A 144,179-nucleotide genomic window follows, 5' to 3' on the forward strand; every position below is an offset into this window, starting at 1 on the left:
TCCTCCTGCAGTGGAAACGACAGGAGAGGCTTCTCTTGTCTCTGTAGTCTGTGTTTGTGTTTGATTGAAAGCTGTGCTTGTATGAACAGAAACCTGCTATCAGCCGTCTCATCTGCTCCGTCATGTCACGGCAGGCGCCTGTTCCCCTGCAGCTTCGCTTCCTCCTGAGAGACTCTCATCACACAGCTGCTCCCCCTCCCCTCCTTCCTGCAGGAGAGGCCTGCAGGTGTAAAAGAAAAGGGGGGGGGGACTACACAAGAAGCAAATAAAAAGGTTTTTTTCTTTTCCGGGGATTTCTGTTCAAGCTGAGACACCAGATGGACCATGAGGATGATGAAGTAGTAGCCCAGATAGCAAAATTGCCCACATACCACGTGGAACAATGGCACTTGGGCGGTCCGCTCCTGTTTGCCAGATCTGGGCCAGAACCAAGCCATAGCAATGCCGCATGTGCCACATACAGTGCATCCGGAAACCCCTTTGCTTTCCCCACATTTTGTTATGTTACAGCCTTATTCCAAAATGGATTAAATTCCTTTTTTTCTCATCAAGCTACACACAATACCCCATAATGACAAAGTGAAAAAGGTTTTGTAGAAATTTTTGCAAATTTATTAAAAATAAAAAACTGAAATATTGCATGTACATAAGTATTCACACCCTTTGCTATGACACTCAAAATTGAGCTCAGGTTCATCCTGTTCCCTCTGATCATCCTTGAAATGTTTCTACATCTTGACTGGAGTCCACCTGTAGTAAATTCAATTGATTGGACATGATTTGGAAAGGCACACACCTGTCTATATAAGGTCCCACTGTTGACAGTGCGTGTCAGAGCAGAAACCAGGCCATGAAGTCAAAGGAATTGTCTGTGGACCTCCGAGACAGGATTGTATCGAGGCACAGATCTGGGGAAGGGTACAAAAAAATTTCTACAGCTTTGAAGGTCCCGAAGAGCACAGTGGTCTCCACCATTCATAAAAGAAAGAAGTTTGGATCTACCAGGACTCTTCCTAGAGCTGGCCGCCCAGCCAAACTGAGCAATCGGGGGAGAAGGGCCTTGGTCAGGGAGGTGACCAAGAACCCGATGGTCACTCTGACAGAGCTCCAGCGTTCCTCTGTGGAGATGGTAGAACCTTCCAGAAGGACAACCATCTCTGCAGCACTCCACCAATCAGGCCTTTATGGTAGAGTGGCCAGACGGAAGCCTCTGCTCAGTAAAAGGCACATGACAGTCCGCCTGGAGTTTGCCAGAAAGCACCTAAAGGACTCTCAGACCATGAGAAACAAGATTCTCTGGTCTGATGAAACCAAGATTGAACTCTTTGGCCTGAATGCCAAACTTCACGTCTGGAGGAAACCAGGCACCTCTCATCACCTTGCTAATACCATCCCTACAGTGAAGCATGGTGGTGGCAGCATCATGCTGTGGGGATGTTTTTCAGCAGCAGGAACTGGGAGACTAGTCAGGATCGAGGGAAAGATGAATGGAGCAAAGTACAGAGAGATCCTTGATGAGAACCTGCTCCAGAGCGCTCAGGACCTCAGACTGGGGCGAAGGTTTACCTTTCAACACAACAACGACCCTAAGCACACAGCCAAGACAACGAAGGAGTGGCTTCGGGACAAGTCTGTGAATGTCCTTGAGTGGCCCAGCCAGAGCCCAGACTTGAACCCCATTGAACATCTCTGGAAAGACCTGAAAATAGCTGTGCAGCGACGCTCCCCATCTAACCTTACAGAGCTCGAGAGGATCTGCAGAGAAGAATGGGAGAAATACCCTAAATATAGGTGTGCCAAGCTTGTAGCTTCATACCCAAGAAGACTTGAGGCTTTAATCGCTGCCAAGGGTGCCTCAACCAAGTACTGAGTAAAGGGTGTGAATACTTATGTACATGCAATATTTGTTTTTTATTTTTAATAAATTTGCAAAAATTTCTACAAAACCTTTTTCACTTTGTCATTATGGGGTATTGTATGTAGATTGATGAGAAAAAAAAGGAATTTAATCCATTTTGGAATAAGGCTGTAACATAACAAAATGTGGGGAAAGTGAAGCGGTGTGAATACTTTCCGGATGCACTGTATTTGCCAAAGGTGGTCCATATTTGTTTTGTGATGTTTGGGCCATATTCACCATTTACCACACGGGCCACTTCAGGGTCACGTCCAGATCACATGCATCTTTTCCAAAAAAGGCCCGCATTTGATTTGGCATATTTGGGCCATATTTGCTCTTATACACGTGGGCCACTTCAGGCTCACATCCATTGTGTCAGGGCCAGAAGAAGGCCATCAGTGCCGCATCGGTAGAGGCTAGTTCCCATCGATGCAGAGAACGGTCAACTGAGCATGCGCAAGTACTCGTTGCCACCGTTGTTTGGGTAGGTTAGGGTTAGGGCGGGGTTAGGGTTAAAGTTAGCTAATCCGACGCAGAGTAGGGGTGGGTCTTCCTAGAATCTTAGCGCCTGGATGCTACGCGGGGCGTGTGGAGGCGTGGTAGAGGCATTTCGCGCATGCTCAGTTGACAGCTCTCTACTCCATTTTCGTTCTCTGCGTCGATGGGAACTAGCCGCTACCGTGCCGCATCACTGCCTGAAGTGGTCCACATCCGGACGCTATCTGGGGGGGGGGGGGGCAGTCATGCGTTCTGACTCGTGTACTATTGTTATATATATATGTGTAAACTACTAATAGGACACGTTAGCCCCTAGCTAACGGGTCTGACCCTTTAGCCGAGCGGTTAGTGATGCCGCCTTGTGGTGCAGTACACGTCGTATCGAATCCCGCACCGGGCAAGAAAATAACCGGTTACATATGTATGTATGTCTGTATGATGAGTTCTTTCATTACTCCGAGGAGATAAATGGATAGATAGATAAAATTGCAGTCAGCAGTACATCAGCACTATAAGACCGTATATCTGTATGGTCCTCTTAGTCTACTGACGTTGCACAGCAACAACTGTTACAGCACACACGTGAAGACCCCTTCAGCCGTTATTTGTCATCTTACTTTGAACACATCGCGACAGGCTTTCCAGGAAGTGACGTCAAAGTCAGTCAAGGGTTCCCAGCAGGCGGGTGTGCAGCTGTCTGCTCGGTCTTACTGACCTACACCTTGGATGAGCAGATGATCAGATTCGCGTTAAACCAGACTCACGTTGCCGCTGCTCACCTCTTCGCTGGTCCTGCGAGCCAACGCATTGCGCAGCGAAGAGTGCGCCGCATCACCGGCGGCGCCAGCGGGAATCAGACCTCCGACCCCGGCAGGGTCAGGCCGCACACGTCACCACACAGCCCGCCTGCCAAGAGACACGCCGTCTACGATAAGATGTTGATAATGAGATGACGATAAAAAAAAATGGAAGTTCCTCTGGACTAACCCAACACCACTGCATGTTAACTGAGGATAGCGCACACTGGTTTAAAGCCGAGATCTGTGATTTTTCTCCCATAATAAACGTCTGTTGTCTCCGTGTCGGCCACGAGTCAGGCTCCGTAACGCCAGCAGTCGTCACCATGGTTGCAGGACCTCTCCAGTCCTCCCCACGCCGCAGTTGAGAGGGTGTGACCGGATAGGATGAACGCTGGTGCAAACGAGACGTGACGCTGATGTGCGTGTCCATGACAACCAGTATGACTGTACAACAGTGTTCCCATATAGTGTGGTGTAGTCTGTAATACGTCAGACTGTCCGTGGTGGCTTTGGTCCCAGGATCCTTTTTTTTCTTCCTTTTACACGGGTGGGAACTGTCTACTGCTGAGCTGACGGCACACCAGCCGCAATGGCTGCTACACCTGGTTTGTCGTCACTTCCGGAGGGAGGGGCGGATGGAGGAAAGCGTGGATTTCAGCTTAAAACGAGTTGTGAAGTTTTCTTGTGGAAGCTGTGAGTGGCTGTGGTCGAGGAAGGGGGGCAAACTGAATTGAGCCAAATTTACAGGGTAAGTTCAGCTGACAAGTAGCCAGCTGGCACATAGCTGACACGGTTTAAACTGGCTGTTAGTTGGTGTGGTCCAGTGGTTCTCAAACAGGTCCTCAGATGCCACCGATCATGTTGGTATTCTGTTCTGCCCTGGCTACCATGCAGTTCATCACGTTCCCCTGTTCCAGGGATTCAGCCTCGAATCGGGGAGAATTCACACCTGGAACAACAGGTGGACGTCCGTACCAGGCTCTAACAATAACCGCGTGTACCAGACGTCCATATTGTAACGTGCGTGGATAAGAAGACACGCTGGCCGCTGGCTGGCGGGTCTGACCCTTTAGTCGAGCGGTTAGCGATGCCTCCTGCGGTGCGGGCGATACGGGTTCGCTTCCCGGCCGCGGCAGTTCCTGTGGTTGCGTTGTCCCCCGAATTCGCTACAATATGTTTTACTTTTAATAGTTGTCTTTTCAGTCTTACACACAATAACGCTTTTCATGTAGGCCTGTGCTTCTAGTATAGGTCAGGTTATGTTTTATAGCCTGTGTGAGTAGGTCTAACCCACCAAGTCAGAACCCATTTGTCTGCCAGCTGGCCCAATAAATCTGTCCCAGACTATTGAGTCGTCAATCAAAAGCCCCCCCCCCCCCCCAGTTGGCGGCTTTTATTTGTGTGCCGTCCGGCTGAATTTGACAGGAATTCCTGGAATTCCCAAATCCTGAATGCATTTTCCTGCGTTTCCAAGCCAGGCTCGCACGACACAAAGAGCCAGACACGGTTGTTGAATTGAACAGTTTGACTCCAACGGCGACACCCCCTGCAGAACCTCCATCCATCTTCTCCCCATCAGCCTCTTTATTGGAAAGGGGGGGGTGGGGGTGGGTGGTAAAAGGTGAAGTGTACACACAGGACATTTCGGCAGTGCTCAATGGTAATGTTTTAATAGTGAAGCGCATTTTGTGCTTTGCTTTTGTTGGACAGTCGATTCCCTTTTGAGCGCCCATAAAAAGCCTCCAGCTGGACGGGATGGACTTCCAGTTGGAGACACATAAGACGCGTCATGGCGCCCACAGCCCCTTTCACTGTGCGGCCTGTTGTGTACCAACCGGTCTTAACACCACGTGTGGGCTTCACGGCTCGGCAGCCCTCTCCTGTTTTGTTTTGGGTTTTTTCCTCTCACTTAAGCTTCTGTTAAGTTTGCAGAAAGTTGTAAACAGAACAGTACCACAAAGAATACAGCAAAATATACAAACAGATAAAAATCATTAAAATAAAAGAAAACCCCAACAAAAATACATATATAAAACAATAACAATAAGTAGTTGTATGGAAATATTTCAATATTCAAACAAGTATTTGAATGGGGCGTTCGTTTAGTCAGTGCCATTTCCCATATAAGTGTTCATTTCCCCCCCAGTTATTTTATTCTCTTGGCCTCTCAAAATGTCTTGTCCACTTTCCCCTAACCAACATGTCTCGGGACAGTTTCCAGCCGCCGGTCCTGTGTCGGCGTGTTGGCATTAGGCCGGTCCGTGGCCGCGGCTCTCCTGCTTGCTGCAAGTCTCTTGCTTGCTGCAAGTCTCCTGCAAGTCTCCTGCTTGCTGCAAGTCTCCTGCAAGTCTCCTGCAAGTCTCTTGCTTGCTGCAAGTCTCCTGCAAGTCTCCTGCTGGCTGCAAGTCTCCTGCTTGCCGCAAGTGAAAGTGCAGAGATGCTCTCTCATCACCACCAAGCCCGTGTCCCCGAGACGCAGCACAGCTCGTCCCACTGTCCCGCGTGCGTTGTTGGGCAAATCTCCCCAAAAGCAGCTTCGGGCTGTTGCTGTGATGTGAACGGGTGGAGGGGTGGGGGGGGGGGTTCTGTCCTCGGTGACGCCATGACATTAAACTGCGCCCTCGTCCTCAGCACCCCGTCATGTGGTGCGGTGGAGCGTTTCCACGCCGCCCTGCAGCCGCTCGGACGCCAGCGCGCGGGTCCGGCAGGGAGGAGGTTAAACTGGGGAAGGGCGCTTCGGCATAATGGGACTCCGGTCAGTCGGCGGCGCGCGGCAGAGTTGAGGCGACGTGAACGCGCGCGGACCCATGGAACTCCGTCCATTCTCCGTTTTTACCCCCAATCCCGAATAAAGCGGCGTTTGGCGCTCGCTGGGCTGGTGGAACCCGACCGTGAAGACGCGCTAACGACCTCCGGCGGCGGACGGGAAGTCGACGAGAGGGGAGGCTCGAGGTGAACGGGAGCGCTTTTTCCACAAACGAGGGGGAACGCCGCGGAATGTGACGCTCGTGCCCAGCAGGTGAGCCGCTCTGTCCGACACCTGTAGACCGCGTGCAGGCTCACCGCATGTTTATGAGCCTCGTGTATGTTTATATGTTTATAAACATCACGCATGTTTATGTACGTTCACGAGCCTCGTGTATGTTTATGTATGTTTATGAGCATCATGCACGTTTATTATGAGCGTTAAGTATGTTTATTATGAGCGTTAAGTATGTTTATTATGAGCGTTAAGTATGTTTATTATGAGCGTTAAGTATGTTTATTATGAGCGTTAAGTATGTTTATTATGAGCATTACGTATGTTTATTATGAGCATTAAGTATGTTTATTATGAGCATTAAGTATGTTTATTATGAGCATTAAGTATGTTTATTATGAGCATTAAGTATGTTTATGAGCATCATGTGTGTTTATGAGCATCATGTGTGTTTATTATGAGCGTTAAGTATGTTTATGAGCATCATGTGTGTTTATGAGCAACATGTGTGTTTATTATGAGCATCATGCAAGTTTATAATGAGCATTAAGTATGTTTATTATGAGCATTAAGTATGTTTATTATGAGCATCATGCATGTTTATTATGAGCATCATGTGTGTTTATGAGCATCATGCATGTTTATGAGCCTCATGTATGTTTATGAGCATCATGTATGTTTATGTATGTTTATGAGCATCATGTATGTTTATGTATGTTTATGAGCATCATGCATGTTTATGTATGTTTATGAGCATCATGCATGTTTATGAGCCTCATGTACGTTGATGAGCATCACGGGGGAGCAGCAGCCACAATTCCCACATCAGCAGTGTGCAGCTGTACTGGGATTAGGGTGGTTATCTGGGAGAAAGTGTTGGGATGCCTGTTTTCTGGGAGTTTTTCCTTACTGTTTTAAATGCAAGACCAAAATCACAGGGAATGATGGTTAACATGGTTTTGCAACACGCGCACGTCGTTCAAATTTGTCTCCCGCTTTCATTCCGTCTCCATGTTTGAAGGTTGAACATTTACAAAATGTTTTTTTCTTCTTCCTGTATCTGATATTTCTCAATCCTTTACTCATTAAAGGACGCATGTAGCCTCAGGTCAACCTGTACTATTCAAAACAGCCACGGTTCCAGCTTCATAAAGCTCATTATTATTCATACCTGCTACTTCTGCTGGCCTGTACACATGAGGTCTGGTGGTGAAAGTACAACTGCCTCTGACCACCGTCTGCTGAGGCCCTGCCGGACCAAGTCACGATCCACTGTGCTTAAACTGGAGCCGATGCCTCTATGACACTGTGGTTCTATCCGCTGACTGGATCAGAGATATCTAAGATAACCTTAACCTGGAGCGTATGTCTTACTGAAGAGGGAGTGTTAAAAGCAAATAAGAGAATACAAACTTCTTCTTTGGTCTGTCATTTTGTGGCTTTTAATTATTTTGTCTTTGAAATGGATTTTAGAAATAGATTTCGTTTGGACAGGATAGATATAGTCATCCGAACGCGTTTGGCTTTTCTTACCTTGAGTCCAAATGTTTCTGGGTCAAGCTCTTTGCAGACTAACATGGAAAAGCTTTTAGCAGGTTATTTCTTTTTATTTGCTTCTTTCAGGCGCATGAAATTTTAAAAGATGAATTCCAATGCATTGAATGCATTAGAAGTGTGGAAAAGATGAGCATAGCTCTAACTCATAGTGTTTGAGTTGAGTTGAGAGGAAAAAAATTCAGTGAAATAGTTTAGAATTGCATCTGTTTGTACATATTATTCTGAATATTATATATATATAATATCATATTCGCCGTATTCCGTGTTTCAATGCATTTTGGCACTTCATTGTTCTTTTGCATCATAACTGCAACCGACAAACATTAGTTTTTCATATTTTCTCATATTAGTGGATATGGGAATATATTAAATTTGATAGTGTCTCGTTGTCTGGCTGGTCGCCATACACCGATGAGCCAAAACATTATGACCACTCCCCGCTGAACCGAATAACGTTGATCATCTCCAAACAAGGGCACACGTCAGACTCCGTTTACACCTGGTGTTAAAATGCAGTCTGTATCCAGATACGTTATCTGGATGGTAAACGATCCGATCTCCCCTTTGCGTTTACACCTGGTATTTTCTAATGCATTCTCATTATCCTCATTGAGATCGGATCCCTGTCCTCCAGAGCCAGACCTGCGCATGAGTACTTTGTGGCAGCAGATCAGCTGTAGGTTAGGCATCAACATGGCAGAACCTTGTTCTTCCATTTGTTTTGAAATGTCTTCATCAATGGATCTGTTTCGATAGGAACTGTCCAGTTTTGCTTGGACAGAGCTGTCACCCCATAACGTGAACAAGCATCCCGTTTCCTGATGGCTGCAGGGACGTGAATCTTCAATTTCTACCAGTCAGTGTATAGCCTACTTCCTTTAAATTTTCATCAGTTTCGTCTAACTTCTGATGCGAGGAGTGCTCAGTGGTGTTGGTGGTCGGAGGTTGCAGCCTTCGTTCGCCTTCACTGCCGATGTGACCAGGAAACACCTTCCGCCAGTTCTGCCGTTGAGATCTTTGTAGATTAGATGGGTAGATTAGGTGGTAAGCAAACAATCCGTTTTTGTAGTTAATGTGTTGGATGCAGGAGAAATGGGCAGGAGTAAACACCCGAGTAAACCAGGCCGCACCTGGTCCCCGTTTCTACATGGGTTTCCGCCAGGTGCTCTGGTTTCCTACCACCAACGATGGCATACATGTTAGGGTTAATACTCCTGTCTGTGCCCCTGACCAAGGCAATGGAAAGAGGAACTATAGTTGGTCCCCGGGCGCTGCACTGCGGCTGCCCACTGCTCCTAGCATAGGATGGGTTAAATACAGAAAAGGAATTTCGTTGTATGTATGTGCAATGACAATTAAGTGTCTCCTGTCTGGTCAGTTCTCTGACTTTGACACGAGCCAATTTGTTATGGCCAGACAACTGGGTCAGAGTATCTCTGAAACGGCAAGGCTTTTGGGGTGCTCAGTTTCCTGCATTTAAAGGAGTTTTAAGTAAAGCTAACTCCGGGGCTTCATCCACCTGTTCTCCCATCGCCTTGTTATGCCAGCTGTCCAAATCATCCAGAATTAAATATACATTGAACCAAGCCACATTTCGAAGCCTTCTTCAGGAACAAATTCCGGCATTTAGGAAGTGCTTCCCAAGGTTTGTAATAAATGGCTGGTCGGGTGCATTTTCTTTGCTTTTGGAAGCTGTCAAATGTAATGCAAGACTTTCTGTCAATGGGAGGTTCCGAGTGTCCAGTATGTCTAAAGAGACAAACGGACATTGACGTTGTCCTCTTTTCCAAACCTCCCCACCTACGAATACCACTTATCTGATCTGAAATGTTAAGATGCGAATACAGACCTTTCTGTTCCATTAGTGAGACGCACTGCCGGCATGTTTTGCCATAAACAGTGAAGACGTAAGCTTTACATGCCTACCAACCATTGATTGACAGGCGTTCTTGGAACCAGTCAGCACAAAGCTTGATTATCACATTGATTAAATGTTCAGTCATGTTATTTGATAGAGGAAAACAAGCGGAGTTGATCCATCTGGAGGCGAACCAAGACCACAAATGAACAGGACGGTGTTCATGATCACTTGTTTCAGATTTGGTGTCATTGCTGTGGGTTTGTTTTTGTTTTTGTTTTGCCAGACTCCATTCATATGGCCCGCTGGGACAATCACCTTGAAATGTGGAGGTCAGCTTGGGATCATTGAGGCCCCAGGATTGGTTCGGTGTGGTTAAATTTAGGTATACGTTTTGAGATGGCGGTGTTTAGGTATCAGATTAGAGATGGTTCAGTTTAGGTTTGGTGTGGTTAAGGTCAGGGTAAGGAGCTGGAAATCGGGGTTAAAAGTAGACCTGAGCTGATGTCCTCATTCATCCATACGTTGGCATGCAGTTGTATTTATGCGACAGAACGATGCGACAGAAAGAACTGGCTAACATAAATACTCATCTGACTGGTCATTACGTCGTAATATTGTCAAAACCCCATATTTATTTCTCTAAAATGTGGTAAGGTCGACATCTCCAGCTTATAGCTCTTTTAGAAAGTAAAAGTCAAGTAACCAAGTGATTGACGGGGTCTAGTTTTCTCTATTGTAGACAGTTCCGGGGCGGCATGGTGGCGCAGTGGTTAGCACAGTCGCCTCACAGCAAGAAGGTCCTGGGTTCGAACCCTGGGGCTGTTCAACCTTGGGGTCATCCCGGGTCATCCTCTGTATGTTCTCCCCGTGTCTGTGTGGGTTTCCTCATGCTCCGTTTTCCTCCCACAGTCCAAAGACATGTAGGTCAGGTGAGTCGGCCGTACTAAATTGTCCCTAGGTGTGAATGTGTCGGCCCTGTGATGGACTGGCGGCCTGTCCAGAGTGTCTCCCCACCTGCCACCCAATTACTGCTGGGATAGGCTCCAGCATCCCGCAACGGCAATTGGGATAAGCGGCTTGGATAATGGATGGATGGATGGATAGACAGTTCAGTTGAGAAGACCCACTCCTTTGATCCTCTGATTTGACAGCGAAGAAAAAGCGGCGAATATGTATGATATTTTTCTGCTCAGTTGAATTTTTTTTCAACCTCAGATGAACCTCAGATCTGGACATTTCACACCGGTCAGATAAGCAGCAAGCAACGCACTTCAAACCAGGGCCGTCGTGCAAACTGGATGTGCGAGGCCCTGCTTGTTGACAGGTGTCACATGAATCACGGTCACACGCACACAACTATTCTAGTTCTACTGCACTCAGCTGTTGCAGTTCTACTGCGCGTGTAATCTTGGTACAATACATTTTCACAAGTAGAACAATAGAGCATCATGATGCAAATAGTCTCATCTTGACTTTTTTGTTATTGCAGTCTTTCAAAGAAAAGAATTCAGCTGTAAAACTATTAGCTTTACATCATCAAGTCATCTCAGCTGTCATCACAGTAAGTTGAATCAGTTCATCTGGGCACAACGTTTAGTGGGAGAAACGCTTCATCACTCATCTAGGTGACTTCATCAGTCTGTACTGACTGCAGGTATCCCCAACCTCACAAACAGCCCAGGTGCATAACGACTGAAACCGACAATCAGTTTCATATGCAAATTGCCGTGAACATTAACTAGAGTTACAATGGCCATGTGTACTATTCAGAGGATTTGGGAATGGTTGCAATCACAGCATTGTAAGGTGGCGACAGATGTACTCTTAGCCCACCCTCGGTTCAGGGATGGTCGTTCCCTCTTCACATAGATGGCCTCTTTGACTCCCTGTTCTAACCAGCGTTCCTCCCTACCAAGGATCCCAGATGGCAAAATTGCTGTGGCCCGGACCCGTCCCGACACTTCCAGACACTGACACTTTCATCCGGCCCACATACCGCGTGGAATGATGGCACTTGGGCGGTCCGCTCCTGTTTGCCAGATCTGGGCCAGAACCAAGCCATAGCAATGCCGCATGTGCCACATGTTTGCCAAAGGTGGCCCATATTTGTTTTGTGATATTTGGGCCATATTCACCATTTACCACACGGGCCACTTCAGGATCACATCCAGATGACATGTTGCCGAGGGCGCCGCATCATTGCCAAAAAAAGGCCCACATTTGATTTGGCATATTTGGGCCATATTTGCTCTTATACACCTGGGCCACTTCAGGCTCACATCCGTTTTGTCAGGGCCAGAAGAAGACCATCAGTGCCGCATCACTGCCTGAAGTGGCCCACATCCGGATACTATCTGGGACGTACACATCCTCATCCTCACTCAAGAGTGGCCACTGGCCTGATGGATGTAGACTGCGGAGTCCTGGCCTGACATGTTAGCTCTTCTGAGCTGTGCCGTCCTCTTGGCCAGCGTCTGTTTAGTTTCCCCGATGTACGAGTCACCTGGGTTCAAGTTAAATCTCAGGACGCACCACGTTCCACCGACCACATTAACTACACACTAACCACAACCACATCAGGTTCACCTGGGAGCAATGGCGGACTGGCCGTCTGGAGCCGCTTGGCAATTGGGGTCGATGCAACGCAAAATATAAATAAATAACCCCAGACCCTCTTAAATACTGTAAAGTACTAATAAGACACATTAGCCCCTAGCTAAGAAAAAATAAGCGGTTACATTGGTGGCAGCGGTGGGATCCGGAAGTGTGCAGATCCTCAGAAGTCTCTTCGGAGCGCGGGAATAACAAAGCGCGAGGGCGCGCTTCCGGGAGAGAGTGAGGACTGTAAACTACTAATAAGACACGTTAGCCCCTAGCTAACGGGTCTGACCCTTTAGCCCAGTGGTTCTCAACCTTTTTGGGGTCCTGGACCCCCTGCGTATTTTTGATCTACCCTGAGGACCCCTCCACCTGATCTTGGGGGAAGGGGGTTGCAATTTGATAGAAACAGTAGAAACTGCATTTTAAATTGCATTATAGCATTTATTCACTCTTTGGGGCAAAAATAAGAGCTTTCAGTTGTAACTTAGATATAGTTAACAAAACAGAATTCTTATGCAGTAACTTTCAGATATGCACTACCGTTCAAAAGTTTGGGATCACCCAAACAATTTTGTGTTTTCCATGAAAAGTCACACTTATTCACCACCATATGTTGTGAAATGAATAGAAAATAGAGTCAAGACATTGACAAGGTTAGAAATAATGATTTGTATTTGAAATAAGATTTTTTTTACATCAAACTTTGCTTTCGTCAAAGAATCCTCCATTTGCAGCAATTACAGCATTGCAGACCTTTGGCATTCTAGCTGTTAATTTGTTGAGGTAATCTGGAGAAATTGCACCCCACGCTTCCAGAAGCAGCTCCCACAAGTTGGATTGGTTGGATGGGCACTTCTTTGAGCAGATTGAGTTTCTGGAGCATCACATTTGTGGGGTCAATTAAACGCTCAAAATGGCCAGAAAAAGAGAACTTTCATCTGAAACTCGACAGTCTATTCTTGTTCTTAGAAATGAAGGCTATTCCATGCGAGAAATTGCTAAGAAATTGAAGATTTCCTACACCGGTGTGTACTACTCCCTTCAGAGGACAGCACAAACAGGCTCTAACAGGTACTATTTAATGAAGATGCCAGTTGGGGACCTGTGAGGCGTCTGTTTCCCAAACTAGAGACTCTAATGTACTTATCTTCTTGCTCAGTTGTGCAACGCGGCCTCCCACTTCTTTTTCTACTCTGGTTAGAGCCTGTTTGTGCTGTCCTCTGAAGGGAGTAGTACACACCGGTGTAGGAAATCTTCAATTTCTTAGCAATTTCAGATATATGTAACAACAGCATTTTTATGCAGTAACTTTTAACAATGCAAACGGGAGCGAGATCTCTTATTAAAATACAATAAATGACACTTGTGAAACAGATGTAATTAGAGAAAAAAGTCCTGTTACCCTTTATAGTTTAGGTAGATAAAGGTCTCAGTCACATTTGAGTAAAATAATCCTATTTCTATAAATGTCATAGGATCTTTTTTTTTAAAGATATTTTATTTTCACGGACCCCTTGCAATTACACCACGGACCACTAGGGGTCCGCGGACCCCCGGTTGAGAAACACTGCTTTAGCCGAGCGGTTAGCGATGTCGCCTTGTGGTGCAGTACACTCGGTATCGAATCCCGCACCGGGCAAGAAAATAACCGGTTACACTACAAATAAACATAACTTAAGCGTTGTGTGGTTGACGAGTCCAGGCGGGCGGGCTGCCGCCCCACTACGATTGGGCGTTAAATCTGTCAGCCTCTCTCTCCCAGCCAATCACTTGTGTCCCGGGCTCCGTCCCTTTCCCGTCTCCGTTGGCGGCGACGTGAGTGGAGCAAGATGGACAAACAAAAAGAGAGAAGACGTAAAGGTGGCGCCGAAAAGCGGAAAGAGACGAGTTTGAAGTCCCGGCGCCGTTTCCCGTCAGTCATGTCAGCCTAGCGAGTATGAAGGCCCTGGCAACAGAGGGCAGCCCACTGAGCCCAACGATACCGGTTCAACCGTTAGTCGAGGTTTTGCAGCTGAAGCGGTAAGACAATACGGAGGAGAAATGCGATGTTTGGGTTTGGCTAGCTGGCTATTTAGCGACGTTGTGTGCCTTTTGTTGAAACCAGCGCTCGTCAACGTCACTTTTCGTGAACCGATCAATCGCAGCCTGCCTGGATGGGGCGGGACATGGTTGACGTGCTACAGAGAACTTTAGAAAACCCCCTCCCCCCATTTTTGAACACATTTTCGAACACATTTTCATATACTAATGTAACCGGTTATTTTCTTGCCCGGTGCGGGATTCGATACGAGGTGTACTGCGCCACAAGGCGGCTAAAGGGTCAGACCCGTTAGCTAGGGGCTAACGTGTCTTATTAGTAGTTTACAGTCGTCACCCTCTCCCGGAAGCGCGCCCTCGCGCTTTGTTATTCCCGCGCTCCGAAGAGACTTCTGAGGATCTGCGCACTTCCGGATCCCGCCAATGTAACCGGTTATTTTCTTGCCCGGTGCGGGATTCGATACGAGGTGTACTGCACCACAAGGCGACATCACTAACGGCTCGGCTAAAGGGTCAGACCCGTTAGCTAGGGGCTAACGTGTCTTGTGAGTAGTTTACACAAAGTACGAACAAAGACAGACAATAACTTGCGCAAATGTTCAACTCGTAGACCCTTTTACAGCCGACGTCATCAAAAATAGCGCGCGCGTTTGGGCAACGGAAATGGCGTGGCGAAGACGGAAACCGTGCCTGGAGGGATGGCGCAAGATGAGACTTTTAATGAGGCAGAGTGTGCATACAGGATTGGTGTCCATAATCAAATTCTGGATAGTTATAGATGGCGTCCATCGGCGATTTCTGAGTAATGGCACTTTGTAGGCCGACATGGCTCTTCTGGACCCTAAACACTTTAGTCGAGTCAATTTTACTTGTATAGCCCAATGTCACAAATTACAAATGTGCCTCAGCTAACACCAGTGCCAGTGGCCTTCCACAGACAGCTTTTCAAGAACTAAAGCAAATGTTTGGTCAAGTTGGATAGCAGAGCAACGGTGGCTAATTTACAGAGTGAGCTCACGAGTCTCGCAGAACAGTGGACTAGGTTAAAACGATCGGGATTTGAAGAATACACAACCAGGACTATGGAGAATCATGGACCTGAAGGAAATGGAGACAAGGTGGAGATGGTGAAGAGGAGCTGCTCATCTTGCAAGTACTGTCCAGTGTGTTGCTACCATAATTCTAAGTCAGTACAACCTGGCCTTGCTTACACGTTCCCACTCACCCAGTCAGTAACAACAGTAGGCTCAGAAGCACTATCTCAGCAGCACCCGGAGGCTTTCATGCTCATGGCTACTGAGCGAGATGTTTTAATGGCCCTGGGCAGTGACCTGATTATAGATGGCGTTGCTGAGAGAAGTGAGCTGCTGCAGAAATTGCTAATTTAAGGAGGTAGGGTTTATGTTTATTTTTATTTCATTCCATGATTTGCCTACTCACCAGTCTTTTCACCAACACATTTCTTCCTGTATTATTTATTTTACTGGTCAGATGGTTCCAGAGATTCTTGCCACCTTGCTGCCAATGTCATTGTGCCAAAATGTGCTCCATCTAGTCCGCCTCCTCGTAAGAGCTACACGTTCCCCTTGTTCTATTTTACTAAAGTTGTTGTTATAAATATTGTTCAGTAATCTTGTTTACATAAAGTGTGGCGTATCGTTGGTGGGCTGGTCTGACTCCCCAGTCCGCCCCTGCCAGGGAGAATGTGAAAAATGACAGGTTAGCCTTCTTAGACTGTGAAATTACAATTGGTGATGGGGGACATTTAATTTTTGATGTTTACCGTAACCCAACATGTACTGATCAGTACTTAAGGTTTGACTCTCATCATCCATTGGAGCACAAACTAGTAGTCAACAGGATGCTTTACCACCAAGCTGACAACATCCCCACTGACACAGCGGCCGAGGGAGGGGAGAAATCCCACATTAAACAGGCCCTGGTTAAGTGTGGTTATCCTAACTGAGCGTTTGTTAAAGCCAGGAAGATGCCCAAACAGTGCACCGGCTGACCAAAGAGAGGAGAAGGACAGCAGCTGCCTAAACGTAAACCAGTGGTGATTCTGTATTTTCCAAATACAACATCTCAGTTGCTGTCAAACCCCAAAACACGCTGCACCAGAAGTTGGTCCACCCCAAGGATTGGGTCCCCCGGCATGAACAGAGCAATATACTGTACGCTGTTAAGTGCCAGGAGGATTGCTGTGACTTGTACATTGGGGAAACCAAACAGACGCTGAGCAGGAGGATGGCACAACACAGAAGAGCTATCACATCAGTCCAGGACTCCGTAGTCTCCACCCATCTACAGGCAAGTGGCAACTCCTTCAAGGACGAGGATGTGTATATCCTTAATGTTGTGTCTAGATGAACTGATTCAACTGTCTATGATGTCCTTACCTGGATTATTGAGCATGCATCAAGATGTCTCAGCTGCCAATTTATTTTGGCATGTTGAAGTATGCTACAATTCAATATTCAGATCTCTAGCCTACATTTCATTCAGATTTTAGATCATTTTTCAGACCAGTCATTTCACGAGCCTACAGTCAGTCACCCGCTGCCTTTAGACACCTGCCCAGCCACCACATCTCTGGAAGTGTTGACAAATTTATCCAGCAATCCTGGCAGTGACTTATGAAATTCTTCTTTCTTTTTATTTTCTTTTTTTCCTTTTCTCAGCACCCGACTTGTGTTTGTGAAATCGGTCGAGCTCTGGTGCAGCCGACATTGTTTACCCCCTCTACTTCTTCCTCGCAGTGAGCAGAGAGATGGAGCACGCACTACGTACTGACATAATATCGAAAATGAAAAAAAAAAAAACCTGATTAAATTGTTAGATTTTTTTTCCATGTGACCTTGACTATGCATAATGGAATTGACAAACAGGAATTTCATATTAGAAGCATGTTGGGTCAAGAACAGTCTTAAAAATGTTATATTAAACAAAAACTGCAGGATTGCGCGCCAGGCGTGAGGCCCTGTGTGGTCGCGCACTTCACACAACCCATGCAAAGGTTCTGCTTCAAACCCATAGATAACAATTGAAAAAAAATGTTTTCTACTGCCAGACATGTCCAGTGTTATTGCAGCCTAAATTCTGTTCTATAAGTGGTCATATTTTCCCACGTTATCGATGCTGTCACGGTCTTGTGCTGCTGTAGTTTCCTGTACACAGGTTCTTTCATATCAAAGTGCCGTCTAGGTCACCATTGTGTTGTTTGATAAATGTCAGCGCTCTAACAGGATGGAGATGGTGTCGGGCAGCCTGGTTACACACTATTAATACAGATAAACTATACACAGCAAAACCCCAGAGCAGTTGTGTGTGTCACAAACTTCAAAAGCAGAAGCACCTGACTTCCCAACTTCAGAATGTTAACCCTTAATCCTCCCTTCTTTGCCCTCCTCCCTAAATCTGGTGCTGCTTTTACGGGGAAAGGCACAATACAGGGGCGTCAATGACAGCGGGCAGGGGGAGATAATCCATGCAGCTGTCAGCCCGCGGGGTATTAAGCCTCCATTCTGCAGATTCCTGGAAGCTTGCCAGAGGTAGAGCCTGATCCTTTCATACAGACATGGAGGGGGCTGGTACAGAATTGAACTGTAATGTCCTGAAAAACTCAAATAAGTTTAAAATTGTAATTCTTACCCCCCAAAATATCAGTATGTAATATGTACAACAACATGCAGTATAATATCCTATTTGATATTTATAGATTTCTCTGTCTATATATATGTACATACAGTAAATACAGTGCAGGAGTTTCCCCAAACTGCCCGCAACTGCAAAAACTTTGTGGGCGGCAGGTTGCCCCGTCTGTGAGAGTGCTTTAAGATCCAGTCATTTTGGAAGTGAATATGTCAGAAACTATGTATAGGACAACAAGGGACAGCCAGTCCATTGCTTTTCATACCTGGAACCATGCCGGGCTCATTCAGTCAACGAGGAAACAATTCAGACTATTTTAATGCTAGCAAGAAAGGTTATTTTGGTGAAATGGATTAAGTTTATTTATTCAAAAAAAGGGGACAATTTACTTGAACAAACATTACATAAATGTGCCAGATTTAGCCACTAGGGGTTTGTTTTCTGCTGTACTAGTCCTAGGTAGGTTGATGGAAAAACATAAAACTTAACAAACAATAGCACATAAATCAGCAAATAGCATCAAGTCACTAGCAGGCACGTAGCACAGCAGCACAGAGCATAAATCACGAGTATCTACATGGACATCACAGTAATATAAAGTATGCAGACAAACTGTCTTGTAAACCTCAACAGCTAGCTAGCATGGTGTGTTCAGCTAATGTACAGGCAGATACAAAGTAATCAGTATGTGTAACACACGTATCATATTTAACAGACCAATTCGTGTTATGTTAATAACATAACCCCCAATTTGTGTTGTGTTGTGTTGTGGAAGCATTTTTGATTTTCCAATAGCCGCCGCTTAACAAATCTTGACAGGAGTTAAGAGACATGATCAGGAATTATCCTCCATCTTTCTCACTATGGGAGTCCCTTAATATCACTGAGGGGATCAAAGGTAAATTACTTACCACTGGAAGGTTTGGGTCTTATCAATTGTGAATGTTGAGTTTTGTTGTAGGTGTTGGGACTTACTATATAGACTTGGCTGTGTGCCAACTTGAATTTCCTTTTGTCTTGATTATTTTAACTATTTTTTTTATTGCATGTAATTTCCTGAACCAACCAGGACACTGTTTTATCCATGGAGAAATTATAAAAAGAAATAAAAAATTTTAATTAATTAATTAATTAATTAACTTATTTAGCCATTTTTTCGGTTGAGGTGAAACCTGTGGAAAGGACAGACAATGTCTTGGTTGTTTTACAAATGTTGTTTTTCGGTCTAGAACATTTAATTTAGATTAAATGTTTATTTGGGAAGGGACAGTACACATTAATCAACATTTGAAACAAATGTAAATGTACCCGAGTTAGCTAAGAGGCTAGTTTCCACCAGCAGTCCCTTTACCTGAGGTTGTTAGGCATCTTAGGATAATGAAATAGTACCAAAAGATAAAATAAAATAAACATACAACATAGTTACTATACAATACAAGAACAAGAGCAAACAAACAAGAAAATATATACAGAATATACAAATAATGTAGAAAAAGATAATAAAGATAATATAGAAAATAATAAAATAATAATAAAGATAATAAAGTAATAATAAAAAAGCAGACATACAACACAGCTAATGTACAATACAGTTAAACAACATGTTAAAGGTGTGTGCGAATAGCATCAATGTTGACATTGTTGTTCTTGATAAGCCATTTCTTGATGTTACCCTTAAACGAATAATAGGATGGGGACTCTCTAATTGATTGTGGTCTAATTGATTTTGGTAGTCTCATGTTTTAGGCATTTTATCTTTTCTGGAAAACCTTGTTTTTGTGTGTTGGTACATCTCTCTGGTACTTGTTTAGAGTTTTCCTTGGCTAAGACTTGAGGCCTTGTGGACCCCCCAGACATCATGTCGCATCATGAAGGGTGACACACATCTGTGTGTGAGTTATCTGTTAAAACATACCATGGCTGTCCTGCTGGCTGCTAACAAGCATCATATGAACCTGGATCTGACCTTTGACCTCTGTTCAGTGTCATGTATGTTATCAGAGCGCTCATTAGAATAGTCTCGATTAGCTAAATTAGTCACATTGTATAAATATTGTTGTTAACTGTAATTATGACATTTCAAAAACAGGGTATTTTTGTCATTTTTGTATTGTGTAGCATCCTCGGTATCGGAGCAGTTGCTGAATGACGTGTGTTGTTGTAGTTAGTCTGGCATACATGGGGCCCTGAGATGAGGTCTGCTGAAGAAGCGAGAGAAGGAAAAAAAACAATAAGATGACATATTTGACAAGGGTGGAAAACAGGTGGATGGTATAAATAGAGGGGGAATGACGTTGAGGTTGCTGCAAAGGAATTTGAGGTTTATTGTGTAAAGGAAAAGTGTAAAAGCTTTGTGAAGCAGGTGTCAGAAAAGGATGTGTGTGTGTGTGTGTGTGTGTGTGTGTGTGTGTGTGTGTGTGTGTGTGTGTGTGTGTGTGTGTGTGTGTGTGTGTGTGTTTTCTTTGTTTTGTTTTTTTTAGGTCGGTGGTGCTGAAAAGCTCCTGTTAATGTGTCCTTGTTGAGTTTGCGGGGTTTGGTGAGGGAGTGTGTCCTGCAGACAGGATTACCAGCAGAGACCGGCTGTCTCTCTGAACGCCACTCACATGAATGGAAGGTGACGTGTCAAATCCTTTTCTGTCCGGCTTCCCTCTGCCCTCAAGCTCTTTCAGATATAGAAGTTAAAAACAAACTTTTATTATTATTATTATCAATAACAAGGGTAATAATAATAATCTTTATTTGTATAGCGTCTTTCATGCAGGAAGTGCAGCTCAAAGTGCTGTATATTTGAAAGAAGCAAATTAAAATAAACGACAAGCAGCAAAAAACTGCAATAAAAAGTCAAATCCAAAGCAATTTAAGGGCAAATCATATGATAAAAGTAAAATATTACTACACCCCATGTTTTATTTTTGTGTTCTATAATTACTCTGTAAAAAGCAGAAAAGATGGATCACTTTGTGTGAAAGTATCTAATTAAAGATGATTATGTAAAAAAAAAAAAAGTAAAATATTACAATACAGATTAAGAAAAAGGGAAAATAAAACGAAACAGCCAGAACTGGTTCTACAATAACAGGCTAATTGGATGGAGGCAGAATTTTCAAAAAAAACGCACTGAAATTCAATCCACAAGTGAAACAACTACTCCTACCACCACCACTACTCCTACTACTACTACTACTACTACTACTACTACTACTACTACTACTACTTTGGGCAGGGTTGCCACAAGTGAAGCAACTATTTTTAAAAAAAAACGCACTGGAGCAGAATTTGTAGAATAAAATTAAGTACACCTTCATTTTTTTTGCAGATTATCAGTCTATGTAAGTCAAAGCAGCTGCTTTGCGTTGCTCCTTACATCTGGCTGATTTTTGATGTGACTTTGTTTTTGAAACACTCGATCTAGTGTGTAGTCAAAACTGGACCTCCAGGCCTGCCTTGACTGCATTATTTGGGGTGTTTTTGAGGCTGCATCTACCGACCTGGACAAACTTAGTGACACTGTAACATCTTACATCAGCTTCTGTGAGGACATGTGTGTGCCCACCAAAACTCTCTGTACTTTCAATAACAATAAGCCCTGGTTCACAGCTAAACTCGGGCAGCTTCATCAGGCTAAGTAGGAAGCCTACAGGGGTGGAGATAGGATCCTGTACAGTCAAGCCAGAAACACACTGGCAAAGGAGATCAGACTAGCCAAAAGGGGCCACACTAAAAAGCTGGAAAAACAGGTTCTCAGCTAACGATCCTGTGTCTATGATGAGAGGCCCGCAGGACATTACCAACTACAGGAGACCATCCCCCACACTGCAGAGAAACATCAACTGGCTCATGACCTGAAAATGTTTTACTGCAGGTTTGATAAGCCCACTCTCATATCCTTCATCCTCTCCGGCCACATCACACAACCAACTGCACTCCCTGCCAGCCCCTCCTCACTAACCACCCACATGCACTCAGGATCTGTTAAGAGGATGTGAGTCAGCTCTTCCAGAGACAGAAGACCAGGGAGGCACCAGGCCTGGACGGCATGTCCTCTTCCTGCCTGAAACTCTGTGCTGACCAGCTGGCACACATTTTCACACTGATCTTCAACAGATCACTAGAGCTGTGTGAAGTTCCCTCCTGCTTCAAAAGCTCCACTATCATTGGTCCCCAAGAAACCCTGTATCGCAGGATTAAATGACTACAGGCCCGTCACCCTTTGTTCATGAAATCGACGTCTGTGGTTATGAAATCCTTTGAGACACTGGTATTGGCCCACCTGAAGTACATCACAGGCCCCCTACTGGACCCCCTGCAGTTTGCCTACCGGGCAAACAGGTCAGTGGATGATGCAGTCAACATGGGATTGCACTACATCTTGCAACACCTGAACTCCCCAGGGACATACGCAAAGGTCCTGTTGGTGGACTTCAGGTCAGTGTTCAACACCATCATCCCAGACATCCTCCACTTCAATCTCACCCAGCTCACTGTACCAGCCCCCATCTGCCAGTGGATTAAAAACTTCCTGACAGACAGGAGGCAGCAGGTGAGGCTGGGGAAAATCACATCCATCACCCGGACAATCAGCACTGGCGTCCCTCAGGGATGTGTGCTCTCCCCTCTACTCTTCTCCCTCTACACAAATGACTGCATCTCAGAAGACCCGTCTGTTAAGCTCCTGAAGTTTGCGGATGACACAACCGTCATTGGCCTTATCCGGGATGATGACAAGTCTGCATATAGACGTGAAGTTGATCAGCTGGCCCTCTGGTGCAGCCATAACAACCTGGAGCTGAACACGCTCAAAACAGTGGAGATGACAGTGGACTTCAGCAGAAGTCCCCCCAACACTGCCCCCCTACACCATGCTCAACAGCACTGTGTCTGCTGTGGAAACCTACAGATTTCTGGGATCCCCAATCTCCCAGGACCTAAGGTGGGCATCCAAAACAGACACAATCATCAAAAAGGACCAGCAGAGGATGTACTTTCCCTGTCAGCTCAAGTATTTCAACCTTTCTGGGGAACTGTTGATTCAGTTCTACACAGCAATAATCCAGTCTGTCCTCTGCACATCCATCACTCTGGTTTAGGTCAGCCACCAAACAGGACAGGGACAGACTGAAACGGACAATTAAGTCTGCAAAGAAAATCATTGGTGCCAACATGTCCTCCATTCAGGACTTATACATCTCAGAAAACTCAGACCAGACTTAGGAAATGGGTAGGCAACATCACTGCAGACTCATCACACCCTGGTCACAACCTGTTCCAACTCCTACCTCTGGCAGGCGCTACAGAGCACTGTACCCCAAAACAACCTGATATAAAAACAGTTTCTTGGTGTGGGCTGTAATTCAGCATTGTCATACAGTGGCAGAAAAAATCCCTGTGAAATATACCTGTAACACTGAAAATCCACTGTACCTACATATCCTGTAGTTTAAACACAAGTTTTCACTTAAAAGTTAATTTTATTTGTAAGTCAATTTTATTTTTATAGCCCATTATCACAAATTTGTCAAAAATAAGTCTAAGCACGCTGTATATACTGTATATTGTATACATGCATATTTTATCATGTCCACCTACCTCATGTATATGAAGTAACCTGTTAACATATTTATTCCAGCATCTTTGCACTCTGCACCATTGCACTATTGTCTTTCTGTTACGTCATTGTTTTCTTTTCTTTTTCATATTATGCATTATCTGTACATAGTTGTTAAATGTTTATGTTTACTTTGTTGTCTTTGTTTTAGCTGTATGTCTATTCTATGTAAGTACATGGAGAATAGTGGAGGAACCAGAGTCAAATTCCTTGTAAGTGTAGACCTACGCACTCTTGGCCAAATAAACTGATTCTGAGTCATTTCTTTTTTACAAGTTGTTGTCTCTGATTATGATGATGGTGGTTAGCACGGTCGCCTCACAGCAAGAAGGTCCTGGATTTGAGCCCCGGGGTCGTCCAACCTTGGGGGTCGTCCCGGGTCATCCTCTGTGTGGAGTTTGCATGTTCTCCCCGTGTCTGCGTGGATTTCCTCCGGGACCTCCAGTTTCTTCCCGCAGTCCAAATACATGTAGGACAGGTGAATAGGCCATATTTAATTGTCTCTAGGTGTGAATGTGTGTGTGTGTGTGTGTGTGTGTGGGTGTGTGGGTGTGGGTGTGTGTGTGTGTCGGCCCTGTGATGGCCTGGCAGCCTGTCCAGGGTGTCTCCCTGCCTGCCACCCAATGACTGCTGGGGTAGGCTCCAGCATCTCTGCGACCCTGAGAACAGGATAAGCAGTCTGGATAATGGATGACTGAATGAATGATTCAATTCTGATTCTGATTTGTATAATCACTTCGTTAAATAAATCTTATACATTGTGATTATAACGTACTGCAGTTTGATCAGAGTAATCACTCATCTACAAACCAATTTTCACAACAGTTCATTTTTTAATGTGAGCAGATTATGACGCGTGGGCAGCCTATTTTTAAGAGCTGCCTGTGGAGAAGTTTGGTGGAGATGATATGCTTGTATTTTTCACAGTATACATCATAGCAATTACGTACAGTACTCAAAAGAAAAGGTCACAGTATATATCTTATTTCAATCTTTCATCACTTTTCAGTCATTTTATGGTCTCTGTAAAACTTACCACACAGGACTACTCATTACATGGGTAATTTTGTCCCTTCAGTTCATGTCTGAGTCCAGTTGTCTTGCTGTGGTGTGTTGGTTTGGTTGCGGTGTTAACGCGGTGGGATTTAAAGTAGTGTGGCGGATGAAAGGAGGAGTGGACATTATGAGGATTTAACAGTCCTCAGAGGGAGGTGACAAACTGGGTAATTAATAGTATAAAGGCCTAATGGATGGAAAATCCATCACTTGGTCCTGGATTACAGACTGGATCCTGCAGTGACGGAGACGGATCAGATCCAGCCGCTGAGGGGCTTTCAATGAAAGCTAAATGTGATGTTAATCCATGCATGGCTCGGTCACTTGCAGTCCTGAGAATATGTAAGAAAAGTTCCAGTCATGCTTGACCATTTATGATGGAGAGCGTTTCTGCATGTCTGCGCTACTGCCACTAGGAGGCGCCATGCAGTCTGCTGGAAGAGCGATGCTCGATTATGTACTTGTGGAAAAAAGTTAAAGAAAATGCTACACTAGCTTGTTAATAGTATTAACGATCGGCTTCGGCGAAGGTGTATTTCCTCTCGTTTGAGGGGAGGTGCTAGTGATCGTGATAGAAATCCAGCAGTTGAGCTAAGCTAGGCTAAACTCACCGTTCAACGTACCTTCAAAATGCACACAGACATAAAAACGGTATCCATGAGTTTGTCTGACTCTTATGTAAGTAGGTCACATAGTAAAACTCCCAGAAACTACATTATCCATTTACAAACTGCATTGGTATTAAAATGTCGTTGGTTGGGATCAGCGTAGTGCTAGGTTTTCATACGTCTATATTTGGGTAAACCCCCTCATAGAACCGGGCCTGGACGTGACCCTATGTAACCTTATGGTGACTCCTGTCTCAGTTGTCCACACACTGTGCTGAAAGAGTTACTGACACCTGGCCATCCATACTTGAAGTGCTGACCACAGAAATGGCGTCAAACGCCCAGGGACTTGTGTTTTTATAAGTAATTATATGGCTTTCAGTTGACAATGTGGAAACATGACTGCCGCTGAACCCAAAATATCTTTTTTCCATGTTGTCACTCCGCTGAGGGACTTGGTCTTGCTAGGTCGTGCTAATGAGCTCTCACGTTGACGGCCTGTCAGCCGCTCGCTCATCGGGACCAGCTACTACCCATCCGCTGCTCATTGACTGCTCAGCTTCAAAAGGAAGTTTTAAATTTATAGAAACAGTCCTGGTTAGGAATAACATCATGGGATGGATAAGGTGTGAAATAGGTTGAAGACTTTCTTTTGTTTAATCTAAATATTTCCATGTAATCTTTAATGGATTTTAAAGGTCGCTGTTTAATTTGAATTTCAGCAGGTTAAAACTACACAAACCAGACATAAAGTGTAACTGATGTCCCATGACCAGGAAGAGGAGTGTTTTTGGTTTTCTTCACAGAGGAATAAAGAATAGTTTAAAATAAACTACTTTAGTTTAGTTTAGTTTAGTTTAGTTTAGTTTTGGGTGGCACGGTGACCCAGTGGTTAGCGCTGTCATCTTGGAGCAATAAGGCCCTGGGTTCAAACCCCGGGGTGGTCCAACCTTGGGAGTCATCCCAAGTTGTCCTCTGTGTGGAGTTTGCATGTTCTCCCTGTGTCTGTGATGGGTTTCCTCCGGGAGCTCCGGTTTCCCCCACCATGAAAAAGACACGTATGTTAGGATTAGTACTCCTGCCTATGCCCCTGAGCAAGGCAATGAAAAGACGAACTGGAGTTGGTCCTCGGGTGCTGCAGCTGCCCACTGCTCCTAGCTATACAGCTAGGATGGGTTACATAAATGCAGAGAAAGAATTTCCCAACGGGGATCAACAGAGTGGGCGGAACGGTGGCGCAGTGGGTAGCACGGTCGCCTCACAGCAAGAAGGTCCTGTGTTTGAGCCCCAGGGTAGTCCAAACTTGGGGGTCATCCCGGGTCGTCCTCTGTGTGGAGTTTGCATGTTCTCCCCGTGTCTGCTTGGGTTTACTCCGGGGGCTCCGGTTTCCTCCCACAGTCCAAAGACATGTAGGTCAGCTGAATCGGCCGTACTAAATTGTCCGTAGATATGAATGAATGTGTGTGTGTGTGTGTTTGTGTGTGGGCCCTGTGTGATGGCCTGGCGGCCTGTCCAGGGACTGCTGGGATAGGCTTCAGCATCCCCACGACCCTGAGAGCAGAATAAGCGGTTTGGATGATGGATGGATGGATGAAAAAAAAAAGAATACCGTCTGACTTTGACCCCCTTACCAAAAGCTGTTGTGACACATGCATTACCTTTAAAATAATCCAACATCATCGGTCAAGTTCCTGGTTTCTGCTCAACAACACTAGCCGGAGTACTATATCCTAACATTAACTTACATCATACATGTACTTTACAGTCTTTTGTACAGTCAGAGTATTTACACGTAGATGTTGGTGCGAAGGCGGACATCTGCAGGCTGCTGTTGGTTCCTTCCTGGTTGGTTTGTCATGTGAAAGGCTATGCAGCTGCCTTCACAATGGGAAAATGTTTCCTGAACTTAAATAAGGAGTCTGAAACTCACAGGCGATGTTGTTTTCTCTTCTGAGTCTCGCTGGGCTGTTAAAGCCGATGGAGTAGCTCAGCATAATGACTCCTCATGGATCCAGAGGCTTTCCAAATGCTTCCACTTCTACAACTTGTTGCACAAAATGTTTTAAATCGGTCTAAACCGACAAATATGTTCTCAGACCAATGTTCATTAGATGTAGCATGCTTCCACGAACGTGTAGTTAGTGGGTGTTAATACAGTCTTTTCAATCATGGCGACATGGACTCTGACTTGAATCACAAATTAGATGTCTTTAGACATTTTACACATATTACTTACTAGCAGAGGTGCCTGGCATTGCCCGGGGAAAATGTTCTCACCAAAACAACCAACATGATCGGATCTTTACGATATAAGCGATGATGAAATATAGGATAATTTATGATATGATGCATGTGCTAAACGGATGTCGAATAAATGAATCGTATTCACGAAAATGATCAAATATCATAATTTTCAATCCATTCATCAAGCTTCTTTGCCAGTGTGTGTATTAATCGCCGCAAATCAGCCCCCGCCGCCACAAAGCACCACAAAATGAACTCAATTTCGCTAATAAATCAAATTTTTTACTTGGTTTTTGAAATATTTTTCAAACTGTGCAATCCTTGGAAAGTGCTGATTCTAAAGATACCTTTCTTTTTGTTCTACAACAAGTATTTCTGGAGTTTTAAGCGAACATACAAACATACACTCTTGCTTTATATATGGCTGATGTTCTTTATGAAGTCTTATATCACTTCCAGGCAATAGCATGAATCTCAACACAGCTAGCAGTGAACTGTCCGTCTTCCTCATTGAAGAGGGCGAATGTCTGTCTGATTCAACCCATTTATGATTTTCATAGTGGATTTATATAAATACAGTTAATAGTTGTGCATGTTTTGGTCCTGTTATCTAATATGATAAAATGGGAATGTGTTTTCATTTCTTTTTTAAGAACCCCCCCCCCTTTTCTCCCCAATTGTACCCGTCCAATTACCCCACTCTTCCGAGCCGTCCCGGTCGCTGCTCCATCCCCTCTGCCGATCCGGGGAGGGCTGCAGACTACCACATGCCTCCTCCGATACATGTGGAGTCGCCAGCCGCTTCTTTTCACCTGACAGTGAGGAGTTTCACCAGGGGGACGTAGCGCGTGGGAGGATCACGCTATTCCCCCCCCCCCCGAACAGGCGCCCTGACCAACCAGAGGAGGCGCCAGTGCAGTGACCAGGACACATACCCACATCCGGCTTCCCACCCACAGACACGGCCAACTGTGTCTGTAGGTACGCCCAACCAAGCTGGAGGTAACACGGGGATTCGAACTGGCGATCCCCGTGTTGGTAGGCAATGGAATAGACCGCCACGCCACCTGGACACCCCAGGAATGTGTTTTCTTTGATCATTATGCGTCTATCAGACTTTCCGGGGGAAAAAAATTCTTTGTCTGTATTCATGCTCCTTCATGGACAGGGTGACTACTGTCTGCATTGGTCCAGCAGAACGCTGTCATTATGTGTAATGATAAGTTAAAGTCATCTCATGTTGGACGGTTGTTCTCCTGGATGATTATATCTTGCTGAGGAGTCTCTCCTGGTTTGTAATTACAGACGCTCAGCAATTCTCATCCGTCTTTCCCCCTCAAGTCACAAACGAATGAATGATCACACAAAGGTGGTAAATATGTCAGACGAGCCACAGACGACAGACAGATGACGTTAACACCGGTTATTTTCTAACCTGTCCAGAAGTCCCTCTGTGGTTAATAAATACTATTGTAAGGTGCGTGCTGGGATTTAATGGTATTAAATGCCATCACGAAAACACTTAGGTATCGTTCACCCGTCAGAGGAATTTTTCAGACACATTAATAGATTGCAAGCCTCATTTAATTGAAATGAATAATTTCATTTTAAATTAAATCTTCTTTGAATCCAGAGGTGATGTTGGTTAGACACCAACAGAGGCAATGAGAATGGAGACCGTATCTTATTAATGTGTCCACAGCTCTCTGATTCACTTAATGGCCATCACAATACAATGGAAATCTTTAATGTCTTAATTAAACTGTGTAATGGACGTACTGTGCTGTGTGTACTGTTCTCTCTTGTGTAAGGTTAAAACTTGTGAGGTTGAACTCCTTCGTAGGTCAAACACAGACACAGGAATGAAAGGTGTCTCAACAAGCTCAGCTTTATTTTAATAGCCAGGCCAAGGTCCGACCAAGCCGGCGGTAACACAGGACTCGAACCGCCGAGCCCCGTGTTTGTCGGCAACGGAATAGACCGCCACGCTACCCAGACACCCTCCAAAACAGTTTTCATGGCGGCTCCATGGGAAGAAATCCACAGCGTTTGTCTGTATTGATTGGTCTTATTTCCACGCACACCGTAGTGAGTGAGGGACTCTGAGGCCTCGCAGACAGACTGGGAGCCTTGATCAGTCAACGTAGATACAGCTAAGTTTAAAACACACATATATATAGCGGGACGTGTGTGATTTAAACAGCTGTCTGTGCAGATTACACTTCACTAAACACGACGAGAGTTGACTGGAAACGTAAAGCAGCGCAGGGTCAGTGGGGATTAATACATTCAGTAAAAAGGAAGCATATCTCTTCCGTGAGACGCGTGTTTTGTTGTCTTACAAAGTGCACTCAAGTAAAAGTCGCGTTGTTAATATCTTTTGTCTTTTTTCATATTTGGCATTGAGGTAACTGAAAGTAACCAGATTACATTATTTGAATATAGTGATACTTAGAGTAAGTTACTGAATACATTTTTCGACAGGTCATGTGTAATTGTAACAGAATACATGTGTAAAGTAACCCTGTCAGCCCTGCTTACTGTAGAAAGGAGGTGCCGCTGGTTTCCTGCTGCAGGAAGTTTTGGGGTATTGCGACACACCTGTGGGAAAATGCGTCGTAGTATTACTCTAAGATTTAATAGAGCAATATCACAAATAAACTTATAGTTGTACTTTGGTGCTACTGGTGTTACATGCTATAGTTGTGTCAAACACATTATAGAGAATATTCGACAATATACTCTGTTAGTTGACAATATACTATACTATATACTTCAACAATACTATACTATGTTTAAGTATAATTCTATCATTAATTTACAGTTACACTATATGTGTCATAGTTATGTTACTGTGTTACTGTAATGTTTAGAGGTATTATAGATGTCGATGTAGCCTTTAACTGTACCAAAAAGACTATATACAAACATACCATAGATAGTAAAACTTTCCAGACATTGAGAATACTGCAGGATTACTACAAGTAATTATATAACTATACAAACAAATGTCTATAGTAATACTGTAGTGACTATGGGTGTGCTATAGAGCCTTATCATTTTCTTAAAGTTAACTGTATGTACTATAGTATATTTTCACTGGGGAATACATAAAACCAAGAAGACCTCAGTGAATACTTTATTCTGCTGTGAGACGGGTCAGACCGGACCTCCAGTGAGGCCCTGGTTTTCTAGGAAGGCGGTGAAAACGGATCATTTTTGAACTCAGGAATGATCGATGCATTTATGATGGCATGTGTTGCAAGAGAGAAGCATGTGTGTTTGCATGGCAGAGAGACGGAGACTTCTCTTGATCTCGGCCTTTAGTACTGATGGGCGGTTCACTATAAATTACTTTGCTAGGGGAAAAAAAGCCCAGTTAGTTTATTGGCATTTGGAATAAGCCTTGACTTTTATGGCTGATGCTGCCCATTGGAATGCGTTTGTGAGCACTGCCATAGATGGATTTATCTTGGTGGTGTTTTCCACATTTCCCACAAGTGGAATCTGATGATGTTGATGTTAATATTAATAAAATTGCTGTAATCTCTTTGAGCTTGTCCCTTTAACCTCTATTCCAGTTCTGACAACTAGAGGAGAGCAGTCAGTAGTGTGTGGCTCTCCACCAGGCGCCCCTTGTCCATACACACAGACAGAAAAACCAGTGTTGTTCCAGCCGTTATAAGACTTTGGCACAGCACCCAAGTTGATTGAACAGGAAATATGGGGAGAAAATAGTTGTTAATATGCAGCGCTCAAGCTAAAAAAATCTACCTAATAAAAACGTTTTGCCTGTCAGCCTGTGGATGTGCAGCCTGCTAGGTGGACCCTCGCATCAATGTGACCAAGCATGACGTGAAATGACAGATCAGGTTATCTTCATTTCAGAGCCCTTATTAAAAGACTTCACGTGTGTTTAACCATCGGGGTTTTCATGATACCGTTAACTTCTTAACCACTGGGCGGCACTGTGGCCCAGTGGTTATCACTGTCGCCTCACAGCAGGAAGGTCCTGGGTTCGAACCCCAGGCCGTCCCAGGTCCTTTCTGTGTGGAGTTTGCATGTTCTCCCCGTGTCTGCGTGGGTTTCCTCCCACCATCAAAAAGACATGCACGTTATGGTTAATACTCCTGTCTGTTCCCCTGAGCAAGTAAATGGGAAGAACGGGAGTTGGTCCCCGGGCGCTGCAGCTGCCCACTGCCCCTATACAGTCGGATGGGTTGAATGCAGAGAACACATTCATTGTAACTGTACAATGTCAAATAAAGTGGCTTTCTTTCTTCTTTCTTTCGTTCAGTACGATTCCATCAGAATGCTTACAGTGCATCGCATAATTCTGACATGCTATCCTCAACCACCAGAAGTGATGGCTTACGCAATTTATTTATATCCATGGTAACCATGCAGTCACCATCTTTTCTCTTTTTGCAGGAAGTCAAAGGTTGACTGTGATGAAGATGTGCCAAGTCCTCCTCTTCCTCCCTCTTCTTCTCCTGGGCTGTTGTGTCTTCTGTTTTAGTGACCATCACTCTGCTCCCAGGGTGCATCTGTCTTACAAAGGTGAGCTGTGTTTAACGTTACCCACAATTCATCTGGCATGTTTTCGTATTGGCAAAACAATTGTGTTCAGGTGAAGAGTCAGAGGACTCGAACGTGTATCAGAGAAACAGGACTCACCCACTTAATGACACACTTTGATACACCTTCTGCATTTATTTTACTGCATTTACACATTAACACATGGGTTAAGATATGAACTTTGATGTGATGACCTTTCTGTGAACGTTGATTTGACTTTGCTGCTTATTGGGATCTTATTCAGTACCAGTGTTTTTGTATGAATATTTGTATCAGTTTATTGGTTTCCTTTTCCTTTTTATTTATTGTTCTGTCCTTGTTTCTTTTTTATTCCTTGGAGGTTTTATGTACATTGGTTGTTTGGTGATATTCTGCCAAGTGTTTGCAGGACACTGTCCATGAACAGGTCCTATACTTAACTCAGGTGCACCTGCCAGTACCCAGGCTGACCTTTAAATAGACCAATTAATTGGTTACACATAGACTCTGACGAAGACGTTGGTTAAAATGTTGAACATGCTGGAACAAATCTCTTTTAAAGCACCTAAGCAAAATCCGCAACTTTTCTCCCCGAATAAATGTTTATGATCTCCATCAAATCAAATATGTGGATCATAAATCAGGTTTCCATACCAGATCGGTCAAGGCCCGGGTTACCAACGACCGCACTGTTGGCCAGCCGGGTGCCGGTGGAAACTATGCTAGTGTTGGGTGAAGGGGAAGGAGAGGTGGAAGGCGTGTCCATAGGCAGCGGGAGAGGAGGAAGGGTAGGAGTGTGGAGGTGAGAGTCGGAACTTTGAATGTTGGCACAATGACTGGTGAAGGGGGAGAGCTGGCTGATATGATGGAGAGAAGCAGGGAGGTGCGGTGAGGTCAGTGGCTGGGTAGGCAGTGGGCATTCAAAAATCCAAATTGCATCCTTTTGTGCTCTCTAATGTTTACTAACAATCTGATCCTTCTTCTGCTGCTGCTGGGATAGGCTCCAGCATCCCCGCGACCCTGAGAGCAGGATAAGCGGTTTGGATAATGGATGGATGGATGATCCTTCTTCATTCTTCCAACTGCCACAGAATCCTAGAAAATTGTGCCCCCCCTGGCTGAACTTAATTCCAAATGAAAACCTCATGGCATGTGCAACTAAAGGGTCCGACCCTTTAGTTGCCCGGTTAGCGCGGTCGCCCGTGGTCCAGGTTATCCGGGTTCGATTCCCAGCTGCCCCCTGAATTTTCTACGATAATATACATCAGATTTATATGGAAAAAATTCATACTGGGAACTTAAACAGCTCAAACATAGGCGGTGTGCATGTAAACCTCTTTTCTAGTCTGGACCTCAATCCCGATCAGGCTCGCGCAGGTCCCCCTGCTCATGCAGTGCTATACGGTGTCCGTCATCATGCGCTCCGATGGCTGACAGAGTGGCGGCTGCAGGAGCCATCACAGTTGGACTCTCTCTTGACCCAGAACCCAGGACAACTGACCTGGTGTTCCCCCGGTGTCAGCAGCCCTGTGTGTACCTCTGTCCATACGCTTGATTATTGATGCTGTTGCATCTGTCAGCTGTGTGTGTGTGTGTGAATATGTTGCTGCTGTGCCAGGCTATGAGATGCTGTTAATGTTCGTCTTAGTGCATGTAATATTACCTCTGATGATATTTAAGGCTTGTATAATTAAACTGTTGTGCATTCAGGCCAGTATATAAGAAAGTTATATACAAGTATATAAGAAAGCATATGACAGGGTGCCGAGGGAGGAGTTGTGGTATTTTATGAGGATGTCGGGAGTGGCAGAGAAGTATGTGGGAGTGGTGCAGGATAAGTATGAGGGAAGTGTGCCAGTGGTGAGGTGTGTGGTTGGAATGACAGATGGGTTCAAGATGGAGGTGGGATTACATCAAGGATCGGCTCTGAGCCCTTTTTTGTTTGCAGTGGTGATGGACAGGTTGACGGACGAGATCAGGCAGGAGTCTCCATGGACTATGATGTTCACGGAGCAAGACAGAATACATATGCGTGAACAAGAGGAAGGACAGTGGAATAGTGACGATGCAAGGAGTAGAGGTGACGAAGGCGTATGCGTTTAAATACTTGTAGTCAACTGTCCAAAGTAGCGAGGAGTGCAGAAGAGAGGTGAAGAAGAGAGTACAGGGAGGGTCGAGTGGGTGGAGAAGAGTATCAGGAGTGATTTGCGACAGAAGGGTACCAGCAAGAGTTAAAGGGAAGGTTTACAAGATGGTTGTGAGACCAGCTATGTTATATGGTTTGGAGACAGTGGCACTGATGAAAAGACAGGAGGTGGAGCTGGAGGTGGCAGAGTTGAAGATGCTAAGATTTTCATTGGGAGTGACGAAGAAGGACAGGATTGGGAACAAGTATATTAGAGGGACAGCTCAGGTTGGATGGTTTGGAGACAAAGCAAGAGAGGCAAGATTGAGATGGCCTGGACATGTGTGGAGGAGAGATGCTGGGTATACTGGGAGAGGGATGCTGGATATGGAGCTGCCAGGGGAGAGGAAAAGAGGAAGGCCAAAGCGGAGGTTTATGGATGGTGAGGGAGGACATGCAGGTGGCTGGTGTGACAGAAACGGATGATCCGCTGTGGCGACCCCTAACGGGAGCAGCTGAAAACAGTAGTAATAGTAGAGCATTTAGGCAAGTATAGTTGTAATGGCCTGTTTTGGTTAACATATTCGTTTCAGAACCTATTCTGTATGATTGGTCTTGGACAGGCTAGGCCCACCTGATTTTCTCTGTGCCCGCCCACACTGAGTTCTGCCTGCACCACAGAGTATTAGTAGTAGTAGTAGTGGTAGCAGATGTTCTCCATGTGTATGATGGAGTCAGGTTCCATAACACTACGTCATCTTCACTAACTTGGTTGGAGACTCTCTCCAGTCTCCGTATACTGCTGTTGAGGTGTTTTGACCGGTAGGTTGGACACCGGTGCAGTGTTGGAAACAACTCTTAGCTACAGAACAAGGTTCAAAAAGTTAAACGTTAAATCTTCATATGTCTTTGTTCACAGGTAGACACATCTATAGCTTAGCTCAGCTGCGTTCCTTAACTGTGTCTAAAGGGACAGCGTCTTTAGATGTCTGTGACTACAAGTCTATAAACGGTGATTAAAATGTCCCACCTGCCATTTTCACGTCATACATTTGACTTGGAAAACTATTTCATCATGTAGTTTTAGTGTCTGGTGTCTCTTTAGGTTCTCCGTTTGTTGGAAAAAGTGTCTAAATGCAAACTTTAAAGACATTTAGGTTATAGCGTCTGGGTAGCGTAGCGGTCTATTCCATTGCCTACCAGCACGGGGATCGCCGGTTCGAATCCCCATGTTACCTCCGGCTTGGTGGGGCGTCCCTACAGACACAGTTGGCCGTGTCTGCGGGTGGGGAGCCGGATGTGGGTATGTGTCCTGGTTGCTGCACTAGCGCCTCCTCTGGTTGGTTGTGGGCGCCTGTTTGGGGGGGGGACTGTGGGGAATAGCGTGATCTTCCCACGCGCTACATCCCCCTGGTGAAACTCCTCACTGTCAGTTGAAATGAAGCGGCTGGTGACTCCACCTGTATGGGAGGAGACATGTGGTAGTCTGCAGCCCTCCCTGGATCGGCAGAGGGGGGTGGAGCAGCGACCGGGACGGCTCGGAAGAGTGGGGTCATTGGCCAAGTACAATTGAGGAGAAAAAGGGGGGGAAAAGAACACAGAGATTCAGGTTACAAGTAATTTAACTGATTTATTCAAAGGAGAAAAGGTTATGAGAGTGGGGTTATGGAGGGGAAACTGTTTTAAAAAAGGATCTCATTTCATTCCTTGTACGTGATGAACCAGTTCATAAATCAAATGAAATCACAAATATATTACACTGTGTGTGTGTGTGTGTGTGTGTGTGTGTGTCTTCAGATGACAGACAGACAGGTGATGGTGGACGGGGTGTGTGGACAGCAGTACAACACACCGCCCCTCGGGGAAAGGAGATAGGCGGATGATAGAACGATGTTAAAAATAGCCTTGCATGGTTGTCGTGTTTATCTTGTGAACTCGGGGGGGAAGCCCTCCGCACGGATCTGCAGCCAGCGTCTCATTCCAGCCGCGTGCTTTCAAAACCTGCGGAGACACGTGGTCAATGCGGTTATGGCCGTCTCCGGGCCGGCACCCCGAAAACTCGCCGCACGTTGCCGGTGGTGACCTTCAGGCTCTGGAACAAGAATGAGCTTCTCCAAGATGGAGAAGAGAAGCGAATGAGCATGAATTAAAGGGTAATTCTGTTCATTTACAACCTGTCGTATATAGTTTTTAACCATCTTGCATATCAGTTATGACGTCATTTTACTCAGATAGATAGATACCTGATCCCTCTATCCAGCCATTCAACCATCCATCCATTGTTTTTGGACATAAAATGCATGTGATGTCATCGCTCCCATTACTTGAGTCCCATATAAACCGTTCAGTCAATCAGTAAACCAAAGTTTATCTATGTTGCGCCCTTTTCCCACATCATTTATGTGGAGTCTGTTCGTTTGCCAAGCAGTTTGCCCCGGAACATTCCTTTGTGATTGTCAATATGACGTGGAAAGACTCGACAGAAGCACTCAGGGGTCCGGCAGCATCCATGGAAACTGAGCCAAGAAGTCCTTGATTAGTTTATTTTTTTTCCCTGGAGAAAGTGTGTGACTCTTGGGCCAAACACAAACCGATTCAGTCTCTGAAAGACTGGGCGACAACGGCGGAGACGGCCCTTCCCTTTAGATGTGGAGGCTGGGCAAAGCGCCAAGCGGCCAGTAATCCCAGTTGAACAAAAAAACCAGAGGACGGACGGCCTGTTGGGATAACACGCTGGACTTCTTCTGTTTCAGTCAAGTGTCCTTAATGAAAAGAGACGTGTGTGAAAATGGACGTAGGCAGCGGGGCCTTCTGGCACGTCGCCCCCTTCCTCCTTGGGAACGTGCGAGGATGGACTTCCCAGGAACCTCTTTAGAGGAACCAGACGACAAAACGTGTTCCAGCAGAAGAGTCGCTCATATCAACCCCCGAACGTTTCCTAACCCAAACGTGATGCGTTTGGCGGTGTTGTACACCGGTGGTCCATCGCCGGTGCCCCACAAAACACAATCTAGTCTCGCTTTTGAAACCAAAAGTTGGTTTCATGGTGAGTTGCTGTTTTGAGTGTTGGTCGGCCTCTTTGTAAAACCAGTAAAAACGACTTCCTGCCAGTCACATGTTGAAGTATTCAAGCTCATGCCACCATGTGTAGTACTTCACTATGGGGTACTTGCAGTTCTTCAATATAACAAAACCAATGAAGCAAGGATTGAGCCTGTTTAACCGGAGAACTAGTGAAAACCATCTAACCCTGATGGAAACTGCTGGATTCATCACTTCTGCTTGACATAACAGCATTATTACTTGCTGTTTTTTCATGTGGCCTGTTCTCCCCCCCCCCCCTTTTTCTCTCTAATTGTTCTCGGCCAATTACCCCGCCCTTCCTAGCCGTCCCAGTCGCTGCTCCACCCCCCTCTGCCAATCCGGGGAGGGCTGCGGACTACCACGTCTCCTCCGATACATGTGGAGTCACCAGCCGCTTCTTCTCACCTGACAGTGAGGAGTTTCACCAGGGGGACGTAGCATGTTGGAGGATCACCCTATTCCCCCCAGTCCCCTCTCCCCCCTGAGCAGGAGCTGCGACCCACCAGAGGAGGCGCTAGTGCAGCGACCAGGACACATACCCACATCCGGCTCCCCACTTGCAGACACGGCCAGTTGTGTCTGTAGGGACGCCCGACCAAGCCGGAGGTAACACGGGGATTCGAACTGGCGATCCCCGTGTCGCTAAGCAACGGAATAAACCGCCACGCCACCCGGACGCCCCCATCTGGCTTGTTTTATGGTCAGTGTTAATCGGGGGGGGGGGGATTTCTTTGTGGAAGTGACCAGGGAGAGAGAGACCTGACACACCTCGTGTCATGACACCAGAGGAGTATGTTAGGAAAAGGTGTGTTGTCTGTCCAGACTGGTTCTGTCTGCATCACACACCTGAGTGTGCGTGATGCAGACACGACCTTTTCCACGTCGTGCAGAAATAAGACCGCGTGACGTGTTCTGCTGTGTCCTTTATTTTCCCTGGGCGAGAGCCCCGTCCCACCCTTGTCCATAGGTAGCTAATTCTCTGGATGAAGATGCCTGGAATTGGACGAGACGCGTTCTGAGAATAGGAGCTTTGCGTGGTCGGAGAGAGCCGGTGTGCACCACCGCGGTGGATTCTGCAGATTATTTGTGGATTCCTCGCACAGCTGCACCCGACGCAGAAAGACAGCCACACTTTACCTCCCGCGTAGAGGCCCTGGTCATAGCGACCCATTTACAACACGGTCCTGTACTGCACGTGTGCACGCAGAACACACACACACTGGTACTGACACCTTCATTTGATATTAGCATGTTGACACACATATGTGATCTACTATGACCGTTCATCGCCATAACAACGATGGGAGCCAATTACCCCACTCTTCCGAGCCGTCCCGGTCGCTGCTCCACCCCCTCTGCTGATCCGGGGAGGGCCGCAGACTACCACATGCCTCCTCCCATTCTTGTGGAGTCGCCAGCCGCTTCTTTTCACCTGACAGTGAGGAGTTTCACCAGGAGAACATAGAGTGGGGGAGGATCATGCTATTCAGCCCAGTTCCCCCTCCCGCCCGAACAGGCACCCTGACCGACCAGAGGAGGCGCTAGTGCAGCGACCAGGACACGTATCCACATCCGGCTTCCCACCCGCAGACACGGTCAATTGTGTCTGTAGAGACGCCCGACCAAGCCGGAGGCAACACGGGGATTCAAACTGGAGATCCCCGTGTTGGTAGGCAACGGAATAGACCGCCACGCCACCCGGACGCCTGACATTTTATCTCTTTTTTAAGTCTTGATTCTTATTTCTTCTTCTGCTTCTTCTTCTTCTTCTTATTTCTTATGTGTAATTATTATATGTGTTATCATTATTTAAGTATGATTATTATTTATGGCGACAAGCATGGGCCCAAGTCCGTGAATACTGGGACGGCGTCCAGCGCTTTACCTGTGCCCCTGTCGGCAGGGTTAGTGGTTGTGTCAGGAAGGGCGTCCCACGTAACATTTTGCACAATCAGTATGCAGCTTGACAAGACCATACCGGATCGGTCAAGGCCCGGATTAACAAGACCATACCGGATCGGTCAAGGCCCGGATTAACAAGACCATACCGGATCGGTCAAGGCCCGGGTTAACAAGACCATACCGGATCGGTCAAGGCCCGGATTAACAAGACCATACCGGATCGGTCAAGGCCCGGATTAACAAGACCATACCGGATCGGTCAAGGCCCGGGTTAACAAGACCATACCGGATCGGTCAAGGCCCGGGTTAACAAGACCATACCGGATCGGTCAAGGCCCGGATTAACAAGACCATACCGGATCGGTCAAGGCCCGGGTTAACAAGACCATACCGGATCGGTCAAGGCCCGGATTAACAAGACCATACCGGATCGGTCAAGGCCCGGATTAACAAGACCATACCGGATCGGTCAAGGCCCGGGTTAACAAGACCATACCGGATCGGTCAAGGCCCGGGTTAACAAGACCATACCGGATCGGTCAAGGCCCGGATTAACAAGACCATACCGGATTGGTCAAGGCCTGGATTAACAAGACCATACCGGATCGGTCAAGGCCCGGGTTAGCAATGACCGCCATTGGTGCTGTGCCCTCACAGGGTACCAATAGAAACTGTACAGTCCGCTGTGGCGACCCCTGAGAAACAGGCAGCAAGCCGAAAGACGAAGAAGAGTCTTAATGCTTATTTCAAGATGTTGCCAATAAATTGTTGTTACCCCAAGGGGGATGTTATGTTGTTACCCCATGGGGGATGTTGTGGTTTGTTTCCCCATGGGGGATGTTGTGGTTTGTTTCCCCATGGGGGATGTTGTGGTTTGTTTCAACAAGGGAACTTGTTTCATGATTGTGAGACTTGTTCTGAGGAATATTCAGTAAACAGGGAAAGAAATCTTACAAGAAACGTGACGTAAGATGCTCTTTCTGTTTTACAGTACGTCTCAGAATAACTGCTGGTGGAATGAAGCAAGTCGACTGTCTTGGTAGGGCTGATATTACCTGCCAGTGGGGTAAGAACAGGTTGCTAGCCTTATGGGACTTTAACCAGATGAAATACCTTCATAAACTCTTCTTCGCAGTGTGTGTTTGTGTTCCCGGACAGAGAAGTGGGTCTGTGGGGCTGGACACTCGCTGGATTATCAGTTTTAAAGCCAGTCTTGCTGATTTAAAGTGTACTAAGTTGAGTTTGGCCTTTGGAGGAGTGCCGTGCTGTTTGTCATGTGATTAGAGTGTCGCTGGCATGGCTCCTGTCACTCATGTAGAGAGCTGCTGAGAGCATCTGCTGCCAAAGAAGAAGAGTCAACAACCCCCCAGACAGAGAGGCTGTCCCCGCTCCTCACAACAATGAGATTTATGGCCAAAGTGAAAATAGGCATGCTGACCTCATCCCCCCCCCCCCACACACACACACCACCACCACACACATACCACCACACACACACACACACCACCACCACCACCATACACACCATCACATACACACACACACACACACACACACACCACACACATTACACACACCACCACCACCACCATACACACCATCACACACACACACACATACAAACACCACCACCATACATACCATCACACATACCACCACACACATACCCACACCTACACCACCACCACATACACACACACACACACACACACACACACATACATACCACCACCACACACACAAGCGCTCACACGCACACACACACACTCCTGTAGTTGGGAATGTGTCCAGGTGGGGGTGCATCATGGTACAACAGTGGTGGTGCGTTATGATGGATCATGTTAACAGAGCTGGGTGGAGAGGTAATATTTCATAAATCTTCGTCAATATCACAAAAACAACATTAAATAAACATATAAATAACCTAAAATGAGTAAGTTGTTACACCCCTCGAGGTGGTTTTTGCTTTCGTTGTTGGGTTTACAGGCTCAGTGGGTAACAGAAACACACCTGGTTCACACTGACTCTAGAACGTTCAGCTCAACATGTGGAAACATTGTGTCCATGTGGTTCCAGAATGAATGAAACACGTGATGTAAACGTGGCGGTGGCGTTCAACATTTTTACCTCCAAAGGCTACACGTGTCCAATGAAATACAGCAGCGCCCCCTACCGGAGAAATAGTGACCTGTCTGCACACAGTCCAACTCATTAATTTAATCACGTAAAGTGGTTTAAAAACATTTGTCATTGTCCTCAAATATATAGAAAACAACAAAATCCGTTATTTCCTTTTTCTCGTTCATAGCAAAATACGAAAAGTCTGTTGTATCACTGGCTTGCCCCGTGTTTTGTGTTTCAGTAACTTCTCATCACCTCGGCCCTTGTTGGTCCATCTTATCAAACTCACGGTGCTGTTGTGCTGCTCTTCAACAAGAACATCTCTCCTCTCTGTGGTCCAGACTCAAACACTGATATCATGGAGTCTGTTTCACTGCTTTTTGACATGAATTAACCTGCTATCAGGTGAAAACAAGCTGTCTCAAAGTCAATGAGCCAACTATGAAGACAGATTTTCCTTTCAGAAAACTGATGGTCGTGTGTTTTCATGATAAAAGCATTCTGAATGGTTTGTGGTGTACACCGGGAGATGAACTGTACATGCTTATTAACAGATTTTAGACCCTGCCACGACGGCCCCCTCGCCTGACACTTTACTCATACAGACCGTTTGCACACTGGTATTTGTATATAATAGCACATTGAGAGGTGGCATGGCTCAGGAGGTAGAGCGAGTCGTTTAGTAATCTCAAGGTTGCTGGTTCGATCCCCAGCTCCTCCAGAGGGTGTGTTGAAGTGTTCTTGAGCAAGACACTGAACCCCTAACTGCTCCTGAGAGCAGGTTGGTGCCTTGCATGGCAGCCTCCTCCATCAGTGTATGAATGTGTGTGAATGGGTGAATGTGAGGCATATACTTAAAAGCACTGTGAGTGGTCGGTAGATAGAAGTGTTTTTATATATATATATATATATATATATATATATATATATATATATATATATATATATATATATATACACTACCGTTCAAAAGTTTGGGATCACCCAAACAATTTCGTGTTTTCCATGAAAAGTCACACTTATTCACCACCATATGTTGTGAAATGAATAGAAAATAGAGTCAAGACATTGACAAGGTTAGAAATAATGATTTGTATTTGAAATAAGATTTTTTTTACATCAAACTTTGCTTTCGTCAAAGAATCCTCCATTTGCAGCAATTACAGCATTGCAGACCTTTGGCATTCTAGCTGTTAATTTGTTGAGGTAATCTGGAGAAATTGCACCCCACGCTTCCAGAAGCAGCTCCCACAAGTTGGATTGGTTGGATGGGCACTTCTTTGAGCAGATTGAGTTTCTGGAGCATCACATTTGTGGGGTCAATTAAACGCTCAAAATGGCCAGAAAAAGAGAACTTTCATCTGAAACTCGACAGTCTATTCTTGTTCTTAGAAATGAAGGCTATTCCATGCGAGAAATTGCTAAGAAATTGAAGATTTCCTACACCGGTGTGTACTACTCCCTTCAGAGGACAGCACAAACAGGCTCTAACAGGTACTATTTAATGAAGATGCCAGTTGGGGACCTGTGAGGCGTCTGTTTCTCAAACTAGAGACTCTAATGTACTTATCTTCTTGCTCAGTTGTGCAACGCGGCCTCCCACTTCTTTTTCTACTCTGGTTAGAGCCTGTTTGTGCTGTCCTCTGAAGGGAGTAGTACACACCGGTGTAGGAAATCTTCAATTTCTTAGCAATTTCTCGCATGGAATAGCCTTCATTTCTAAGAACAAGAATAGACTGTCGAGTTTCAGATGAAAGTTCTCTTTTTCTGGCCATTTTGAGCGTTTAATTGACCCCACAAATGTGATGCTCCAGAAACTCAATCTGCTCAAAGAAGTGCCCATCCAACCAATCCAACTTGTGGGAGCTGCTTCTGGAAGCGTGGGGTGCAATTTCTCCAGATTACCTCAACAAATTAACAGCTAGAATGCCAAAGGTCTGCAATGCTGTAATTGCTGCAAATGGAGGATTCTTTGACGAAAGCAAAGTTTGATGTAAAAAAAATCTTATTTCAAATACAAATCATTATTTCTAACCTTGTCAATGTCTTGACTCTATTTTCTATTCATTTCACAACATATGGTGGTGAATAAGTGTGACTTTTCATGGAAAACACAAAATTGTTTGGGTGATCCCAAACTTTTGAACGGTAGTGTGTATATATATATATATAAAGTCCATTTACCATTTAACATAGATTGGGATATACCTTCTGTATACTTCCTGGATTTTGTACTTTTTTTCAAATGTTGCATCTTATTTTATTCTTATTTTGGAGATGTTCCACTTCTTTTGTTGCACAGTTTTTAGAGTTTACCAAAAAATGATTTCACTAAACTATTTGAATCTTTTAATTTAGATTTAAAGAGTCCAGCCCTTCTCCAGGAATTTGGTACTAGAGCCCATGTCATGTGTGGAGGTGAGCCCAACTATATCTAGTTGGTACCGCTCGACCACCCTCACCAGCTCAGGCTCCTTCCCTGCCAGGTGACATTCCACATCCCGAGGACCAATCTGCGATGCTGGAAGTCAGCACGCCCCAGTCCCCGCCTTTGCCTGCCGCCCAGCCTGCATTGCACCCTACCCCAATGCTTATCCCCGCACGTGGTGGGTCCATGTTGTTTTTTCGGGCTGGGTCCGACCGGGCCCCATGGGCCAAGGCCCGGCCACCAGACGCTCACCAGCGAGCTCCCTTCCCAGGTCTAGCTCCACGAGGGGGCCTCAGTTTCCCTTTTCCAGGCAAGGTGCTGTAGCTCTGCTGGTGTACTGTCATTGGGTTTCTTGGGAATCGCTTTTAGTCTGGCCCCTCCCCTGGGACCAGTTTGCCTTGGGAGACCCTACCAGGAGCTATTGCCCCCAATGACACAGCCCACAGGATCACCAGGACACCCAAATCCCTCCACCATATTAAGGTGGTGATTCTCAAGAGGGGCAAGAGCCATCCGGTCCTTCTATAACTAAAGTGAGAGCTGTGTCTGCATTCTCAGCACAAAGTCCAACACATTTTTGGTGGGCATCGGATTCCGCCAAGGTTGTCCCTTGTCTCCAATTCTGTTTGTGATATTCATGGACAGGATCTCAAGGTGCAGCCAAGGTGAGGAGTGTGTCTGTTTTGGGAACTTCAGAATTGCATCTCTGCTCTTCGCAGATGATTTGGTTTTGTTGGTTTCATCAGAATGTGACCCCCAGCGCACACTGGGCCGGTTTGCAGCCGAGTGTGAAATGGTTGGGATGAGAGTCAGTACCTCCAAGTCTGAGGCCATGGTTCTCTACCGGAAAATGGTGGATTGCTTCCTCTGGGTTGGGGATGAGTTGTTGCCTCAAGTGAAGGAGTTCAAGTATCTCAGGGTCTTGTTCATGAGTGAGGGTAGTAGGATGGAGTGGGAGATTGACACGCAGATTGGTGCAGCATCAGCAGTAATGCAGACGTTGTACCAGACCGTTGTGGTGAAGAGGGAGCTGAGCCGGAAGGCAAAGCTCTCAATTTACCAGTCAGTCTTCATTCCAACCCTCACCTATGGTCATGAGCTTTGCGTAGTCACTAAAAGGGTGAGTTCGCGGATACAGGCAGCTGAAATGAGTTTCCTCCATAGGGTGTCTGGGCTCAGCCTTCGAGATGGGTTGAGGAGCTCAGATATCCGGAGGGAGCTCGGAGTAGAGCAGCTGCTCCTTTGCGTCGAAAGGAGCCAGTTGAGGTGGTTCAGGCATCTGATTAGGAGGCCTCCTGGGCGCCTTCCTTTGGAGGTTTTCCGGGCACATCCAAGTGGGAGGAGACCCCAGGGTAGACCCAGAGCTCGCTGGAGGGACTACATGTTCAGTCTGGCCTGGGAATGCCTTGGGATCCCCCAGGAGGAGCTGAAGGGCGTTGCTGTGGAGAAGGGCATCTGGAGTGCCCTACTTAGCTTGTTGCCACCGCGATTTGACCCCAGAGAAATGGCTGAAGATGAGATGAGATGAACTTAGATTTATGTTTAAAAACATGGAATTAGCCCTCAAGGTTTTCTGTCACAAGCAACAATCTAAAAACTGTCTTAAACATCTGTCTGTCTGTGTCTGTCTGTCTGTCTGTCATTCAGAGCTGATGGAGACACGCACAGCGCGACCTTTCTCTTTCTCCTTTAACACCAGTGACTACAGGATCCTTCACATGGATCAGGACCAGGGCCGGCTCTACATCGGCACTCAGGAGTACCTTATTGCGCTGGACATGCACAACATCAACAAAGAGCCACTCATAGTAAGAATAATAATAATGATATAATAATAATAACAATAATAATAAATGGTAGAGTCCACTCAGTAGGGTTCAGCTCCCCACTAGGAATATCTCCTCTTCTCTGTTGTTCAGACTTAGAAGACAAATCACCTGAGGAGTTGGCACTCAATTGTGGTACAAAACAGGATTTTCAAAGGTTTTACATCACCGCAACCACGGGAGGTCCTTGATCATACAGTCACATAACTGTGCACAAAAATCATTAGGCTGACAGGTCCATTAGTATTGGAGATTAGCAGCAGACAGATACACACACACACACACACACACACACACACACACACACACACACACACACACACACACACACACAAATACCAGTGTTATTCTGGCCATTATAAGACTTTTGTGCAGCGCCTAAGTTGATTGAATGGGAAATATGGGGGGGGGGTTAATATGCACCGCTCAAGCTAAAAAAAATCTACCTAATAAAAACGTTTTGCCTGTCAGTCTGTGGATGTGCAGCCTCCTAGGTGGACCCTCGCATGTGACCAAGTCTAATATGAACTGGCACTTTCCAAAAAGAAAAGGTTTGCTAAGCAACCATTTTGGTCTTACCCTAACCCTGTCTTTATTTTCGTAATGTGATAAAGCTGGGTAAACTGTTTACACTGACGCATGCGTGACTCACATCTACAGTTGACTCAGATTAGGCAGCGACAAGAATATGCAACACTTCCTGTTTTGACTGCAACCCAGAGGAAGTTGTTCCTCTATAACGTGAGTATTTTCTCGACTATCGAAATTCTAACTTTTGATCATGTTGCTGCACGATCCGAGTCAACCACTGATGTGAGCTACACATACGTGACCGTAAACGGTTTACCCAGATTTATTATATTATGAAAAGAATGACAGGTTATTATTTTTGGTTCCTCTCAGCAGTGAATGATCTGCTGGCTTGCGAAGTACGATCCACTTCTCGTTTACTTTCAAGACTCCTACCTGAATACCTAATGTTTTGGTTCTGACACTGTCGCTGCCTGAACTTAGTCAACTGTAGATGTGAGTCACGCATGCGCACAGTTGACTCAGATCAGGCAGCGATGGAGAGCAGCGTTGGTCAAGCGAGCTAGAGAGTGAGTGAAGAGAGGGAGCGGCAACGCCGAGAACAAAAGTTTTTCTACGGTTTTGAATCACCACAACCACGAGAGGTAATAAAAACGTTTTGCCTGTCAGTCTGTGGATGTGCAGCATCCTATGTGGACCCTCACATGTGACCAAGTCTAATATGAACTGGCACTTTCCAAACCTTAGCAGAGTAGCAGTCATGGAATACCACAGTCATAACTGTGCACCAAAAAAATAGACTGACAGGTCCTGTCGTTTGGGAGATTAGCCAGGGGGACACACACAGACGCATACACATTATCTCTGCCTGGTGGAGATAATAATAATAACAATAATAATAATTAATGTTTTGTCATCGTCCTGTCTCTCAGGGGTCCACAAACCCTCCGGGCCCTCAGAAGTCTTTCTGTTTGATATTTAAATCATAATGTGTCATGGTTCCTTTCCCAGATATTGTTGACAGGATGTCTGAGGACTTGATTGACAACTCGATTACCTTCACTTAAGGAAAAACTTCACTGATGAAATGGGAAATCTAAAATAAAAAGAAGGCACCACAGTAGAAACATGTCAGATAACTGAAGGGACTAAACTGAAAACCACGAGGCGGTACCTCTGATACTACGTTAAAGCACAATACCACCATATGTGATGATGTGTGATGCCATAACACCCAGACACCAGGATACTTCTAAAGTCTTTCTAACAAAGAACTGAAGTAAGAATGAAGCATTTACTAAGTATTTGTACATTTTGAGGGAGTATTAATCTTCCATTAATTCAGTTACAGGTGCCGACTGATGTTAATGGTAAATGCTTTTGGAGCTTGCATGCACAGTATGACTAATCATCACACTGCTGAGCCAAACACCACCACACAGTCTTCAACATGTCTGTGAGACTCAAAATGTGGATATATGGTTTAGGTATTTTTTCCTTTTTTAAAAACTTTCCCCCCTTTTTCTCCCCAATTGTATGCGGCCAATTACCCCATTCTTCTGAGCTATCCCGGTTGCTGCTCCACCCCCTCTGCCAATCCGGGGAGGGCTGCAGACTACCACATGCTTCCTCCGGTACATGTGGAGTTGCCAGCCGCTTCTTTTCACCTGACAGTGAGGAGTTTCGCCAGGGGGACGTAGCGCGTGGGAGGATCATGCTGTTTTCCCCACTCCCCCAAAACAGGCGCCCCGACTGACCAGAGGAGCTGCTACTGCAGCGACTAGGACACATACCCACATTCGGCTTTCCACCCACAGACATGGCCAATTGTGCCTGTAGGGATGCCTGACCAAGCCGGAGGTAACACGGGGATTTGAACCAACGAGCCCCATGTTGGTAGTTGGTAGGCAACGGAATAGACCACCACACTAAGGTATTTTTTCTTGTGCCCATCAGATCCACTGGCCAGCTTCTACCCAGAGGAAAGCCGAGTGTCAGCTGACAGGAAAGGGAGGACAGGTTGGTGAAATGCCATCACAGAAACTTCTAGAGTCCTGCATTAGACAGAGTCTATTGAACACAGTACTAACGTGTATTGAGCTGTCCTGCTTTCTAAAACCAGGGTGAATGTGCCAACTTCGTACGTCTGATTGAGCCCTGGAACAGGACTCACCTGTACACCTGTGGCACCGGCGCCTACAAACCCATCTGTACCTTCATCAACAGAGGATGGAGAGCCGAGGTACGCCGACCCCGTCACCCACATGCTGCACAGACAACCAATAGATGTGTATTATAGCAGTTTTTAAACGAGGTGATGTGTCAAGATATAGAGATACAGAAAAGTCAGAAAGTTGTGACTTATTCATCCCTCTCCTGCTCTTCTCTCCTTTCTCTGTGTTAGTATGAGACATGTCAGACATCTGTGTTGGGGCCAGTCACACTCGTACACAAGCATCCACACACAGATTTGTCACCAGACTTTGTGACTTTTGCACATTTCTAGGACTACGTGTTCAGACTGGTGCCGGGTGTCATGGATTCTGGTAAAGGAAAGTGTTCCTACGACCCTCGACAAGCCAACGCTGCAGCTCTGATCAGTGAGTCTGACCGTCTGCTCCGAACCAGACTCCTCACTAGAACATAGAAGCCATATTTCATAATTAATCAAATAGATTAATAAGGGTGTCCGGGTAGGGTAGCGGTCTATTCCATTGCCTACCAACATGGGGATCGCCAGTTTGAATCCCCGTGTTACCTCCGGCTTGGTCGGGCGTCCCTACAGACACAATTGGCCGTGTCTGCAGGTGGGAAGCCGGATGTGAATATGTCTCCTGGTCGCTGCACTAGCGCCTCCTCTGGTCAGTCGGGGCGCCTGTTCGGGGGGGAGGGGGAACTGGGGGGAATAGCGTGATCCTCCCATGTGCTACGCTCCCCTGGCTAAACTCCTCACCGTCAGGTGAAAAGAAGTGGCTGGCGACTCCACATGTATCGGAGGAGGCATGTGGTAGTCTGCAGCCCTCCCCGGATCTGCAGAGGGGGTGGAGGAGCGAATGGGACGGCTCGGAAGAGTGGGGTAACTGGACAGGTACAATTGGGGAGAAAAGGGGGGGGGATACACAAAAAAAATAGATTAATAAGAACGCAATGACGTTACGCTTTGCTTCCTCACCACCAGCTAGCTTAGTTCATTTGCGAGCCAAAGTGAAAGGTTGCATAACACAGTTTGTACATGTAGATGGATTTCTGGAGGTTTTTAAATACAACAAAAGATTAACAAAGAGTTTGACTTAACTTTGAGGCTATGGATTCATAACCGTCTACATCATCGTTAAAAGTACCAGCAGCTAGTAAGTAGTCCAGCAGAGACTTGGTGTGGGTTCGGCTCACATGTGACTGGATGACCACATAAACTCTTGTTTTATACAACCCGGGTCTTATTGTCATAGTTTTTTCCATCATATCGGTTATGATCTCTTTTTTTTTTTGGATTCCCCCCCTTTTTTGCCCCAATTGCATCCAGCCAATTACCCCACTCTTCCAAGCCATCCTTCCGAGCCGTCCCGATCGCTGCTGCACCCCCTCCTGCCAACCGGGGAGGACTGCAGACTACCACATGCCTCCTCCGATACACGTGGAGTCACCAGCCGCTTCTTTTCACCTGACAGTGAGGAGTTTCACCAGGGACACGTAGCACGCGGGAGGATCATGTTATTCCCCCCCCCCAGTTCCCCCTCCCCCCTGCACAGGCTCCCCGACCAACCAGAGGAGGCGCTAGTGCAGTGACCAGGACACATACTACTCACATCCAGCTTCCCACCCACAGACACGGCCAATTGTGTCTGTAGGGACGCCCAACCAAGCCGGAGGTAACACGGGGATTTGAACCGGTGAGCCCCGTGTTGGTAGGCAACGGAATAGACCGCCACGCTACCCGGATGTCCAGTTATGATCTCATTTTATTCACCGGCATCATTTTGTAGATTTTGGACAGGGGACCACCGCTGGACTCAGCGTTACAGTTTTTCTAGTTATCCTATCTCAGAAAGTTGAATCAGTTCATCCTGACACAACGTCTAGTGGGAGACATGTTGTCCTTCCTCTACCTCCGTGTGTCGAAGTTTTAGTTTGTTCCATTTAGTGGAAATTTAATCATTTTTGATGTCCAAGCCTCCATGAGTGCAGTGGTCAAAAGGCGTTTTGTCTTTCTGGACATGAGCCAGACGGGAACCTGTATGCAGGAGTCCATGTTGACTTCATGGGAACAGACCCGGCCATCTTCAGGACGCTGGGGAGCAGACCTGCCGTCCGGACTGAGCAGTACGACTCCAGGTGGCTCAACGGTATTACACACACACACACACACACACACACACACACACACACACACACACACACACACACACACACACACACACACCTTTCCTTTCTATTTTGGTTTGTTTTTATGCAACTCTCCCTGGGTGATGTGTGTGTGTGTGTGTGTGTGTGTGTGTGTGTGTGTGTGTGTGTGTGTGTGTGTGTGTGACGTTTAGAGCCGGTGTTTGTGAAGATCCAGCAGATTCCAGACAGTTCGGAGAAAAACGACGACAAGTTGTACTTCTTTTTCCGGGAGAAAAGCCTGGATGCAGGCGGGGGGAGTGCCCCCGTGGTGGTGTCCAGGGTGGGCCGGGTCTGCCTGGTAGGAACAAAACACTGCCTTATCTCATCATCCATCCATCCATCCATTCATTATCCAAGCCGCTTATCCGAATTTGGGTTGCGGGATGCTGGAGCCTATCCCAGCAACCATTGGGCAGCAGGTGGGGAGACATCCTGGACAGGCCACCAGTCCATCACAGGGCCGACACCCCCACACACACACACACAAATTCATACCAAGGGACGATTTAGTACGGCCGATTCACCTGACCTACATGTCTTTGGATTGTGGGAGGAAACTGGAGCCCCCGGAGGAAACTCACGCAGACACGGGGAGAACATGCAAACTCCACACAGAGGACAACCCGGGACGACCCCCAAGATTGGCCTACCCCAGGGCTCGAACCCAGGACCTTCTTGCTGTGGGGCGACCGCGCTAATCACTGCACCACCGTGCCACCCTTATCTCATCAATTACAGATTAAACGCAGTGAACAAATTAGATCAAATTACATTTCACAACTTAAATGTGCAAAAAAGACAGACTTGAAGGATTCCAGCACATGGATCATTAAACAGTCCAAGTCCCAAACAGGAGATGGAATCATAATTCCTTTTCAACGACTGCATTCATTTACTACTGTGCACCAAATACATAAATTGTTCTTAAAATAATATAAACGTCTGTGGTGGTGTAGCAGTCTAAGCATTGGTGTTGTGTCAATGCAGTTGCCCACTGACGAGACCGGGGCGCAAATCCCGGTCTCGTCAGATCCGACTATGGCCGGACTCGATGAAGCAGCAATAATTGGCAATGCTGTCTTCAAGAGGGGGGCAGAGTCGGCTTGTGTTCATCAAATGAATGCGTCTGTGTGTGTCAGAAAAAGCAGTGTTTCGGCCTGGATTCGCCTTGTTATGAAAGTGGGGAGGCGTCTCCTTCGAGACTGCCGGCTGGAGAGATGCAGTTGGCGAACACATGCAGTACGAGAGTGGGCGTTTGAACTAAAACAGGGATCGATGGCCAATAAATTGGGAGAAAAAAGGGAAAAATCAGAAATAAATTTATAAGAAAGAAATAATAATACAAAACAATTAACCAGTAGCCTGGCAGCCTGTCCAGGGTGTCTCCCCACCTGCCACCCAATGACTGCTGGGATAGGCTGACCCTGAGAGCAGGATAAGCGGTTTGAATAATGGATGGATGGATTTAAATCCATTGTAAATATTCCCTTTCGGAATTAAGCATCTCATTAAAGTTACAAAATCAACATCGTAGCGAGTTTGTGTGTCTCTGACAACATTAACAAACAACCCTGATGACACTAATGTTCATCCGGGCTCCTAACGATCTCCTAATGAACATGAGATCAATCATTTGTGGCCAGAATTCAGCCTCTTATAATTTATTATATGCTCATTTGCAGCAGCGTAATTCTGATTTGCTTTCATGCTGCACACCGGCATGTAAACAGTATGAGAGAAGCTGTGACTGATAAATGGGGACTGAAACACCGCTGACAACACTACTACTGCTACTACTACTACTTTTGGCTGTTCCCGTTAGGGGTCGCCACAGCAGATCATCTGTTTCCCGTCCTCTGCATCTTCCTCTGTCACACCAGCCACCTGCATGTCCTCTCTCACCACATCCATAAACCTCCTCTTTGGCCTTCCTCTTCTCCTCTTCCTTGGCAGCTCCATATTCAGCATCCTTCTCCCAGTATACCCAGCCTCTCTCCTCCACACATGTCCAATCATCTCAATCAATCAATCAATCGTGGCCAAGTCTTGTGAAGATGTTGTATTGAATTCTGAAACACGACTCTGTTCCAGAATGACGACGGCGGACAGAAGTCCCTGATCAACAAGTGGACAACGTTCCTGAAGGCTCGTCTGGTTTGTTCAGTGATCGGGAACGACGGAGTAGAAACACATTTTGATGAACTGAGTAAGTCTGTGTGTTTTAACATCTGTGTTTGAATTACATCCTCTTGGAATTAAGGTCTAAAGATGAACCCCAATACACACACATACACACTAAATACACAAATACACACACACTCCTCAGCTGAGCTGTCATTTGTTTGGAGCCACTGTGTTAGTGCTCCTAAATATGAACATAAAGCCTTTTTAAAATATCACCAGGGGACGTTTTCATTCAGCCAACGCAGGACAGACGAAATCCGGTAGTGTACGCCGTCTTCACCACCACTGGGTAACGACAACTGCTGTTTCCAAACTAAACTCCCACTTTATCCGCACTTCTCTCAGCAGGGCAGCTGGTCTGACTTTCTGTTTCCCTCCGCAGGTCTGTATTCAAAGGCTCAGCCGTCTGTGTGTATTCCATGTCTGACATTCGAAATGTCTTCAACGGCCCCTTCTCACACAAGCACGGACACAACTACCAGTGGACCCCATACACGGGCAGGATCCCCTACCCTCGCCCCGGGACGGTGAGCACGGCTCCCATGTCTCCTTTTAGATCTGCTCTCATCACCTGCAGCAACACGGCCATCTGTGTCCAGTGTGTTAGCACCTGTCGACCATGCCAAATGACATGATGATCCTAAGATAGAACGAGAGACAGATGGACGGACAGATAGATAGATAGATAGATAGATAGATAGATAGATAGATAGATAGATAGATAGATAGATAGATAGGCACAGTGGCCCAGGGGTTAGCGCTGTTAGCTTACAGCAAACAAGTCCTGGGTTCGAGCCCCAGGGTTGTCCAACCTTGGGGGTCATCCCAGGTCGTCCTCTGTGTAGAGTTTGCATGTTCTCTTCGTGTCTGTGTGGGTTTCCTCCGGGTCCTCCGGTTTCCTCCCACAGTCCAAAGACATGTAGGTCAGGGGAATTGGCCATACTAAATTGTCCCTAGGTGTGAATGTATTTTCCCTGGAATGGGCTGGCGGCCTGTCCAGGGTGTCTACCCGCCTTCCACCCTATGATTGCTGGGATAGCCTCCAGCATCCCGCGACCCTAGAAAAAAGAAAACTGCTGTAGATGTTTGCGGTCACAGATGATGCTGATTTCTATCAAACCCCAAAAAATGATTCTGTTTTTTTTAAGAGAATATTACTACTGACGGAAATATGAATTATTTCCTTATTTCAGAAAAATGAAAACTATCTCTTAGAAAGGCTGTAAAGGTTGAATCAAGTGCATGGTCTCGTCTACCAGCGGCAAGGCGCTGGTTTATGTTCTGGTCTTGGTTCTGGTCCCGTAGTGTCCTGGAGGAACCTTCACGCCAAGCCTTCGCTCCACCAAGGAGTTCTCAGACGAGGCAGTGAACTTCGTGAGGGCTCATCCGCTCATGTACCAACCCGTTTACCCCATTCACAAACGTCCGCTGGTCCTGAGCACTGGCGTGGACTACCGTTTCACCTGCATCGTGGTGGATCTGGTGGATGCCGCCGACGGCAGATACGAGGTGCTGTTTCTGGGAACAGGTCAGTCACAATGACGGTCTCTACAGCACAAAAACTCAAGACATCAAACATGAAGAAAAAAACTGAACTTGCAGGACGATGATTTGTAGTTCACTAATATGACGGGTGGAGGCTTTTCTCTGCTGAGTTTTTCATTGAACATTTTACATTATAAAACCCAGAAATATAAAAAGAAAATAGTAAAAATCATCTGTGCAAATGCAATTGCTGTAGATAGGGTTAAATAATGTAAGTGTAACAAAATGGGAAGTAAATAGATGGATAAAAACCTATACAAATACATGAGGAACGCAGTAGCACAAATGGGTCAGTTACAAAACTAAATACACACGCGTAGTTGTAAGAGATGAGAGGCTCTCAACATGTGAACGAGACGGAGAAGTTCTGGAATATGACTTCCAAAAGAGAGCTCGTATTTTATTTGAATAAATCAAAATGTGTCTGTTCCCCTGTATGGGAAACAGATATTTATTAATGCAAGACACATTTCAGAGAAATCTGACAATCTAATCACTTCAACCCTCTGACATTCATGAGAATGATAATACTGGGGCAAATGGGGAAGGGTTAAAGTTAGTGCTGAATCCATCCTTTGTGTATGTGTAGTCCAAGAGTTCAAAATGTGTAATATAAAGCACTCCTCTTCTTTCAGACCGTGGAACAGTCCAGAAGGTCATTGTGCTTCCTAAAGACACCAACAGCGTCCAGCAGCTCACGCTGGAGGAGATGGAGGTGTTCAGGGTTCGTACAGTCTTGCCTTTCACTGTTTTGACTGCAAAACGAAGGAACCTTTCGAAAGTTTCACTTTTTTTAATGTTTGTAACTGGTGTCGGTGTTTGTTCCCACAGGGTCGAACTCCCATAAAAACGATGAAGATTTCTTCAAAAAGGGTAGGCCTCAGCACACGTCAGTGATAATCATGTACCATGTAGATCCATGTGTACGCAGGTCTTCACACCAACCCAACTCCACATCGACTGATTTCACTGATTAAAGGCCCAATCTGTGATTTATTTAACCATGTAAAATGAAGGTATATTTACATACATACAGTGGTTATAAAAAGTCTATACACCCCTGTTAAAATGGTAGCTTTTGATGATGTAAAATAATGAAGCCAAGATAAATCATGTCAGAACTTTTTCCACCTTTAATATGAAACTACAACCTATAAAAATAATCAACCTTTTACAGAGAAAAAAAACGTTACAATAACCTGGTTGCATAAGTGTGCACACCTCTAAACTAATACTTTGTTGAAGCACCTTTTGATTTTATTTCAGCACTCAGTGTTTTTTGGGTAAGAGTCTATCAGCTTGGCACATCTTGACTGAGCCATATTTTCCCACTCTTCCTTGCAAAAACATTCTAGATCTGTCCAGTTGTGAGGACATCTCTTGTACACAGCCCTCTTCAGGTCACCCCACAGGTTTTCTGTTGGCTTCAGGTCTGGGCTCTGGCTGGGCCACTAAAAAAGGCTGATTTTAATGCGGTAAAGCCATTGCTTTGTTGATTTGGACGTGTGCTTTGGGTCGTTGTTGTGCTGAAAGGTGAGATTCCTCTGCTTCTTCAGATTTCTAGTAGACGCCTGAAGGGTTTTCCCCAAAATCGATTGGTATTTGGAGCCGATTCCCAAAGCCCCAGATCCGGCTGAAGAAAAGCAGCCCCAAGGCATGATGCTGCCACCACCATGCTTCACCGTGGGTATGGTGCTCTTTTGGTGATGTGCTGTGTTGCTTTTGTGCCAAACATACCTTTTGGAACTACGCCCAAAAAGTTCAGCCTTGGTCTCATCAGACCACGACACATTTTTCCCTATGATGTTTGGAGACTGGATTGTTGTTTCTTTGGGAAACCCTCCAACAGGAGTACCCTGATGACACTGAGAAGCACTGGAGCCTGCTCAAATCCACCATCCTCGACACCTGCAAAACCACCCTTGGGTAAAAGTCCAGAAAACACCAGGACTGGTTTGATAAGAACGACACAGAGATAGAACAGCTGAACTCCAGGAAAGGAAAGCCTTTCGTGCCTGGCAAAGTTATGTAACCTGCAAGGCAAAAAAAAAAAAAAGGCTCACTCCAGAACCAAGGCAGATATTCAGAGACAGGTGAGGGAGCTTAAGAACTCTTGGTGGACAGAAAAGGCTCTGGAAATCCAGCGACTGTCAGACTCGGGTGACACCAGAGGCTTTTTCAACGCCACTAAGGCCGTCTATGGTCCAAGCAACCGTAGCTTAAACCCGCTGCATTCAAAGGACAACAAGTTAATTTTCCATAAAATGTTTCTTATTGTTTTTGTCTTTATTTTTATAGGTTGCAATTTCACATTAAGGGTGGAAAACATTTTGACATGATTTATCTTGGTTTAATTTTTACATCACAAAAGCCTGTCATTTTAACCGGGGTGTGCAGACTTATAATATCCAATGTAGTTGAAGGGTTTTAGTAACAGTTGTAAAATAAGCATTTTGTGTTTTTCTCAGCCAATGGTAATTGAAAATGTGGGTATGTTTTACTCCAATCTTTACAACCATTAGAGATGTGAACAAACCTTTTACAGCATCAGAAAACATGAGAAACTCAGATTTAGTTGCTGTTTACCGTTAGTCCTTGTATTAAGAGACCTGTCAACAAATTTGGGAGTGACAGGAGCTTCCGGCCCTGTGGTTTGTAGTTTCGGAGCAGGGTGACCATTTGGCTAACATTTGAATTAAGGACTTTACCTTTAACACACCTTCAACCAGACAGGGGAGGATCAGTTAAGAAAACTGGACTGAGATCAGGTCATGTAGTGTAATGTTGGAAAGAAAACCACAGAAAGTTGAATCTGTTCATCTGGACACAATGAGAGAGAGAGAAACGTTTCATCACTCATCTAAGTGACCTCTTCAGTCTCAACTGACTGCAGGTATCCCCACCCTTATAAACAATACAGTGGCATAACGACCAAAACCAATGATCGGTTTAACTGGGTGTTCGTCAAAGCCAGGAAGACGCCCAAACAGTGTACCAGCTGATCGAAGGGAAGAGAAGAACAACAGCTGTCTAAGTGTAACCCAGTGGTGAGTCCATATGTGGTGGGAGTGTCGGAAAAGCTGAGATGCGTATTTTCCGAACATTGCGTCTCAATTGCTTTCAAACCCCAAGACACACTGAGCCAGAAGTTGGTCCACTCCAAGGATCGGGTCCCCTGACAAACAGAGCAATATAATGTACGCTGTTAAGTGCTGGGAGGATTGATGTAACTTGTACATCGGGGAAACCAAACAAATGCTGGCCAAGAGGATGGCACAACACAGAAGAGCTAACACGTCAGGCCAGGACTCCACAGTCTACATCTATCTACAGGCCAGTGGCCACTCTTTCAGGGATGAGGATATGCACATCCTTGATAGGGAGGAACGCTGGTTGGAACGGGGAGTCAAAATCACAGCAATCCCCCTGGCACAACAGCATACAGTATATTGCTCTGTTTGTGCCTGGGGACCCGATCCTTGGGGTGGACCAACTTCTGGTGCAGTGTGTTTTGGGGTTTGAAAGCAACTGAGACGCAGTGTTTGGAAAATACGCGTCTCAACTGTTCCGACACTCCCACCACATAGGGAATCACCACTGGTTTATGCTTGGAAAGCTGTTGTCCTTCTCCTCTCTTCGATCAGCTGGTGCACTGTTTGTGCATCTTCCTGACTTTGACAAACAACCAGTTAGGATACCCACACTTAACCAGGGCCTGTTTAATGTGGGATTTCCCCTATTCCCCAACCGCTGTGTCGGTGGGGACATTGTCAGCTCAGTGGTGCAGCATCCTGATGACTCCTAGTTTGTGCTCCAGTGGATGATGAGAGTCAAACCTTAGGTACTAATCAGTTTGCGTTGGTTTACGGTAAACATCAACAATCAAATATCTCCCATCACCCATTGCAATTTCACAGTCTAAGCAGGCTCACCTGTAATTTTTCCCCATCCTCTCTGGTGAACTTGATGTGGTTGTCCACAGAGTTAATGTGGTCGGTGAAATGTGGTACATCCTGCGATTTAATTTCAATCCAGGTGTCATCCACAAATCTGAACCAATGGCTAGGTGGTGTCCCTGGATAGGACGTCAGAGCCCTCTTTTCCACTTCCTCCTTACAGAAGTTGGCCACTGCAGGTGAGATTGGGGAACCCATAGCACACCCATGCCTCTGCCTATAGTACTGCCCCCTGTATGTGAAGTACATGGACTGAAGACACAGCTTTAGGAGCAGACACACTTGGTCAGTGTTAAGGGTGGTCCTATTGTTAAGGGTGAGGTCATTTTCTAATTTCTATGGCCTACCTCAACTGCTTCATCGACAGGAACACACGTGAAGAGAGACTTCATGTGTACGTGAACAGGGCATCTGCCTTTGTCCATTGGACGGATGATGAGGTTAGTCCTTACTGAGTCGTGAGAACTTTCCTCTTGTCTCTACTGATGTTGGACGGTGACGTTTCTCTCTCAATGTGTCCAGATGAACTGATTCAACTTTCTGTGATTTTCTTACCTGGATAATTGAGCAGGCATCGAGATTTGGGCGGGGGGAACGCCTTTTTTATACATCGCCAGCATTTGACTGGATTGTTAAATCGCTCTTTCTTAACTGCTAACAGTTGTTTCCCTTGTTGTGACCTGCAGCAACAGCTCTATATGTCCTCAGACAAAGGGCTTACCCAGGTCTCCCTGCATAGGTGTGCCGTCTACGGTAAAGCCTGTTCAGACTGCTGTCTGGCCAGAGACCCTTACTGCGCCTGGGATGGAGAGAGCTGTTCCCCCTTCACTGCCTCCACAAAGAGGTGAAAGTTCATATTCAGACAGGGGACAGTCTGCTTTGTTGTCCATCACTTTGTTGGGAATATTGATACAATAATATTGAATCATTGCTCATTCCTGGTTCCCAGTACTTTCACTTCTGCAAACGGCAACCTAAATAACTATAAATCACACAGCGAAACCTTAAGTAAGCCAGTTGAGGCATTAGTAGACAGTAAAGACCTCTGCACAGTATAAATAAACAATAATACTGTAATAGGCAATAAGCTACTACAGCCGAAATTGTAAATGAGCTTACTTTTGATTACAGCAGGAGACGACGGGGCTTGGTGTTGAGCACTGAAATTACATATGTGTCTTTACCATTTGGTGCTTGAGGAGAAACTGGAGCAGGATTAGGTGTCTGGGTTGAGAATGATCGAATTTGAGCTGAATTCTCTTCCTCCTGCTCCTCATGGTGTCTTTGTGACCAACTTAGGCAAACTGCTTTGTTTTGCCATGATTTAACCTACGTTAAAAGCAGCTAGCACGTGGAAAGTGGTCTTCTGGTCCTCTGTGCAAGCCGCGGGTTGTACGCTCAGTGAAGTGGAGGGGCTGCTCACAATCTGGCATATGCGAAATGCACTGCCACTCAAAATCTGACCTGTTAGCATCATACGGTGAACAAAAAGCATAAAACTGCCTATGCGTTTGTTTCTCTCATGTGAACCATTAAGAAAAAATACATTATTTAAATTAATCATACCTAATATAAAATATCAGAAGCATATTATGCATACCCAGTAGCATATTACACATGTGAGACTCGTGAGGAGGGGGAATGGGGGACGTGGCCACCCCTTGGGGGCGCCATTGGTTATTTCTGACTGTAATGGATTAAACTGTAACTCAACTTCATGGTTTTTAAAATGCAGGCGGAGTCGGAGACAGGACATCAAACATGGAGACCCGCTGCGTCAGTGTCGTGGTTTCAATGCTAAAGGTACCGTGAATATTCCGACATGTATCAAAACACAACTTATCAAACTTTGTCCTGATCCACCTGTGGAAATGATTTTTGGCCCAGGACCCACCAAATATCTTGTGGAGTAAAATAAGAAACTAGATAATTGACAATTCCCTCTACATTGGTCATCAATGCAGTATTCTATGTTTCAGTCATGGCTGACTAATTGATCAAATGAAATAGACAAGGCATGTCAACAGTAAACATTATACTGGTGATATCTTGGAAGACAAGAAAAAAAAATTAAAACGCATGCAACATTTTCTCTTATTTAAATTCTGTCTCTTAACAAAAAGTGTTTGTGGACATGCTGACCCAGGTGGGTCATAACCCATTGTTTGAAAATCACAGCATTAAAGGACTATTGTACTTTACCTCTGTGTCTTACTAATATAAGAGTCTGTCTCAGCATATGGTAAAGACAATGTCAAATGTCATTCAGAGCACATCTTGTTTCCATGATGTGATGTATTAAGTTAAACGGGATATGTGGGGTGGGACAAAATGTAGGGAGGGATGCGATTTGATTGTATGGTGCAAAATGTTTGACGATATTACTGGTTGGCATGTTGCTCGCCTGCCCCCGTGGACTTTGGCTGTTTTAGAAGAAGTTAAGGCAATTAATAAGTGCATAATGTGATTGGGGAAATTGGCAAACCTGCTTTAAAAAAAGTCAGTTTCATTTCACATTGGCTTTAGTAGCGATGTAAAATTTGACTGGATGAATAAAATGTTTTTTTGTGTTTTTTCGGCCTTTGCATCTGTCAGTAGAGAGGCGGGCTCAGCTGGCGGTGCAGTTCGGAGTGGAGGGCAGCAGTGTGTTTCTGGAGTGTCAGCCCAGATCTCCTCGAGCCTCCGTCAAATGGCTGTTTCAGAAGGATGGCAGGAGGAAAGTGGTCAGTAAAGCATACGGAAAGAATTTAGAATTTGTTGAAATGCAAAGAAATTTTGATGGCAAAAAAGAGTTTAGAAAATTATAGTTATGAATTATTTTTCTGTAATATGCCTATCCTTCATCTCATGGACCGCAGAACGCAATTCTAATTGGTCGTGCCCATCAGCCCCCCACACACAACATCGGCAGTCACTCGAAGCGAGTTCGACTATATTCTCTGTTGGGTTGTCTACTTGTGGGTCTTCAGATGGCTATAGAGGCTGAGCCGCAATCTACATACCTTGGTGCAGTGTGGACAGGGGAAAGTGGTGGTGGTTGAGCCTTTTTCTCTCTCTCCTTGCGGTGCGGTCGTTTTTTTCTCTGCAGCACAGTGGAATTCCATTTCATGATGTGCAGCTCCTTCCTACACAAAATTCTTCCAGGCGTGCCTATCCAGTGCTATGTGTTCCCAGTTGCTTGATGTGATGTTTAATTTCTTCAGACTGGTCCTTATATTGTCCTTGAAACATTTCCTTTGCCCACCGGGAGCTCGCTGACCTTCCTTCAGCTGGAAGTACAGGATCTCTTGGTGCTGCATTATTGTGGTGGTGATGCTAGTCACACTGGCTTCTTCCAGAATGCTGATGTTGGTGCGTTTATCCTTCCAGCTGATCCTCAGGATTTTTCGTAAGGATCTTTGGTGGTATTGTTGCAGTGCTCTCAGGTGCCTGCTGTAGGTGGTCCATGACTCTGTGCCATACAGCAGGGTGGAGAGAACAACAGCTCTGTAGACAAGGAGTTTTGTTTGGGCCTTTAGGTCTCAGTCTTCAAAGACTCTTTTCCTGAATCTGGCGTAAGCGCCACTGGCACAACTCAGGCGATGCTTGACCTCAGAGTTGATGTCAGCTTTTGAAGAGAGCAGGCTGCTGAGGTAGGGAAAGTGATCAACGTTTTCAAGAATTTTGTTGTCCACTTTTACGGAGGGCTGGGTAGATGGCTATTTTTGGGGCACCTTTTTTACCCCAGTGGGTAGAAATCTCACCTGGGGTGAGCAGAGTGGATCCTAAAGAGGGCTGCGCAGTCGTGGGTGCACCTACCGAAGGGCTCTTTCTACCTTGTTCCAGTAGCCCAGCGACTGAATCTAACACCCACCACCTGATGTGCCAGCTCATGACTAGGGGCTTCCAGGTCTCACAATCCTGCCCATGTTGCCACTTGCTGGTCGCCATAGGACTTAATCTGGGGTGTTAAGCATCCTCCATAAAGGAAATCCACCCTAGGTGTGACTTAAACGTGGGGAGACCGGTGTACAGACAGTCACCACACGGTCCTTGACAGATCTGGGTCAGGATCCAATGGCATGGAGTCCAAGATGACTGGGGGCCCATTTCTGCTGTAGCCTTCATCCGCCTTCCCAGCCATTGTGATGCTTCCCTTAAGTCAGCCATCATCCTCTACCTGTTCCACCATTGAGGTCTTGGTTGGATTGCTCTTTGTCAGGGACCTCCCCACTATGGGTGACCTTACCAGGAGCATAGCTCCAAATGGCATTGGTCTCAGGATCTCAGGACCAAAGAAGCTTCTGCACCACGACAAGGTGACAATCCACGGAGTACACACACACACATACACAACGCCACCACCACATCCCCTTGCTCCCTGACTTGACTTCCGCGGCCACTTTTATGATTGTTATGATATTACAGCTAACACTTTATTAAGAGACTAAGTCCTATCATACAGAATTTAAAAAGTAAATATTGCCGAAGAATTGTCTCCGTCTGTTGTTGTGCTGGGTGAAGTCCCTGGAAATCCCCAAAACATCCTCCTACTACTACTACTACTGTCAAAAAATCCCTGACAGCAGTCCCCTTTCCAACTTTTGCTGGCATTGCCCTGAAAAAAATGTGCTATTTTTCGGCGTTTCAGTTATTCAGTAAAAGCTAACTAGATAACCAAATATTGAAGTGGTGGTTTAACGTTAACTGAAGGATGCAGTGTTGGTGTGTGAACGTCACATGACACAATTAGCCAATACATTTTTAGATAACAGAATTTTTTGCTTTCTGATAGGCTGTGTGGGGGCACACAGGGGAGCAGCGTGCGATATATGTGGCTACCCATGGATTCTATTTTCTTTTTACATGTTTGATGTTCAAGAGTAGATAGGGCCCGGGGCCCAACAGCCCTCTACCCGGTCCATGCTTCATTTTCGACCCTAGAAGAAGACACATGTATATTACGGAAAAATAGTTCAGAACTTAAATTTTTAGGATTTAGCATGAAAACATCGGTTAAGAGAAATTGTTAACACTAGCCCAAGAAGTAAAAAAGTATTAAGGATGGGGTTTGGTAATGGTGTATTTCCCTTTTGAGAGAAGATGCTAATGATCCCTGTAGACATCCAGCAACTGAGCTAAGCTAGGCTAAACTTGCTGTTCGCCATATACCTTTAAACTACACACAGACATAAAAGAGGAATCCAGGAGTGTGTCTGCCTCTGTGTAAGTAGGACACATGGTAAAAACCCCGGAAACCAAACTAACCCTTTAATAATGCCTTGAAAACATTTAGGATTGTTTACGACACACTACAGTAAATCCAGTGTACTCTTCTTCAAAGCTGAACCGGGACCAGGAGGTGGTGAAGACAGGTCACGGGATGCTGCTCAAGTCCTTGAGCAAGGCGGATGGCGGGCTTTACGTCTGCCTTGCCACTGAGAACAACTACAAACACACTGTGGCCCAAGTGGCCCTCCGCATCCTAGACAGAGAGATTGTGGAGGCCCTCACTTCTCCAGACACGCCGGCCGGCACAGACACCCGCGATGCCTCCACGGGTGACCCAACACCTCCTCCTCCTCCTCCTCTGCCCCACAGTCTCCCTTCGCAGTTCTCTTCATACCCTGAGATCCGCCTCATCAGCCAGTACTGCCGCTCTTACCTGCAGGAGCCAAAGCTTGGCCTGCCCGTCAAACATAGCCGCAGGCATGCCGAGGGCCACGGCGGCCCCGAGGCCCCTCAGAGGTCATAAACACCCAATTCTTTTTCCTTCACACAGCACTGACATCCAGCCCGCCACAGACACCTCACACAGTAGTCATGTTTCCATCTAACGTTTGAATAAACATCAAGCGAATACTTACATAAATATCACATAGAATATCACAGTGGAACAAGTTCAGAAAACTGTCTCACTTTACTGTAATGCAGCCTTTAAGACCAGGGAATGACAACATTTAAGTTATATCACCAGATTACCACAACCCCACACCACATCTAGTCTCAGATCAACATATATCAATATCCTGACCAGATCTGTGATCACATGATGAAATCCTATTTACATTCAATTTTTTATTCAGCAAATGCATTTCTATCACAATTTATTGCATTTCTTTTTATCTAATAGTGTATCTGCCTAAAGCATGTACAGCATAAATCTTTTATGCGAATTTTATTTGATATTTTCTGTGTCCTTTGACTTTTTCTATGTGAAAACAAAATTCGCATAAAGATACTTGGATGGGAATGTGGTTATTGTCGTCTATAAAGTATTGTGCATCACACACTTTTCTGAGCTCAGATTCAGAATACGTCACATGTTGTTAATAAAGACCTGACTAGAGAAAATGGTAAAATCTGCAGAACACCATCTCCACCTCCATAGGTTAACATGGTGTACGTTCAGCCACTCTGTGATAGTGTCCTCTCACTACAAATAAAACTCTACCTAATACTTTATTTACCCTTTTAATATGAAAAAAATATCTCAAAAGTCAAAAAAGTGACAAAACTACTGTTTTCATAATATTTTCTAAAGTGAGGTTCTTCTTTGAAAGGGTCGGTCAAAGCCACATGTAAAACCAGACATCCTCTAACAAAATGTGTTGGCCATCTCATCTATGGACCACTCCAAGTAGACATTTATTATTGATATTCTTTTGGGGTTAGGGTCTGCTTCACGTTAACAAAATAATAGAAGTCTAAGTAGAAAAATCATTCTTTGGAGAGTTCTGTAAAAGTCTGTCAGTAAAACATTTGATGAAAGGTGCTATGAACCTCGTTTAACCAGTGACTGACTGGGTCCTGACAGAACAAACCAGTAGATATACATAGTACGCTGTAGGTTTTCTCCAGGTTGCCAGTATGCATCAGTAAAACTCAGTAAAATGGTTTGTTTTTTTTCCTGGATTTCATTGTATTAAGAGAATATTTATACTTCAGAAATGTAAATTATGAGAATTCATGATGATGACAAGATGAGATGAGGAGAAGAGTCAGCACCTCCAAGTCTGAGGCCATGGTTCTCTACCGGAAAATGGTGGATTGCTCCCTCCAGGTTGAGGATGAGTTGTTGCCTCAAGTGAAGGAGTTCAACTATCTTGGGATCTTGTTCACGAGTGAGGGTAGGATGGAGCAGAAGACAGGCGGATTGGTGCAGCATCAGCAGTAATGCGGACGTTGTACTGGACCGTTGTGGTGAAGAGGGAGCTGAGCTTGGAAGGCAAAGCTCTCAATTTACCAGTCAATCTTCGTTCCAACCCTCACCTATGTTCATGAGCTTTGGGTAGTGACCAAAAAGGGTGAGACTGCGGATACAAGTGGCTGAAATAAGTTTCCTCCGTAGGGTGTCTGGGCTCAGCCTTAGAGATAGGGTGAGGAGCTCCAACATCCGGAGGGAGCTCGGAATAGAGCCGCTGCTCCTTTGCGTTGAAAGGAGCCAGTTGAGGTGGTTCGGGCATCTGATTAGGATGCCTCCAGGGCGCCTTCCTTTGGAGGCTTTCTGGGCGGGTCCAACTGGGAGGAGACCCCAGGGTAGACCCAGAACTCCCTGGAGGGACTACATGTTCAATCTGGCCTGGAAACGCCTTGGGATCCCCCCAGGAGGAACTGGAGGGCATTGCTGGGGAGAGGGATGTCTGGAGTGCCCTACTTAGCTTGCTGCCACTGCGACCCCAGAGAAGCGGCTGATGATGAGATGAGATGAGAAATGTAAAATAATCTCAATCTCTGATTTGACCCAACAGGTTTTAAACATGAGACGACCAAAATAGTTGTAACTCCTTTTTATTTGCAAGGGGAATTACTGTAGGATTAATGGCTGACTTGGCATGCTAATAGCTTATTGGTTTAAAAAAGGAACAGAAAAGATTTAATAGGCGCTATAATCTATCTTCACCACAAATGATTTCAAAGACCCTGTTTTTGTGTTTTTCCCCCACTCATTCACAATCTGTAGTTAATCTCCAGTCAACAGTACGTCACAAGCAAACGATAGGACCAAACGCTATTCAGTTCTTCTGTGCAGATATTAAACATTTTGCTCAAGAGTTTGTAAATAGAAAGGTATATCAGTGGATTCCTGTTATGGTGTTTTGAATTTAGAATACAAATGAATGGAGGTCCCGGACAGACTACATTCTGTCTAACAGTTAAATGACGTGAATCTGTCAGTGACATGATGGAACTGTTAATGAATGTAGTATATATGATACTGTCTGAAGTATATATATATATATATATATATATATATATATATATGACACTAGATGTAGTCTATATGATACTGGATGGGGTGTATATGATACTGGCTGTAGTATATGATACTGAATGTAGTATATATGATACTGTATGAAGTATATATATATGACACTAGATGTAGTATATATGATACTGAATGTAGTATATATGATACTGGATGGGGTGTATAAGTTACGCCTCTGTAAGAAGAGATGAAAATAAATGAAGCGGACACGATGTTGCTGGCTTCATGTCCAAAGTGTAATGAACGATCATACGTAACATACATGTCCACCTTTAAGCAAATGGCATACTGTAACACACTGACATGGATCACAACTTTATAAATACAATAAACAATGAATACAGACAAAACCCCCTTTCTTACTGAACGGAGCTGGACACGTCTCCATCGTCCTCTGTCTGCGTGACCCAAGCTAGCAAGCATGCTACGCCCGGGCTAACACCTTCATATTTCGACCAACTCAATTCACTCGCTGAAATTACCATCGGCGTGTTCCTTGTAACAGTGAAAACATATTGTAAAGACGGATTCGCGTCCCGGCTGTGAGGGTTTCCGTACTGCCCCCCGAATTCTCTACATTGGTGTCAGGAGTGGGATGGTGAGACCGTGAGGTCATCGGAAGCGCGTGCGCCCAGAGGCGCGAGGGAGGTGATTGGGAAGCGCGTCCCCGCGCTTCAGCATAAGAAGGGGGGGGTAGTGTAACGTACACGAATAAGTAGACACGTTAGCCCTTGGCTACCTACTTTACTTTCTCATTGGTGACCACTGTCGACTGACACATGCAGGTTGTTTAAATGCAAACCAAAGAGTCCTGGTGGAGGCCATAAGAAGTACCATGGGGGTACCATGACCAAGTCGAAAAAGATAAACGTTGGCAAGAAACAGCAGAGGCACTGCAGCAGCCTGGTCGAGTAGCTGGTTAAGCTAATCTACATAATCATTCCCCAGCAGCACTAGCCACAACAGCGTCCACAATCCTTTTTTCTTTCCTTTCGTAACACAAGACCATCAGCATCACACATAGCGGTTCTGTAGCCATGATTGACAATTTCTTGACCCTCCACCCCAATGACCCATGAACTCATGCAAGATCATGAAAAGCAGCATAGGATGACTGGCAACACTACAGTACAAGTATGACCCCGACCAGTCTCCCAGCCAAGACAAAGCAAGAACTTTATGGCACTATGGTTGCATAATCTGACATGGTGACCATCGTGAAAGACAAAAATATCATGTAGTCTGATCCCGGCATTAGACTACTGATGATGGAGTCAATTTTTTTAAACGCTGTAGTCCTGTACCCCCCCCCCCCAAGCAACTTTACTCATAACAGATGTGCATACTCTCTCTCCTACTATACATGTTAAATGAGAGACTTGCTCAGTAATGGGGGCTGCATAGGCACACACACACACACACACACACACACACACACACACACACACACACACACACACACCATAATAGAACTCTTTGACACACTTAAACACACCAAGGTCAACAAAGATCTGCTACACTTACACCACAGTTTCTTAGTAGGAAATTCAATTTTTTTACCTAATGGCTTCAATCTTTGCCTCTTATACAGCCATCTTTTTGATTTTGAGATACTTTATTGATCCCCGTAAGGACATTACTGCATTTAACCCATCCTAGCTGTGTAGCCAGGAGCAGTGGGCAACCGCCGTGCAGCACCCGGGGACCAACTCCAGTTCGTCCTCGCATGCTTCAGTCAAGGGCACAGACAGAAGTATCAACCCTAACATGCATGTCTTTTTGATGGTGGGGGAAACCATAGCACCCGGAGAAAACCCACTGCAGACATGGGGAGAACATGCAAACTCCACACAGAGAGGACAACCTAGGATGACCCCCGTGTGGAGTTTCTTTTCTTCCTCGTCTTACTGGGTGCAAGGTCCTTTGTAATGTCTTTGAAGTCCATCTATTTGGCCAGTTCACACTCAACGGCAGGTTAGGGTTTGCTATTATCATTGCTTATATTTAGGATGAACGTGATTATTGCTGGCATGCATGGCCCCCCCTAGTGGCTGGGCCCCAGAAATCTTTCCCCTTTCCCCCCCTTATGGGCAGCCCTACCGAGACATGTCCGATGTTAATACAAAGACAACCTAATTAGACTGCTTTATGGAGCGTGTGAGCACATCACCAATATCAGTGAGTGATACGATGTTTGAGAGTAATGAAAGAAAGCGCTCTCTAACAGTCACAACTCCTGTGCCGATACGCTGGAAGGGGAAAGAACAGACTGTAAAGATGTTTTACTACTGTGGATGAATAAAATGTCATGTTATTTCACAGAATGGTGTGGCGTTGTCCTTTCGTGTTTTACATGCCCCATCCTTATGGACTTACCCCTACCAGGGGCAAGTTCTACTGAAGGACAAAATGATGGATTTACTTATAATAATGATTGATCTCCCTTTCTTGAAGAAATTAACATAGTATTTCATGTCTTGATGTACGTTCAGTAATTCAGGCAAAGAAATCCCAGAAAATTGGGTCAGTTCATCTGGACCAGAGGTGTAAAAACCAGGTCCAGAAAGTCCTTTTGTGTTTTACATGCCCCATCCTTATGGACTTACCCCTACCAGGGGCAAGTTCTACTGAAGGACAAAATGAGGGATTTACTTATAATAATGACTGATCTCCCTTTCTTGAAGAAATTAACATAGTATTTCATGTCTTGATGTACGTTCAGTAATTCAGGCAAGGAAATCCCAGAAAATTGGGTCAGTTCATCTGGACCAGAGGTTTAAAAACCAGGTCCAGAAAGTCCTTTTGTGTTTTACATGCCCCATCCTTATGGACTTACTCCTACCAGGGGCAAGTTCTACTGAAGGACAAAATGATGGATTTACTTATAATAATGATTGATCTCCCTTTCTTGAAGAAATTAACATAGTATTTCATGTCTTGATGTACGTTCAGTAATTCAGGCAAGGAAATCCCAGAAAGTTGGATCAGTTCATCTGGACCAGAGGTGTAAAAACCAGGTCCAGAAAGTAAAAGTCCAAACCATGTGTTTGCTCTACTCATGCACTACACCAGCAGATTCTAGTCAACGCCACGCCTCCTAGGGAAAACTAGATGATGAAATCAGCTGGTGTAGTAACATGGTTGGAGCAAATACACGGTTTGGACATTTGCTCCCCGGACCTGGTTTTTACACCTCTGATCTGGACACAACCGTTACGGACTAGTTGGGTCTAGGGGGTTAAGGGTTAAGCATGCAATACTATCCCTAACCTGGAGTGTGTAGAAAAGATGAAAAACGAGGGAAGAAACAGAAAGAAGGACCGATTTCCGAGAAATAGCCGGGAGGTGGGCTAGCTTACCGAGGTAGCAGGCTAGCAGTTAGCGGGTCCCTCCGACAAGGCCTCGGCCGCATGGGTCTCAGCTCCCATAGGCGGCGGACTAGTTCAGTGTAGGTTGATGCTGCATGGATCCTCAAACATAAAAGAAACTTGGGTTTTCCTCGAAGTCCTTGAGCTGGAAAGGCGTGAACCTGTAGAGTCCTGAACAGCGTGTTCAAAGTGGCGTATCCTGCGGGGTGCGTATACAAACCGCCGCCATTAACTAACTCCAGGGGATGCGCGGACGCCTCACAGTGACGTCCTGTTATAAACACTGCTTAACCACGCCCCCAAGCATGGCCCAATGAAAGCCAGGCCAAGTATGCAGGAAAAGGAAGAGGGGAAAAGGGCAAATAGAATCCCCACTAGAAGAACCCCGCTACAATGTAGCGGTTTGGTTATCCACCCGTCTAAATCTCCCTCCTCTTCATCCTGCCAGCTAACCGCCCCTAACCCCCCCCACTCCAACTCCCCCCCCCCCCCCAAATACTCAGAATCATCTGAAATGCAGAGAAAAGTGGTTTTTAGTCATTTTTAGAAAAGGCATATTTTGCATAATTGTTATAATTATTTTAATTTTCTGCTGTTTTTCTGGTCCTCTCTGGAACAATACCTACCACCTCCAAAAAAAAATGAGGATCATAAGTGCATTTTTGCAAAAATGCATATTTTGCATGATGCCAAAACATTTCCAAGCCCCAGAAAAACATTTTATATGTGAAAAAATCAAAGATGCTCAGAATCATCTGAAATGCCGAGAAAAGTGGTTTTTAGCCATTTTTAGAAAAATGCACATTTTGCATATTTATGCATAATTATGCATAATTTTAATTTTCTGGGATTTTCCCCTTACTCTCTGAGACAATACCTACCACCTCCAAAAAGAATTAGGATCATAAGTGCTTTAGTTTTCGGTCCCGCTATCTACACTAACACCACACACACACACACACATTACGAAAATATATGAGTAGATATCACTTCTAACACCACCCCCCCTTACAAAAAATGTGGATCCAAAGTATTTGTTTTTTTGTTTTGTTTTATCCTTTTGATATTAATCATTTTATCGTTTCTTAAAACAACATAGACATCACATTAGTAAAACCCGCATTAGTGACGTCTAACTACTCTAAAGTTGTGACTATCAGTTTGAAAGACTATGCACAGCTATAATCTAATCCGTTTTTGTTTTTTGACTCCATTGATTCACGTGCATTACTATCGACAATGCACCCCCAAACTTTTCAAAATACCCAAACTACATGCTCAGCCCCTTGACGGGGTGTCCGCAATAACATTTTCTCTGCCTGGCCAACGCGCTGGCAGGTTAGTCAGGTTACATGGTGGTGAAATCAAACTCCAGCAGAAGACTCTCTGACCGGATGTTCTGAATTTTGACAGCAACGTGAGTGGGTTGTGATCAGTGAGGACTACCAGATCAGCTCCAGCACCAGAGACGTACACCTCGACGTGTTGGACTGCTAGGACAAGAGCCAGGGCCTCCTTCTCAATGGTGGGATATCGCTTCTGATGGCGATCCAGTTTCTTAGAGAAGTAAGCAACAGGCCAGTCTATTCCTGACCCATCAGTCTGTAGCAGCACCGCCCGCCCCCACTCCAACATCACAAGCATCCACTGCAAGCTTGAATGAGCCAGAGGAGTCCGGAGCAACCAGCACCGGTTCACTAGCTAGAATAGCTTTAACCATTTCCAGAGCTGTCTGGCAATCTGCTGACCGGCTAAACTTAACTCCCTCCTTCAGCAGGTCTGTGGGTGGTGTTACAGCTGCGAAGTTGGACACAAACTGCCTATAAAAGCTACACGTGCCCAAAAGGCGCATTAGCAGGCGTTTTGTTTTCGGAACAGGCAGGTCTAAAATGGCTTGCACCGTGGCAGTCCTTGGTCTCACTGAACCTTGACCCACCCTGATGCCCCAAATATGTGACTTGCCCCTTTCCAATCTCACATTTGGGCAAGCCGATAAGACGTTCAAACAGCCGTCTCATGTGTTCTGTGTGATCAGACCATGAAGTACTACAGCAAACCACATCATCTAGTTATGTGTGTGTTCTGCAGTCTGGAGGTTACTGAACTCATTAACCTCTGAAAGGCTGCTGGTGTGTTGTTCATGCCAAACGGGAGACGCTGGTAGCGATACAAACTCTCCGGCATCACAAATGCAGACACATTTTTTTGCCCTTTCTGTCAGCAGCACTTGCCAGTAGCCCTTTAACAAGTCAAACTTCGACACATACTGTGTGCACTGCCGATCTTGTCAGTACACTTCTGCAGCCTGGGTATAGGATATGCATCTGTTTCACTTACATTACTTACCTTTCGGTAATCAATGCAAGGATGCACAGGTAAACCGGGCTCGGGAACAGGGACCAATGTCTTCTATGTAACGCAACTCTGGTTTCACCTGAGGCCATTTTTGTGGGTTAATCCGGTACAGATTTTTTTTTTAAGATGTATTTATTGACAACGCACCAAACAAGTACATTGTCATTTTTCTTCTAAATACAAAATACAATAACAGAAAATAAGAGTGGGGGAAAAACAGAGAAAGGGGTAAGAACAAAACAAAATAAAACAAACACATCCTCCCACCCACCCCATCCCAACAATGGTACAATGCTCAACATCATTCACAAGTGCTTTAAAGATATTGTAAGGTGCATGGATAAGTGGACACGTTAGCCCTTGGCTAACGGGTCGGACCCTTTAGTCGAGCGGTTAGCGACGGGTTCGCGTCCCGGCTGCGGCGGTTCCTGTGGTTGCACAGAGCCGTTAGCCAACGTGTCTACTTATCCATGCATGTTACACAATGTTAAAGAGAGAGAGGGGGGGAAGCAGTTGTAATGAGTGAATCAACTAAGTGGGTTTATTGAAGGAAGAGAGTCCAAGAAGGAGCCCCAGATTGTATTAGATATTGCAGGAATCTTATTTGGGGTGCAACATGATGAAAGCTCATTCAGCCAGTGCTTTTGTGATGGTGAGTTTTCTGATTTCCAATTTTATAAGGATAAGTTTTCCCCCCGCTGTGCTGGCAAGTAACACGAAATACTTCTTATGGTGAGTTAGTTACTGTTAGTATATCAACGTCACCCAATAACCAAATCCTGGGATCATGTGGTATTTCATGTTCTATGACACCAGAAACAGAGGTTATAATGAACTTCCAAAACTCTTCCAGGTAAGGGCAACTCCAGACCACATGGAGCAGATCGCCTTCAGTTATCTTACACCTCTGGCACATGGCAGATATATACATCAATCCTATGTAGCCTGTGTGGGGTGAGATATGTTCTGTGAAAAATACTAAATTGCATTTGCCTAAGTTTTGTAGAGACTAGAACTGTCTGAGATCTTTCCAAAATATTTTGCCAATCGGGGTCACCTCACCGTAGCTGCATTTTAGGTCCGTCTCCCGCGTGTAATGGACAACCTGTTTCATAGATTGGTACGTTTCCATTTAGAATGTTGTATAATGAGGATATCAGCCCCCTAGCGGAGGAAACTGGTAGGTTAAGCATATTATCCTCTTGGGGTCATTCATTTGAAATAAAAGGGAAATCTATAGAATTATCTTGGACCCAGTGTCTGATTTGAAGGTATTTAAAGAGATTGTGTCTTGGCAAATTAAATTTGGAAGATAATCGTTGAAATGTAGACAGTGTATTGCCACTATATGTAAGTCTCCAACAGTTTAGATCCTATTATTGACCCATTTCTTTAATGTTCCACCAGCGATAAGATTTTGAATTTTGGGGTCATCCCATAAAGGGGTCTTTCTTAGTAATGAGATATCTATTCCTTTAGTAATGAGATATCTAATTGTGTGGGACTCCTGCCATGCCCCAAAGGTGTTCAAAATTATGGGGTTCTTTGTGATTGATGAGAGGGTTTTCTTTGTGGCCAAGACAGGAATTATTTTCAAAGGAGTAGTATTCATGTCATGTTGTTCTACAGAGAACCATCTAACCTCATTACCCTCAATGTGCAACCAAATCCATATCGGCTGAGATGCCAGATAGTAGACAGTAGCATCTGCTGCATAAGCTTCCTGGGCTCTGCCCTCAAATCACACTCTGGATAAGCAACGTCCACCTATTCTCAGGCCATTCTAGCTCTTTCGCAATTTTCTCAAAAGCGTCAAAGAGAGAGCCCGCATGGTCATGATTAAACCATGGCATGGGTCTCAAACAGCTGGAAACATCAAACCAAGCTTCGTGCTTAAGTTGTAAGTCACTGTTGTTCACTTTAAGCTTCTCTTGCTCTAATGTCAGCTTTGCTAACTCAAGCGGAAACAGCCGCTCCCCCTCTCTCTCATGTACGGGATCTTGTGGGTGTAACACTGAACTCAGGGTCTCCACAATCTCTGACTTTTTACTTTCTGGAGTGATATCTACCTCACAATATTTAGCCACTGCAAGCAAATGTTTTTTAAAGCTTACGCAACTCCTGGCGCCCAAAATCACTCCCACAAAACTCCTCTATGTTGAACGTTGCCATGGTTATTGTTATCAAATTCTCACAAAAATAGGCTCACCAAAAGAGACAAGACTCACAAAATGACCTCTAACTATTACCAAATAGCCTTACCAACAAAACATAACCCGCAACAAGAGGTCGCTCATAGGTCACTATATTCCCAGACATTGATATGAACAGGCCGCTCACAACAATGCTAACGTTACTCACAGACCACAAACCGATACACTGCAGTCAGTACACACCAGCAACACACCCGCCACCATTAGCCAAGCAGCTATCAGCTAACCAGCCAATCACAATACTTTATTCATCCCCAGGGGACACTGGGTTCCATTACAGACACTCAAGCTCTAGTAAGAAAAAAAACTAAAAACTAACAAGATACAAGATGAGAAAATAGAAACCAATAGCAACAAGAAAAACACAAACAAACAGAAGATAAAATAAGAACAAAATATATAAACAAGCACGGTGCACATAACACCACATCTATCCTGCACGACCGCAGCACAAAACAAACAGCACAAACAAAACCCGACAGGGCAAATGAGCATTGAACGGAGGTTAAATATTTAGGAATGAACTTCCGTAAAAACCTTGAATCGAGAGGAGAGACGAATGTTCAGAATAACATTACAAGGTGTAAAGCTATATTAAACAGCTGGTTACAGAGGGACATTTGCTCTGTTGGGGAGGACTCTGCTCACCAAGATGGAGAGTCTCTCTAGATTTATTTATCCTGCTTACTCATTGGCTATTTCATCACGAATGATTAAATCCATAAACCAAACTAATTTCAATTTTATTTGGAAACACAAGTGTCATTCTATCAGGAAAAGTGGCCTCTTGAGAAGTTATGAAAACAGGGGGCTGAATGCCATCGGTTTGGACATTATGGATGGTATGATTAAACTGAAGTGGCTGAAAGCCTTTGTCACGGATGAGGCTGTGTTTTGGCATGCCATTCCTAATGCAGTCTTCAACAAGTTGGGAGGCATTATTGCTTTTCTTTTGAACCGTGATTTTGAACCGTCCAATATACCGTTAGGTTTATCCGCCTTTCATAAACAAGTTTTGCAATATTGGAAACTGCTGTTTAAACACAACTTTACCCCCCCATGCAGTTCCAGTTTGGAATAACAGATGATGTGTCCTGTTTAAGGGGAAATCTGTGTTTTTGGAAGAGTGGTGGAAGACGGGTATTTGGTCCATTACACACATCATGGATGACAGAGGCAGTCTATTGAATTATAATGAGTTGTGTTTGAAATATAGTTTATCCTCCTCTGGAAAGGTCTATGACATGGTAATAGGTGCGATCCCTATACAACTCAAGATGATGGTCTCACAGTGTCTTATCTACTCCTCTGCCAGCCCCACACTTCGCCCCTTAATGACTGACAACTTAAAATTTGTCGACAGAACCTGCAATAATCTCTTTACCAGAAACTCTCTGTTGAAGATACGTTATCCTGACGCTTTAAGAAGGAATTATATGCATATGAAACTGGTCGCTGGTTTCAGTCGTTATGCCACTGTATTGTTTATGGGGGGGGGGGGGATACCTGCTGTCAGTTGAGACTGAAGAGGTCACTTAGATGAGTGATGAAACGTTTCTCTCAATAATCGTTGTGTCCAGGTGGACTGATTCAACGTTCTGGGATGGTATCACATGGTTTTTACCCTGTTCCAGGGTGGGGTAATAGAGGGGGAGTCCCTAATCTGCCACCCCTGGTACAGAGATTAAATGGTTAAATGGATTTCTAGTGTTATCGAGCTGAGGGTTTTTTTTCCCCAATATTCCTTAATGCCAGACCCCTTAAATTATCCCAACAAAATCACAACCAAAACCGGATTTGTAGCCTCATCTGATTGACTGTCTTTTTGAGATGAAGATAAAGTTTTAGGAAACTGATGCTTTGGCAAAAGTTTTAATATCAAGACACCAGACGTCTTATGGATTCATCATAAGATGATGGTGATATACCGAACCTCTCGTTTAACATTCCTCCTCTCCCATCACGTCTTCTTGTTTGTGTGGTGTTTATCATGTATAACGTGAAGTTGAAATAATCACTCCTTCAGCCTGGTTAAATGACTTTAGTGAGATAAAATTAAGACAAAGCAATGAAAATGTATAAAATAAAACAGTTAATGATTGAGTTTATAATTCTCAGTGTTCAATCAACAAATAATGAATAACTTCATTGACAGAGGCGACAAAAGAGGTCACTGTTTGATATCAGGGTTTGATCCATGGACGCTTTACGTCCCCATCAGCAGGCACGGCGCTCAGCTCTACACACGCTGCTCAAAGTGCTCGACGACAGCTGCTGGTTATGGGCTAACCTGAAGCTTCGGTATTTTTCAGATTATTCTAGTGTTCATTAACCAAGCAATCATCAGTTATTTTAAGAAACTCAAAGAGATCTCATACGACCTCCCGTCTTTCTCTGTGACCAGCCTGTCTCCGATTCAACAAACTGTTTCTTTACATGCATGCAAGACTGTACATTTATTCCCATAAAGCAGACTGACAGTAAGAATAAGTTAATGAAAGTGCTGATGTGTACTTGTACTAGACTGAGAAAGAGATGGTTTACTTCTCTTTGCACCAACAACAGCAGATCTTTCCTTTACACTGGACGGCTGAAGCTAACAGGCTAAGCTAACAGGCTGTTGACTTTCAGTGTGCTTGTTTTAGAGATGAGATGAGATGTTTCACGTACAAGTCCAAACCAGACTCCACTTTAACAGCAGTCAGTTGATGTAAAACAAAATGTGTCTGACAACATTATGATCACAGACGATTTCAAATGTTCATATATATACATACAGCTTACAGACAGTGTGGGGTTAACATGGCCTCCTCTGCAGCCACTACAGCTTCTGGATCATGACCTGGAATTTACCTGTCGGCAAATACAGACAGTAAATACCACATACATTTCACAGCATCATGAGTCTTACTGAAAGAAAAAAAAAAAAATTTAAAGAGTGAATACTGTCAAATACCATGTCATGATGATGGGAAAAAACATTTCAAGGCATTCACAATGAGACATTTGACAAAAGGAGTTGTTAAACTGAGTATTAGTTATTATCAAAAGATGTTATCCATGTAGCTTTGCCTGATATCAGACAGAAGTGTCAACTCGTCACGCTCCATTTCCATCGTCAGTCTGACCTCGCCTCCACTATAACATATTTCCATGGGGGAGGGGATTCGATTCTCCCTAACCAATCACTAGAGACCAGCGTATCCGCCTGAATCTAACATGTTTCTAAATCGACACGGCCGCATAGCCATGCCGACATACTGGGTTTGCCGGGGTTTTAATGTGGAACGGAGCGAAGTAAAAACAAACTACGATGTCGGGCGATATTGAGAAGACATGACGTCTAACGCTTCTCAACAGCGTTAGTCATGCCTGTGGCACTGATTGGCTTATTGTTAGTCCCCCCTGCGGCACTCACTGGACAATCACTTTTTCTTTCCTTTCCCCCTTTTTCTCCCCAATTGTATCCGGCCAAGTACTCCACTCTTCCGAGCCGTCCCGGTCGCTGCTCCCCCCTCCACCGAGCCGGGGAGGGCTGCAGACTACCACATGCCTCCTCCAATACATGTGGAGTTGCCAGCCACTTCTTTTCACCTGACAGTGAGGAGTTTCGCCAGGGGGACATAGCGCGTGGGAGGATCACACTATTCCCCCCAGTTCCCCCTCCCCCCTAAACAGGCGCCCCGACCGACCAGAGGAGGCGCTAGTGCAACGACCAGGACACATAACCCACATCCAGCTTCCCACCCACAGACACGGCCAATTGTGTCTGTAGGGATCCCCGACCAAGCCGGAGGTAACACGGGGATTCGAACCGCCGAGCCCCGTGTTGGTAGGTAATGGACAATCACTTTTTCCACCAAGAAACTGCTGTTTCATGTCATGATGCCAGACCAGAAGAATCAGTCGACTTGGTGGAGTGGGCGGATTCAAAGGTCCGGACCCAGGCAACATGCAGCTTGCATACAGGATGACAGGAGCACAACATGTTCACTTATTCACCCGGGTTTCATTGACTGGTCTGTACTTGGTTTACCAAATCTAAACGCTAGTCCTTCAGATGACAGCTCCATCTCACATTCACCAATTCGGCAGAACATGAAAATGAATTTAGCTGAGGTTTTTTGAAGAATCAGAATATAGATTGTTTCTCTGGAAAATATTTAATTTCAGCTTTATAAACATCAGCCACGATGGATTGTATGAAAACGCTAGCGAATTATCAATGCATGTGTGTGCAGTTTGGGGTAAATACATTATATGACTGTTACATGACTGTTATATGAATTGAACTCTGGGTAAATATTCCTTACATGCAGGCATCACGGACACCTCGGCTGTCACAATGCTTTTGACTCCCAGGTTTGAAAGCCCCCCTCTCACCAGGCCGCAGGTGAAGGCCAAATACTGCAGAACCAAACACAAGTCAAAAACAAGGAAACACGTGAGATAAACTGATGATTTTTAACAATTCTCTAAGCTTTACGCAAGACCAGTGTATTTGGACACCATCTCCCAGTTTTAACACCTGGGTCCGTTACGAGAATTTGGAGGCGAGGAGGAATGTGAGTGCACATATGATGCTACTAAATATAATGAAATGAAAATAAACAAATAGAATAACTCTGTCATCTTAATATGAAGGAAAAAAATACATTAATTACAAATACTCAGTGTACAAATGAGAAGTGACAATAATGTAATTGAGAAACTATTTCCTCTGTTGCAAATATCAGAATGACTTTTCTCCTGGTGGACTGTGGTACTGCTGGGAATTAACCAGTATGGCAGACTGGGCATGGTGTGTATATTGGTTTGGAGGTGGTGAGAATAAAGAGTCTCTCATCCAGGAAATGAAAACACTCATGTCACAAGCTTTTCTGTCTGTATACAAGTATATGTGTGTGTGTGTGCGTGTTTGAGCAGACAATGGAAAAACTGAGGAACTGTCTGTTTAACCACCACTGTACAAATGATGACCACCTTGATCACTGTCAAGGCAGGGACATACTCGGTAGGTATAGGCGGATGGATGGATTGATAGATAGACAGACTAAATGATTTACAAATTACTATTTTTAGCCCTACTTGCATGTTTATGGCTCATTATCTGTAAAAAAATATATATGTGCTTATGAGATGAATTCAGTTGTGAATTCCTTAATCAGTGGAAAATCTCTGCAGAATGTCAGCTGTTTGGAGAGATGTTAAAACATCTTTGTTCAATCACCTTCCTCTGCTCAGCAGAGATGCAGGAGACCTGTTGAGGCTTTCCACAACAACCAAAATCACAATGAGATGGCACCCAGTCCCACGACGGAGGAAGGTAAATTCATCTTTTGTTCGTATGATGCAGAGCAACTTCTAGACAGAGAACTCAAGTTTTCCTGGAACACAATGCTCATTTTCTGTGGGGTTTCCATGACCAGACCCCTAAAACTGTCTTTAAATTCCAGGTTTTCCAGGATGCTTAGCAATCCTGCAGTATTTTTAGAGTGAGAAAATAAATTTAAATTCAGAGTTTAATTTCTGTAGCCTTACCTTTGGGGCATGCTCCAAATACTGTTTCCCAGCTGAAAGCTGGTTGAGTAAGCGGAATTTGTTGTCCTGTAGGACATAAATGCCCTGAAGAAGAAGAGAAGGTCATCATCAGAAACATCTACACAGGCAGCAAACCAGTACCAAACTAGCCTCTGTGATATGTGACTGCTTAGACACAAGAGCCAATGCTTTCTGTAAAAGTATAAGTGATCATAATTCCTGTTAGTGGTCACACCAGACTTCACCATGTTACATCAGCAGCCAGGTTTTCATTCCACCCAAACTCCAACAGATGAGTTGAGGGATTAGTATCTGAATCACAGTCAACCAGAGATGGTCAAACCAATTGGGAGAGCTCTGCTCTGTATGCACGACAGATGTAATGTAATGCAGCCTGGTTAGCTTCTGGACAGGAGGGTAACTCTTACTTGGTGGTTGGTTCTGAGGTTGTCGATTTGCTTCTTGAAGACGCAGGTCCAGAAGTCTTTGCAGATGAACTTCATGATGTCCAGCTCATCTTTGAACCGGGCTGTGTCTTTAGTGAACCTACAGAGAGAGGAGCTGTCACACGGGGGTACATGCAATACAGCAACACATGCACTCAAGTCAAGTAGGTTTTTATTTGTCCCCAGAGGGACAAACTGTTGTGTAGGTCTAATTCTGGAACACACAGAAGCACACAAGGTTCAATACTTCAACAGTGGAAACCCCTGAGAAACAAGGAACAAGCCGAGAGAAGACAGGGGAGGGTAACACTTTAGTATGGGAACATAAAAAAAACTTAATTACTAGTGAATTAGTAATGATCAAGATGTCACTTTAGTATCGGGGACATATTCTAAGTAACAAAAACTTAATTTACAGTAATTTAACACTATGAACACTTGTAGTTTTGTGTTTTGTTATGTAAGAACAGACCATATTCATTAAGTGTTAGTAAGGGAGAATAACTCTTCTTGTGGTACTACCACCTTATAAAGGCCATACTAAGCGAAGCATATTGAGATGGTACTACTAATAAGCAATAATTCTGAGGTTATAGAGGGAAAACTCATAGTTAATGGCTTACTGGTGGTATAAGGCCATGCAGAATAAGGCATTAATGAGTACGTAATAATGACCAAGTAAGAGCCAATACGTTGCTAATTTGCATGCTAATAAGCACCTAATTAATGGTGACTACGTTCCCCATACTAAAGTGTTACCCAGGGGAGACAGAAGGTGTTGCTCTGCTGGGGTTTAGCTGCCCCATCGTATTCCACTCGGAGGATGGAGTACAGACACACTAACTTTACCTTTACCTCTCTATGAGTCCTTGACCAACTCTGAATCCCATGTTCTCCAGTTTTGTAATGTTTCTCCCATTCTCCTGCGGAGGGAACACATTATATTCGATTATACGACGGCCTATTATGTGACGGTCTAATTAGTGCGGATGTCACGGTGTCTTACCGTCTCCTCGTGTTCAGAAGACCTGTACATGTACTGTATCACCTCATTGTGCAGGAACTGGAAGAGGGCTTCATCTGCCATTCTCACTTCTGCGATTAGTCACTACAAAACGACCTCTTTATAGAGTCCACATACGAAAAGAGAGCAATCCTGGTACTTTGACGGGATAACGGTTTGCTTATCTGATGAAGTGGCGACCATGGCATATATTAATCCCTCTTCCTTTTACCGGTCTCGTTAGAAATCACGACGATAATGTTTTGGTTTTTTTTACACTGAAAAATGACCAACTGCCAAGCTGACCACGGCATCCGCCTCGTCTTTTGGGGACGACGACACAACTGCCTGCGCAAAACTTCGTTTATGAAACGGTATATTGTCAGACGACAATAACCTTCAAATAAATTAGACAAATAGAGTAAAAAAAACGTACCGTTCAGATTTTATCCGTTAAAATTACGAAACTTTAGGGGTAAGTTGTCCACAATATTAGCAGGCGGTTATCAGGTACCCCGCAACCTCGTGCAAAGATCACTTACGAGACAAAGATGCGTAACCGGTGACGTTTGCAAGGAAGGCACCAAAACCCAACGCCACGCTAAGCGGTCATCCGTGCGGCGAAATGCATATCACAGCTTAACGGACTGCGGTAAAATAAGTGTCAGAGTCTTAAACGGCAGCAAAAAAATAAAGCGGAAGTTACGTAGTCCACGCAGCGGGGTCATAACTGAGGGCGGAAGTGACGAAGGATTCTTATCAAGACCGCTATGCTCATCTTTGGCTCTGTGCAGACCGCCACCTGCTGGTTAGGCGTTAGATTAGAAGTTAGCCACTCGTTTCCCCACAGACGGGTTTAAACGAAGAAGAAAAAATCTATTTATAGTATAAACTACTAATAACACACGTTAGCCGATAGCTAATGGGTCTACCCCTCTAGCCGAGCGGTTAGGGATGTCGCCTTGTGGTGCAGTACACCCCGTCTCGAATCCCGCACCGGGTAACAAAATAATCGGTTACAGTAGTAATAACACTGGTCTACAAAAATATAGTTTTTTTTTTCTTGCGTGGACTTTGGAAACTGTTTTTGGCTAATTGTGGGCTGCTGAATCCAAATCTGAGCTCAGATTTGCTCTATCACGGCCTGTTTTCGTGCTATCTGTATGCTCCTTATTCAGGATTTTACAAAAGTTGACCATCTAGTCTGGCAATCTTGGTGGGGATAAAAATGAGCCCTGTTCATTTCCTAAGTAATTTCGTGCTAGGCTGAGTGTTTATTTATTCATTGTAATCATTTTTGCATCTATCGATCTTCTAATGCAACAGTGTTTTTTATAACTTCGAGTGTAAAAGTGCTGTTTTCTCAAAAATAATGATTTTTCATAGTTCAAAAACCTGATGTGATAGGCAAAAACTAATGCCAGATTTGGATTCAGCACCCAAAAGTTAGCTAGCATCCGCTGAAAAACCCCATGCAAGAAAAAATTTTGTTGACCAATGTAATAATAATAAATTAAACTTATATTGCGCTTTTTTAATACTCCAAGTCGCTTAATTCATCAGTAACTTGTGCGTTAATGCATCATCCATTTTCAACACGGAAAATTGGATATTACAATAAATATGTTTTACAAAGGCCTGAAAATGCGCCACAAAAGCTTTTCCACATGAACTGTCATGACTTGCAATGAATTCTTGTCAGGGGCCAAAAACACCCACGAAGGATAAAATACACAGAAACTGCTGGAGTTTCATTTTGTGGTGATTTTCAAGTGTCCAGGGAACAAATTAGTAAAATGAAATAAAAAAATAATTCAAAGGACAGAGTGAGGATAGGTAGAGGCAATTAGCATAGCCGCTAGAACATATTCCACTGTACTCCTGCTGGAATTGTGTTTTTGATAAATTCTTGTGACTAAAATGTGAGCAAATTGTCAGATTGAATCTTAATTTGACATGTCTGTGAATGTTCTCATTCATCCAGGTCATGGTTATCCAAAGGAGTATACAGTTCAGTTGCACTTGATTCAACTCCTTTGGTTAATTTGACATGATTTATGAGAAGCTCTTTACCTTCCAAAATGTTGCCACATCAGTAATAGGTGGAGAGACGACAATGTTCGACAATGAGTGATCTGGATGACAAATAGTGCATCAAAAAGACAACAAAACCTTTAACAGAAAAATACATCCTGCCCTAAGAAAAATGTTTAGACAAAGTTGATTAGGTCACAAAATAGCAACTGAACAACTTAAACAGTGACTTGACCTCCTCGTCTGTGTCGGTGTGTTTTATGTCTCATCTTTGAATGATGTGGTAACTTTCACGCTTTTTATTACATGACTGACGAGTCTGTGGACAAATGCACTTGGACACAAAAGCGTTCAGGACTGTACGCCTATATCATAGTTCAACACACTGACAAAAAACAAAAACATGTTCTAGAGTTTCCAAGAGCATTTGTCTTCTATATCAGGAATACATTTAAAAATAATGGAACTGACAGGGTAATTACTATCTATGTATGACTTTAAAATGAAATTCTTTAATTTTGTCTACAGTGGAGATTCAAGACTTTTGCATAATTGATTTTCTTTCCCATACGGAACACTGGCTCGTTAAAATATCTTATAAATTCATCCATCCATTATCCAAACCACTTATCCTGCTCTCAGGGTGGTGGGGATGCTGGAGCCTACCCCAGCAGTCATTGGGCGGTAGGCGGGGAGACACCCTGGACAGGCCGCCAGGCCATCACATAGGGCGTGCACACACACACACATTCATACCTCGGGGCAATTAAGTACAGCCGATTGATCTGACCTACATGTCTTTGGACTGTGGGAGGAAACCGGAGCCCCTGGAGGGAACCAACGCAGACACGGGGAGAACATGCAAAGTCCACACAGAGGACGACCCCCAAGGTTGGACAACCCCGGGGCTTGAACCCAGAAACCTTCTTGCTGTGAGGCGACCGCAATGGCACTGGCTACGCTGTATGGTTACCCTCAATACTGATGAGCATTGTGTACACTACAAAGTGCAGGGGAGCACATGGCTTTTCTTTAGAGCGCAGGTTGAGTTGAACTACAGCATCTCTACCCATGTTTGATAAGGGAGAGCAGAAGTCTGGTCGCGTCACTCGTTTTCCTGCTATTTGCACCGTCGTTTTAACGTGTTCAAAGAATTTTTAAAAGAACTGAAAAAAAGAAAAGTAATTTTCCAGTGTTTTTCAAAATACAATCCAAAATAAGTATCGTTGCTATGCTACATTTATACACAGGCCTATTACCATAATCATTTCAGAGGCCTAAAGTAATTTTAAAACCAGTCTTTCCATGTACAATATTATGGATATTCACGCTTGAAAAGATGTAAGTGAACAACAGCACGGCTGCTCGGTCTTTATTACAAGCTCCACAAGAACACGTGTGTCTGAACTGACCAGGGAGGTCCGGTGACATACTTCAGTCACTGGGCGTGACTTGAAGTAAATGACCGGGTAGTTTTGACACCTTCAACATATCAGATGTTCTGTCTTTTCCTGCTACGGCTTCTTCAGCCTCTTGCTTGTACTGTTTTGTGGGACCCCCCCCCCACAAGACCACATGAGTGATAAAACAGCCTGTCAAATACAGCCTGTCAAAACCAATGGGGTCATCATCGGCACTTTGTCCGTTTATTATTGTGATCTGCTGTTAATAAAACCCCATGTAACGAGGTTTCCGCTCCTCTCCAGCCGGTACATACTTGTGTCCAGTACTGATCCTTGGGGGTGGAGAGCGCAGTGGCTCTAACACAGTGAAATATGAAGGTTCACCTACAACTGACACCTTGTAATTGTGCTTTTAGTTTCTGACGCCTGATGCCAGAGTCCTCAAAATCTTCAGTACCACATCACCAAACGGGGGGCCAGGGTTTAACGTTTCCGCTGAAATAGGGCGGAGCAACAATGTTTTTACTACATTCTCTTAGCCACCTCTTAGCAACCACCGTGCAGTAGTCTAGCAACCCCCTAGCAACTGTGAGTATACATTAAGCAACCATCAGTGGCCACATAGCAACTGCTGGATAAGACCTAGAAACTGCTTAACGACGTCCTAGCAACCACCTAGTACTGCCCCCACAACCGTGTAGTAAGCACCAAGCAAACACCTTCGGCATCCGAGTAACCGCCTAGAAACCACTTGTTAACACCTTGCAACCAATCAAGTAATCCTTGACAACCACCATGTAATCCCATAGCAAACACCCAGTCATACAAGCAACCATCTGTCAACCGCCCATAAAGGAGAGTAGTCCTGGTTTACCCTGTGGACGGTAGCTGGGGTCTGGCAGGTCCTGGGTTTTCACACTTCATTATAGGATAATTCTGTTGTTGCACAAGCCGGGTCTTGCTTTTGTAGTTTTTGCCATTGTGCATATCAGTTTGATGTTTTACTCACTGGCGTCTTTTAGGGCCATGTAACGTGAGCACCTGACATGTTTCAACAGGTCCAATTCAGCCCAATTGTCCTCGTAACGGTCAGATGACTGTTCAGACATTAGAGCAGGTTTACTTTGGATCTGCCTTTACATGATAGCGTTTGTGAAGGTGAGCCACATATAATATAAACAAAGCTGGATAGCTATGGTAAGTAAGGGCTGCTCATTCCTGCACGGTGAACCAGACGAGCAGCGGGATCGACCCCTGATTATATGGGATATTTTGGGTAACAAATTTCACCTTGGCTTTCACTTCCAAATACGTGGTTTATTTTTTTTCTTTCACTTATATATATATTTTTTGCATTTACATAAACAAGAAAGACACAGCACATGAAACAACAACAAGTAACAACTAAAATATCCACAACAATAACAATACCAACAATGACATTGACAACACCAGTGACTTACAGAGGAGGGGGAAGGGGGCACAGTGCTCTTAGTCTATTGGGGAGCACACATGTCACATGTCAGCATCCAGCCAGATGATCTAGATAGATAGATAGATAGATAGATAGATAGATAGATAGATAGATAGATAGATAGATAGATAGATAGATAGATAGATAGATAGATAGATAGATAGATAGATAGATAGATAGATGGATGGATAGATGGATAGATGGACAGACAGACAGACAGACAGACAGACAGACAGATAGATAGATAGATAGATAGATAGATAGATAGATAGATAGATAGATAGATAGATAGATAGATAGATAGATAGATAGATAGATAGATAGATAGATAGACAGATAGATAGATAAACAGACAGACAAGTGGCTAGGCAGGATATGTAGATGCTGTAGGCAGGAAGATCTTAGGCTGGTGGTAACACCTAGAATGGGCAGGCATATACTGTGAGCACTGATTATTCGGGAAAAAGTACCTTTGCTCTTGTGAGTCTAGGAAGGATCTTATATTATCCCAGAGCTCACTTGTATCCTGGTCTAGGCCCCCGAGGACGGAAGCAGCCCTTTCCGCTGTTAAAAGAGGGAGGAAATCCTCTAGCAACCTGTCTCTGGAGAAGCAGGAGGGTTTCCTCACCTTCCAGCTCATTAAGATGAAATGTTTTGCCGCGAGGCATGCAAAGGCAATCGCTCTTTGTTGCTGATCACTTTGAATGTTCCCAATGCAGACCCCCAGCAGGCATGTCCTGGGCGAAAACTGGAAAACTACAATAAGGATCCCTGTCAGCATATGTGCCACCTCCCTCCACAGGGAATCAACAGCAGGGCAGTGCCATAGCATATGGAGGAGAGTCCCCACTTCTCCATATCTGTGCCAGCACTGATTTAATAGGTTCTGGTTTTTTTTGTTTTTTTTTGAGTTTGGCAAGAAACATGCCCTGTGTATTATCTTCATGTTTATTATACACCTAAGGTTGTGACATAGATATATAATACAGTACGTCATTGTGAGGTCGATGGTAGATGAATATATTGTGTATATTTCTGGTGCATAAGATAATATAGTGTAATATAGTGGGAGTATATAGCATTGTATATGGGCATGATGGGCTGTGCACTTCTGGTATGGTATAGTTTATGGGCAGTATAGTATATAAGCAATATGTTATAATATTTGGGCATAGGTTGTTGATTACATAACCCTTACAAAACACTGTACAGTAGCGACATACCTGTTGTGCATACATGCTTGCCTCCAATGTCCCGTTGTTGCTCCATTTATTTCTTCTGTTTTTTTGTTCCCCCCCCCTTTTTTTTTAGTGTGAGTGATGTCTGCAAATGCTAGAAGCTGCCGGTTACCAGAGTAAAATTCCTCATGTGCATAGGCATACTTGGCCGATAAACTTGATTCTGATTACTCTATTTCTGACACATTTGCTCATGTTAATTGAGTCTGTCCACAAACTATCCCACTCAGATGATGTCAGGTTAATTTCCAGATCTTGCTGCCATTGCAGTTGGGTTAGGGTATTGCAGTTGAGAGAAAAAAAGCACAGGAGCCTGTAGGTTTGAGACCATTCCTCTCCCAGACAGTGACCCCCAGCTTCGCATCTATGCCCATGTCCACCGCTGGTACTGCCCGGAGCTGATATTCTGTCTAATGTGGCTTTAAGCTGTGCGTAGGTTAAGGAGTTGTTGCCCAGTCCAAATTTTTCTTTAAGTGCAGCTAATGTGAGCATTAAGCCAACCCTCAGCACTTGCCTGAGCTTACATATGTTCAATCTCTGCCATGATTTATTAGATAATGGGTTCCCACCTGCTGATATAAGCGGGTTGTACATTAAAGGACAAGAGGGGAGGGAGGTTCTGTTGATACCCAGTTTGCTATGTGGCCTTTTTACAATATCACATGAGGACTTAATGATTGGATTGTCTAGTAAGGAGGGGGGTTGGGACGGTACCATGATGAAGATAAAGAAATGGACCTGTTACTTTCCATGATTAATTCTTCCCCAAGCCATTCCCAGCTACTTCTTGTCACAATGTCCTTGTAGCCCCATGAAAGTGGGACTCTTGCATTGTACAGCAGATAGTACAGGGATATATTCGGCACACCTAGTCCACCTTGAGATCTTCATTTTGAGAGCTTTTTCTGGGCTTCCCGTATTTCCACAGAAAGCTGGAAAATAGAGTGTCAATCTTTTGAAAGTAGCCTTGCAGAATTTGTAGCGGGAGAATAGGTTATCCTAGGCAGTATGTTCATTTTTATTACCTCTGCTCTACCCCACAAAGACAGCGGGAGAGCTGTCCAGCTTTTGATGTCATCTCTGATTGTTCTTAATAGGGGAGGGCCATTAAGATATTGGGGATCTGATCATTATCCCTAAATATCTCATGCCTTCAGGATTCCAGACAAAGGGAGCAGTACTCAGGTTTGTTGGGAATGTTCCCGAGTTCTGTGGAATTGCTTTACTCTGGCTCCAGTTGATCTTGTAGCCTGAGAATGAGCTTAATGATTTGATTATTCCAGAATTTTAAGCACTGAATGGACTGGATTCAATTAAGTCGGTAGAATATCGTCTGCGTACATGTTGAAATTGAAATCATGGTCACCTACCAATTATGCCAGTTATGTTAATGTTCTTGCGAATGGCACACACTAATGGTTCAAGCGCTAAAATGAAGATTAATGGGCTCAAAGGGCAGCCTTATCTTGTGCTGTGGTGGAGGTTGAAGGGTTCAGAGATCTGACCATTAGTCTTGCCTGAGGAGATAGGACTATTATAGAAAGCCTTAAACCATCGTATAGAGGTTGCTCTGAACAGATAAGGCCACGCTATTCTATCAAAAGTGTTCTCCATGTCTAGCGATACTGTTACTGCTGGGCACTGAGGACAGCTAGCACTTAGCATGACTTGAAGCAGTCTTCTCATATTTTTAGCTGAAAGTCTGCCTGGTATGAATCCTACCTGGTCTATGAGCACCAAATACATGTTTTAAATAACTGGGTTAAATTGGACTTGTTGAAACATGTCTGACACTCCTATTCAGTTGTTCCATAACAAACCGTTGTAAAGCTGAGTCCAGCGGTGGTCCCGTATCCAAAAATCTACAAAATGAATCCGGTGAGCAAAATATCATAACTGATCTGTATGATGGGGAAAAAACTATGAAAATAAGATTGTAAAAAAAATTATTATTTAATCTATGTTTTTCTTAATCTATTTAAGACATTCAGATACAGCTAACGTTTTGATACCAGGTGCAAACGGCGAACTCAGTGAAAGTGGTACTGCTAATAGTGTCCTGGGGCATTTAGTCAATTAATTGTAAATATGACCAAAATGTTCTTGCGCACACATTGCTGTTGGCAGATGTGTGGAGTGCATCTTAAAGTTGGTAGTCGGTTCCTCCAAGACTGCTGAACTCCTCAGGAGCTGAGTACTTCTCAATGGGCTGCCCAGCTGAATGGCGGAAGGCTGCAGAGATCTCCTCGAAGGTGCGGCCCTTTGTCTCTGGCACCTTGAAGTAAGTAAATACGAAGAAGCCCAGCAGCAGGAGGGTGAAGATGATGAAGACATATGGGCCACACAGTTGCTAAAAGGAAGGTCAAAGAACAATCTATTTTACACCAAGAGGTGCAAATGACTAAACATTTCATGCAGTAAAAACTGTTTGTGTGTTTAAGTGCCTTGGGGGAAATTTACAATACCTCAACATACTGGAACCCCATGCCCACCACGAAGTTGGCGGACCAATTACAGAAGCCAGCCACTGCAATAGCAGCTGGCCGAGGCCCTTGGCTGAAGAGCTCGGCCACAATGAACCATGGGATGGGACCAGGGCCAATTTCAAAGAAGGCTACAAAGAGGAAGATTGCCCCAATGCTGACATAGGACATCCATTTTAGTTGGTCCTGGGAAGTAAATCAGGAATGTATTCGGTCATGTGAAATAAAAAGGTTTAGCTCCAAAATGCACAATATGGCACATACTCCATACTGGATTTTCCACTTACTAACAATGCCAAGGCAATGGTCATAAGGACTGCAGATCCAGCCATTCCCAATAAACCAGTGAGGTGGAGTGATCTCCTCCCTGCACGCTCCACCACAAACAGCTAGACACATGTGGGTGAGACAGACAGCAAGAGACAGACAGATGAGTTCATCAGTAATGCTCAGGTTGGCTGGTGAATTAAACAATGGAGAAAAAGAACCAGACTGAATTGTATAAACGGTATTGGAAGGTCGTAATGTTGGAAAGCAGGACTTCTAGATCATTGAAATATTACTAACATGATGCATAATGAGTAAAGCATTGAAGGAAGATGCTGCACATCCACCCCAATAAGTTTGTGCTGGTGCTGGTCACTATGAAACTAAATTAAACATGGAGAACTGCACACATACTTAACATTTCTAAAGATAGACAGCAATTTGTGTCCTATAATAGAACCAATTCCCCCTTTCTTCCCATACTCTGTGGTGTACCAAAAGGCTCAATTCTTGGCCCTTGTTATTTTTGATATACTATATCAATGACCTCCCCAATGTTTCAGACAAGCTGCCTAAAGTTTTATTTGCAGATGACACAAGTATCATCTGCAAATAAAACTATTCACATAAAGGTCTATTCACATAAAGATCCTGACACCATCATTAAGGTGTTAAATGAAGAACTTAATAAGCTGTCTATTTGGTTTAAGTCCAACAAACTATCACTTAACATTAGAAAACAAGCTTCATCTTTTCTGGTCTTCAATTGTTTTTGTTTTTTTTAACTCTCATCTAAAATTGTAATCGATAACATCCCTATAACTAATGTGTGTTCTACGCAATTCCTTTCAATATTGTAATCGATAACATCCCCATAACTAATGTGTGTTCTACGCGATTCCTTTGCATTCTGCTTGATTAATCCTTATCTTGGAAACCTCATATCAGAGCCATAACCATAAAAAGGGCCAAGAGTATTGGTATACTAGGCAAAATCCATCACTTGATCAACACTGAGGTAGCCACTATGTTATATAATTCAGTGTGTGTGTGTGTGTGTGTGTGTGTGTGTGTGTGTGTGTGTGTGTATATTTTAAGATAGATGTATGAAAAAAACTTTAATTCATGGCAGAACAAGCCTGTTTCATGCGCCACACACTCATCAGCTGCCAAAGAACCAACTTAAAAAGTTCACTTGTTTCCTAAAATACATCTCTCTTGTGCTGCTTACTGAAATCACAGTGAAGACCGTGTTGACCACTCCTGCCCCAATAGTGGCATAGACGGGCTGAGAGACCCCTGCTCGCTCAAAGATCCCAGTCGAGTAGTAAAACACCTAGAAAACAATGACATCACACACAGAGTTAGGGGTCATGTGATTTTTGGGTGTGTGGTACGCACAGGTGTGTATGCATTTATTTGTGGGTGTGATCACTTGTTCACAAGCGTTTGTGTGAGTATGTCTGTGTGCATGTATGTGCATTTTTTCATTTCATCTCATCTCATCATCAGCCGCTTCGCCGGGGTCGGGTCGTGGTGGCAGCAAGCTAAGTAAGGGCACGCCAGACGTCCCTCTCCACAGCAACGCCCTCCAGCTCCTCCTGGGGGATCCCAAGGGGTTCCCCGGCCAGACTGGACATGTAGTCCCTCAAGCAAGTTCTGGGTCTACCCCGGGGTCTCCCCCCAGTTGGACATGTCCAGAAAACCTCCAAAGGAAGGCGCCCAGGAGGCATCCTAATTAAATGCCCGAACCATCTCAACTGGCTCCTTTCAATGCAAAGGAGCAGCAGCTCTACTCTGAGCTCCCTCCGGATGTCCAAGCTCCTCACCCTATCTCTAAAGCTGAACCCAGACACCCTACGGAGGAAACTAATTTCAGCTGCTTGTATCCACAATCCCACCCTTTCGGTCACTACCCAAAGCTCATGACCATAGGTGAGGGTTGGAACGAAGACTGACTGGTAAATTGAGAGCTTTGCCTTCCGGCTCAGCTCCCTCTTCACCACAACGGTCCAGTACAACAGCCGCATTACTGCTGATGCTGCACCAATCCGCCTGTCAATCTCCTGCTCCATCCTAGCCTCACTTGTGAACAAGAGCCCGAGATACTTGAACTCCTTCACTTGAGGCAACAACTCATCCCCAACCCGGATTTTTTTCATATTTTTTACAAAGCCAACTGAGAGGGATGAAAGTTTGAAATCATTCCTAACATTTGTTGTAACCTGCCTCGACATAGCAAAAAGCATTGTTGACAAGCCTTGTAGTCAAGTCAAAGTGAGCCCAAGTCCAGGCTGAGTCTTTTTGGGGGGGGGCGAGTCCAAGTCAAGTGTGAGACAGACGCTCATCGAGTCTGAGTCAAGTCAAGATGGCGATTCTGAGTCAATATCAACGGGTCCAAACGGGTCCACTTGTGTAAAGACTGACACCATGACAGCACAAGTCCAATCAGACAGCATGACTGTAAATGTTGTAGTCTGTCATTGTAGTAAGTCACAATTTCACCACACTGTCATATTTATTTAGACTACTTCTTCCTCCATCAAGGAAGGACTTTTTCATTTTTCAATTTTTCAATGTTTCACAGACATTTATAATAATAAAAAAGAAATAGATGAGATTGTACTTTACTGATCCCATACAGGGAGTTTTGAAAAAGTAAATCAAAGTTTTGTACTTGACTGATCTTGAACACTTCGAATCACGAATACGCACTTGTCTAAGACTGAGTCAAGTCCGAGTCATTGTGCTGTGAAGTCTGAGAAGAAACAGAGCCCTTCGCAATGCAGAAAAGAGATGGAGTCCATACTCGAGCGCCACAACCCCGCTACTGACTACTAAACATTTGCTGACATTTGGTGTGTACTCCTGTATGGAATCACATTTTGCATCTAAGATAAAACACCCCATAAAAAGACGATGATAGAAGGGTTTGGCTCTCGGACTCACGGCGTTGATGCCAGACAGTTGCTGGGAAAGCTGCAGCATGATGGCGATGAAGATGGGCTGGCGGTACTGAGGCGAGCGGAACAGTTCGGGGATGGTGATCTTCGGTTCTCTCATCATCTGCTGGCACTCCTCCTTCATCTCCTGCATGTCCTCAGCCACATCGTCTGTGCCTCTCAGCTTCTTCAAGACTGGGTGAAGTGATGGTGAAGAAGAAACCCTCCATTGTTTTCTAATTAATTTAACTTGGGGGGGGGGGTCTTTAGGCAAAACTAAGACACAAATTTAATAGCCACAGAGGAAAATGTTCGTTTGCAAGAGGAATGGATTCTTGACCCCCCCCATCTCTTTTAAAAGTATGTAATCATGAGTGATTGAATGTAGGCTGTTGCATGTGTGCAGATCTCACCGTTGCAGGCTTTACTCTCCTCGTTGCGGTTGATGAGGAGGTAGCGGGGGCTTTCGGGGCAGATGGGGAGCAGGACACACTGCAGCACGGCGGGGAAGAAGGTAAAACTCAAGAGGAGAGGCCACAAGGAAGCGTTGCCCATGATTGACTCGATCCCAAAAATCTGCAAGAAAGACATTCACCATAACACACACACACACACACACACACGGAGCTTATTGCATAAAGACTATTGAAAACGATTACTTCAAAAGTAGAGACAACAAATAGAAGCATCAATAGATTCAGTTGTATTTTCATGTCAATGTGTCACTTGTACTTTCCTTAATGAATCATATCAATTTGCCGAGTGGCTAAGCAGCCTTTATTGTACTACTCCCACCTGAAGGGATTTGTGGACAAACACCCACAAGACTAAGCTGTCTTATAGATATGATAAGTACAGCCCAGTCGAAGAACGTCATAGATCATACATTCTTGTAGCGTTAGCGGCCAAGTTAGCTGCTCCTTTAGGCTGCTGCATCCTTCCAAGGCTGGATTACGGACCGGGCATGCCAGGCGAGTGCCCTGGGGCCCCGGACCATGAGGGGCCCCAAAAGGTCAGGGGTATTGTGTTCGCATATAGTAGGGATCCCCAATCATACCCTACAAGGGACGTTTGTTCCAACCCTGCGTCGCGATGCAGGGCCCAAGCTAGTCTCTATTGATGCGGGGGCCCCATGCAGATTGGCATAGCGTCGACTACCATGTTGGGTATTTGCATTAGTTTTAAATTTAACAATGTTTAGTATTGTTTGCGTAGCCTATCTGACGGGACGGGGTGGGGTGGGGGGCAATGGATGTGCGTGCCCCGGGGCCACCAGCCGTAGATGCGGTGACCATCACACAACAGAGACACAACAGTACAACACCAACACCAACGTCATAACAAAGAGCTTACCTGTGCCATCAGGATGCCAAGTACAACACCAAGCTGATGCAAGGTGCCGAACGCTCCCCGGAGAGTGGTGGGTGAGATTTCCCCTACGTACATGGGGACAAAGCCTGTAGAGAGGCCGGAGTAAAGTCCCACCACAAAACGTCCGATGATGAGCATTTCGAAGGATGACGCCAGCTTGGAGAAACCCATCAATGCAGCAGCGATAAAGGCTAACACATTGGCCATAAGCATGGAGTTCCTCCTTCAAAAAGAATACGATTCATGTCAAACTTTTTTTAAAAATATTTGTTCCCTTTTAAGAAAGGGTTGATCAATTTTTGGTCAGATGACCAGGTCTAGCCAGTCGTACCTGCCAAAGTGATTGACGAAGATGCTGACAGAGAAGGAGCCCATCATTCCTCCAACAGAGAAGATGGCCACAGAGAGAGACCACAGAGCAGTCAGAAGGGTCTGAGGGATGTGCTCCGAATACCTAGAGGTCCATGTCTCATTGTAAAATCCCTCAATGATCTGAATCCCAAACACAACACAGCAGCCAGAATTACAGAGGGGCTTACACAAATTAGGAATCAGAAATGATCGAACAAACCTGTCTCCAACTATCAACCCCAACCTTCAACACCCCTCCTGCTCCCAAACATACCCTTCATTTACCTTAATGCAAAAAGGCTGCAGAATGCATCAACACATCCAAATTTGTAAAGAACTGATTTATAGTTCAAACCCTTCTTTTAATCACTGCCAGTCTTTCTTTCTTCACTGTTGTTGACTTACGACTTCATCTGTAAAGGAAACTACCTTTCAAAAACACCTAAACGTCCCAGAGACAACTTGTTGTGGATTTTAAGTCCCCTCTTAGAACATATTGTAGGGATGTGACGCCAGTGTTGGATTTGAAATTAAAAGGTAGTTTATTTATTGGGTAAGTCGTATGACTCTTGTAACCCAGTCACTGAGGATGCAAAAGCCAATGCATTCTTAGTGCCGGTCCCAAGCCCAGATAAATGGGGAGGGTTGTGTCAGGAAGGGCATCCGGCGTAAAATCTTTACCAAATCAAATATGTGGATCATAAATCAGATTTCCATACTGAATCGATCGAGGTCTGGGTTACCAACAACCACCACCGGTACTGTTGGCCAGCAGGGTGCCAGTGGAAACTATGCTACTGTTGGGCAATAGAGAAGGAGAGGGAGAAGGCATGTCCAGAGGCAGCAGGAGAGGAGGAAGGGTAGGAGTGTGGAGGTGTCAGAACTTTGAATACTGGCACGATGACTGGTAAAGGGAGAGAGCTGGCTGATATGACGGTGAAAAGGAAGGTAGATATATATTGTGTGTGCACGAGAGCAGGTGGAAAGGCAGTAAGGCCAGGAGCATCAGAGGTGGGTTCAAACTCTTCTACCATGGTGAGAATGGGAGGAGAAATGGGGTAGGGTGTGCAGCAGGTTAGGGCAATCAAGGACAGAGATGGAAATGTGCTGACAAGTGAGGAGAGTGGGCTGAGAAGGTGGAAGGAGTACTTTGAGGGGCTGATGAATGAAGAAAAGGAGAGAGAGAGAAGATTAGATAATGGGGGGATAGTGAATCAGGAAGTGTGGTGGATTAGCAAGGAGGAAGTGAGGGCAGCTATGAAGAGGATGAAGAGTGGAAAGGCGGTTGGTCCTGATGACATACCTGTGGAGGCATGGGGATGTTTAGGAGAGATGGCAGTGGGGTTTTTAACTAGATTGTTTAACTTAATCTTGGAAACTGAGAGGATGCCTGAGGAGTGGAGAAGAAGCATACTGGTACCGATTTACACGAATAAGGGTGATGTGCAGAACTGCAGCAACTACAGAGGTATACAGTTGATCAGCCACAGCATGAAGATATGGGAAAGAGTAGTGGAAGCTAGGTTAAGAGGAGAGGTGATGATTAGCGAGCAGCAGTATGGTTTCATGCCATGAAAGAGCACCACAGATGCGATGTTTGCTTTGAGAATGTTGATGGAGAAGTATAGAGAAGGCCAGAAGGAGTTACATTGTGTCTTTGTAGATTTAGAGAAAGCATATGACAGGGTGCCAAGAGAGGAGGTGTGGTATTGTATGAGGAAGTCGGGAGTGGCAGAGAAGTATGTAGGAGTGGTGCAGGATATATATATGAGGGCAGTGTGACAGTGGTGAGGTGTGTGGTAGGAATGATGGATGGGTTCAAGGTGGAGGTGGGATTACATCAAGGATCGGCTCTGAGCCCTTTCTTGTTTGCAATGGTGATGGACAGGTTGACGGACGAGATCAGGCAGGAGTCTCCATGGACTATGATGTTCGCGGGTGACATTGTGAGCTGTAGTGAGAGTTGGGTGCAGGTTGAGGAGAGCTTGGAGAGGTGGAGGTATGCACTGGAGAGAAGAGGAATGAAAATCAGTAGGAGCAAGATGGAATACCTATGTGTCAATGAGAGGGAGGACAGTGGAATGGTGAGGATGCAAGGAGTAGAGGTGACAAAGGTGGATGAGTTTAAATATTTGGGGTCAACTTTTCAAAGTAATGGGGAGTAAGTAAGAGAGGTGAAGAAGAACATGCAGGCAGGGTGGAGTGGGTGGAGAAGAGTGTCAGGAGTGATTTGTGACAGAAGGGTACCAGCAAGAGTTAAAGGGAAGGTTTACAAGTTGGTTGTGAGACCAGCTATGTTATATGGTTTGGAGACAGTGGCACTGATAAAAAGATAGGAGGTGGCGCTGGAGGTGGAAGAGTTGAAGATGATAAGATTTTCATTGGGAGAGATGAAGAAGGACAGGATTAGGACCGAGTATATTAGAGGGACAGCTCAGGTTGGACGGTTTGGAGACAAAGCAAGAGAGACAAGATTGAGATGGCTTGGACATGTGTGGAGGAGAGATGCTGGGTATATTGGGAGAAGGATGCTGAATATGGAGCTGCCAGGGAAGAGGAAAAGAGGAAGGCCACAGAGGAGGTTTATGGATGTGGTGAGGGAGGACATGCAGGTGGCTGGTGTGACAGAGGAAGATGCAGAGGACAGGAAGAGATGGAAATGGATGATCTGCTGTGGTGACCCCTAACGGGAGCAGCCAAAAGTTGTAGTAGTAGTATGACTCTTGTGCCCTTGAAACCTGCTGAACCCCAACTGCATCATTACAAAGTCAAACACATCGTCAGAATGTAAACCAAGAGGTCTTCATTGTGATAGAAGTTAAATTAGGATTGTCTTAAGCATCCATTTCCTCGTCCCTCAGCTCTTCCATCAGATTTGCAGCATTGTAAACAACACTTGCGTCCACGTGGCCACAAGCTGTATCGTGCCAGCAGTTGCATAATGCTTTTCTCTTAATCCCATCAACTGTACCACGACCCTGTCTTCCATTTGAAAGCCAACAAACTGTTAATGCCGAAGAGACAACAAACACCATTGCTGGGTACATGAGTGTGATTTATGTATAAGCAATCATACTGCATTATTTGTAATCATGAAAAGAGGTGTTTTAATTGCAGATTCAGCTTGGAAAGAGACCATATGGACTTGTAGACGAAATAATCGCTGTACAGACTGAGGTCCTCTGTATAGATGCACACAAAAACCACTATCCAGAAAAACCATGATAAGTTGTAGACACAACAGTCTTAGGAGAAAGTGTAATTTTGAAAGATAACCATGAATGATAGTGACAAATGAGAAAAATCACTTATGGACTCACTCGAACCAGCCCTCATCTACAACAACTGTTAACCAGTAGCAGAAGACCAAAAAAACAAAACAAAAACCAAACAAATCATCATCTTAACACATGCTGGCGTTTGGACTGTGGTCCAGTTAAAGTGAGTGGGATAAATGGTGAAGTCCTCCATAGGGGTCCAGTTCATGCTAACATATATGTATGTTAATGTGGTGGAGGTGGACACTTGTGATTTAAGAGTAGTTTTGATAAAAATGTACTGGAAAGAGAGCTGGACAGGAAATAATGGAGGAAGATCCACAGATCAGGGTCATACAGTCACTAACGCCAACTCACAGAGAGAATTTCAATGGAAGTTAATTAAGAGATTCTTCAGAACACCACAAATTGAGGTAAAGATGAATCCCAACCAGTCAAGTATGTGTTGGAGGGCATGTGGAGGGACCATGGTTACCCATGTACATATATTTTGGCAATACCCATGGTTAGATAACTTCCGGAAATCAAATTCTACCACTGCGAGCAAAGTATTAGATGTGGAATTGGAAAGAGACCTTCTGATAGCAAGTCTTCATGAATCAGGATGTAATACACAGTAGGAAAAGGATGAGCCGCTTACAAATACTGCTAACAGCCCGAAAGAAAGCAATTACAATAAGATGGCTTAAAAAGGACCCCCCCTGCCCCCCCACCACCTAACAGAGAGGTCAACCATTCTGAGAAGGTTTTATCCAATAGAAAAAATACATATATGCTACGATTACAGAGGGAATCTTTTATAGAAAGATGGATGCCACTGATGGAGGTAGCGGGGGAACACTGGGACTGATAACTAAAGGCTCACATACACTACTGTTCAAAAGTTTGGGATCACCCAAACAATTTTGTGTTTTCCATGAAAAGTCACACTTATTCACCACCATATGTTGTGAAATGAATAGAAAATAGAGTCAAGACATTGAGAAGGTTAGAAATAATGATTTGTATTTGAAATAAGATTTTTTTTACATCAAACTTTGCTTTCGTCAAAGAATCCTCCATTTGCAGCAATTACAGCATTGCAGACCTTTGGCATTCTAGCTGTTAATTTGTTGAGGTAATCTGGAGAAATTGCACCCCACGCTTCCAGAAGCAGCTCCCACAAGTTGGATTGGTTGGATGGGCACTTCTTTGAGCAGATTGAGTTTCTGGAGCATCACATTTGTGGGGTCAATTAAACGCTCAAAATGGCCAGAAAAAGAGAACTTTCATCTGAAACTCGACAGTCTATTCTTGTTCTTAGAAATGAAGGCTATTCCATGCGAGAAATTGCTAAGAAATTGAAGATTTCCTACACCGGTGTGTACTACTCCCTTCAGAGGACAGCACAAACAGGCTCTAACAGGTACTATTTAATGAAGATGCCAGTTGGGGACCTGTGAGGCGTCTGTTTCTCAAACTAGAGACTCTAATGTACTTATCTTCTTGCTCAGTTGTGCAACGCGGCCTCCCACTTCTTTTTCTACTCTGGTTAGAGCCTGTTTGTGCTGTCCTCTGAAGGGAGTAGTACACACCGGTGTAGGAAATCTTCAATTTCTTAGCAATTTCTCGCATGGAATAGCCTTCATTTCTAAGAACAAGAATAGACTGTCGAGTTTCAGATGAAAGTTCTCTTTTTCTGGCCATTTTGAGCGTTTAATTGACCCCACAAATGTGATGCTCCAGAAACTCAATCTGCTCAAAGAAGTGCCCATCCAACCAATCCAACTTGTGGGAGCTGCTTCTGGAAGCGTGGGGTGCAATTTCTCCAGATTACCTCAACAAATTAACAGCTAGAATGCCAAAGGTCTGCAATGCTGTAATTGCTGCAAATGGAGGATTCTTTGACGAAAGCAAAGTTTGATGTAAAAAAAATCTTATTTCAAATACAAATCATTATTTCTAACCTTCTCAATGTCTTGACTCTATTTTCTATTCATTTCACAACATATGGTGGTGAATAAGTGTGACTTTTCATGGAAAACACAAAATTGTTTGGGTGATCCCAAACTTTTGAACGGTAGTGTACAGAGTACGGACCTGGACTACAGGTGATACCCTGAGGTAGTCTAGTATGACTTCTTTAAAGTGAGACCAAATAAACAGGAAATCTTATTACTTAGCCTGCTGCCACCGCGACCCGACCCCGGAGGAGCAGCTGATGATGAGATGAGAGGAGATGAGATAATATGGATACTTTCTCGTGTATATTGGACTTAATATGTATGTCTGTCTAAGGTAAACTTACATATAACCTATATTTAGTTTTACTTTGATATATTTATGTTATTTTAGAAGAAAGAAAGAAGAAAGCCACTTTATTTGTCATTGTATTCTTACAACAAATTTGTTCTTTGCAGGGCATCCGGGTAGCATGGCGGTCTACTCCATTGCCTACCAACATGGGGATCACCGGTTCGAATCCCCATGTTACCTCCGGCTTGGTCGAGCGTCCCTACAGACACAATCGGCCGTGTCTGTGGGTGGGAAAACGGATGTGGGTGTGTGTCCTGGTCGCTGCACTAGCGCCTCCTCTGGTCGGTCGGGGCGCCCATTCAGGGGGGAGGGGGAACTGGGGGGAATAGCGTGATCCTCCCACGCGCTATGTCCCCCTGGTGAAACTCCTCACTGCCAGGTGAAAAGAAGCAGCTGGTGACCCCACATGTATCGGAGGAGGCATGTGGTAGTCTGCAGCCCTCCCTGGATCGGCAGAGGGGGTGGAGCAGCGACCGGGATGGCTCAGAAAAGTGGGGTAATTGGCCGGGTACAATTGACAATTGGGGAGAAAAAGGGGGGGGGGGTCCAAAAAAAAATAAAAAATAACCCATCCTCTTGTATAGCAGTGGGCAGCTGCAGCACCCGGGGACCAACTCCAGTTCTTCTTTCCACTGCCTTGCTCAGGGGCACACACAGGAATATTAAACCTAACAGGCATGTCTTTTTGATGGTGGGAGGAAACCGGAGCACCCGGAGGAAACCCACGCAGACACGGGGAGAACATGCAAACTCCACACAGAAAGGACCTGGGGCAGCCTGGGGTTCGAACCCAGGACCTTCTTGCTGTGAGGCAACAGCCACTGTGCCAGCCGTTTACATTGGTTATGTTCAGTGTTGTTATTATTATCATTATTATTTCAATTTGTTTTGATTTATTTTCATGCATATCTTCATGTTGAACTGTTCGGCTATATAAGACCTTATAAATATTGCAACCCCTTGTAAAGGAAACCATCAACCTACGTGGAAAAGGGGATGTGAGAAATAACAAAATAAATAATAATAAGTTAAAAAAAATGTCACACTTACATCTTGAGGAGCATTAATGACGCCCGTGTTGTAGCCAAACTGCAGCGAGCCGATTACCGCAGTGCCCACGGCCAACATCAACTGAGGCGTCACCTGCCGCACCAACCAGAGACAAACGACACATTTCAGGAGTTATTAATTTTTAATAATACATACTTAAAGTCAGACCTGAGAATTAAGGACACACCGCCGATAGACTAGTGTACAGACCAAAAAAGAAAGGAAAAAGGTTTTAATAACTGTAAAATGATATTTTAACTGAAAGGGATTACGTTATGATACAAGGTGTGGTGGAGCAGATGGGGTGGAGGACATTGTTAAACTGATGGAGAGAGCCACGCGAGCACCGACGATGCAGGGCCACTTAGCTGATGTACAGTATAACTCCGTTTACTGTAAGCAGAAAAAGGTTTGTTCACACTTTAGTAAAGAAAAGTAAAGCAAACAGCACATAAGAGGTTTGTTTTTTGCAGTAGCTGGCTTCCCCCGTGGTTCTCAACCAGGTCCTCGGGTTCCACCAGTGCTGTTGGTTTTCGATTCCACCGGGTAATACACTGCTTATTAGTCACAAGAGCAAGGCTGGTAGAGTTTGTTTTCGGTACAATATGTAAAAACTCTGCAGCACAATGCGCACATGGACAGCAGCAGAAACTCCACATATGATCATGAACAACACAGTCACACAGAACATACTATACACAGCCACATACAACAGGTGAATGACACGTATGCATATGCACACATATGCCAACGGTGTGTGAGGAGGGGGATGTAGAACCTGATAATGTAATAAATCCCTGATAATGTAATAAAAATGCACTTGAGGCCATTGAAAATGCAATAAAACCTGATAATGTAATAACTTCCTGATAATGTAATAAACTATATATCATAGCTAACCCTAACCCTAACCCCTAACCCTAATAACGTCCCGTTAATGTAACACATTATTACTTTATTGGTAAAAAGTTCATTACATTATTGGGACATGCACTTTATTACATTATCAGGAAGTTATTACATTATCAGGTTTTACTGCATTTTCAATGGACTCAAGAGCAGATTTTTATTACATTATCGGGGTTATTACATTATTGGGAATTTATTACATTATCAGGTTCTACAGGGGACTATAGAGAGGAATTCAGAGTCCTGATCGCTAGGGGGAAAAGCTGTTTGTGGAGCGTTAAGTCTCTGTGGACAGGTGATGAGCAGGACGTGAGGGGTCGGAGATGATCTTCGTTGCTCACTTTACAGTCTGGTGAGTATGTAGAGATTCAACCGGGGGGAGTGGGTTGCCTATGATTTTGGATGCCTTGTTGACAAGCCGCTGCAGTTTCTTCCGTGTTTGACTGTCCGTGCTGCTGAGTGAAATGAGGGGCTGTGTTGCACACATTTGAATGCACTTTATATCTGCACTTGTCTGTGCTATGCACTTCATGTCTGTTACTGCACTATGATGTGTGTATTTTTATGTGGCAGCCTTTATGTCCAAGACAAATTTCCCTCGGGACAAATAAAGTAACTTGAATCCTGAATATTGAACCATACTGTAATATAAGACGTTATGATGGACTAGATAACAGCTGAGTAAAGCAGAATGAAAAGTTGATGCTTGATCTGGTATATTTTAAGCTGCCTAAGGAAGTAAAGTCATTGTTGAGCTTTTGGAATGATTTTCCACTTCAGGTTATTGCTGATGTATGTTCTTAGGAATTTAAAAGGGTCGGTGGTGGTGATGGCATCTCCGTCTATTTGTATGGGTGTTTTGGGATTCGGCATGCATCGGAAGTCAATAATGGGTTCTTGGGTTTTGGCTGTATTACGCAGAAGGCCGTTGTTTGCACATCAAGTGACAGCTTGGTCTACTTCAATGCGGTACTGGGTTTCATCATTGTTAGCGATTAGGCCTACAATGACTGTGTCGTCTGCATATTCTCTTATTTTCACAGAACTGTCCATGGATGTAAAGTTGTTGTTTCAGTTATTCAGCCTCCAGTCAGGGAGGTTTTACACCTGGAACAACAGGCGAATATAATTACCTGGTAGAATAGAAAACCAGCGGTACTAGTGGTACCTGAGGACCTGATTGAGAACCACTGGTTTACACAAACCAAAACAATGGTAAATCCAAAATGCTTTTATGCATGCTCAATAATCCAGGTAAGAAAAGCCAAGAAAGTTGGATCAGTTCATCTGGACACAACGTTTATTGAGAGAAACGTTTCACCGCTCATCTAAGTGACCTCTTCAGTCTAAACTGACTGCAGGTATCCCCACCCTTATAGACTATACAGTGGCATAACGACTGAAACCAGTTGGTAAGCCTACCCCCCCCCCCCCAAGGTTCAGGGATGGTTGTTCCCGCTTCACACGGATGGCCTCTTTGACTCCCCGTTCAAACCAGTGTTCCTCCCGATCAAGGATGTGCACATCCTCATCCCTGAAAGAGTGTAGATGGTGTAGACTGTGGAGTCCTGGCCTGACGTGTTAGCTCTCCTGCGTTGTGCCATCCTCTTGGCAAGCGTCTGTTTGGTTTCCCCAACGTACAAGTCACAGCAATCCTCCCGGCACTTAACAGCGTACATTATATTGCTCTGTTTGTCAGGGGACCCGATCCTTGGAGTGGACCAACTTCTGGCGCAGCGTGTTTTGGGGTTTGAAAGCAACTGAGACGTGATGTTTGGAAAACACGTCTCAACTGTTCTGACAATTCCGCCACATATGGAATCACTACTGCTTCACGCTTAAGCAGCTGTTGTCCTTCTCTCTTTGACTCGCTGGTGCACTAATTGGGCATCTTCCTGGCTTTGACAAATGCCCGGTTAGGATAATCACACTTAACCAGGGTCTGTTTAATGTGGGATTTCTCCCCTACCCTAGACGCTGTGTCAGTGGGGACGTTGTCTGCTCGGTGGTACAGTGTCCTGATGACTCCTAGTTTGTACTCCAATGGATGATGAGAGTCAAACCTTAAGTACTGATCAGTATGTGGTGGTTTACGGGGAACATCACCAATCAAATGGTCCCCTATCACCAATTGCAATTTCACAGTGTAAGAGGAATAACCTGTCATTGTTCACATCCTCCCTGGTGGACTTGATGTGGTTGTCCACAGAGTTAATGTGGTCGGCAAAATGTGCTACATCCTGAGGTTTAATTTTAACCCAGGTGTCGTCCGCAAATCTGAACTAATGGCTAGGTGGTGACCCTGGATAGGACATCAGAGCCCTCTTTTCCACTTCCTCCATATACAAGTTGGCCACTACAGGTGAGACTGGGGAACCCATAGCACACCCATGCCTCTGCCTATAGTACTGCCCCCTGTATGTGAAGTACGTGGGCTGAAGACACAGCTTCAGGAGCAGACACACTTGGTCAGTGTTAAGGGTGGTCCTATTACTAACAGTGGGATCATTTTGTAATTTCATACAGACTACCTCCACTGCTTCATCAACAGGAACACACCTGAAGAAGACGTAACATCATAAGAGACCATTGTTTCAGCCCTCTCCATAATGATGTCCCTCACCTTATCCACAAAATCCAGTGTTCTGAATGTGATGTTCAGTACTGCCTACCAACGGGTTAAATATAGATGCCAGAAACTTAGAGATGTTATAGGTCACTGAGTTAATCATACAAACAATAGGCTGTAATGCCACATCCTGTTTATGTATCTTAGGTAAACCATGCACACTAGGTGTAGCTCCCCCTGGCTATAATCTGTGGTACAACATTCTGTCAATAGCATTGTCCTGTTCTCACAGCTTCAGACAATCTGTCACCCTTTTCCTGTAACAAGAAAAAGAAAAGTTTCTGATACTCCGGAGGGGGGGGGGGAGAGAGAGACTCGGCGTCCAGAGGAAGGATTTAAGTCCAAAAAAAAAAAGCGACTGACTGCGAGGACAAACACGGATAACCATTGGTGTAGCTTTTCCTCTTGAAAGAAGAGAATTACTCCCTACCGCCAGAAGAGGGAGACAAAACTTCTGAACTGCAGATTTGATATCAACGAAGCCACATAAGACCCCACCACTGACTATCCCTGTAACAAATTGGCTATAATTTCGAACATTGACCGTACATGGTCCAGCCATACCAGGTTAATAATAATTCAGCTGTAAAGGAAATTATTTTTACATTTAGTAATTTGGGAGCGCTGATTAAAGTGTCTCTCTTTCCTCTCTTGACACAATAAAGCTTTTTGTGTATAATGATCTTAGTTTTTGTTTTTCTTCTTCATATACATTGAGTTCACGTCCTGTCTTTATTTTGAACACGACATTGAGACAATCCCCTAAAGTTTCTGTACAGATCATTAACATTTCATTAAGTCAAGTCAATTTTATTTGTGTAGCCCAATATCACAAATTACAAATTTGCCTCAAGGGGCTTTACAGCAACACAACATCCTGTCCTTAGACCCTCGCATCGGATAAGGAACAACCCCCTAAAAAATTTTTTTTCAAAAATCCTTTAACAGGGAGAAAAACTAGGAAAAACCCTCTGGGAGAGCAACAGAAGAGGGATCTCTCTCCCAAGATGGACAACGTGCGACGGATGTTGTGTTTACACAATACAACATTGAAAGAGGACAACAGAATTGACAATAAATAACAGAAACAAGGGAAAGGGAGCTTAGTCTGAAATTTTGAATTTACTAGAAAAAATCTAAGCCAATCGAAGAGCAACCAGAGCAAGAGGCATCTTCTACAACTGACGCTGTAGTCGGAGCAACCGAGGAGATTCTGCCAAACAAGGTACTCGAGATCAATTCAAAGTTAATGACAGAAACAACTACCAAATGAGATAAGTCTTGTATGAACTAGAAAATATTAGCTTTGTGTGTTTCGTCACACGTGGATGTGAAAATGGAGCTGGATTCATCTCTGATGTGGACAACACGCTGTAAAGTCAAAGAAGGTTGAATCAGTTCATCTGGACACAACGTTTATTGACAGATATGTTTCATCACTCCGCTAAGTGACCTCTTAGCTGGGAGATGAAACATATCTGTCAATCAACGTTGCATCCAGATGAACTGATCCAACCTTCTTTGACTTTCTTACCTGGATTATTGAGCATGCATCAAGACACATGCTGTAAAGGTTGAAAGATTGGAAAGATTTTCTCTCATGTTTACTCTCTGTGGCCTCCATACAGTCGCCATACAGCTTCCATGCAGTCTCCATACAGCCTCCATAGTCTCCATACAGCCTCCATGCTGTCTCCATCGAGCCTCCAGTCTCCATTCAGCCTCCATAGTCTCCATACAGCCTCCATACAGCCTCAACACAGTCTCAATACAGTGTCAGTGTCTGCGTTACATTACAAGTATGTGTTCATAAATTCATTTTCCCATTGCGGTTTCTCTTCTCTCCATACCGTTGGCATCTCCCTTTCCTTTTTGGCTATGTCTGTAGACCCACTTGGTTTAAAATAAAGGGAAAAAGGTTCATAACAAAGGACAATGCTTTGTCCTTTAAAATGTAAATTAAATTAAAATTATCAAATTAAATTTTTTTTTTATTTTAAAGCATTTCAAAATGCTTTGTTTTAATTTTTTTTCTTAACTAGTGTAAAATGTCCTTGAGTTCCTTGAAAGGTGTGATGCAAAACTAAATTGTTGTTATTGTTGTTGTTGACAGTGCAGAGGAGTAACATGCAACAGCATGACGGAGAGAGCAAGTCTGTTATCCTCTTTGATGATAATAGCATTATGCCTGTTGTGTATGTGTGTATGTGTGTTTACTGTGTTTCCTAGGTGTGTGCTGTGTGTCTACTGCGTGGTGTTGTAAACAGTGTTTGTCTGTCTTTATCAAAGTGAGTGTCTGTGTATTTTCATTGTGTGCTCTCATCTACATCAGGACTCTCTTATTTCCTGCCAATCTCACTTTTACATGAAAACGTCCTGCAAACAAACTGCTGTGTTCCCTCATTTCTGCAGGTCCTAAGATGAGCCAGCCGGTCTTGTTAAGTCTCACAGGTGCACCAAACACCGTGTGTATGGTAAAAAGGTCTTTACCTTGCCGCTGGCCTCCATGGTGGCTGTTAGCAGGCAGGAGGTTGTGCAGTTCACAGACGGAGGAGGTCGCACACTGTGATAAACACAAAGGAAGGGTCCCTTCTAACGGCACACAGGCTCTCTGTCCGGTGTTGCACAGTGGAAAAGGAAAAAAACTCTCCTTCAGGGGAAAAGACTTTCATTCTTCGGCGAGGTAAATGAATTGGCTGGGCCTGCCCTGTTATTCTGGGCTGGTTACCCGTTGAAATAAGCTGCTTAATGTCATTAGCACAACGTGGATGGGGATTGGTGATGCCTCAGTGGACACAGTGATGATTGTTTGAGCGTGTAAAGGCACACGTCTGGTTGAATGGACATGTATTTGTTCATTCATTCATTAACAGGAATCATGCAATCTATATATATATATATAAAACGCACCAAAGTTGATCAACGGTAATTCAAACCTGCAGTCCCGGGCCAGGGGGTAGAATCACATAAAATACAAGATACAATACAACAATAACAACAATTCAATTAATAGATAATGGGTACACCAGTATTTAAAAACAATAAAAATTGGAGGCAAGTTGCCACTGCAAGCGCAGCTTTTGAATACATGACTGTGTGGTTTTAAAACAATGTTTGGATTTTGTCTTGAAAGCGGTGAGGCTGGTAGACTGATATTGGTTGGTATTACAAATGTCCATTTTGTCATGGCTTTAATCAAAACGGTGCATTGGTTAAGTTAAAAGTTTATTTCCCTAAATGCAGGCACAGTTACGGCTCTCCTCCCAATACGTCTGAATGTGGCAGGAAGCACACAATGGCTTTAGAGGTGAGATCATGAATGATTTTATACGTCAGACACATCTGAGAAGAATATACAACTTTCAGGGATGACTAAATTATATTTCTTTACAATGCTGCAGTGAATGATAATTCTCTCTGAGTGTTAGATCATACAGATGGGCATTGTAGGGCAGCTCCTCCTGCCTCAGACCAAACGGTAACATAGTGAGAAGAAATGAGAAAAAAAATCAGAGCACACAAACAGTTTGCAACAGAAAAGGCCAGATGATGTCTGATGTGTTTAAAAATGTTTAGATTGAGTTTCGCTTTATTGTGGACTTTTTAACTTGATTTTTTTTAAAGAAAAGTTCAACTCAATAACGATGATCAATAAAATGTCTAGATGAGGGGATTCATTTTTTTTAAATATTAAAAATTGAAATTTCAAATTATATCGGCCCCAAGGTGCATTGGCCCACCAAGAAAATGTCCGGTATGCCAGATTACCAGTCCAGACATGGTTTGGATGCACACGAGTGATATGGTCATGTGTCTTTGTCCTGGTAATGAGTTGAGCATTGGTGTTTTGTACCAAACAGCCCTTGCTGATATCTGAGTAAATTGCATTGCAATAATCAAGCCATAGATAAATGCATATACAACTTCTTGTAGATCACCAATTGATAAAATGACCTAAGGCCAAAGAGGAGGTTTATGGATGTGGTAAAAGAAGACATGCAGGTGGCTGGTGTGACAGAGGAAGATGCAAAGGACAGGAAGAAATGGAAACAGATGAGCCGCTGCGATGACTCCTAATGGGAGCAGCTCAAAGTAGTAGTAGTAGTTAAGCGATTACCTTGAGCTGGAGAAAGCATGACTGAACAACATGTTTGATTTGATTATCAAAACCGAGGTTAGTATCGAATATTACCCCCCATGATTCCTAGCAGCCTGCTTAAGACTATTTGACAGACCACCAAGATTAGTATCAAAAGGGCTGATGGAATTTGGGGGACTGAACAGAATGACCTCAAACTTATCATCATTAAATTTAAGAAAATTTTGGGGCATCCAAGATTTAATGTCAGAGAGGCAAGTTGTGAGATTTGCTAGGCTGCTAGGATCTGTGGGTTTTAGTGGCATGTATAACTGAGTGTCATCAGCATAAAAATGGTAAAACAAATCATACTTTTGAATGACCTGGCCAGGAGGAAGCAAGTTATATCGAAATCAGAAAGGGGCCAAGAACTGAGCCTTGAGGGACACCACAACTCAACTGAGCCATCGAGGAAGTAGAGTAACCCAGAAAAACAGAAAAAGTTCTGTTGGAGAGGTAAGCGCGTAATAAACTAAGAGCCGAGCCCTTGATGCCCATCCAAGTCTCTGCGATGTAAGAAGATACTGTGCTTGACTGTGTCAAAGGCAGCACTTTAGTCTAAAAGAACTAAAATCAAGCAGTCACTTCTGTCTGCAGTCAGCAGTAGGTCATTAGTAACGTTAACTAGAGCTATCTCTATGAAGTGCTCTAAAACCAGACTAGAAACTGTTAAAAAATCGAGATGAAAATACTTTCTCCAGAACTTTAAATAAAAAGAGACCAATTGGAGATTGTTCTGTAGTTACTTAAGAACAGGGGATCCACATTAGGTTTCTTTAGCAATGGGTGAACAATGACATGCTTAAAACTGTCTGGAAAAGAATTTGAGGCCAGGAAATTATTAAGAATTTGCAGAATAATGGGGCTAACAGTGGAAAATACCTCTTTGAGTAGCTCAGTGGGGATGATGTCTAAGATACAGGAGGAGGAGTTCATATTGGAGACTGTACTCTCTAACACGGAAATTGTAATCAGTTGAAACTGGGTAAAAGAGGCAGAATTAACATGGGGAATGGAAAGAATGCAAGGGCCAGGCTGGATCTGGGACCCACCTTATTTACAAAATGATATTTAAATCACTTGGATCTATGCAGATAATTATCTTGCCATTACGCACTGCGGCTACCATAGAGCTCACGGATATAATTAATTCCAATTCAAATAATTACATCAACTGTCAGGACAGATTTACTGGCTATCCAAATTCCAATTATCTACTATAAGTTAATTGTAAAAAAAACAAACAAAAACAAAAAAACCATAAGATTTATCCTGTGTATAAGTCCTGTTGAATTGAGAACTAACATAAGAATTCAACGCACACATCCTCTGATTTTCTCCAAATTTCCTTTCACTTCATTTGACCACCTTTACTGCTCAGTGACTCTGAATGAATGAATGAATGAATGAATGTTTACTCTAAATCGGTTTCTCTCTTCTCTGTATTTTGAAACCTCCATCTTTACATTCAGCCTGCTGGTACCAATCACATCTCCCATTAGGATTTGTTTTTATAATGAATAAAAGATTGTTTGTTTTATTTTATAATGAATAAAGTAGTATTTGTTTATTTTTATAATGAATAAAACATTGTTTCTGTTTATAATAAATGAAATATTGCTTTATTTTTAATCTTTATAATGAATATTGTTTGATTTTATGAATAAAATATTTTTATTTTTTATAGTGAACAAAATGTTTTTGTTTACAATGAGTAAAAGATTGTTTGTTTTTTATAATGAATAAAGTATTGCTTAATTATTTTACTTTTATAATTGACTAAAATATCAACTGTTTTATCTTATAATGAATAAAGTATTGTTCAATATAGTATGGCCCATTCTCATCATTGGTAGTGTTGATTCAACACACTCCCCGCCCCCCACTCATTGTGGTTTTTTCCTCGAACCTTTAATTTCCTAATCCAGCCAATCAGAGCGCGGCTCCGTGTCCAGCACTGCGCTGTGATTGGTTGGTTGTCCAGGTTTTCCGGGGGAAGCGGTGAGGAGGGGGTGGTGGTCAGTTTCCTGGCCAGGTCAGAAGGTAAACACATTAGTAGCGCCTTGCCCTTCAAACAAAAGTTTAAAATAAAATTTTAAAAAAAAAGAAGAAGACAAAAACTGAAACAAAGTTTGGACGTGGACGGCTTTCTTCCGCTCCTTCTCTTCCGCCGTTCCGCCGCAGAGAGCAGAGGGCGCCCCGGGGGTGACGTGTGGTCGGTGCTGCTGGAGGAGCAGCGTGTGTCGGCGGAGGGAGAGTAACGCTTTGTGTTTGGAGCGTCGGAACAAAGGCTGCGCGTTTCTCTCCTTTCCCGTTCCCCTGTGAGCCTCACTCCACAGAAACACCGCCGGTTTCTGCTTCAACAAAGACAAGTGCTCGGGACCGTGAAGGTATGGCAACTAATTCAAGAGTGTTTCCCCCCCCCGCCGCCCCTCCGCAAAGAAAAAGCCGATAAAACTGTTCGAAACTCGTGTTTGCTGTATTGTTGATGTGTGGTGTGCGCCCGCAGCAGCTCCCCGTTAGGGTTTCTTGCGCTATCCGAGCTGATGCTAAAACACCGCCGGCTACCTCACATGGTCAATTACATGACACGAGCAGCTTAGGCAGTCGGTGTTTGCCACGGCGATAACCCACTGCAATAAGGTTTCCCAAACGGAATAAACTTTAGGTCAGTAGCCTTTATATCAGCGCCAAGGCAGCCATGTGCCATGGAGTACCAACGTTATACAGGTTTTTCTGTACAACCAATTAATACTCCCAAGATGACTTCGCTAATGAAGTTTGCCCTCTGTGGCTGAGAATATGTTAATTTGGGAAATGAACTGGTGTTGTGACTGATAGAAAGGCAAACCTGCACGCTTTTGGCACTCCATGGTTGCTTACATAAGATATTTTTCCCCCATTAATTTTAGTTTAAATTATTAACAAGCCAGCAGTAAATTAAGAAAAAAGAGGTATAAACAACGTTCAGTTTTTCTTGGTTCTTGTCTTTGGCAGGTGGCGGGGTGCTGAAAGCTGCAGGTGAGGGCTGATCTCCAGTCATGACCCCGGGGAATGGGAACAATGCGCCCACAGTGACTGGCAGCACCCCACAGAATGGCAGAAGCAAACTGTCCCAGGCCATAGTCAAGCAGCACATCCTCACGCATGTTATTGAGGGATTTGTTATCCAAGAAGGCGCCGAGCCTTTTCCTGTGAGTACAGAGGTTAATACACTCCAAAATGCAATTAACTTTAAAATAAAATGGATCGTTATTAATCCCTAAGAGGAAATTCAGACGTTGCCGCAGTATTGGAGTGCACAGCTGAGCTATAGAATTAGAACACAAATTATATACAACAATATACAGAATACACAAGTGGTATAATGGTCATGGAAGATATTGAGTAAGCTACTGGAAATGGCAGTCACCACTATGTATACCTATACATACTGTATATACCTTATCAAGTATGATTATACACATGTAATATGGGCAGAGATATATATAGCACATATAGCAATGTGTAGTGTATGACTTCTTGGTGTCTGTTTCTACACAATATCAAGGTTGCATTGTTTGATATTTCTTGGTAACGGATCAAAGAAGGTTGAATTAGTTCATCTGGATAGAACGTTTGACAGATACGTTTCAGCACTCAACTAAGTGACATCTTCAGTCTAAACTGACTGCAGGTATCCTCACCCTTATAAACAATACAGATGCATAATGACCGAAACCAACGACCAGTTTCATATGCAAATATGGGTGTAACTATTAACTAGAATTTCAATAGACATGTGTACTATTCACAGAGAATTTGGGAATGGTGACAGATGTACTCTTAGCTACCCCCCCCCCCCGGTTCAGGGATGGTTGTTCCCTCTTCAACTCCCCATTCAAACCAGCGTTCCTCCCTATCAAGGATGTGCACATCCTCATCCTTGAAAGAGTGGCCCCTGGCCTGTAGATGGTGTAGACTGTGGAGTCCTGGCCTGACATGTTACCTCTTCTGTGTTGTGCCATCCTCTTGGCCAGTGTCTGTTTGGTTTTACCGATATACAAGTCACATCAATCCTCCTGGCACTTAACAGCGTACACTATTTTGCTCTGTTTGTGCCAGGGGACCCGATCCTTGAGGTGGACAAACTTCTGGCGCAGTGTGTTTTGGGATTTGAAAGCAACTGAGACGCAGTGCTTGGAAAACACGTCTCAACTGTTCCGACAATCCCGCCACATATGGAATCACTACTGCTTTACGCTTAAGCAGCTGTTGTCCTTCTCTCTTTGACTCGCTGGTGCACTAATTGGGCATCTTCCTGGCTTTGACAAATGCCCGGTTAGGATAACCACACTTTACCAGGGTCCGTTTAATGTGGGATTTCTCCCCTTCCCTAGACGCTGTGTCAGTGGGGACGTTGTCTGCTCGGTGGTACAGTGTCCTGATGACTCCTAGTTTGTGCTCCAATGGATGATGAGAGTCAAACCTTAAGTACTGATCAGTATGTGGTGGTTTACGGGGAACATCAACAATCAAATGGTCCCCCATCACCAATTGCAATTTCACAGTCTGCAAGTAGGCTAACCTGTCATTTTTCACATCCTCCCTGGTGAACTTGATGTGTTTGTCCACAGAGTTAATGTGGCCGGTGAAATGTGGCACATTTTATAATGAATTAATATTTGTGAGATACTGTAAAAAAAAAAAAGAGTCCCTTGTTTTTCAAATTATTTTCACCAAATCTTTGCAACAACCATGAACTTCCATGTGGAGCCTCAAATACATGTACAAGTTTTAATTTTAGATTTTGAAAAGCTAAGCAATTGAGTGCTTGGTGGAGGTAATATTTTTATAACTTTTCTATGACACATGTAAGCACCAGCCGCCATGTTTAAGTCTGTCTGTCTGCACATAGGTGGAACGTCCATCTTTCTTGATTGAGAGACTAAGGAAACACAATCAGCTCTCCAGGAGACCGAGTCAGACGACTAATTCAGTGATGGAGCACCTTTCTCCCCTCGGTAAAGATATTTTTTTTAATTGGACGGCGAGCCCTAATTCCAGTTTTTCACCCTGTGATGTGTTGAAGAAAAGAGCCTTATAAATGGATGCTTGTAGAATCTTTACAACAGAGAACCACTAAAAACATAAGAATGCAATGCCACTGTTCTGGAGTTGTCTTTAGCTAGCTCATGTCATTTACTTTTAATTGGTGAAAATCAAAACTGTTGATCATTACAACAGATTGTCGAGAAACAAATAGCTATAACTGAATTGCACAGACTTCCAATACCTGAGTACTCATACTGAGCTGTAGCAGAGCTGGTACAGGGCTGAACATTCAGAAATCTAGTGATGTTTGGGCCGAATAATGCCACTTGTACTTATCAGTAAAATCAACTTGATACGGTTTTGATTGAATAGCTTTATGGGTCTTAATGGTCATAATAATAATAAATTTTATTTGTCGGTGCCTTTCAGGGCACTCAAAGACACCTTACAGAACACAGTTAAAAGTAGCACTATCAGACAGCCTAAAGTCAAAACAAAGCAGGGTGGACAATAAAAAGTTAATACAACAGATAAGCATAAAATGATCTGCACAAAACTCAATGAAGTGTGGCTCAGACTGAATATGCCAGTTTGAAAATGTGCATTTTGAGATGGGATTTGAAGGTTGAAAGAGAGTCAATGTTGCGAATGTCTTGTGGGAGAGAGTTCCATAGGCGGGGGGCAGAATGACTGAAGGCTCTAGACCCCATGGTAGTCAAGCGGGCCAATGGTATAGTGAGTTGGAGAGCAGAAGAGGATCTGAGAGTGCGGGAGGGCGTGTGGATATGAAGGAGTTCGGAAAGATATGAAGGACCTAGGTTATTAAGTGCCTTAAAGGTGAGAAGCAGTATCTTGAAGTCAATACGGTATTTAACAGGGAGCCAATGGAGTTGCTGAAGAACAGGAGTGATATGATCTATGGAAGGAGTTCTGGTAATGATACGGGCAGCTGAATTCTGGACCAATTGAAGTTTATGAAGACACTTGAGGGGAAGACCAAAGAGGATAGAATTGCAGTAGTCAATATGGGATGTGATCAGGGTGTGAACGAGTATGGCGGTGCTGTTAGGTGTAAGTGACGGGCGAAGACGATTAATATTGCATAGGTGGAAGTATGCAGACCGAGTAACATTGTTGATGTGAGCTTCAAAAGATAATGTGATGTCTAAGATGACACCCAAACTCTTAACCTGAGGCAGTGGAGGAACTACAGAATTCTCGATAGTCAGAGGAAAAACTATCAGGTTTAGCCAAAGTAGATTTAGTACCTACTAGGAGGGCCTTGGTTTTATCACTATTAAGTTTGAGGAAGTGATATGAAATCCAGGATTTGATTTCTAGTTAAGCAGTCAGAAAGAGAAGTGGGCGGTAGAGTGGAGGTAGGCTTGGTGGATAGATGAAGCTGGGTGTCATCGGCATAGCAGTGATATTGAATGCCAAATTTTCTGAAAAGGTGGCCAAGAGGTAGTAGGTAAATAATAAATAGGAGGGGTCCCAATACAGAGCCCTGGGGAACACCGGTAGTAACAGGAAAGGACTGATCTCAAATTCTCAAGTTGGACAACCAGTATAGCCAGAAAGGTATGATTTAAACCAGGCAAAGGGGGTGCCAGTTATTCCAATGGAAGCTAATCTCATTAGGAGGATGTTATGCGAGATGGTATCAAAGGCTGCACTCAGCTCAAGAAGGACAAGTATGGTTAGGAGCCCAGGGTCAGCTGCCATCAACAGATCATTAGTGATTTTCACCAAGGCTGTCTCTGTACTGTGCATGGAGCGAAAACCACACTGGAATTGATCAAACAGATTGTTGTGAGTCAAGTGAGCGTGTACCAGAGATACAACTGTTCTTTCAAGTGTTTTATAAAGAAATTATAAATTTGAGATTAGGTGAAAATTATTCAAATTGTTGGGGTCTGCACCAGGTTTCTTGAATATTGGAGTTATTGCAGCTGTTTTGAGAGATGAGGGAACAAGACCAGAGGTAAGGGAGGAATGTATGATATCAGTTATTAAAGAGGATATAGAAGGTAGACAGGTTTTTACTACTTACGTAGGAAGAGGGTCTAACTGACAGGTAGATGATTTGGATTAGCGAATAAGACCAGATATTTCAGCAACAGTTGGGAGTTTAAAACTAGATACAGAAGACGAGAGGGGAACATAGAACGGTGAATAAGATGAACTGTATGCAGTATTGTTCGACGAGGTCAATTGCTGATGAATATTTTGGCCGTAAAATATTGTTTACCATGGAAAACAGGGCTCTAGTGTTCCCTTCGCCTGATCTAATTAAATTTGCATAATAAGACGATTTAGCTATGGACAGAGCCTCCTTATAATGAAGTACAGTGCATCCGGAAAGTATTCACACCCCTTCACTTTCCCCACATTTTGTTATGTTACAGCCTTATTCCAAAATGGATTAAATTCCTTTTTTCCCTCACCAATCTACACACAATACCCCATAATGACAAAGTGAAAAAGGTTTTGTAGAAATTTTTGCAAATTTATTAAAAATAAAAAACTGAAATATTGCATGTACATAAGTATTCACATCCTTTGCTATGACACTCAAAATTGAGCTCAGGTTCATCCTGTTTCCACTGATCATCCTTGAGATATTTCTACATCTTGATTGGAGTCCACTTGTAGTAAATTCAATTGATTGGACATGAATTGGAAAGGTACACACCTGTCTATATAAGGTCCCACTGTTGACAGTGCATGTCAGAGCAGAAACCAGGCCATGAAGTCAAAGGAATTGTCTGTGGACTTCAGAGACAGGATTGTATCGAGGCACAGATCTGGGGAAGGGTACAAAACAATTTCTACAGCTTTGAAGGTCCCGAAGAGCACAGTGGTCTCCATCATTCGTAAATGGAAGAAGTTTGGATCCACCAGGACTCTTCCTAGAGCTGGCCGCCCAGCCAAACTGAGCAATCGGGGGAGAAGGGCCTTAGTCAGGGAGGTGACCAAGAACCCGATGGTCACTCTGACAGAGCTCCAGTGTTCCTCTGTGGAGATGGGAGAACCTTCCAGAAGGACAACCATCTCTGCAGCACTCCACCAATCAGGCCTTTGTGGTAGAGTGGCCAGACAGAAGCCTCTGCTCAGTAAAAGGCACATGACAGCCCACTTGGAGTTTGCCAGAAAGCACCTAAAGGACTCTCAGACTATGAGAAACAAGATTCTCTGGTCTGATGAAACCAAGATTAAACTCTTTGGCCTGAATGCCAAACATCACGTCTGGAAGAAACCAGGCACCTCTCATCACATTGCTAATACCATCCCTACAGTGAAGCATGGTGGTGGCAGCATCATGCTGTGGGGATGTTTTTCAGCGGCAGGAACTGGGGGACTAGTCAGGATCGAGGGAAAGATGAATGGAGCAAAGTATAGAGAGATCCTTGATGAAAACCTGCTCCAGAGCGCTCAGGACCTCAGACTGGGGCGAAGGTTTACCGTTCAACACGATGACGACGCCAAGACAACGAAGGAGTGGCTTCGGGACAAGTCTGTGAATGTCCTTGAGTGGCCAAGCCAGAGTACAGCCAGACTTGAACCCCACTGAACATCTCTGGAAAGACCTGAAAATAGCTGTGCAGCGACGCTCCCCATCTAACCTTACAGAGCTCGAGAGGATCTGCAGAGAAGAATGGGAGAAATACCCCAAATATAGGTGTGCCCAGCTTGTAGCTTCATAACCAAGAAGACTTGAGGCTGTAATCGCTGCCAAGGGTGCCTCAACCAAGTACTGAGTAAAGGGTGTGAATACTTATGTACATGCAATATTTCAGTCTTTTATTTTTAATAAATTTGCAAAAATTTCTACAAAACCTTTTTCGCTTTGTCATTACGGGGTATTGTATGTAGATAGATGAGGGAAAAAAAGGAATTTAATCCATTTTGGAATAAGGCTGTAACATAACAAAATGTGGGGAAAGTGAAGGGGTGTGAATACTTTCCGGATGCACTGTATGTGGTCATCATAGATGTCTTTATGAACAACAAGGCCAGTTTTTGTGTAAAGGCATTCCAGGCGACGGCTTTTAGCTTTAAGCTGGCATAGTGCAGGTGTAAACCAAGGGGCAGAGTGGGTAAAGGAAACAGACCGGGTTTTTAATGGAGCAAGGTCATTTAAAAGACTATATGAGAGACCAGTTTGTCTGGGGTGGATAATTTGTCTTTGCTGGGGAGGTTATCAATTCCACTAGAAAGAGCATATAAATCAATATTCTTAATGCTACGAAATGAGATGGAGGGCGACAAACTTGTTTTGGATACTGTTAACATCACAAGACACTAACTTGTGGTCAGAAATGGACAAATCAGATGCATTACAATTAAGAGGAGTTACACCGGAGTAGCAAATCAGATCAAGTATGTGCCCTTTGGAGTGCGTAGGAAAATCAATATACTGCTGTAACCCGAAACTGTCCAGACATGATGTAAAATCCCTTGTGAGAGGATTGTTGACATTGTCCATGTGTATATTAAAATCACCCAGCAATATTACATCCGGGTACAAAGAACATAAGAAGGTTAGAAAAACAGAAATTTAGTTTATGTTGGGCTTCGGTGGTCGATAAACAGTGGCTAGTATGGTAGGATTTGACCCATTCATTTGTAGGGCAATGAACTCGAATGACCCATGCACAGGCACAGTTATGGAAGACACTTTCCACTGTTAAGAATTGCGACACCACCACCCCTGCCAGTGTCACAGGATTTGCAGGTGTACACAAATCCAGAAGGAATAGTTAAACTGTGAAAAGTCAGTGGATTGTTGCCATGTCTCAGTCATGCACAAGAAATCAAAATTATGATTATTCGGTAGATCATGAAGTAGGAATCCATTGTTAGTTAGCGAGTGGATGTTAAATAACCCGATGTTGACAATATTTTTTTTACATAGTTGTATGGCACATAGTTGGAACCCTGGAGTCTAAACCCATATTTAAACATCAACCTTTCGCCTGTTGTATTTATTTTTGGTATTGACAGTACTGCTGTCTCAATCCCTGGCTCATCTCTGTGTGGTTTCTGTGGGTTTCCAGAGGTGAAAGCACAGCAGGAGGAGCCCATGTTGACCTGTGAGCTGTGTGGAAAGGTGGATTTTGCTTATATCTTCAAAAGGTCCAAGAGGTTCTGCTCCATGGTGTGCGCTAAACGGTGAGTTGAGGCTGACGGCTGCGTATGGCAAAATATAAAAAGTTTATTTCCAACTTTCTTTAAAGACTGCCCTAATATTAAAACGTGTTGGTTGGGTTATTTTGTTTGTTTTTCCTTTGGACACCTTGTCAGGCTCATTTTTTTGCTTCTCTTGTATGGCTCATGAAAATGCCCTAGTGTAAAGAAGATGTGTGGCTAGCTGGAACTAGTGGAATGTAGCAGCTAACCCAACAGTAAAGCGTTTTCCTCTACAGTGACCATATTCTAAAATAATCAACTATAAATCATCCATTGTAAGATGAAAACTGCCCTTTTTACTTCATATTCGCAGCTACAATGTGGGATGCACAAAACGAGTAGGTCTCTTCCCAAACCGTAAAACTATGGAGAATCTAAAGAAACAGACACAGCTCAATAGAAATCCCAAAAACTCAACCTCCGAGACTAAAAAGAAGGTGAGATGGCAGACTTATCTTCTCTTAACTTACTGTTTCATAGAGTATAATGTTGGCTTCGTAAAACATTTTGGACATATGTGTCTTTGCTCTAATACCGCTGAGATCACTGGTAAATTAAAAATTATTGGTGAGACTGTTTCCTGCTTGCTAGCAAACCTTATGTATTGTTTGACTGCTCTGTTTTTCAGACTGCTGCTTCAGTCCACAAACCTGCTGCTACTTTGTCTTTTGGCCACTCAGTTCGCCTCTCACAGGACGAATCCACCCACTGTTTGAACATGTCCAGCTATCAACTACCCCACTCCCCCACTTTGGCTGCCAGCTCAGCTTCCCATGGCAGCCGAGGCACCGCGCACTCTGAGCTAGCCGTCCTGTCTCACAGCTTTCTACCCAGCAACCCTGGCAAGTGGAACGTGGAAAATGTGTACGAGTTCATCTGCTCTCTGCCAGGTGGGCACTGCCAGCTTAAGCCTCCCCTTTGACATACAGATACACACCTATCAGTGTTAGATTAGCCGTTTTCACAAGTTCAGGGAAAATCCTAAAAATGAGATTCTAGCTTTGAACAAATGTTCTGTAATACACATCTCATTTTCTGCTATAGAAGAAGACAAAGGCCAACAAGTGAAAAGTATTAAAGATAGGGTTCCAAGCATGTGTGCAGGAAGATGTTTTAAGTAGGGGGGGCTGCCAACTAAAACCAAAAGTATGACATCATTGTTTTGTTTTGTAAGGTGTGTGTGTAGCAGATTTGAAATGGTAAATGACCAAAGACAGGCAACTTTTTCGGGAATCTGCCCTTTTATTTTTATCTGCACACACAACAAAATGGGCAGAAACTGTTGGACAGTTATTCAGCTCTCTCTTAACACGTAGAACCAATCACCAACATTAACAACCACAACACAAACTGTATGGTGGCGTGACAACAACAAAGTCATGTCATTCTATTATTAAAACTGATTTAGGCAACACTAACAACACTAACTGCACAGCGGCAGCGCGACTAATAAAAAACATTAACAATTTGCTATTACAACAAGTGCAGAATACATTCACTGCACAGTGGCAGTGTTATCAATCAATAAATCCATGTCTTACCTGAAATTATAGGACACCAAACGTAGCCCTGCGTTCCGGTGTGTTGCTAATGAAACGTCTAACGAGGGATTGTACATCCAATCCGTCCAAAATGTTACTGTGAACATGCATTACAGCTAGATGTGTCAATCTCTTCTGGCACATGGTACTTCACAGCCAAGTTTTAAGTAGCCATAGGATGGAAAATGATCTTTCTGATTAGGCAGCTGGCACAGAGACACAAACAATGTTCAACAAATTTCGTAACTCCTTGGAACAGCCTCCGGGTTAGGGTTAGGTGAGAGGTTTCGATTAGCAACATCAATGAGCATGGCTTCTCTCTGGGTAGCCACTTGCATCCCCTCTTGGTCAAATCTTTGTCCCACCTCTGTTTCGACTAAATCCAGGGCTTCATAGAACTGACATTTCTACTTGCTTCTCCTGAGTTGGACACCACCTTTTCGGGTTCAGTGGTGTTGCGAAGACGAGATGGGGTTTTGCTCATCCTGCCAGGAGTGGGCATTTCCAGATTGTTGTGGACTGCGCAGGTGTTAACTTTGTCCATAAGTTGCTTTACTGAATTATTCTCCCTCAGTATTTGCATCCATTGCCGAAGAACCTTGATACATTCCAGTGCTGCATGAGCAGTGGTTGTTGTGTTTTGAAGACTTCTGGCCACTGTCTCGGAAGGCCAGAAAAGAGCTTCGCTGCACACCAAGCCAAAATATGTCCTCGATTTCTTTGCTTGTGTGTACAGTCCAGAAATCTTGGCTCGGGTGTCGCCCCTCATTGTCTTGTCGGTCTCCCAATGTTTTTAGAGTCTCGAGAAGTCCCGTGTACACTGAGATAACTCGTGAGATGGCATTAGTGTGGATGCACCAGCAAGTAGGGCATAGTCCCAAAACATTGCACACCACCTCTTTGGTTCCAAAAAGCGACTGAAACAAACTTTTCCGTTTTGATGATTCTCGAATGACAACAGAAACTCCTTGGATAAAGTTTAATGCATCAGCAGCTAGCATCACTTCCCTTCATACTTTCTGTAGGACAAGGTCAATGCATGGTTACTGCAATGGACATACAGGGACTCTGCGCACACGGCTTTCAATTTTGCTTGGACACCATTGAAACGCCCAAACATATTAGATACACCATCTAAACAGTATCCCTCCAGACATTCGATAGGCAAATTAAAACGCAGGAAAATGTCTTTAATGCATGAAAACAGTGTTTCTGCTGATGAGTCACATGCATTGTAAAACCCCAGGAACACATTATATGCTGTTAAACTAGACAACTGCAAAGAGCACGAGAATTGCTCACAGGCACTAATATTTGTTGTTCAGTCTGCTATAAGTCCCAAAAAAAGAACAGCGCTGTATTGCATGAGCAAACATTTCAATGATTTCGTTTTGAATTGTATCCAACATCCAATTATCTCTGCGTAAAAGCCACTCTCTCCAGCTTTTGGTAATGAGTGCGTCCTCTCCAGCATAAGCTGCCAAAGGATGCCATCGTGATGGCTATGCCCTCTGAGTGGCATTCCCTCACGGCCCAGAAATTTAATGGCCCTAAATAAACGTTCCAAAAATGTCCTGGCAGTATTCTGATCCCTAGCTGTTATATCTGACAACATAGCACTGATAGGAATAGTCGTTTTGAGAGTGGCTAATGCGCGCATTGCATCTGAATTAAGGTCTGATAATTCGTGTTGACGAAACTTTTCTCAAGTTTTTTTTCCAATTGCCAAATTCCCCCTTAGCAAAAGAATTGTCACTGGTGTAATGCAATAATCCCTTGGTCACTGCTTTGTTGCAGATGAAGCAAAGCACACAGTCAGTCTCTTCTACATAATGCAACCATTGCCATTTCTCAAGCCAATCCCGTTGGAATGCTCTCTCAAAGCTCTCCGTGTCGAATTTTCTTCCTGGAAATTGAATTTTTGGTGAAAGGGCTCATCATGCCGAGCAGTGCTAACATTGGCATGGGCCACATTAGTGGCTTGTTGTTGATGTCCAGTGTCCCCTCTGTTGATGACGCTAGCTGTAGTCTCTACTGAAGAGTCCAGCGTTGATTCATTTTTGGCTGTGGTAGTGCTGTTAGCTGTGGTTTCGGCCTTGTGCTCAGTAACCGCTGTGTCACTGATTTTAGTTTTCTTTGAACCACTAGTTGGAAAAAAAAAACTGCAATATCGATTTCTGCTTGTTCGCCATTTTTGTTTGCTAGGTGACAGTGTGCCTGCGTGTGCGGTGGTTTTGATATGATATAATAGCATGAGTGTCGATTGTGCTGTAAATGTGTGTCTATTTGTATTTTGACTATTTGTGTGTATATATACGTATATATATATATATATGTATATATATATATAATTTTTTTTTTTACTGCTGGGGAGTTGCACTTAATTTCGTTGTACAGCTCTGCAATGACAAATAAAGGCATTCATTCATTCTTTGATGGGTCAGTCAGGCTGTTCAAATTATAAACTTCCCCGGCAGCCACCCCCTTCCCATGCTAATGGTTCAGAGAGAAGGTTTATTACCTAAAATGCACCTTTTAAATACTCTACACACAGACATAAAAAAGCATCCATGAGTTTTTCTAACTCTATTTAAGTAGCACACAGTTAAAACCACAGAACTGAACAATCCCTCTTTGTCCCTGCTGTGATTTGGTTTCTCACATCTTATCCCCAACTTTGTTAAAGAGTAAAACAAGTATTTTACCAAAACTGAACACATTCTCCCTGACTATTACAATATTCATTGCAACAAATACATGTACAACTTTTAAAATGATTAGTGTAAATTACAAGGACAGCACAAATACTTTTAAAACCATATTGTCAATACAAAATTAGTTTTCAGTAGGGTTGGGCATCGTTTGAATTTTAACGATTCTGATTCCGACTTTGGTTCTTTGGGGTCAAAACAGGTCACATGCTTCTTTCACAGAAGAAAAATCTATTTAAAAAAAACTTTATACAAGCCATTCTGTTTTAAGAACGGGTCATTCATGTGAATGTCTCATTCTTATATTTACATTTACACAACAACAGTCCTCATACATGAAGATGAACAAGTAACGACAGTGTCACACCCTGGTCCGGACTACCAGGTATTAATCTCCTTAAATTAGAAACGGTTCTTGTTTAGAAAAATGAGCATATCTGCCTTCTCAGGCTGTATACGCGAGCGTTCAGCACAGAAAAAAAAAACACATTTCAGTATTTGCATACAGTTTATAGCAATTTGCTCATGTGTAAGTTGTTTGCTGTCTCGCTGCTGCGAATAAGACAAACGTTATTATTTTTCACCTATCCAATTACGAAGAGGTGCTGCTTGCTGTTTGCTCAGGGTTGGCTGAAGAGGACGCCGAGGCAGGAGATGAAGACCGGTGCAACGTGTCAAACACAGTACACTGGTTAATTTGTACTATGTGTAGGCGAAGATGTTTGGCCACATTTGTTGTGCATCCTCCCTTGCATGAAATAATTTTGCCACAGGCGTGCCAACACTTCCGACCGCCACAATTTATTTAGGAACCAATTAGCAGAATCGAAATTCGACTTTCTTAACGATTACTTTGGAATCTGAATTAACCAACCGGAACCGGTTCTCGATGCCCAGCCCTAGTTTTCAGTCTCAACTACTGGGACAAAATGCTGTCATTGCCTTTATTACTTCTCATGTGAACTTCTTGGTATCGTTTAACTTTTTCTGACTTAGGTTTTGGCTGCTAAATGCTCCATATCCCTGACATCTGACTCAGTTTCCCTTAGATAAAAATACAGCACTGTGAAAAAATGACATTAATTCCAGAAAAGTTCAACTTTGTTTCGATGCAATACCCAACGCTAGAAAATTATACTTTGCAATTGTTTATTCAATCCAAAAAAAAAGAGAATTATAATTTCTTCATGCAGAAATATTGGCACATTTATGGTGTTAGTTGCTAGCCCTCCCTGTTTGGCAGAAATAACGTCACATCGGTATTTATTGTAATAGTCTACAACGATGTTTCTACCAATATTTTTTCAATTATGATTCTTAAGTTGCAAATAAGAAAAGTTTAATGCAAATGTTAAATTTTGATTAAAAAAAAATCCTAAAAATTGCAAAGAAAACCTGTTTCCTGCTTGATATGGGGAAAGTGAGCCTGGCGATTTGAGAAGATGTGATGGAGCAGAACGTTCTGTCAAAAAGGCATGTGGAAAAAGTCGACGGATCGTGTTCCATTTTTATCAAAGTATAAGGCTTATTAATTAAAGTAAGTGCTTATTAATTAAATGTAAGAAAACTAAAGTTGTACTGCAGCTGCTTAGCCTTAAAGTCAAACGTTTTAATTTAAAGGACCAATCCTTAGTTCAAGCTTAGACCAAAGTGTCGCCCCGCTACCAAAATACAAACTACAGGACAGGAAGCCGCTGTCACCCCCAGATTGACTGACAGGTCTCTCAATACAAGGACTAACAGTAAACAACAACTACATCTGAGTTTCTAATGTTTTCTGATGCTTAGTTAAGATTTGTTCACATCTCTAATGGTTGTAAAGACTGGTGTCAAACAGACCCACATTTTCTATTACCATCTGATAAGAAAGACACAAAATGCTTATTTTGAATCTATAACGCAAACTCTTCAATTAGGCATGTAAATATGCCTCCATTTGATATGGTCAAATAACAGATTGAAGCTTATAACGCCAGATAGGGAATAAATTCTAAGAATACATTATGGTGAAGAGGAAAACAGAGTGGAAATAAGGACACATTTGCCATGAACTGAATCCTATCCTGATGTAGAAAAGGCTTTTGGGGTGATGAAGAGTATTCTGTTCTGAGTCAATCCGACTTAAAGCTTACTGACATCTAGAGGTGATTATATTCAACTGCAAAATCAGATTTTTTTTTGTTAATCCTCAGGGAGAGGGAGGCTTAACAAGGAAGCAACTTAAGTGAAAACGGCAACGCAAACATCCAGGCTAACAATTTAGCCAACTAGTAGGAATATTTAAGTGTTAAGACCCATACCATTAGTTGGACTGGTAACTAGTTTAACTTGACTGGTTGAACTTGTGAGCATAGGCGTAGATTTCAGGGGGATGCAGGTATTATGTCCCCCTCAATATTAAGAACATGTTCAGTCCCCCCCCCCCTAAAAACATGATGAAAGAAACAGAACTTTTATTTTGGAAAAAAAAACACTTTAACATAACTCTTAGATGCAACAACAGGGCTGGGTCTTTTCTTCAGCACTGGGTCTTTTTTTTTATTCCCAAAATGTGAATTATGAAAGGATACAACCACTGAATCTTTCCCCGACATACACACACACACACACACACACACACACAGTGTTGTGACTCTGGTGCCGTGCACATGCAGGCAGGTTGATCGCTGTGGTTTTAACAAGGTCTCATAATAGATTTGATCAGTGTTTTAATCAGTTACAGCCAGAATGTGTTGAATTCTTGTTCTCAGTCAGCGTTAATAGTTAATATATTCATGATTCCTAAAAATCACCACAAAACACAGATGTGTGATATGATTTGAACGTGCAGAAAGGTTTAAACGTGAGCAGAAATCTTGCTGAACCACACCAGCTATTAAAGTCCAGGGGTTTATAAATTAATTAAAATTAATTAAGTTGTCGTTGATGTGAATAGGTGCCACAGGACATTTAAAGAGGTTACTTCCCCAAACAAGACTCATAAAAGAACAGAAGACTAAATCATGCCTATAAAAGCATCTACAGGAGAATAAATATTTCAAAGTAATACAGAATGCCCGAGAGCCTTAACTGCGTTATATCCCACTATATTTTGAATTGTCACCTGGTGCCTGAATTTTGCATTTTCCTTGACATAAATACGTTTCCACCATAAACTGATGCATAAAAGGTGCAAATTGATGCATAAAAATTCATCAGAATGCAAGAAATGACGTGTTTGACGTTTAAAATTTCTTGGAGGGGGGCATACCACTCGCTTAAAGTGCCCCCCCCCCCATGTTCAAAGGAAATCTATGCCCATGTCTTATGGAACAGATGACTGTCCATGCTGAAAAAAGGTGATTTAGAGGTGGGGTGTCATTTTCACGGTGGCATTATTAGAATGACTGACATGGGACGCCCTGGCCGCCATTTAGCATCTTGATTTTGAAGACGGGGCAGGGAAATTTACCCCCAGCCAGCAAGCTAACATGGCCTTGAAATACTGCTGGTTTATTTTAAAACTTGGGTCTAATTGTGTTTGGCTTTGTTCAGTCCAAGTGTTTTGTTTTGTTTTGTTTTCTGGTTTGTTCGTTTGTTTTTAGAATGGTTTTGAGTGGCCTGTTGAATTATTAAAGTTAAGAAGTTAACTAAAATGGTCTTTTAATACAAGTGGATTACAGTGAAAGGGCAATTTGTATATAGGTTTAATGTCTCTTGTGAGAAGAAAGTAAAGTTTGCTCTAACAATGTAAAGACAACGGGTCTGCTCCCAAACCTGACCAGCACCGTGCCAGTTTGTGCAGGTTTACATTTGACTTTGGCACACAGCACTTGTGCCAACCTGCATCCATAGCTAGTTGTGGCAAGTAGATGAAGTACAACATGTACCAAAAGCTGCTACTGCTACTACTACTACTACTTTCAACATGTAAGGTTGACTTAGATCAGGCAACGACATGATCAAAAGTTATTAAAATAATTTTGACAGTCCAAAAAATGTGAAATTTATGAAGGACTAATTTCTTCTAGGTTGCAATCCAAACAGGAAATGTTGCATATTCTTTTCGCTGCCTGATCTGAGTCAACCATAGATGTGAGTTGCACATACGCGAACGTAAATGGTTTACCCAGCTCATTCTACTACTACTTTTGGCTGCTCCTGTTAGGAGGCGCCACAGTGGCTCATCCGTTTCCATCTCTTCCTGTCCTCTGCATCTTCCTCTGTCACACCAGCCACTTGCATGTCCTCCCTCACCACATCCATAAACCTCCTCTTTGGCCTTCCTCTTCCCTGGCAGCTCCATAATCACCATCCTTCTCCCAATATACCCAGCATCTCTCCTCCACACGTCTAAGCCATCTCAATCTTGCCTCTCTTGCTTGGTCTCTAAACCGTCCAACCTGAGCTGTCCTTCTATTATACTCGTTCCTAATCCTGTCTTCCTTTGTCACTCCCAATGAAAATCTTAGCATCTTCAACTCTGCCACCTCCAGCTCCTCCACCTATCTTTTCATCAGCGCCACTGTCTCCAAACCATAAAAAAACACCACATGTACCAAAAGCAAATGGTTAAAGTGCATGTCTTTTACTTGGCTTGGCTGAATCAAATAGGAAAAAGTCATTGCATTGAAACAACTCATCCTCAATAGGAGAATTACAACAACTTCTGTCACTTTGTCTGCCATAATTTGATCATCAGCAAATAGGGATTCATTACCTGTAATGGCTCTCCATTAAACTTTTTTTCCCCACCGTGGCTGCTACGTAATGCATTGGCATCACCGGCGGGCCAAACTGAGAGCACACGTTGTAAATCGTTTTAAAACTTGATTGTTGTGTAACTGAACTGAAAGTGGGAGAAAAAATGTTTACTCATACGATCCTGAGTCACATGAGCCCCTCAGTGACCCAACTTGTCTCAGTATTAAAGGTCGGGCTAAGCGTGTTGTCTTTGCTTGCAGGTTGCTTGGAGATAGCAGAGGAGTTTCGTTCACAGGAGATTGATGGACAGGCTCTTCTTCTGCTGAAGGAGGACCACCTCATGGGAACCATGAACATCAAACTGGGCCCAGCGCTCAAAATCTTTGCTCAGATCAGCATGCTGAAGGACTCGTAACCCCGGAGACACCCGTTTAAACTCTCACACACTTCTTGACTGCACAAACGAGACATGCTCAGAAATCGCAGGGGTCACCGATCTCAGACCAGTTTAGGAGGCTTTAGTTTGACAAGCTTCCAAATATCTTCAATGCCTACTGACTACAGGACACCACACTGTTTGATGGGTTAAACTGACAGTATCAGGCAAACCTTACCAAGCTGTGATGTCATTTTCCCCAAAAACAAAAGTGTGCTAGAAAGTGTTCATTGATATTTTTGTTTGTCTTGTGTGAAGACAGTCCTCATGTATGGTGCTCGAGGTGAACAGTTGATTTGGTAGTGCTGGTTTTTCCTAGAGAATTAGGACTGTGTCCCGGTTCCTTATCACTGTGTTTCTTTTGTGGTTCTTTAAGTTGAATATCCTGGATGAAATGACAAGGTGGTCGATGAAAATAGTTAAAATCTTGTCTTTTTACTTGATCTTTTTGTATAACGCCAGCCTTAAACAAAATGGCATTAAACCTTTTTACTGTCAAGCTCTATTGTCTCTATCAATGTTTTGTGTAAGAGATGAATACACACATTCAGTCGATGCCTCGGTTCAGACGTAACCTCTGTGACGAATAGTTTGTAAATCTATCAAGCGTTCTTATGGGAATTACTCCTAAAAGTGCTCCATTCTTCATCTTATAACAAAAATTCTGGTAAAACAAATTATTCATTCATTCATTCATTCATTCATTCATCATCAGCCGCTTTTCTGGGGTCGGGTCGCGGTGGCAGCAAGCTAAGTAGGGCACTCCAGACGTCCCTCTCCCCAGCAACGCCCTCCAGCTCCTCCTGGGGGATCCCAAGGCGTTCCGAGGCCAGACTGGACATGTAGTCCCTCCAGCGAGCTCTGGGTCCACTCCGGGGTCTCCTCCCAGTTGGCCTTACCCGGTAAACCTCCAAAGGAAAGCACCGAGGAGGCATCCTAATCAGATGCCCAAACCACCTCAACTGGCTCCTTTCGACGTGAAGGGGCAGCGGCTCTACTCCGAGCTCCCTCCGGATGTCCGAGCTCCTCACCCTATCTCTAAGGCTGAGCCCAGACACCCTACGGTGGAAACTCAATTAGACATTCATAATTTTTCCTTTTCTTTTAAACGTGGTTTAAACAACGGCTGGAAAAAAAACTGAACCTTTCGAATTTTGTAAAAAAATAGAACCTCTTTGCAGCAATCATCAAACAAAAATCTCTACTAGCTACTAGTCTGAGCTGCTGTGCGGCGTCATAGAGCAGCGGTTCTCTGGAGACTTTGTAAAAATTTGAAAACTTTGTAAAAATGACAAACCATCACAATCCAGTTCACAATAGGCCTTATATATACACGGTGCGAAGAGTGAATTTGTGCATGAATAAAAGTTCCTGACCATTTTTGATGCCATTTCTGCATCACCTCATGTTATGTAGAATAGGTAAACAAGCTATTTCGAAGAGATATACGCTTGATAAATCACAACTTCCTTTTATATACGCGTTATTGAAAACATATACACGTTAAATACTTTATAAACGAGACCAAATAGGTGTGTTTAGGCAGAGTTAACAGGCTCTCGTTTTTTTATTCTCATCAGTAAAACAAAGAGAATGTGCGCTAACCTTTCATATTAGATTCAATGTTATAAGTACAATTATCAGAAAAATACAAGCCTTCAGTACTGCCAAAAACATGCTTCTTGTTGATTTTTGTTGTTGTTGTTGAAATGCTCATGCCTGTTCAGAACAAGTAGGTTTGTGTTTAAGCACAGCTATTGTTGTCAAACAATCAATTCAAACAGTCAACCAATTTGTTAACCGCATTAGGTCTATTCCAAGTCAAATCTCATCAGGCCCATTATCCATCCATCCATCCATTATCCAAACCGCTTATCCTGCTCTCAGGGTCGTGGGGGATGCTGGAGCCTATCCCAGCAGTCATTGGGTGACAGGCAGGGGGACACCCTGGACAGACCACCAGTCCATCACAGGGCTGACACAATACATAACAAATAATGAAAAAAAAAGAAATAATAATAATATTAATAAAATAATAGGCTCATTATGTGCTATTTATCCTGAATAATAATAAAAAGGATCATATCCTTTTTAGGACTACTCCAAATATCCAATTGTGCACATTAATTTTACTTACACCTTGCCAATGTGATGGGTGGGTCTGCCTGCTTTTAGTAGTGCATCCCAGCCCGCTGTACAAGAGAAGAGCGCAACGCGCATATCAGGTGCAGCTTTCCGTCTGTTCCTGCTGGAAACCATGAGTGTGGCAGAAACGCCAACGAGCTCCTTCATGTGGCTCACTGTGTACTGCAGATATAAATCGTCAAGCGGTCATATCATGCTCATTCCAGCTCTGTATTTTTATTTCAGGGTTCCACTAGAGTAGCTTTGCATGACTCACAGTTTTATAAAAAAAATCCTTATTTGTTTTATACTGGCCCTTTTACAACCCCATCAGTTTGTCTTCTTTCTAAAATGGGCTGTTTGGGCTATTTTCACTTTAAGACCCCCCTCCTTATTGCAAAATACAAAATGTTATGTTGTTATAATTTTTTTCTGCTAAAACGTGGAACTCAGAAAATAGCAGATTAAATCCTGCAGTCAAACTGAACACAGGTTTATGTTGTGTGCCACTTCATTCCTGCTTACAGGATTTATTCTTTTAATGGTCACCCTTTCTGACAAACGAGTTATAATGAAAATTTGTTACATAGTGACGTAGATAAGTAACAGAAGAAAACGCTGGACTACAAAGCAAGCGTTTCAGGCAGTGTTTTCTGTTGGACAGAATAACTCCATTTGGTGTGGACTTCGGGCTTTGTAACTCTGCAGACTTTTTACAAGCACCTCCCAGCTATATAACACACTAAAGGAAAAGGAAAACCCCAAAAAACATGATATGGCCTCTTTCAATAAAAAATGAAGAAATTCTGAAATTTTATTTCGTGACCCACATAAAATCTCCTGTGACTGGGAATGACTGTATAGACCACTCCTCCTTGCAGAAATTTTGCAGATTTTTCTTCTTTTTTACAAGTTTTTGTCTGTTTTCCGTGAAGGATGTAATGTAGTGATAAAACGGTTACCGGTTTCACGATAAAATTCCCGATGGTTAGCATTACCGCTCCAATTTTTAATGATCATTTAAACTGTGGTTGAAAAACTCATGGTAAATACTGTCCAGCATCAACCAAGATTAGAAACAAGTCTCCCACACGTAGGGGTTCTTATGTACTGTTTATTGGCAGTTGGCTTAGAGGTTCATTACCACCACCAACTGGACTTGAAACCAGGTGCGAAGGCGCAACATGCAATGTGGGTTTGTTTTGCATCAATGAAAACAGGGCGGAAGGCAGTGACAGTGCTCTGACGGAGATTTTTTTAGCCTTCTATGAGGACTAATGGTGCATTTCATTCAAAGTCTGAGGTCAGAATTTCCCAGTTGGAATTTCCATTTTCTGACCTCCAAGCATTCCACGTGCACGACACCAAACATAAGCAAAAAACATGGCCAACTGTGACAAACTGGTGTTTTTACTGGCAAATGTATAGATAATTGAATTATCCGCAGCATAGCCTCCTTGCATAGATAAACGAAACAGAGGAATAACTTCTGTGCAGAGATAACTTTCCGAGATTGTTTACCATAACCAGCTACATTGTCAACATATTGTGACATCAATTTACATGCAGAACAGGTTTTACAATATGATAGTATGTATTATTGGAACGGAATACTCTTTATTAGTCATTTTGTACATACATACAAATTAAATTCTTCCTCTACATTTAACCCATCCTAGCTGGCTAGGAACAGTGGGCAGCCACTGTGCAGCGCCTGGGGACCAACTCCAGTTTTTCTTTCCATTGCCTTGCTCAGGGGCACAGACAGGAGTATTAACCCTAACATGCATGTGTTTTTGATGGTGGAAGGAAACCAGAGCACCCGGAGGAAACCCATACAGACATGGGAAGAACATGCAAACTCCAAACAGAAAGGACCTGGGACGGCCTGGGGTTTAAACCCAGGACCTTCTTGCTGTGAGGCAGCAGTGCTAACCACTGGGCCACCATGCCGCCCCTAATTGTAATTAAATACAGGCAAATATACTTTACGTTGCCTTTTAGTTGATGGTTTACCACCAACACTGTGCGCCTCCATGGGTGCTGCCATTGTTGTGTGACATCAGACAACTGCTTTTCCATGAAGTTGGGGTAGATGGATTTGCTCTAGAGGAGGCGGGAAAATCTCAAATTCCGAGTTGTCTGGAACGCAGCATAAGTGTGAAATGTGGTCATTGTGTTCATTTAAAAACCTGCACTAGGGAAACTTCATGAAAAAAAACCCACCTCTCTAGCAAGCTAAATCACAGAGTTGGGCTGAATGACAGAACCCCCCCCCCTCCCAACAGCAACGCACGCAACAGTGAAACTGCCTGTAAGAGCCATTCTGGTCAGGCACGACCAGTGTTGCAAAATCTGTAAAGGACTAGCTCTCATCACTTGAACATAAAATGTGAAGAAATTTCTTTTTGGATGCCGTTTTCTTATCTGCAATGTGCACAAAGTGCAGTTAGGCCCTACCTCTCATGGCGCCATCTTTAATGTTATTGTGAATTTGATACGGTTTTCATATGTTTACATAAGGTATTGGCTATGTTGTTATTTTAATGTTTATGCAAACAAAAAGTGCCCAGTGCTGCTAATTTTATTTGTCGTTTCGAATGTAAAACTTAGGGAACTGATTTCAGTGTGTGTCTCAGCACATTTTCAGCACATTTTAACAATACTGCGATAATATGTGTGATCATTTTGGTTACTGTAATTGTGATATTACATTTTCACACAGTTCCATCTCTAATGTAACGGTTCAGTTCATGCCATAACATTTCAAGAGCGCTTAGCTAGATCTTGGAGATGTCTTATTTTAGAAATGAGACATTTCCTTGGTTTAATCAATACGGCTACAGATTTACTAGTTGTATTTTGGGTTATTATCATGTTGCCTGACGAGCTAGTATTAACCTCCAGTTTACAACACAACAGACTGTAAACACAGATAAGATTAGAGCACGTAATGTTCTCAACAAGGCTGGATAATACTCCGAGGGGGCCCCTGGACACTGACGCTCATAACCCCCCCACCTGTCTCCCACACCACCTGCCCCCCCCCCACCTATCTCCCCCATGACGCCCACCCCAGCCATTAAACCCCACCTTAATAATTTTGAGCTTCCAGTCAAGTTGGCATGTCAAATCCACCAGATCATAATCACACACCTATTGGTCAAAGGCCAGTCCAGCTGAGCAGGTGTGTCTAGAAAGTTCAACAGGCCAACTACTGCCATTTCACTCACAAATCACAGGACAAGGAAACACTGGATTGAATCATCCCAAGGCAGTGTATGACTCTAGAGAAGACTAAGAAACATTAGTGTTCACTGAAAACCACCCAAGCAGACAGCACAGCAGAGGGAGCAGCGACCCGGGGCGGCTCGGGAGAGTGGAGTAATTGGCCAAGTACATTTGGGGAGAAATGGGGGGGGGGGGGTAAAAAGACATCCCTAGAAAAATCAAATTTAAAAATCATGTATCCGGAGTTCCGGTGTCATGGCGGAGTAAAGTCGCGAACTCAACCGCTCCTCACGTACTGCTAGTTTGATAACTTACATCGTCAAATTATTGCAACCGAACACTCACACTTTGTTTATAAGAGTTTGGTGTAAAATGTGGCCGACACTTAAGACCGCACGATGAGTGGTAAGCCCAGCACAAGAGCAACAAACCTGAGCAAACACGCGGCCTCTGCTAACGATAACCATACCACACGGCCAGCCATGGGCAAAGCTACCGAAGCTAATGCTAGCCTGAAAGCTACCGAAGCTAATGCTAGCCTGAAAGCTACAGAAGCTAATGCTAGCCTGAAAACTACCGAGGCTGACGCTAGCCTGAAAACTACCGAAGCTAATGCTAGCCTGAAAACTACCCAAGCGAATGCTAGCCTGAAAATTACCGAGGCTAACGCTAGCCCCTAAGCCGCAGCGGCTAACCCTCAGCAACTTACCCGTGGCGCTCTGAAGGGAATACTCGACACTACGAGGGACGAAATATCCTTTCTGAGCCCCGAAGCACAGTCGCCACACACTTCTCTCATGTAGTGAACGTCCAAGAGGTGGAGCAGCGCCCCTATGCGGACCCGAAGGCTGAAAACGAGACGCTTTACACCCGTCTGGATGATCGGGAAAACAGATCACGGAGGCAGAACATCAGAGTCGTTGGTCTTCTAGAAACACATTTAAGGGGGGCTCATCGCACCCTCACACCACCGCAGCCAAACGGGCCCCCCTCGAGCCATATTGTACGCCTGCGCCACCATCGAGCTAAGGAGCAGATTCTGCGCAGAGCTCGGGGCAGCTGACATTTCGCGGGACAAAGATTAGCTTCTGCCAGGCCCTTAGCACTGACGTAGTGCGGACCGGATGTGCTCGGGGTCCTGCGACTACAGATGACATCACTACTCCACGCATTATGATTGAGTAGGGGCTAGTTCAGTTTAGGAACAGCGGGGGAAAGGAGATTGACGTTAGACGCAGCTCGGGCCTTCGGCCCTCGAACCTTTACTAACCGACTCTGTGTCAACGTGGATTGTATAAAACACACAGCTAAATAACTATAAAGCTAGCGCTAAACAACGCTAGTGTAACCGGTTACTTTCTTGCCTGGTGCGGGATTCATTACGGGAAGTACTGCACCACAAGGCGACATCACTAACCGCTCGGCTAAAGGGTCGGACCCGTTAGCTAAGGACTATTAGTAGTTTATAGTCGTCACCCTCTCCCGGAAGCGCGCCCTCGCGCTTTATCATTCCCGCGCTCCGAAGAGACTTCTGAGGATCTGCACACTTCCGGATCCCACCGCTGCCACCAAGGTAACCGGTTATTTTCTTGCCCGGTGCGGGATTCGATACGGGGTGGTACTGCACCACATGGCGACATCACTAACCGCTCGGCTAAAGGGTCAGACCCGTTAGCTAGGGGGCTAACGTGTCTTATTAGTAGTTTACACTAGCTAGCGACATAATCCGTGACGTCATATGTAGTCGAAGGACCCCGAGTCGATATTGCACCCGAGCAGAAAGAACCCACACCTGTCCAGAAAATGCTTCTCGGAGCTGGTCTGAAATACTCACCGGCATATCCTGCAACGCTCCGGTTCACATGTGAAGGGTCCAAACAAGAGTTCAAGTCACCGTTGGATGCGTCTACCCTTGTTAAGGCTGATATCGGCAGGGCTCTGGAGGCGCCGAGTGGCGCAGGGAGCGAAGACATGTCCCCGCTGGGGCCTGTGCTTTGAAGCGTAGACGGTCCGTCACAGTATGCGCACGGGTAAACAATAAGTTCCTCGTGATCATCTGGACAATAATTTGTGAAGTGTACTTACTCGCTATGGCAGACCTTTCAGTTCACAGTTGTAATTTGTGTTTATTATCCATGCCACACTGTTGCCAATGACATGATCCAGTCGTAGACATGTTTATTCTCACTCGTTCCTATTGTAGCGAATTCGGGGGGCAGTCCGAGATACCGTCGCCACGGCCGGGACGCGAACCCGTATCTCCTGCACCGCAAGCGACAACGTTAACCAGTCGACTAAAGGGTCCGACCCGTTAGTCAAGGACCAACGTGTCTACTTATCCATGCACGTTACACTATGTTTGGAGGCTGCCACCAATAGTGAAGGCTGTGTGTTTTGTTCTGCTTTTTTCTCTCTCTCGACGATTTAAGTTTACACCCCCATTTCTGGTATTTAGTGAGGAATGCCAAGATGCGAGTGTTAGGTTTAAAGCATCTTAAGCGGTTGTGTACTATGTAGGGCTTTATAGCGCTTCGTTTGGGTAAGTGCTATGGGGGGGGTATCCTTTTTTCTGAATTTTTGTTTTTATTTTCGTAGTTTTTTTGCTTTGCATTTTATAAAGGTCATTATTACAGCTTCAACCATATTCATCTACATCAATCTCTCGTTGAGCAAAAGGCTTTTCCTTCCTAATCTATATGGTTCTGCTGCCCTCATTAATGAAGATAAGGTTAGGAATAGAAAGTTTATTATGATCTCTTGGAATGTGAAGGGCCTAAACATCCATCCATCCATCCGTCCATCCATTATCCAAACCGTTTATCCTGCTCACAGGGTCCCGGGAATGCTGGAGCCTATCCCAGCAGTCACTGGGTGGCAGGCGAGGAGACACTCTAGACAGGCTGCCAGGCCATCACCCAAGAGAAAAGAAAAAGAGTACTAGCTCACCTCTCTCAGCTAAACGTGAGTATATAATTTCTTCAAGAAACACACTTTTGTAACGCTGATGTCAACAAAATCCGAAAAAGCTGGGTAGGGAAGGTTTTTCATTCGAAATTTAATTCAAGGGCCAGGGGAACTGCTATAATTATACACAAAGATATTTCATTTGAAACTGAAAATGTTGTAGCTGACCTGAATGGTAGCTATATGATAGTTACTGGCAAACTTTTAAACAAACCCATAATCCTAGCAAACATGTATGCACCTAACTGGGGTGACGATGCTTTTATTATTTCTTTGTTCTTGGCTCTACCCGATGTGGACAACCATTTTTAATTGTTGGTGGAGACTTTGTGTCCTCAATTCCATGTTAGATCGCTCCGCCACCAGACCTGTACCACTGTCCAAGACAGCCAAAGTAATTAATAATTTCATTGAACAATATTGGTTATTTGACCCCTGGAGGTTTAGTTTCCCAACCAGAAGAGCATTTTCTTTTTTCTTTCCGGTTCACTACAGCTATTCCCGAATTGATTATTTTCTTCTTGACACTTGGCTTATACCTGTCACTGACCACATTAAGTATTGTCCACCCATTATCCAAACCGTTTATCCTGCTCTCAGGGTCACTGGGATGCTGGAGTCTATCCCAGCAGCCATTGGGCAACTGGCAGGGAGACACCCTGGACAGGCCGCCAAGCCATCATAGGACACACATATACACGCACACGCACACGCACACGCACACACACACACACACACACACACACACACACACACACACACACACACACACATTCGCACCTAGCGACAATTTAGTATGGCCAATTCACCTGACCTCTTTGATGAAATGTCTAACTCCAGTTCTTCTTCCTATTGCCTAGTCAGACGCACAGACAGGAGTATTAACCCTAACATGCATGTCTTTTGGATTTGGGTATCAACCAGCACTGTGGATCATGCATATCATACTTAGACATTAAGTATCATAGTATTGTCATTTCTGATCATGCCTCCCTTTCTTTTGAATTGTCTTTCCCTGAACAAACCACGCATTGCAGAGCATGGCACCTGAACTCTCTTCTACTCTCAGACTCTAAATTTGTTAGGTACTTGAGCACCCAGATTAAGTTTTTTATTGAAACAAATGCTACACCAGATATCTCCCATAGAACTCTGTGGGAAACTCTTAAAGCCTACCTGTGCCAAATTATTAATTTCACCTCACATAATAAAAAAGAAAATATTTCCAAACTAAAGGACCTCAGTGATAACAGCCCAGTTGGATGCACATTAAGCCACTTCACCTACCCCAGAACTGTACCAAAAGAGAACCAGTCTTCAGACAGAATTTGACTTAGCTTCTACAGCTAAGGCTGAACATCTTCTTTCAAGGGCTAAATACACTACCTATGAATTTCGGGACAAAATTGGCAGCCTCTTGGATCACCAGGCACACCAGGCATACGTGTTGCATCAAATTACACAAATACAGACCACTTCAGATTCCACGGTTACAGGCCATAAACAAATTAATGATACATTTGCAGTGTAGTATGGTAAACTGTAATACAGCCGGGTGTAATAATGGTTCTGATGAGGCAGATTCCCTTTTCAAGGATTGAATTTACCTACACTTAAGAGATACAGAGAAGTCCAACCTTGATAGCAGTTTGGCGGTGGAAGAGGTTCGGGAAGCCATCAAGTGTATGCAGTCGGGGAAAACACCTGGGCCAGACGGGCTCCCAGTGGAATTTTTTAAGTAGTTCTCAAATGAACTCTCCCCATTACTCATGAAAATGTATAATCGATTCCTCTCGGATGGTCAGCTACCACAAACGCTGGGGCAAGCCTTAAAATGTCTCATCCCCAAAAAAGATCCTCTGCGCTGTGAATCCTATCGTTCAATCAGTCTCCTTAATACAGATTTTAAAATTCTTGCGAAATGTTTAGCCAAGTGCCTTGAAGGGGTTCTCCCAGCCCTTATTTCACCCGATCAATCAAAATTTATTCAGGGTAGGCACTTCTTCGATAATACTCGTAAGGTTTTTGATATAATATACACCCAGTCAAAATCTGCTTCACCCGAAGTTGTCGTTGCCTTAGACGCGGAGAAGACTTTTGATTGGGTGGAATGGGGTTTCCTTTTCGACGCACTTTCAACATTTGGCTTTGGACTCATCTTTATTTCTTGGGTTAAATTAATATATAATGACCCCTTAGCATCGGTTCGAACTAACGAGGTACAATCAAGATATTTCCCTCTGTATAGGGGAATAAGATAGGGTTGTCCACTCTCCCCATTGCTTTTTGATTTAGTGATCGAGCCACTTGAGGCTTCCTTACAACAGTGTAGCTCCTTTGAAGGGTTAATCCAAGGTGGTATGGTACACAAAGTGTCATTGTACGCTGATGGCCTTCTCTTATACATCACCAACTCTACATTGTCTTTCCCTCTATCCTATCTAAGCTGGAACAATTTGGGAATCTCTCCGGATACAAGTTGAGCTTGCAAAAATGCAAGGTTTTCCCATTGAACCTTATGGCCCTTGGTATCCCTGCCTCTATGTTCCCCTTCAGGAGAGTGACCTCAAATTTCAAATATTTTGGGATCATGGTTCCTCGCTCCTTTCAGCTTTTACACAAGCTAAACTTCTCCCCTTTAATTGACAAATGCAAACAAGATATAGAGCGCTGCTGCACATTACCATTATCAATAGCTGGGCGCATTAGTTTGCTTAAAATGAATATTGTCCCTAAGTTCCTGTATTTTTTTTCAGAACATTCTTATATTCATTTAAAAAAAACAGTTTAGTATTCTTGACAGGATGTTCTCTACCGTTATCTGGGATGGCAGACAACCCCAGATACATGAGGACTTCCTACAACATCCTAAAGCACTGGGAAGGATGGCTATACCCAATCTTCTTTACTACTATTGGGCTAGTAATATCCAGAAGGTCATAATGCATGTTCAAAGCAGCTCGCTTGAGCACACACCTGAGTGGGCAAAGATAGAACCGCATGATCTTCCTATTCATTCCTTAGTCACTTCCCCACTACCCATGGTAATTGGAATAGCACACAAAAATCTGGTTACAGCTCATACAATCAGAATATGGACTCAAGTTAGGAAAACATTTGGTCTGCAAAAAGCCTCCTTAATGACACCCTTTATGTCAAACCACCTCTTTACCCTTGCCAAGTTAGATATGGCTTTTCGAGCATGGCATGGGAATGGAATTCGATTTATAAAGGATTTATACTTTGATGGGATATTTGCTTCATTCAATCAATTGGTAGAAGATTTTAACCTACCCCACTCCTACTTCTACTGCTATTTACAGATTAGGCATTTTGTTCAGAAGGGTTTCCATCCTTTCCCTGAGATACCGCAGATAACATCAATAGATACACTTTTAGCCACAGAGGCTAGTCTCAAGGGCGCCATCACAAAGATCTATAATAAACTAGCCACTATAAACCCTCAGCCATTGGCTAGCCTTAGAAATCTCTGGGAGCAAGATCTTGGTACTCTTCTCCCTGATGGTCTGTGGGATGCAGTTTTGGATCTGGTACACTCTTCCTCTTCATGTAGTAGATTTGGGCTTACTCTGTTTAAGATTGTTCACCGTGTCCACCTAACTTAGCTAAATTGGCCAAAATTTACCCCAACATCGATCCCACTTGTGACAGATATAAACATGCACTTTGTTGCATATGTTCTGGACATGCCCTGATCTACATACGTACATTTTGGTCAGCAATATTTAAATCCTTAAGTGAAATTTTCAGTACGACTATTGATCCTCATCCTTTAATTGCCATACTTGGTGTGAGACCAGAAGACTGTGACTAGCCATCTAACATGTATAAATTGGTGGCCTTTACTACATTAATCAATCAATCAATCAATCAAGTTGCATTTTATATAGCGCTTTTCTAACTGCAACAGCCACTCAAAGCGCTTTACATTTCTGGTCAAATCTGAATTTCAGACACCTGTTATAATAGAACACAGGCCGTTTTCTATACAATCGCTACCTATTTCGTATGCGTAAGGCCGGCGAAATGTGATTTACAATGAATAACTTATTCACACGTGTATTACAAGACCATGACATTGGCCATTTGAGACTATTGACATTAAGCAGACCAGTGACAGACCTTAGTCGGTATGCAGATAATGGATTGTCGACAGCAGTGGAATGGTGACCAGAAACTACCAAGTTATTTTCCTGTGCCCAACATTACCATTTCCATTATTACCACATGGGAATGAATCACACAGGCTTTGCATATCAACACGGCCGAATGGGTCTCCATGTTAACTGTTTGAATAGATTTATTTAATCATTTCAATGCATGCCAGGCTAACCACATGCATAAAAATCGGTTGTCACATTACTAGCTCGGTACCTAATACTCTTAAATTGGAAGAGCTCAAGACCCCCATCTCATATCAGATGGATCAGGGATATTATGTTTTATCTTAAGTTAGAAAAGATAAAATTTACCTTAAAGGGTAACAGGTAAAAAAGTTCAAGAAAGTCTGGATGCCTTTTCTGACTTACTTTGACACTTTAACCAGTATAACGGACTTGGATGCCTCTTGACTTGAGTCAGGAACGGCCCAACTAGTATTGATTGTAAACCGAGAGATTCTTTGTGTATAGGTGAACCATACTGATTATTTATATTTCTTGAACTTTTTTTTGTGTCTTCGATTTAGTTGTATGTAATTTCATTATTTGTTTAATCTGTATTTCTCCTTGAGGATCTGGGAATGTTGGGAGGGGGGTGGGGGGAGGTGAGGGGTTTACTGTGTTAAATTATTCAATATGTGACTTGTATATAATAAAATTGTAAATGCTAACATATTTTTAAAAAATCATGTATCCGCACCACCTTTTGATTTTTAATATATGTACTCTGTCATCGTGAAGTAGCTCTGTCCACTGTTGACGTTGTGCATCAGCTGGAAGAAAAGTTGCTCAGCGGCGAACAGAGTCGGTAAGAAGCTCACACAGAGCATCTGTGGTGATGGTGAGACGAGACGCTGGGGCTGCAGGGCAGTGTTAGAGAAACCCGATGACTTGTTTTGTATTATTTTTCTAACGGAAGCCATCTGAATGCTTTCACAAACTTGATATAGTTCTACCATATTAAATACTCATTTGATGAGTAAAATTCAAACAGGGAAAGTTGCCTGTAATGTGATTTTTATCTGAGAAGTGACTGTGTCTTTCCAAATGTGAGCAATGACACAACTTCAAATGCAAAATAAGGGAAGTGTCCACTTGGAGCAGTTTTTCTTTGATAGTATTCTTGTTAGTGTATTTTACACATGCTTAAGTGATACAGCTTCTAGAAACTATTCAAGTCACACTCAACAAGACCTTACATGGAAACACATGAAGGTCCTGTGTGATTACATGTGTCATGTGTTGTACATGTACCACATGTTGTGTCACATGTGCAGCACATGTTCTGTCCAGCTTCACTCAACATGTTTCTATGTGATAAAATATAATACAATAGAAATTTGTTGGACATGAACTTCAACCATCAAACCATGAAAACGCCCCAAACCATGTTTACTAAGTGCAAAGCGCACATTCCCCATGTCACCTGTGTGACGTTCATGTTTTTTTGTGTAAGAAAGGGTACACTTTCCAGTTGCATTTGAATGGGAAAAGAAATACGTACATATGTTGATTTTTTTATGCCATTTTATTGAAACAATAGATTTCAATCAAATTTAACAGCAGTGTTTTTCCTGCAGAGCAGACGCTCATGAACTTTGCCCACATGCTGCTGTGTTGTAACTGTTCAGGCCCCAGGAGAGAAAAAAAAACCACAAACGAGGCGACGAATAAAACTGTAGCTGTGTACTTTAATTTCTTCAAATGCAGTTGTTAAGAATGCGTACATGGGGGAAATGTGCACATCAAGTTATGTGTTATAATGCAGAGAGGCGTAGGTTTCTTCAACAGCCGGTGCAAGCCACAGACTCACAGAGCTCACAGGCATCAGAGTTGGCGGCCACAAATGCTGAGAGGACACACACACACACACACACACACACACACACAGTCCCATTCTCGTGGTTAACACTCATGTATTGATCGAAGAACAGTTTATCAGCAGGTTAACTTCAACGGCCTCGTTGAAGATAAAAGAGAAAAAAGAAAATCAATTTCCCAGCCGCTTCCAACAGATTTATTATTCTTCGAATTTTCTCGACCTGATGCAACGTCAACTTCAACTTTGACTCTCAGCTTTAAAAACATGCGTTGGCTTACATTCAAAGGCCCTTCTAGCCTTCTTCTCGGTAATTCTCACCGTCTTAATTATGAACACAACGATCAGAAAGTTTGTGTAAAGTGTGAGCTGTACCTAGCCTGTTGAGGGACACCCCGGCGTCTTTGCTTTGGCAAAGGGGTCTGAACTCGGTGGGCAGATCTGGTTCGGCGCACACAGCCTGGACTTTGGCCTCCGCCAGAGGAAGACTGTCTTTCCCCAGCACACCTTCTCTGGCCATCAGCTGTCCAAGTTCCTTTACTGAAGCCAGGGAGAACTTGTATGGTCCCTCCTGTGGAGACATGACTCATGGCTGAGATGTTGCCTGAGCATTAACCTCATCTTGACAACAATGTATGTATTTGATGAACTTTTGTCATCGGAAACATCCCAGAAGAGCTTTGCAAAGACCTATAAAGAGCAGTTCAGGGTTATATATGAAATTATTGAAATTGAGCGTCTCTTCTATGAGTTTCATGAGGACACTGATGGTACATGTATTAAAAACCAGTAAGCAGCACTGACGGGACAACAGTGTCCACTTTTCTAAAGGATCTAATGGATAATTTGTAGAAATTCAAAGCAATAAAATATGTAATGAACAGAAGACTCTTTGGAAAACCAGTTTGTGGAATTTAAAGGTGTTTGGTGCTGATACATCCACATGCTGGAGATGACCTCGTCTATCAGGATACCAAAATACATCCTGGTTTCAGTTTGTACTTTTAAATTTGACTCTGAAAAGTCCTGATTTGAGTCAAAGGTTATGTCTGATTTTAAAATTAAACCTTGGTGTTTTTTAAATGGCTTTTTAAAACTAGTAAAAGAAGTGATTGCTATGGCTACGCTTGGTTTTCCATGGAGTTTATTGGCTCGTTTGGGTGAACCAGCAAGGGCAGTTGCAGCC

At 43.9% G+C, this 144,179-nt stretch overlaps 5 protein-coding genes across 9 annotated transcripts in view; 2 read left to right on the forward strand and 3 right to left on the reverse strand.

Moving 5' to 3' along the window:
• Window positions 1-5,812: 5,812 nt before the first annotated feature.
• sema3gb (sema domain, immunoglobulin domain (Ig), short basic domain, secreted, (semaphorin) 3Gb) lies at window positions 5,813-65,332 on the forward strand. Of its 5 annotated transcripts, none has more exons than XM_056275524.1 (18): window positions 5,813-6,217; window positions 31,830-31,958; window positions 45,263-45,423; window positions 47,929-47,991; window positions 48,095-48,214; window positions 48,479-48,572; window positions 50,196-50,315; window positions 50,508-50,653; window positions 52,447-52,561; window positions 52,759-52,828; window positions 52,922-53,066; window positions 53,845-54,067; window positions 54,720-54,808; window positions 54,916-54,957; window positions 58,727-58,884; window positions 59,776-59,843; window positions 60,636-60,763; window positions 63,316-65,332. In XM_056275524.1, exons 2-18 carry the CDS (start codon window positions 31,850-31,852, stop codon window positions 63,772-63,774), a joined length of 2,310 nt encoding a protein of 769 aa, XP_056131499.1. In that variant the 5' UTR covers window positions 5,813-6,217; window positions 31,830-31,849; the 3' UTR covers window positions 63,775-65,332. The 5 variants fall into 5 exon arrangements, with proteins under 5 accessions (XP_056131499.1, XP_056131497.1, XP_056131500.1 ...); XM_056275522.1 differs by lacking the exon at window positions 5,813-6,217 and adding an exon at window positions 20,377-20,499; XM_056275525.1 differs by lacking the exon at window positions 5,813-6,217 and adding an exon at window positions 20,377-20,499 and having other exon boundaries at window positions 63,364-65,332.
• A 10,760-nt stretch (window positions 65,333-76,092) lies between these two features.
• Window positions 76,093-81,578, reverse strand: trappc6b (trafficking protein particle complex subunit 6B). The gene is made up of 6 exons (XM_056274354.1): window positions 81,218-81,578; window positions 81,067-81,134; window positions 80,194-80,311; window positions 79,766-79,849; window positions 78,538-78,631; window positions 76,093-77,077 (listed from the first exon to the last, which is right to left on the reverse strand). Exons 1-6 carry the CDS (start codon window positions 81,296-81,298, stop codon window positions 77,046-77,048), a joined length of 477 nt encoding a protein of 158 aa, XP_056130329.1. The 5' UTR covers window positions 81,299-81,578; the 3' UTR covers window positions 76,093-77,045.
• A 7,928-nt stretch (window positions 81,579-89,506) lies between these two features.
• On the reverse strand, window positions 89,507-107,446 carry LOC130108470 (solute carrier family 2, facilitated glucose transporter member 1-like). Its single transcript, XM_056275405.1, has 10 exons — window positions 107,429-107,446; window positions 101,401-101,493; window positions 94,758-94,918; window positions 94,409-94,649; window positions 93,469-93,631; window positions 93,063-93,250; window positions 91,345-91,449; window positions 90,134-90,235; window positions 89,829-90,032; window positions 89,507-89,713 (listed from the first exon to the last, which is right to left on the reverse strand). The coding sequence occupies exons 1-10, from the start codon at window positions 107,444-107,446 to the stop codon at window positions 89,507-89,509; spliced, it is 1,482 nt and encodes a 493-aa protein (XP_056131380.1).
• A 3,663-nt stretch (window positions 107,447-111,109) lies between these two features.
• On the forward strand, window positions 111,110-129,146 carry phc2a (polyhomeotic homolog 2a (Drosophila)). The gene is made up of 7 exons (XM_056274995.1): window positions 111,110-111,466; window positions 112,074-112,270; window positions 113,974-114,079; window positions 119,171-119,285; window positions 119,617-119,740; window positions 119,932-120,193; window positions 128,499-129,146. The coding sequence occupies exons 2-7, from the start codon at window positions 112,118-112,120 to the stop codon at window positions 128,651-128,653; spliced, it is 915 nt and encodes a 304-aa protein (XP_056130970.1). The 5' UTR covers window positions 111,110-111,466; window positions 112,074-112,117; the 3' UTR covers window positions 128,654-129,146.
• A 13,537-nt stretch (window positions 129,147-142,683) lies between these two features.
• Window positions 142,684-144,179, reverse strand: part of LOC130108400 (guanylate cyclase activator 2B-like) — a 1,791-nt gene continuing 295 nt past the window's right edge. The window contains exons 2-3 of the mRNA XM_056275311.1: window positions 143,369-143,564; window positions 142,684-143,023 (exon numbers count right to left, since the gene is read on the reverse strand). Of these exons, the coding sequence (XP_056131286.1) occupies window positions 142,959-143,023; window positions 143,369-143,564 (261 nt within the window). The 3' untranslated portion in view covers window positions 142,684-142,958. The remainder of the gene's footprint in view (window positions 143,024-143,368; window positions 143,565-144,179) is intronic.

The sequence above is a fragment of the Lampris incognitus genome, chromosome 2 (genome assembly GCF_029633865.1).
Source record: "Lampris incognitus isolate fLamInc1 chromosome 2, fLamInc1.hap2, whole genome shotgun sequence".
Lineage (NCBI taxonomy): Eukaryota > Metazoa > Chordata > Actinopteri > Lampriformes > Lampridae > Lampris > Lampris incognitus.

Excerpts from the sequence above, each read along its gene's own strand:
- LOC130108470 (XM_056275405.1), bottom strand. Across the intron at positions 94,650-94,757 it reads TTCGTCAATCACTTTGGCAG|GAGGAACTCCATGCTTATGG; the intron begins GTACGACTGGCT and ends TTCTTTTTGAAG. Across the intron at positions 91,450-93,062 it reads AACTGTCTGGCATCAACGCC|GTGTTTTACTACTCGACTGG; the intron begins GTGAGTCCGAGA and ends ATTGTTTTCTAG.
- trappc6b (XM_056274354.1), bottom strand. The coding sequence starts at position 81,298 with ATGGCAGATGAAGCCCTCTTCCAGTTCCTGCACAATGAGGTGATACAG. Across the intron at positions 79,850-80,193 it reads ACCTCAGAACCAACCACCAA|GGCATTTATGTCCTACAGGA; the intron begins GTAAGAGTTACC and ends CTTCTTCTTCAG. Across the intron at positions 78,632-79,765 it reads ATTTGGAGCATGCCCCAAAG|TATTTGGCCTTCACCTGCGG; the intron begins GTAAGGCTACAG and ends TTGGTTCTGCAG.
- sema3gb (XM_056275522.1), top strand. Across the intron at positions 50,654-52,446 it reads GGGTGGGCCGGGTCTGCCTG|AATGACGACGGCGGACAGAA; the intron begins GTAGGAACAAAA and ends ACTCTGTTCCAG. Across the intron at positions 54,958-58,726 it reads TGAAGATTTCTTCAAAAAGG|CAACAGCTCTATATGTCCTC; the intron begins GTAGGCCTCAGC and ends TGTGACCTGCAG.
- phc2a (XM_056274995.1), top strand. The coding sequence starts at position 112,118 with ATGACCCCGGGGAATGGGAACAATGCGCCCACAGTGACTGGCAGCACC. Across the intron at positions 112,271-113,973 it reads AAGGCGCCGAGCCTTTTCCT|GTGGAACGTCCATCTTTCTT; the intron begins GTGAGTACAGAG and ends GTCTGCACATAG. Across the intron at positions 119,741-119,931 it reads CCTCCGAGACTAAAAAGAAG|ACTGCTGCTTCAGTCCACAA; the intron begins GTGAGATGGCAG and ends TCTGTTTTTCAG.